Consider the following 144,179-nt stretch of genomic DNA (forward strand, 5'->3'; position numbering starts at 1 on the left):
ATTCACAGAAATGGCTAAACAGCTCTAAGTTATTTATTCATCTTGTAGAACTTGGAGCCTCCAGGAAAGACTGAGAAAAAAACAATTATTGTCTCAAAATTTAAACAATGGTTTGGATGACTTTCCAGAATGTCAAAACATCATATTACTATGTATCCATGTATGAATTGGGCAATGTGTAGAGTTCAAAGATGTCTGTTGGGTTTTTCTGATGGAGGAAATGTGCTTCAACAGCCTCTGGAGCTTGGGTCTTTTTTTTTTTTTTTTTGAAGGATGATTTCTTTACATAATTTTGTTGTTTTCTGTCAAACCTCCACATGAATCAGCCATAGGTATACATATATCCCCTCCCTTTTGAACCTCCCTCCCATCTCCCTCCCCATCCCACCCCTCTAGATTGATACAGAGCCCCTGTTTGAGTTTCCTGAGCCATACAGCAAATTCCCGTTGGCTATCCATTTAAGTCACTTTGCTGCTCTGCACAAATGTGAGGAAAGGGGGCCGATTTCCAACTGCAGACCCAGGTCTTAAGAGACCACACTATAGTAAGTGTTTACTGTATTTAATACTTCCCTAGTATGACAGCTGTCCTCCCCTATGGAAAAAGATTTGGAGTTTGAGTAATTCATCAAATGTATTATAAGGTCCCCAGAAAGGTTTTCCAAATGGAACCAATAACTACTGCTGCTTCCGCTCCACACTGAGAAGATTCAAGAAGACCAGGTCACCTAAAGTTTTGTCTATTCTGCTTGAGTCCTGTTCAAAAAGATTTTCAAAGAAGAGAGATGAATTATATGCATACAAGTAAATGAGCACATGCTGTGAAAACAGTTTGGTGGTTCCTTAAAAGTTTAAACTTAGAATCAATATATGACCCAGCACTTCCACTACTAGATATATAACCACAAGAATTGAAAGCAAATATTCAAATATTTGCAGAAGGAAGTGGCAACCCACTCCAGTATTCTTGCCTAGGAAATACCATGGAGAGAGGGATGTGGCAGACTACAGTCCATGGGGTCACATGAGTCAGATACGGCTTAGTGACTAAACTACCACCACCATTCAGATATTTACATGCAAATGTTCATAGCAGCACTATTCACCATAGCTTGAAAATGGAAACACCCCTAAGATCCATCAATAAATGAATAGATGAGTAAATGTGATCTCTCCATATAATGGAATATTATTCATCCATTTAAAAGAAGTGAAGGGCTAATATATGCTCCAGCATGGATGCACTTTGAAAACATCATGCTGAGTGAAAGAAGCCAGGCACAAAAGATTACATTCTGCATAACTCCATTGCTATGAAATACCCAAAACAGGCAAATCCAGACAGCCAAGAAATAGATTAGTAGTTCCTTAAAGACTAGTGGGAATGGGGAATGACTGGTTAATGGGGATGGGATTTCTTCTGTGGTTGATAGTATTTTGAAACTCGATAGAGGTGATGAATGTATAGCATTGTGAGTATACAGTGCACTTTGAGAGGGTTAATTCGATGAGATATGAATTTCTCCTCAATTAAAATGCACAAATATACACATACAGACCTGTCAACACTGAAGGGTTACAGAGGTCCTAAAACACAGAAGATCAGCACAAGTGCATGGGGCTTCTGTGGGCCCCAAAGGCCTTCTTCAGTTTCAGACACAAAATTGTAAAAAGTATCTCCAAATTCAGCTCCTAGTAACTCTGATTTTTTTTTTTTTTTTTTTGGTAACTCTGATTTTGAATGCTATCTTGGTTGGACCTCTGGGCTTTTTCTTTTGTTTCTCAGAAGCAAAACGTGTTGGATGGCCTATACAACAAGGTTTTTTAAAAAAATTTTTTTAATAATCTCTAGGCAATTTCTTACATATCCTAAGTGAAAGGATTTTTAAAATGGAAAACTAAGGAAAAGTACTTTGTTTTTAGAAGTACTAAAGGTTCTAACAGCTTTATTTAAATCAAATTTAGTTCTCACTGCCTTTGGATTGTTTCTCTCCTCCCAATTTTCATTACAGGAAACTATTTGAGGCCAGCCCTCAAATTGAGTATGTGGCTATGCTTCTTTTGGTTTAGTTAAAAAAAAAGAGTTTAACCTCTTTTTTTTTTTTTCTTCTAACAATTTTTCAGTCCTTACATGGAGGCAAATATGTTCACATCCACTGATATTTCACACTATTTTTCTAATAGAGAGGGGTTTAAATAGCCTAGTGATAGTTCTAGAATTCCCAACAAAATATCAATCACAAACAAATTCACCTGCAAATAAATTTAAATGGACTCAGCCCATCAGGGAGGCTTACATGAATCCATAGCTCCTTGACAGTTTTCTTGGGGCCAAATAATAGAAATTAATCTGCAGTTGGCAAGGACCAAGGAGTGAGCAGCCCCTCAAGGTCACTGTGAAGAACATCACTGGCTTTGAGCTTCAAAGAATTCAAAGGTTTCCTTCCTGACAAGAGTGGAAGGTGGCAAGGTGTCATTCAGGAAGATGATAGGGTTACCAGCCTGAAGGTAAAAAAGTCATTTGAAGCAGAGTGTCTTTTGTGTCTGAGCTAATGTTTGGGGAAGGTCAGGCTGAGGGCTACAGAATGACATGTCAACTTCCGGCCCGAAGGATTTCCTCTCCTGCCCTTTGAAATCCAACAGCTTGTAAACTTGCAGAGGTTGAGTCCCTTTGCTGCAGAGTTTTTCATCGTAGTAGATTTTCCTGTTCTTTCAGACTGATGTGACTGTCACATGGAAGTAAAAACAAGGGCCTTTCATTGTACCCAAACAATCAACAAGACAGCAATTAAGACCTTTCTGTTGACGTAATTTCGGCCTGTGAAATAAAAAAATCTTAGCGGTAAGCTTCAAAAATTACCTTTAGAAATCAAATAATGTAATGTAAGCTGAAGATCAATGTTGTTTTCACTGTGATTTAACATATGAAGAGATTTAGTAGCCTTTGAGAATAATAGCTTAATCATTTATTGTGACATGTACGTAATTTCTAATACTGACACAGAAACATTCAGTATACCGTTCACACTGAAATTTCCATAAAGCCCTGTTCTTCACGGAGCTGGCTGGACTTCCAGAGTGCAACATTGCTCATCATGGGGGGAAACTGCAGAAAAGTGTTTCCATCTAGAAGAACAATCATCCTAAGGACATAGTAGTAAATCTGATGGAAGTCATATTTCTCATCACAATGAAATGGAAAACTTTTTCCAGAACGTTAAGCCTGGGGTCACACCATTATAAACGAAGCAACTGTAACCTGGCCACATTAAAATACGTTATGAAGGCAAACGAGCCTTGCCATTTTCATGTTGCTGCTGCTGCTGCTAAGTCGCTTCAGTCGTGTCCAACTCTGTGCGACCCCATAGACAGCGCCAAATAAAAGTCCATTAGGAGAGATAGTAGGTGTTGCGAGAGGGCATCAGAGGGCAGATGGACTGAAGCCATATCACAGAAAACTATCCAATCTGATCACATGGACCACAGCCTTGACTAACTCAGTGAAACTAAGCCATGCCATGTGGGGCCACCCAAGATGGACGGGTCATGGTGGAGAGGTCTGACAGAATGTGGTCCACTGGAGAAGGGAATGGCAAACCACTTCTGTATTCTTGCCTTGAGAACCCCATGAACACTATGAAAAGGCAAAATGGTAGGATACTGAAAGAGGAACTCCCCAGGTCGGTAGGTGCCCAATATGCTACAGGAGATCAGTGGAGAAATAACTCCAGAAAGGATGAAAGGATGGAGCCAAAGCAAAGACAATATCCAGCTGTGGATGTGACTGGTGGTAGAAGCAAGGTCCAATGCTGTAAAGAGCAATATTGCATAGGAACCTGGAATGTCAGGTCCATGAATCAAGGCAAATTGGAAGTGGTCAAACAGGAGATGGCAAGAGTGAATGTCAACATTCTAGGAATCAGTGACCTAAAATGGACTGTAATGGGTGAATTTAACTCAGATAACCATTATATCTAGTACTGTGGGCAGGAATCCCTTAGAAGAAATGGAGTAGCCATCATGGTCAACAAGAGTCTGAAATGCAGTATTTGGATACAATCTCAAAAATGACAGAATGATCTCTGTTCATTTCCAAGGCAAACCATTCCAATATCATGATGATCCAGCCTATGCCCCAACCAGTAATGCTGAAGAAGCTGAAGCTGAATGGTTCTATGAAGACCTACAAGACCTTTTAGAACTAATACCCAGAAAAGTTGTCCTTTCATTATAGGGGACTGGAATGCAAAAGTAGGAAGTCAAGAAACACCTGGAGTAACAGGCAAATTTGGCCTTGGAATACGGAATGAAGCAGGGCAAAGGCTGACAGAGTTTTGCCAAGAGAACGCACTGGTCATAGCAAACACCCTCCTCCAACAACAACAAGAGAAGACTCTACACATAGACATCATCAGATGGTCAACACCGAAATCAGATTGACTTTATACTTTGCAGCCAAAGATGGAGAAGCTCTATACAGTCAGCAAAAACAAGACTGGGAGCTGACTGTGGCTCAGATCATGAACTCCTTATTGCCAAATTCAGACTTACACTGAATAAAGTAGGGAAAACCACTAGACCATTCAGGTATGACCTAAATCAAATCCCTTATGATTATGCAGTGGAAGTGAGAAATAGATTTAAGGGACTAGATCTGAGACAAAATACCTGATGAACTATGGATGGATGTTTGTGACATTGTACAGGAGACAGGGATCAAGACCATCCCCATGGAAAAGAAATGCAAAAAAGCAAAATGGCTGTCTGGGGAGGTCTTACAAATAGCTGTGAAAAGAAGAGAAGTGAAAAGCAAAGGAGAAAAGGAAAAATATAAGCATCTGAATGCAGAGTTCCAAAGAATAGCAAAGAGAGATAAAAAAGCCTTCCTCACTGATCAATGCAAAGAAATAGAGGAAAACAACAGAATGGGAAAGACTAGAGATCTCTTCAAGAAAATTAGATACACCAAGGGAACATTTCATGCAAAGATGGGCTTGATAAAGGACAGAAATGTGATGAACCTAACAGAAGCAGAAGATATTAAGAAGAGGTGGCAAGAATACACAGAAGAACTATACAAAAAAGATCTTCATGACCAAGATAATCACGATGGTGTGATCACTCACCTAGAGCCAGACATCCTGGAATGTGAAGTCAAGTGGGCCTTAGAAAGCATCACTATGAACAAAGCTAGTGGAGGTGATGGAATTCCAGTAGAGCTGTTTCAAATCCTGAAAGATGATGTTGTGAAAGTGCTGCATTCAATATGCCAGCAAATCTGGAAAACTCAGCAGTGGCCACAGGACTGGAAAAGGTCAGTTTTCATTCCAATCCCAAAGGCAGTGCCAAAGAATGCTCAAACTACCGCACAATTGCACTCATCTCACACGTTAGCAAAGTAATGCTCAAAATTCTCCAAGCCTGGCTTTAGCAATACGTGAACCGTGAACTTCCAGATGTTCAAGCTGGTTTTAGAAAAGGCAGAGGAACCAGAGATCAAATTGTCAATATCTGCTAGATCATCGAAAACCCGAGAGTTCCAGAAAAGCATCTATTTCTGCTTTATTGACTATGTCAAAGTCTTTGACTGTGTGGATCACAATACACTGTGGAAAATTCTTAAAGAGATGGGAATACCAGACCACCTGACCTGCCTTTTGAGAAACCTGTATGCAGGTCAGAAAGCAACAGTTAGAAGTGGACATAGAACAACAGACTGGTTCCAAATAGGAAAAGGAGTACATCAAGGCTGTATATTGTCACCCTACTTTTGTAACTTCTATGCAGAGTACATCATGAGAAACGCTGGACTGGAAGAAGCACAAGCTGGAATCAAGATTGCCGGGAGAAATATCAATCACCTCAGATATGCAGATGACACCACCGTTCTTGCAGAAAGTGAAGAGGAACTAAAATGCCTCTTGATGAAAGTGAAAGATGCTTACTCCTTGTAAGAAAAGTTATGACCAACCTAGATAGCATATTCAAAAGCAGAGATATTTGCCAACTAAGGTCCGTCTGGTCAAGGCTATGGTTTTTCCAGTAGTCATGTATAGATGTGATAGTTGGACTGTGAAGAAAGCTGAGTGCCAAAGAATTGATGCTTTTGAGCTGTGGTGCTGGAGAAGACTCTTGAGAGTCCCTTGGACTGCAAGGAGATCCAACCAGTCCATCCTAAAGGAGACCAGTCTGGGGTGTTCACTGGAAGAACTGATACTGAGGCCAAACTCCTGTACTTTGGCCACCTCATGCTAAGCGTTGACTCATTGGAAAAGACCCTGATGCTGGGAGGGATTGGGGGCAGAAGGAGAAGGGGACGACAGAGGATGAGATGGCTGGATGGCATCACTGACTCGATGCACATGAGTTTGAGTGAACTCTAGGAGTTGGTGATGGACAGGGAGGCCTGGCATCCTGCGATTCATGGGGTCAGAAAGAGTTGGACACGACTGAGTGACTGAACTGAACTGAGGAGAGGCAAAGTATTTGAGTGGCTTAACAGAGGAAACAGTCAAACTCACTTTGCATTTTATACATGTTGTCATGTACTTTATTTCGCATGGTTTCCATGACAGCCCTGTAAGATAAATAGGGTGTATTTTTCTTGTCCCCATTTCACAGATAATGAATCTGGAGCTGTGAGATAAATGGACTCTCTGAAAGCATGCCACACCAAACCCAGCATCCTTCCCACCTTACCACGCAGGTCTAAATTCAAGAGTAGCATTCCTAGAAGGTGCAAAAGAGTGGAGAAAACTGCTACCCAGTATGGATATTTTCAAATCGATGTATTTTCCCAAGAAAGAGGGTGCCTTATTCTTCCCTCCTCCTTTTTCACAATCAGTGTTAACATTTTGCTTTTATAGTTAACCGTGATACCTGGAAATGCTTTGGAAGTATTTGAAAATAATGGCAAGCTTTAGAAATTATCAGTGTGGTTTCTATGAGGACAGTGAGAGTACGAGTGGCTGGGAATCCTCTCAGTTTGCTGTGTTCCTTCATTTCAACCAACAGGGAAAGATGAAGGGACCATCCCAGGGAGTGTGGGGGGTCCCGTGACTGTCTCAGACTCATGGGTACCCAGATGTTCTGGAGAAACTGGGCGGAAACAGTGAAGGGCGTTATAAGTTTCCTATCTGCCATCTCCAAAGTGCAGGTGTGACCACGGCAAATGGCTGAACGAGGAGGCAGGAATAAGCAGAGGCCGGAAACTGAGGGAGTGAGGCCAGTTGGTAGGAGACCTGCCTGTTTTGTCATAGAAGGCACTGAACTGGGAGTGAACACTTTGAGTATAGTTGCAGAGTCACCATGTATTCATTGCCTGCGGACTCTGGGGAGGTCACTCCTTTTCCTGGACATAGTGTCCTGTCTTTAACTCCACAGGGTTGAACAAAACCAGAACTTCCCCAGCTTCAGCCATTTACAAGCTATATATAGCATCACAATCCTTTATTTGATGTATGCCAGGTACACTTATTTATTTAATATTGCTCAATATGTGTCTCAATTCACTTACTATTTTACTTTTAATTTTGAAATTTTATTGAAATTTAGTATATTCTGTATATGTGTGTGTGTGTGTGTGTGTGTGTGTGTCTGCATATGTGTTGGTAGCTCAGTCGTGTCTGACTCTTTATGACCCCATGGACTCTAGTCTGCCAGGCTTCTCTGTTCATGGGATTCTCTAGGCAAGACTATTGGAGTGGGTTTCCAGTTTCTTCTCCAGGGGATCTTCCGACACAGGGATCAAACTTGGGTCTCCCACATTGCCGACAGACTCTTTACCATCTGAGCCACCGGGAAGCCCATAACACACACACACACACACACACACACACACACACAAATCACAATTATATGATAGATGAAATTTTATATACAGAACATACCCATGCCACCAAATGAAGAAGAAGAATATCACCAGTACTCAAAAGTTTCTTTATGCCCTGTGCAATCACTATTCAATAAGGGTTGCTATTATCCTGACTTCTAACTAAATAGGTTGTTTTTGCCTGGTTTGGCTTCCTTGACTCAACATTTTGGTTGTGAGATTTATCTACATTGTCACATTCTTGGTTCATTCTTCTCCTGGATGTATGTTTCATTGTGTGATTATCTCTGATATATTGTGGATGGACATTTGGATAATACCCAATTTGGGACTTTCATGAACAGGGTTGTTAGAACATTCTTCACATGTCTTTTGGTGACTATAAATCCACATTTCTGTGGGATAAATACCTAGGAGTGGAATTATTGAGTGATTAGTAAATGTTTTCCAATGTGATTACCAAATACTTTAATTTTAAAAGATAGTTTTACATCAAGAGGGCAAATGGAGAACCAGTACTACTTATCATAAACAGAAGATAACCATACTTAATAAATAACATAAAAAGATCTAGATAATGTCTGCTGAGAGCTGTGCACTTGAGGCCCCACTAGCTTTGGCAGCTACCATATGCAAATATTAGGGAAGTGTTGAAGAGGCTCTGCTACTAAATACTTTGTTCTTAATTACAGAGAATACGTGCAAATATGATTACTCTCCACTACAAGATTCAGTGGGCTTCTCTGGTGGCTCAGTGGTAAAGAATCCACCTGTCAATGCAGGAAATGTAGTTTCGATCCCTGGGTTGGGAAGATCCCGTGGAGAAGGAAATGGCAACCCACTACAGTATTCTTGTCTGGGAAATCACTGTCCATGGGGTCGCAAAGAGTCAGAGACGACTTAGCAACTAAGCAACAACAAGATTCAGTGCCATTTAATGCTGCTTTCTGGGGCTTCCCTGATAGCTCAGTTGGTAAAGAATCTGCCTGCAGTGCAGGAGAGCCCGATTTGATCTCTGGGTCAGGAAGATCTGCTGGAGAAGGGATAGGCTCCCCACTCTAGTATTCTTGGGCTTCCCTTGTGGCTCAGCTGGTAAAGAATCTGGTTGCAATGTGGGAAACCTGGGTTTGATCCTTGGGTTGGGAAGGTCCCCTTGGGTTGGGAGAAGGGAAAGGCTACCCACTCCAGTATTCTGGCCTGGAGAATTTCATGGACTGTATAGTTCATGGGGTCACAAAGAGTCAGACATGACTGAACGACTTTCACTTTTCACTTTTTCAATGCTGCTTTCTACCTAAAATCATCAAGTATACCACAAGTGGTAAATGAGATATAATTTTAGAGGAAACAAAGAATGATATAATGTGAATATTTTTTCTGATTCTTTTTTAAAAATTAATTAATTTATTTTAATTGGAAGCTAATTATTTTACACTATTGTAGAGGTTTTTGCCATACATTGACATGAATCAGCCATGGGGGTACATGTGTTCCCCATCCTGAACTCCTCTCCCACCTCCCTCACCATCCCATCCCCCAGGGTCATCCCAGTGCACCAGCCCTGAGCACTATGTCTGATTCTAACATTCTTTGACTCCATAGACTAGCAGTTCTCAATCGAGGGTGATTTTTCCTTCCAGTTGGCAATGTCTGGAGACATCCATGTTTGTCGCCACTGACATCTAGTGTGTAGAGGTCACAATTGCTGTTAAACATCTTAGGATGCCCAGGAAATCTTCCCGCTCCCAACCAAAGAATTATCCACCCCCTAATGTCCATAGTGCCAAGTCTGAGAAGACTGCTGTAGACAGCGATGTCACCATTGTTAGGGTTTTTCCATGGGAGCATAGTTGAACTTTGCAGTGATCAAAGGGATTCTGCATGGAAAATCATTAACTAGCAATTTCCCAGAGAGCAAATTAAAAGACAAGCGGTCAGTGTAGGCAGACATCAGATCAAGACCTGCTCCCTGGTCCTTTCACCTACATTTGAAACCCCTATCAGAATGAAGTCATTTTCACAGTAAGAACAGGTTCTACTTACCTTCCTAGGCAACAGGTCCCTCAGAGTCCCTCCAAAAGAAATTAAGCTAATTACAACTCCCTGGAAGTGAAAAAAGCATACTTCTAATCACCTTGTTTCTACTGTTATTGACTTGACTGACATCTGGGGAGAAAGTTGCTTCCAAGATCTTGTACCCTCACTCAAGTGGAGTGGATTTGGAAAAATGCTTTTCTCTGCCTCACTCAGAGGACTAGTGATGTTAAAGGAAATGTACTCAGTGATCTTTACAACATCTCCATGAAGTAGTCTAACAATATACATTTTCTCGATTATGGAACTCCAGGGTTTGATAATGAAGGGGAGACAGTGCCAGAGTTTGAACTCAGATTTTCCTGTGGTTAGCTCCCTAGGTTCAATTACATTTTCTTTCATCATGGATTCAAGGCCCCTTGTCACTTCAGTCCAACAAGGAGGAAAAAAGATGAGATAATGGAGAAGAATAATAAGAAGTTCTTTTTTAAGAAAAAATCAAGAAAAAAGCATTATGTAGTGGAAAGCCAATTAAAGAGAAAGGCTGAAAGTAAAAAATAAATAAGCCTCCTTCAGCACTGCAAAAGTGCAAAGTGCTTTAGAAACAACCAGCTGACCTATCATTTAATGCTATGGACTTTATGTAGATTAAATGAACATGATAATCCTATTTTACCCTATGATTGGTTTGGGAAAGAAAACATTCACTGATATTATCCTGAGTTGCAATTCTTTAAGCATAAAAGGTCCTATTTAAAATTGAACTTTCAGTTTTATAACTTATCCAGAAGTAATCCATCAAATATAGAAAGTGTTGCAAGGAGAAGTATTGTTTGAATTGGGAATTTTCCTCTTGGAATTGGCCAGCAGGCATTTTTTTTGCACACCTACTGAAAGAGTTTTATTATCAATCAATCCATCTTCCTAACACCTTAAAATCATATTTGAGGAATGAGCTTTTGGCTCAAGTCTCAGGATCTGACTTGAAGTCTATAGTGGGAAATCTAGAAAAGCCCAGGTAAAGACAAAGCAGGGTTGAATTTGACATTAGAGAATCGATCATGTGTAAGTATGTTCTCACACTTAATTAGGTTTTCACTTACGTACAATCTCTATCTAAATGCTCTGAGGGCCTAAGGACAGTTTCATAGAACACCATCAATACCTATTTGGATAGTAACAAATCTACACAGAAATGAATGTTTTTTGTCTTTAAATCGTAGAAGGTCACAGAAAATCATAGGTAACACAGGAGGTCACGAAAAGGGTTCATAGGGCTGCATATATATAAACTGCTGCTGCTGCTGAGTCGCCTCAGTTGTGTCTGACTCTGTGCGATGCCATAGACAGCAGCCCACCAGGCTCCGCCGTCCCTGGGATTCTCCAGGCAAGAACACTAGAGTGGGTTGCCATTTCCTTCTCCAATGCATGAAAGTGAAAAGTGAAAGTGAAGTCACTGAGTCGTGTCCAACTCTCAATGACCCCATGGACTGCAGCCTTCCAGGCTCCTCCATCCATGGGATTTTCCAGACAAGAGTACTGGAGTGGGGTGCCATTGGCTTCTCCGATATATAAACTAGTAGCTTAATAATTTTTTTTAATGGAGGTGTTCACAAAGGGTATCACTTTTTCTCTTACCAAGTAGGAACTTTGAAAAAGTATTTAAAATCTACCATCATCACCTTAAAAAAAGAAAAAGACTTTTTAACCCCTAGCACAAGCCACTGGAAATCACTGAGGCAGAGATGATCTGACCCACCAGTTTTCAAACTTTTTGATTTTAAGATTCCTTAAAAAAATTTTAATTAGAGAATAATTACTTTACAGTGTTGTATTGGTTTCTGCCATTCAACAATGTGAATCAGCCATAAGTATATATATAGTCCCTTTCTCTTGAACTTCCCTGCCACTCCCCCATCCCACCTCTCTAGGTTTAAGACTCCTTTTAACTCCTAAACTATTGAGAGCCCTATTAGATTTTATGTGAATTGTATTTATTGCAATTTATGGTATTAGATATTTAAGACTAAAAATGATTTTGAAACTCAAGGTTACATAAGAACACATTCAGGTTGATGACATCATCACATAGCACGGAGGTTCCAGAAAACTGCACTCTTCACTAGTGAAAGTGTGAGAGTGAAAAAATAAAATAATACAATCAGTATTTAGTGTCATCAGGAAGATAGTTTTAACCATGAGGGCTGCTTGAAAGGGCCTTAGGAAACCTCAGATGCTATCAGACCATTCTTTGAGAGTGGCTGACCTAGTCCAATGCTTTCTTGTACTGATGAGGAAACTGAGGTTTAAAAGGACAAGTGATCTTTTCCAAGGTGACAGGTATAAAAAGGTTAAAACACATGTGCACACACATGTATGCACATAAACTTTGAATCCCATGTTGTTAAACTCTGGATCCTGCCCCACTTCTGGAGGAGAACAGAGTAAAAAGTGAAATGGAGAACCTGACCATTAGAAGATTCCATATATTTTTCCTGACCTCACTGTGAAAGAGATTTCTTGATGGTAGATTGTAGTAATAATGACTAAAAGTAGAACGGCAAAACTTTTAGCAATCTAAGGAAGAATCTTTCCATATTAAAGACTGTTCTGCTTAAAGCAGCAGCTTTCTGCTGGAATACCAATTTCCCTAACTTGGACAGAACAAAAGAATAATTTGAAAAGAAAGGTCTTAATCTGTAGTTTGTTGTTTTTTGAGTTTTAGCCAGACCCTGAATGGAAGACCATAGTGCCATTTAAATGACATAAAAGAACCAATTTTCTCAGCAATGCCAATACTAGAGCTTGTGCGTGCTATTTGAATGCATGATGAGGAAAGCATCTCTCAAAGTTAATGTTGTGTGTGAAATTTTATTTTTGTCTTTTCGGTGGAAAATATATGGGTTTAGAATATTATTGCTTGTATTAAGCTACCTTGCTTATGCTGACTAAATAGTAGTAGTTTCAAAGCTGAAGATTCTCTTGAAAATTAACACTTTCAAATCAGTCATACCACAAAATTTCCTTAGCTCATCTTAGCTCTGTCACGGAACATCTCTTTTTGTCAAGGGAGAGGTCATCTGCATTCCTAAACTTTTTAAATAAAATTAATAAAAACTGATAAGATGAGTGAGTGAGTTTGGCAAATGACTAGCTTCTCCCTTCTACACAATGGGAACATGAGTGCTTGTCTCACAAAGCTCCAGTCTAAAGGGTGTAGCCTACTGTGTGTGATCCCCATTATGACCCAGGATGACCTGTGTTCTTGTTAGCTCTGCTATGAGAGACTTTGGTCCAAGTAGCCTGGCATTTCTCTGGACTTAGCAAAATGCTCCTCCACAAAGTGGAGACAGGGGTGTGAATGTCAAACGCTTAGCTCCAGACATAATAATAGCTCAGTAAACATGAGCCATTTTTATTTCAATTATTAATACAATGTTATTTCTAGTAGGGAAGAATTCACTGGGATGGTCTGAAATGTATCTTAGTTCAGTAGTATTTCTGGGTCTGAGATGTCTTCATTCCGATGGAGCCCATTGATTGGGAAAGACTCCATCCTGCTAGATACATTCTCAGGGTATTTCTTTCCATTATCCTAATTAAGGAATGGTTTATGTAACACATATTTGCATGACTGGAAAATAATACTTTAAAGTAATTGTTGTCTTCTGAACTGTGTATCAGCTGAGAACTAAGGTGGTTAGTATAGTATGATACCCACAAACCTACCAGGTGACAACTTTACTCTGCTATCTTTCAATTTACAGGGCAACAGTGAGCTGCTGCTCCCTGGAAAATATCTAGCTAATTATTTTCAAATCTTTCAATATATAATTTTTTAAATATAAATTTATTTTAATTGGAGGCTAATTACAATATTATATTGGTTTTTAATGGGTGGAAATTTAAAAAAATACTTCAGAATAATTCCACTGTTTGGATGTTTCTAGTATTCATCTTCCTGGATAAAAGATCTCCTATTACATGCATATTGGTAGCTTCATGTATATAAGAATGTGTTTGTTATACCCAAATGTGTTTAATATGATTGCTGGGTTGAAAGGAAGATTTCTTATCATATGCTCTTTATTTTCATAATTATTATTTTTATAGATTTTATTAAAATCAGCTGTGGGAAAAGTATTATTATAAAATGTCTGAGATCTAAATTCATGCAGTAAGGGGATTATAGGCCAGAATTTTGACTATCTTAATTCTATTGAACATGCACAGAATTGTAATTTGCAAGTGCACAAATCAAGGAATCAGGAAATGAAGCTTACAAATGCAAACTTATCATGAAATCTTGAATTGGCAGAAGTAATCCTGGGATGTGTATAGGAAAATGTGATGCTTGCATTTCTAAACAGATAAGACTGACATGCAATGAAATGTTTGTAAAGTTCTACTAAAAATTTGGCCCCATCAAGTTACATAAATATTAATTTGGGAAACTAATGAGTGCAGCTGCATTTTGAGTTTGCCAAATCATCATAAAATTATGAAATCATAAAAATAGAAGCAGTGGCTAACTTAAAAAAAAAAGAAGCCCCCTCCCCTTTTCTCTCTGTTGTCATATTTCACCGTTAAATAAACAGCTTCCCCTGAAGCTCACCTACCCTTGGGATTTTTATGTTACAAGAACCTATAAATTCCTTCATTGTTTAAGCTGAGTTAGGTTTTTCTACTACTTGCAACTAAAGCACTTGAACTCACAGAAGGACATGCTTTTTCTTAGTTCCACTTTTCATCCTGTACTGGATACTCTTACCTATGATGCATCAATTCTTCCTTCTTCCTTCCTTAAACAAAAGGAGAAAAAAAAGAGAGAAAGAGGGTTTTGTTCAGGTGTCCATCTCTTCCCCATACGGCCCTGTGCTTCAGGGGAAACTGATTCCATTGCTAGCCCCAGAAGGGCAACTCCCCAGCTGTAACCCTGGCTTTGTATGTTCTATGGGTCAGTTCCTCACACAGTAGCTAAATGAATACCAACAATGTGCAGAGTTCTTTCTTCTTGACCACACCTAAGAGAGAGCAAATATTTCTAATTTTGTGTCCCAAACAAGAGGCCTAAATTCACTGTGACTTAGACACATGCCTACCAAAAAAACCCAGTTACTTTGGCCAGGAGGATGAAAAGTGTTGATTGCCTTAAGCCATGTGGACTCTGAACTGTAGGAGAAGGTTCATCATCAGAATGAAAATCTACGTGCTGTTAGAAAGAGATAAATAGGGAATACATACTAAGTAGGCAGGTTTGCCAGATTTAGCAAATTAAAATGTCAGTTACTCAGCTAAATTTGAATTTTGAATCAGTAACAACTAATTTTTTAGTGTTAAATATATTCTCCAAATTGCATAGGACTTACTTAAACTCCAAAGATTGTTATCTATCTGAAATGTAAAATTCAGATCAAATTTAGTTGGGTGCTTATCTACCACATTTCTAGAGATAAACATTACAATATATACAATGCAATACGGTACAGCTAGCTCTGGGTAAGGAATGTGAAGGGATAGATGCAATTATGACAATAAGTACCAATTGTATGTCAGGTGTTTATTTAAATCAGTGCTAATCTGATTAACATCACTGCACAGTAGATACCATTATCCCTATTTTACAGGTGATAAAAATGTTAGGCTCAGGAAGGTTAATTTAGGGTTGTAGAACTAGGTAAACCACTAATTTGGGGTCAGAAGTCCCTAATCTGGTTGCCTGACCCCAACACTCCCGGGCCTCTCTTCCTTTCTGGAAAAGGTCACTTCCATCTCAACTCAGCCATCTCCAAGCCCCTTTCCTTTGACTCTAAAAGTTTCCTTAATTATGACCCTATTTTAAATATGGCATCATAGCCCAAGAAAAAAAATCTGGACAATGGAGAAAACAATACAATATTCAAAGCCAGATGACTCAACATCCTTGGATACTTGAGCTTTCTTTGAAGACTATTCTTTCCGTAAATCTACACATACTTGCCCAGAAGTTCCCAACTGGGGATAATTCAAAATTCATATACCTGATTCATTATAGGCCTTTTATGTAATTGATTTCAAATGTTCCAGAATGCTGTCTCCTTTGAAAAGCTTACAGCAAAGTTCCTTATCTTCATAAAGATTCACTGAGGCAGGTCTTCACGTCTAACTTCAATGTGTGATGCTTCAGCATGGGGCTCCTGAACCACTCTCAAGTACATATAAAACAGCCACTAACCATCACAGACAGAATCCCCCAAATCAAGTCCCCACTTGGGATTCTCTTCTGTTTATTAAAAATATACAGTTCATTATTCTTTTCCTCTCTGGATCAGATTCCTGAATTCATACCATTAAAAAAAAAAGCCACTATTTTTAAGCATTTTCCAAGTTGGCCCCCCACACACTGAAGTTGCAGTCAGAACTCTGATGACCTGTATGTATGTTCCAAGCACCCATGTCCCAGCTCATTCCCAGTTGGCTTCCATCTCTCTCGCTAGTGATGACAGGCAGGAGGCCACAGTGACTAGAGGTTGTTGGCTGTGATGCTGGAGGGGAGTTATGGTTGAGTGTGTTTTGGTGAGTAACAGGATAACTGTTCTCACACACACACACACACACACAGACAGACACACTTAATGGTGACCTTTTATATTAGATTTTATGTGTATTTGTCACAAGCTCAAGTTAGACCCCCATAGAATTTCAGGACACACACTTACTCTGGCTCGGTGCCCTTGAACAGTAATGATACTTCAGAAATATTAGGTGGCTCATTGTACATATTCAGAGCACATAGATATCTCAGGTTGCTTTCCCTGTACAGTAGAAACCTCTGGGGTCACTTTTCTTGCCCTCAACATTAACGCTTGCAAACAACAAAGTCATGTTGATATTAACCTGATCAAAACAGAAAATTCAGTGTGCTGCAAAAGAATATCACTTAATCTATTCGAAATACATTTCAATCCTGATCTACATGAGCAATCTTAATTTTGGAAACTTTTCCAAATAATTGTCCTGTATTCCATCCCACATTTATGTTGCTGTATTAAAAAGCACATAAGGAAGGTGAAAGGTGACCATCTGGGGAACATATCTATGTTAATACCTCCTCATATTCTGTTATTATGCCTCCTGCTTTTTTCATTACAAATTAACAAATGTTTTGTATAACTGAAAAGAGACTCATTTTTCAGTAGCAGGCTTGCTATGCCGCTCATGACATGGCCTGCTTGCTCTCACTTCCACTAAACCTCTCTACAATGCATCGTCCTAGTATACAGACCTTTCCTAGACTTTTTCTTAAATACTGTCCCTTTCAGCTTTGTCTGACAGCAGTGAGTAACCTATTTCTTGTTATTCTTCCCACATTTTTTCTCCTGGTTCTCATCTCTTTTCTTTGTATTTTTCTTTACCTCATTCAGCAGCTCCGTGTGTTTTCCTTGGAGTACCTACAGCATTACAAGCAATGATCTAGGCTTTGAAGTAGAGATACCAAGGGACAACTTCATGCAAAGATGAGCACAACAAAGGACAGAAATGGTATGGACCTAACAGAAGCAGAAGATATACAAGAGTACACAAAAGAACTGTATAAAAAAGATCTTCATGACCCAGGTAACCACGATGGTGTGATCACTCACCTAGAGCCAGACATCCTGGAATGTGAAGTCAAGTGGGCCTTAGGAAGCATCACTATGAACAAAGCTAATGGAAGTGATGGAATTCCAGTTGAGCTACTTCAAACCTGAAAGATGATGCTGTGAAAGTGCTGCACTCAATTTGCCAGCAAATGTGAAAACTCAACAGTGGCCACAGGATTGGAAAAGGTCAGTTTTCATTCCAATTCCAAAGAAAGGCAATGCAAAAGAATGCTCAAACTACCACACAATTGCATTCATCTCACATGCTAGTAAAGTAATGCTCAAAATTCTCCAAGCCAGGCTTCAGCAACACGTGAACCGTGAACTTCCAGATGTTCAAGCTCGATTTAGAAAAGGCAGAGAAACCAGAAATCAAATTGCCAACATCCCCTGGATCATTGAAAAAGCAAGAGAGTTCCAGAAAAGCATCTACTTTTGCTTTATTGACTATGCCAAAGCCCTTGACTGTGTGGATCACAACAAGCTATGGAAAATTCTTCAAGAGATGGGAAAACCAGACCACCTGACCTGCTTCTTGAGAAATCTGTATGCAGCTCAGGAAGCAACAGTTAGAACTGGACATGGAACAACAGACTGGTTCCAAATAGGAAAAGGAGTACGTCAAGGCTGTATATTGTCACCCTGCTTATTTCATTTATGTGCAGAATACATCATGCGAAATGCCAGGCTGGATGAAGCACAAGCTGGAATCAAGATTGCTGGGAGAAATATCAATAACCTCAGATATGCAGATGACACCACCCTTATGGCAGAAAGTGAAGAACTAAAGAGCCTCTTGATGAAAGTGAAAGAGGACAGTGAAAAAGTTGGCTTAAAGCTCAACATTCAGAAAACGAAGATCATGGCATCTGGTCCCATCACTTCATGGCAAATAGATGGGGAAACAGTGGAAACAGTGACAGACTTTATTTATTTATTTTTTTTGGCTCTAAAATAGCTGCAGGTGGTGACTGCAGCCATGAAATTAAAAGACGCTTGCTCCTCAGAAGAAATGCTATGACCAACCCAGACAGAGTTTTAAAAAGCAGAGACATTACTTTACCAACAAAGGTCTGTCTAGTCAAAGCTTTGGTTTTTCCAGTAGTCACGTATAATGTGAAAATTGGACTATACAGAAAGTTGAATGCCGAAGAATTGATGCTTTTGAACTGCGGTGTTGGAGAAGACTCTTGAGAGTCCCTTGGACTGCAAGGATATCCAGCTAGTCTATCTTAAAAGAAATCAGTCCTGAATATTCATTCATTGGAAGGACTGATGCTGAAGCTGAAACTCCAGTACTTTGGCCACCTGATGCAAGGAACCGACTCATTTGAAAAGACCCTGTTGCTGGGAAAGATTGAAGGCAGGAGGAGAAGGGGATGACAGAGGATGAGATGGTGGGATGGCATCATCGATGCGATGGACATGAGTTTCAGTAAACTCTAGAAGTTGGTGATGGACAGGGAAGCCTGGCGTGCTGCAGTCCATGGGGTCACAAAGAGTAGGACATGACTGAGCAACTGAACTTGGGACTTCAAAAAGACAAAACACCTACTCTCATGGAGGTTTCCTAAGGGGTGGGGTCAGGAGGACAGACACTAAATGAATATATAATGGCAGGTTGTGATGAAGACAAATGAGATGGTAGATTTATATCTACCCGTTATCTCTCTTGACCTTCTGCTTGTCTTTTTCTATTCAGTTCAGTTCAGTCGCTCAGTCGTGTCTGACTCTTTGCAACCCCATGAATCGCAGCACGCCAGGCCTCCCTGTCCATCACCAACTCCCAGAGTTCACTCAGACTCACGTCCATAGAGTCAGTGATGCCATCCACCCATCTCATCCTCTGTCGTCCCCTTCTCCTCCTGTCCCCAATCCCTCCCAGCATCAGACTCTTTTCCAATGAGTCAATGCTTAGCATGAGGTGGCCAAAGTACTGGAGTTTCAGCTTTAGCATCATTCCTTCCAAAGAAATCCCAGGGCTGATCTCCTTCAGAATGGACTGGTTGGATCTCCTTGCAGTCCAGGGGACTCTCAAGAGTCTTCTCCAACACCACAGTTCAAAAGCATCAATTCTTTGGCACTCAGCCTTCTTCACAGTCCAACTCTCACATCCATACATGACCACAGGAAAAACCATAGCCTTGACTAGACAGACCTTAGTTGGCACAGTAATATCTCTGCTTTTGAATATGCTATCTAGATTGGTCATAACCTTTTTCCCAAGGAGTAAGCGCCTTTTAATTTCATGGCTGTGTTCCAAATCTTGAGACATTCATTTGCTCACATGGATCTTCCATATGGCAGATTTCTAACTTTATGTCTATATCGATTCCTATTTCTAATTTAGCACTACTCTCAGGTGACTTCATGCTTCTGGTTGCTTTTTATGAAATAGACCTTAGTATAAAGATTATACAGTGGAAGTGAGAAATAGATTTAAGAGACGAGATCTGATAGAGTGCCTGATGAACTATGGGCGAAGTTCGTGATATTGTACAGGAGACAGGGAGCAAGACCATCCTCAAGAAAAAGAAATGCAAAAAAAGAAAAATGACTGTCTGAAGAGGTTTTACAAATAGCTGTGAAAAGAAGAAAAGTGAAAAGCAAAGGAGAAGAGGAAAGAGATACACGTTTGAATGCAGAGTTCCAAAGAATAGCAAGGAGAAATAAAAAAGCCTTCCTCACTGATCAGTGCAAAGAAATAGAGGAAAACAACAGAATGGGAAAGACTAGAGATCTCTTCAAGAAAATTACAGATACCAAGGGAACATTTCATGCAAAGATGGGCTCGATAAAGCACAGAAATGGGATGGACCTAACAGAAGCAGAAGATATGAAGAAGAGGTGGCAAGAATACACAGAAGAACTATACAAAAAAGATCTTCACAACCCAGAGAATCACAATGGTGTGATCACTCACCTAGAGCCAGACATCCTGGAATGTGAAGTCAAGTGGGCCTTAGAAAGCATCACTATGAACAAAGCTAATGGAGGTGATGGAATTCCGGTTGAGCTATTTCAAATCCTAAATGATGATGCTGTGAAAGTGCTGTACTCAATTTGTCAGCAAATCTGGAAAACTCAGCAGTGGCCACAGGACTGGAAAAGGTCAGTTTTCATTCCAATCCCAAAGAAAGGCAATGTCAAAGAATGTTCCAACTACCACACAATTGCATTCATCTCACATGCTAGTAAAGTAATGCTCAAAATTCTCCAAGCCAGACTTTAGCAACATGTCAGCCATGAAATTCCAGATTTGTTCAAGCTGGTTTTAGAAAAGGCAGAAGAACCTGAGATCAAATTGCCAACATCCGCTGGATCATGGAAAAAGCAAGAGAGTTCCAGAAAAGCATCTATTTCTGCTTTATTGACTATGCCAAAGTCTTTGACTGTGTGGATCACACTACACTGTGGAAAATTCTGAAAGAGATGGGAATACCAGACCACCTGACCTGCCTGAGAAACCTCTATGCAGGTCAGGAAGCAACAGTTAGAAGTGGACGTGGAACAACAGACTGGTTCCAAATAGGAAAAGGAGTATGTCAAAGCTGTAAATTGTCATCCTGCTTATAAAACTTATATTCAGAGTACATCATGAGAAACGCTGGGTTGGAAGAAGCACAAGCTGGAATCAAGATTGCTGGGAGAAATATCAATAACTCAGATATGCAGATGATACCACCCTAATGGCAGAAAGCAAAGAACTAAAGATCCTCTTGATGAAAGTGAAAGTGGAGAGTGTGAAAGTTGGCTTAAAACTCAACACTGAGAAAACTAAGATCATGGCATCTGCTCCCGTCACTTCATGGGAAATAGATGGGGAAACAATGGCTGACTTTATTTTCTTTGGCTCCAAAATCACTGCAGATGGTGATTGCAGCCATGAAATTAAAAGACACTTACTCCTTGGAAGGAAAGTTTTGATCAACCTAGACAGCATATTGAAAAGCAGAGACATTACTTTGCCAACAAAGGTCCATCTGGTCAAGGCTATGGTTTTTCCAGTAGTCATGTATGGATGTGAGAGTTGGACTGTGAAGAAAGCTGAGCACCAAAGAATTGATGTTTTTGAACTGTGGTGTTGGAAAAGACTATTGAGAGTCCTTTGGACTGCAAGGAGATCCAGCCAGTCCATACTGAAGGAGATCAGTCCTGGGTGTTCATTGGAAGGACTGATGTTGAAGCTGAAACTCCAATACTTTGGAGTATTGATTGGCCACCTGATGTGAAGGGCTGACTCATTTGAAAAGACCCTGATGCTGGGAAAGATTGAGGGCAGGAGAAGAAAGGGACAACAGAGGATGAGATGATTGGATGGTATCACCAACTCAATGGACATGAATTTGGGTAAACTCTGGGAGTTGATGATTGACAGGGAGGTCTGGCATGCTGCAGTTTATGGGGTCACAAAGAGTTGGACACGACTGAGTGACTGAACTGAACTGAACCGATAAAGTAGTTTCTCCATAAAAAATTCCAATGGATCCTGAGAACAATATCACAAGCAAGTTACTGTGTCTATACTTTTATGTATGTTTGTGTATTTGGCAATTGGACAGGTCAAATTTCTAGGGTAATTTACTGCATTTTTTAGTTTTATTTAGGTGTTTGCTGCTGTTTGACTCAGTGAAGTCACCAGGTACCATTTCAGCTACCAGCCACATTACTTTAATTCTTCTTCACCATTCAAATAGTCTGAGAGGGAATTCCCCATGGTACTTCTCAATAGATTCATTAATCCTCAACCAGGCCAATTCAAGAAATAAATACCACAGTAGTCCTGAAGCTGTTATAAATTTCAGCTTTCAGGTTATCAGCCTTTTACAGTCAACCTGAATATAAACATTTGGGTACATCCTGCTGCTCACTTTTGCCATATTAAATCATTTCCAGATCTGGAAGGGCTTGACCTCTGGGAACAACTTGGATGAAATGGCCTAAATTGTCATGAGTCAAAGAGAGGCCATTTTGTTTCCATTTAAGGATGGAAACCATAAAGTAATTTATTTCTTTGTTTGCTGGTTATGAGTGCGGAAATTCACACTTCTCTCTGCTTCACCACAGCACTTTCCCATTTACAAGATGGCTTAGAAGGAAAAGCTACCGTGACCTGATTGTGTTTTCATTTGGCCATATGGCTCTAAAGTAGTGTGGAGAAAGAACTCGGCCTGGCCTCTGAATGTAATCCTACAAGTCAAGGCTAGAACATTGAACCAAACAGAGTCCTAAAACGTTTTTCTGCCTGTGTGATAATTTTAAAATATCAGCTGAGAAAAAAAAAAAAAAAGAACAAATGTCAGCTGTGAAATGAATATGCCTCATGGAGGTCAGGGATTTTGCTGTTTGATTCCAATTAGAGGTAATGGGAATCATGAGGATTCTTGCTGTACTTCTCCTGAGTGTAGGTGTTATTTTTGCAATTAAAGCACTATGTATGTCTCTGTAGGGTTTTTATTTAATTGGCAAACATGGTGTGACATATGTCAAATTTGATCAATTCTTAGGCCTTTTCATGAAAAATTGCCTGGAGTTTGCTGAAGTTGAACATCTATATCCCAAGTCTCTCATTCCAAACACCATAGCAAATTGGTTTCCATTGCTTCAGTCATTGGTCCATAGCTTTACAAATAGATTTATGAATGATGCCCATTAAGTAACAGCTTAGGAATCATCAGCAATTTCAGAACCATTTTTACTCTCCTTTTTCTGTTGATGCCAGAAGTTATATACTCACAAGTCTTGTCTGAATGAAAGCTATGAACGTACTTGAACACATCTGGAAGTAGAATTCATTTGAACATTATTTTTACTCGTTATAACATTTCTCCTTGCACATTATCCCTGTTGGGCTTCCTGGTGGCTAAATGGTAAAGATTACACCTGCCAATGCAAGAGATGTGGGTTTGATCCCTGGGTAAGGAAAATCCCCTGGAGAAGGAAATGGCAGCTCACTCTAGTATTCTTGCCTGGAAAATCCCATGGACAGAGGACCCTGGTCAGGCCGCAGAAGGGCTGAACATGACTTAACGACTAAACAACAGCAACAACAGTTTATTCAAGGCGACACTTGACTAAATCCTCGTTACCTTCAGTTCAGTTCAGTTCAGTCGCTCAGTCGTGTCCGACTCTTTGGGACCCCATGAATCGCAGCACGCCAGGCCTTCCTGTCCATCACCAACTCCCGGAGTTCACTCAGACTCGTGTCCATCGAGTCAGTGATGCCATCCAGCCATCTCATCCTCTGTCATTCCCTTCTCCTCCTGCCCCCAATCCCTACTAGCATCAGAGCCTTTTCCAATGAGTCAACTCTTCGCATGAGGTGGCCAGAACGGGGGAAGAAACAGCCAATGGATGTGGTCTTTTATAGAGCATCTTGACTCTAGGGCTTGCGTTTGCAGATGTGTTCAATACAATGGGCCCCATTCTTCCCTGAGGCCACAAGGGGGCACTAATTTAACACGTTCCTGATACCTCACTGAGTAGGGTTCCCTTGCTCAAGACAAGCTACAAAATGAAAACAACAGAAACTCACACCAGCCGTTTTGAAGCTACCACAGTAAGAAATAAGCTTTATGAAGACTTATCACCACTAGACAGAAAGAAGTGCGGAGCCATTTGAAATAATCACTTCAGGGTCAGCCCTTTGGCTCTCGGTATCTCTGTTTCACTGTCTTTGTGCTCAGATGCTCAGCCGAGTCCAACTCTTTGCAACCCCATGGGTATAGCGCACAGACTCCTCTGTCTATGGAATTTTCCAAGCAAGAATACTGGAGTGAGGTTCCATGGGCAGGTGTATTCTTTACCACTAGCACCACCTAAGAAGCTCTGGCTTTTTCCCCCAGTCAAGAGAAAAGAGGCCACTCACTCCCCTTCCTTCCAGGCTAGCTTCTCTCTTCGTCTTCCGGACCCATGTCCTCCCTTCCATCAATTTCTTCAGTCTCCCCTTCCTCTGTGAATCCTTTGCCCCTGTATCTTACATTCTGAAGCCTATCCCCAACTTTAAAACTGCGTCTCTTGAACCTGAAGCCTCATCTAGTAACTACCCTAGTCTTTTCTTATCGTTGTGTGCTAAATCGCTTCAGTCACATCCGACTATTTGTGACCCTATAGACTATAGCCCGGCAAACTCCTCTGTCCAAGAAGTTCTCCAGGCAAGAATACTGGAATGGGTTGCCATGCCCTCCTCCAGGGGATCTTCCTAACCCAGCGATTGAACTTACATCCCTTATGTCTCCTGCATTGGCAAATGGGTTCTTTACCACTAGTGCCACCTGTGAAGGCCAGACCCCTTATGACAGTGGTGTGTTGCTGACCTAGGAAAGAATAAAGTAGTTGCTAAATGGGCAAACTCTTTTGCTCAAACAGGTCTTCCTAAAATCAACAATAACGTTTTTTATCATTGACTGCATTTGCTATCATCTGCTTCTAGAAAGGCTCTTTTCCTTTCCCTCCCATTACTCTACATATTTTTGGTTTTCTTTCTACTTCTCTGAGATCTTTTTTAGTGTTTTACCCTTTTAATCGTTTCCTTTTAGCCATACCAGCTCAAACACCTTGACTTTTTTTTTTTCTGTTTTATTTTACTCAGTTAAAAAAATGTATGTGTAGTAGAATGAACTCTTTTTTGGACAGGTCCATTGGCGTAGACATACAGTTTCAGCATATAGTTTTGTAACAACCAACAATTTCAGATACAGAAATGTTCTATCACTTCCTCAGATTTTCTCACACCGCTCCTTTGTAATTAATCCCTGCTCCCACTCTCATACCCTGGCAGCTACTGATCTATTTTTGGTTCCTCAAATTTTGCCTTTTATAGAATGTCATTAAATAGAAACTTACAGTATGTAGCTTTTGAGTGTCACTTCTTTTACTTATCATACTACCATCACATCATCCCCGTTGCTTTCTCTATGAAAAAATTTTCCTTGTTGAGTAGTATTCCATTGTGTGGTGAATCTCAGTTTATCTATTTTTCAGTTGAAGGGTATTTGGGGTTGTTCCAGTTATTTATTTTTTAATTTTAATTTATTTTTGCTCTTGTATAGTTTCATTTTTACTTTTTCCAATGTATTTTTTATTTCTCTAATTTTATTTTTTCTTTTTCATTTGTCTTTCTAGTTTGTGTGTGTATGTGATTATGAGTAGAGACACTGGAAATGTTCATGTACCAGGTATTTGTGTATACATAAGTTTTCATATCTCTTATGTATGTAGTTGCTGAATCATGTGGCAAGTATGTATGTTCAACATTATAAGAAACTGCTAAACTCTTTCCCAAAATGGCTGCACCACTTTGTGTTCTCACCAGCAAAGCTGGAGAGTTCCAGTTGTTCTCTATGCTCTGTATCACTTGACATTTTCAGTTTTTAATTTTAGACATTCTCATAGGGTTTTAACGATATACCATGGGACTTCCCAGGTGACTCAGTGGTAAAGAATCTGTCTGCCAATGTAGGAGACATAGGAGACACAGGTTCTGTCCCTAGCTCAGGAAGACCCCCTGGAGTAGGAAATGGTAACCCACTCTAGTATTCTTGTCTGGGAAATCTCATGGACAGAGGAGCCTGGTGGGCTGCAGTCCACCAGGGTTGCAAAAAAGTAGGATACAACAGAGCAGGCATGAACCACACCACCATGTTGATTTAAATTAGTATTTCCTTAATGGCTAATGATATTGAACATTTTTTCATGTGGTTATGTGCCAACCTGTTATCTTCTTTTGTGAAATATCAGTTCCAATCTTATGCTCATTTTTTCAAATTAATTTGTTGATTTTCTTATTGTTTAGTTTTGAGAAAGTGAAAGTGAAAGTCGCTCAGTTGTATCTGACTCTTTGGGACCCCGTGGACTGTATAGTCCATGAAATTCTCTAGGCCAGAATACTGAAGTGGGTAACCTTTCCCTTCTCTGGGGGTTCTTCCCAACCCAGCAATCGAACCCAGGCCTCCTGCATTGCAGGCGGATTCTTTACCAACTGAGCTATCAAGGAAGCCCAAGAGTTCTTTATAAATACTTGACAAATTTCTTTGTGAATATGTAATTTGCAAATACTTTCTTCTAGTCTGTGGCTTTTCTTTTTATTCTCTTAAGGGTATTTTTTACAGAAGTTTTGTATTTTGATGAAATCTGCGTTATCTTTTTTTTTCTTTTGTGGATAGTGCTTTTGGTACATATCTAAGAAATCTTTGCCTAACCAAGGCAATAAACATTTCATGTATGTTTTCATCTAGAAGTTTTAGTTTTATTGTTTTGGATTTTATATATTTAAGTCCATAATCCATTCTAAATTAATTTTTGTATATATGCAAGGTATGAGCTAAAGTTCATATTTTTTACACATAGAGATTTAGTTGTCCCAGAAGGATTTGTTGGAAAAAGCTATTTTTCCCCCCACCAAGTTGTATTTGGACTTTGGCAAAAACCACTTGCCTAAGTTGGCAGTTTATATGTATATCTGTTTCTGGGCTGTCTTTCTGTGGCAATGATCTAGGTGTCTATCTTTTTGCTAGGACCACTTCTCATGATTACTTCAGCTTTATAGTAATTCTTGAAATCATGTAGTTCTTTGACTTTCTTTTTATTTTTCAAAACTATTCTGGCTGTTTTGGCTTTCTGTGGGTTTTTGCTTTTCAAAATTTTTTTTTAATTGGGTTTGTCAATATCTACAAAAAACACCTTGTTGGTATGTTGATGGGAATGCATCAAATCTGTAGATCAGGTTGGGGGAAATCAATGTTGTAACAATATTGAGCCTTCTGGTAGATAAATATGGTTTCTCTCTCCATTTATTTTGGTCTTTGGTTTCTTTCATCAGTGTCTTATAGTTGTCAGGACATGGATCCTGTGCATATTTTGTCAGATTATTTTTTCCTAAATATTTGATCTTTCTTGGTGATTTTGTTAATGGTATTGGGTTCATTTTCCTTATGCTTTCACTTTTGTTTTGCTCTAGTTAGTGGCTGGATTATTTTAACAGTCTCTGTCATTGATTTCTCTGTCTCTTGTCACTGTTCTCAACACGTTATTCTCAGCCAGATTTCCTCAACCACAACTTTCCTCCTGTTACTCAGATTAAATGTCTTTGCATTATAGCCCCTGCAGAATAGTATTCAAGACAATTTTTACAAAAAAGTTTCTCCTATTTCATGACAGAAAATTCTCAAAGTCCTGAATTCATCTACTCCTGAACTATCTTTTTTGAGCTCTGGAAGTTAGGATATATTAATAACAGGAAGGGGTAAAGAACAACAGTGGTTTAATAGCTAAATTGGAACAACAAGTACAGAAGCTGAGGGCCTTGAAAAATACCATATGCTTTGCCAAGTAGCTCTGAGGAAAAGTTGAACATTTCCAAATAAAAATAGAAGCTACAGGACATCGAATATTGATTCCATTCTAAGCTATGTGCTAACACTTTACATGCACTCTCATTCATCTTCATGCGAGTCTCTGAGATTATGGTAGGTATAATATTACCCATATTTTACTAATGAGGGAACTAAGACTTTGAAAACTCAAGTAATCAGTTTAAGTTCACTCAACTATTAATTGGCAGAGTTGGAACTTGATTCATGGCCTGACTCTAGAGCCTGTGTTTAAGTCTGTCTTAGAACCATGTGGCACCTACCAGGTGGCAAATGCTCACCAACGATGAGGCAAATGGTCATTGAATCCAGGCATCACAGAGACATGAGACTTCAGCTATTTGGAACATTTCCAGTGCTACTGATTTGTATTTTAAAAATTACTCTTCTTCTTTAATTTTTTTATGGTAACAACTATTTTATTTTTGGCTGTGCTGGGTCTTCGTTGCTACTTGTGGGCATGCTCTAGTTGCGATGAGCAGGGGCTACTCTCTGCTGCAGTGCACCAGTTTCTCACTGTGTGGCTCCTCTTGTCGCAGAGCACAGACTCTAGGCTCATGGGCTTCACTAGTTGCAACAGGTGGGCTCTAAAGTGTGTGGGCTTCAGTCGTCATGGCACACAAGCTCAGTGGTTGTGGTTCGTGGCTCTAGAGCATGGGCTCAGTAGTTGTGGTGTACGGGCTTAGTTGCCCCATGGCACGTGGAACCTTCCTGGAGCAGGAACTGTACCTGTGTCCCCTGCACTGACGGACGGATCCCTATCTACTTTACCACCAGGGAAGTCCCAACCCAATTAATTGTCATCTCTTCCTTCACTGTATTTGAGTTTCGTAAGAGGCAGGAAGGTTATCATAGGTAAAATACACATTAACAATAGCAGTATTTTTTTTTTCCAATTCATGTGATGAATCATAGCATCTGTCTCTGCTAATGGGAATCTCTTCATATTCCATAAGGTTAAGTATTCCTACTACTACTACTACTACTAAGTCGCTTCAGTCGTGTCTGACTCTGTGCAACCCCATAGACAGCAGCCCACCAGGCTCCCCCGTCCCTGGGATCCTCCAGGCAAGAACACTGAAGTGGGTTGCCATTTCCTTCTCCAATGCATGAAAGTGAAAAGTGAAAGTGAAGTCATTCAGTTGTGTCCAACTGTTAGCGACCCCATGGACTGCAGCCTACCAGGCTCCTCCATCCATGGGATTTTCCAGGCAAGAGTAATGATTTTCTGAGAACTGCAGTCATGCAGAGGATTTCAAACACATCATTCACTTTGGGGAGATTGCCCACACATGCATTTATCAATACTAGTGGGAAAGCCACTACAATCAATCCATGGAATTCCATTTCCAGCCCCTGGTCCAGTGAGTGAAATATAGGTGGGGCTTAGAAACTATTGTATCAAGTTGAATTGATATGAATATTGTAGTGACTATTATATTAAGTGTAATTGGTATGAACAGTGACAATGTGCGTGCCACAAATATACATGCAAATCGTGTTAGGTCCTTTTCTGAGCGCACAATGCAATTATAAATTATTCCTCAATTGAACAGGAAGTGTTGGCCACTTAAGGTAAAGACATAAATTTGTCTGCCCAATTAAGAGAAAAACTCAACTAAGAATTCAATAAATGCAGTTGGAATCATATTTGGTGAATACAAATCTTAATAACCATCATCACAGAGAATACTTGAAGTCCAGAAAACTTTATTTTGTCCTGATAGGAAAGCATCAATTCTTTCCCAAGAATGAAAATTCTTTTCTCCATTTATTCACACATCATGGCAAAATAATTAATTTTTTTCTTTGTACTATACCTGACCTCTTATTCAAAATATTTGATCTAACTATTTACCATGTACCAATATAAGAAGAGGAGCTTTATCTGCCCATAAAGTATGAACTATTTTTCTTCCCTTCTTTATTAGTAAAGGATTATTATTCTTTTGGTTGATGCTTTATGTACTCTTGAAAGAAAATATAATAACACATGTAGAAAGTAAGAGCACTGAAAATCAGTTTGTAATGTCCATTTGTCTCTGTTTTAGAGTTCTATTAAGTCTATAAATTGGTTCAGCAAACTGTATCGAGTTCTTCGTATTTGATAGACAATCAGTCTACCTGAGAGGCTGCCTTCTCCATGGGGAGGTTTCGTCTGATCAAATATCGAATGGCTTGTTGATTATTCTGACTTCAAAGGCTACTGGCACTGAGACCTTCAAGGTGGTCTGCAATGCCCTAAGTGTTGAGGCCACCTGTCAGTGTAGCTTCCAAATTAAAGAGAATCAGTTGGAAAATGAAGGGTAAACTTCCTGTCTTTCAGATTAGGCTGATTAACCTTGAGCAGTTTTAGTTCTTCAGTATGAGTTACTTTGGGGAGAATATCACAAGAAAATTCCAGTTCCCTTTATTATTGGGATAGATGCATTTGCTTATCAAAAAATGTAGTTATTTATTTTCAAGGTTGCAGAATTTTAGGAACATTTTTGAGTAAGATTACAATCTTCTGTGTTTATCAGTTTCTGGAAATGTTTTGGAACTATATTTGTACTAATAGAAAGTAACTATGTCCTAGAGATATATTTTGAAAAGAAAAAATTATAGATACTTGTCACCTACAAGTATTTTTTGTTTGTTTGTTTTGCAAAACTCTAATAAGTATTTGTCTAACTTTCTTTTAGACTTTCACTTACTAGATGACAGTGTTTCCCAGATATAAAAAGTAGGTCACTATGGCAGCTGAGAATAGTTTTAAAAAATTGTATAATTGGGCTGACTCATATCATAAAATATAATACTTAAACTGCTAAACTCTGTACTTTAACATTTTTTAAGTTAAAAAATTAATACATTTATTTAATAATGACTTCCCAGGTGGTGCAGTGGTAAAGAATTCTACCTACCAATGCAGGAAACTCAAGAGACACAGGTTCAGTTCCTGAGTCAGGAAAATGCCCTGGAGGATGAAATGGCAATCTACTCCAGTATTCTTGCCTGGAAAAACCCATGGACACAGGAGCCTGGCAGGTATTGTCCACAGGGTCACAAAGAGTCGGGCAAGACTGAGCACATAGTCACATTTAATAATAAAATGATAGAAAATTAACAAACTCATAATGAATTATAATACTTTACATAGTTAGTTTGAGTATTTCATATAAACTGTCATCTAGATGTTTCTCATTATTTTGTCAATTTTTCATGTGAACTTATATGTGGAAATGTCATTTTCTCAAGTTATGTGTGTCTCTAGATTTAAGTCTAAACAAAGCCCACTAAGGTTTGTGCACATTATTTTAAGGCATTTGGAAGAAAAGAAGAAAATAATTCCTATTTATTAAGCTGTCTGAAGCTGTCACATTGTAAGAAGTTAGCTTAAACAGACAAAATATTACAAAGCAACTCTTCACCAACCATGTTTAGATACAGCCTCAGTAGTACAGAATTACTTTTTTAAAGTGTAACTGTGAGCTGAAATTGAATAGAGAGGAAGAGTTTTAAATATCTGATGATGATTGGTAATGATTGATACATTAACGGTAACGTACTTTGCTGTTTCAGTGTTTGCATTTCTCCCTTGCGTTAGTAAACTTCAGAATACATAATTATGAGATGTTACCTGGGTGTCCAAAATGGCATTTAGGAGACCAAAGTGGCATTAGTTGTTGCTTTATGGAGTTATGTTTATCACATAGATTTAAAAAAAACTTTTTATTTCAAAATAATTCTTAGGCTTAGAGAAAAGTGGCAAAAATATTCCAGAGTTTCATATACCCTTCATTCAGCTTTCTGTGTATTTCCCTAGCTTTAACACCTTGCATAACCATGGTACAGCTACCACAGTTTAAAAAAGTAACTTTGGTACAATACTGTTAACTTACAGACTTTATTCAGTTTTCACCAGATTTTCTAATAATGTCCTTAATCCTGTTCCAGGATCCACCCCAGAATCCCACATTGCATTTAGTTAGCACAGCATCTTAGTCTCCTTTTGAGTGTGCTTAGTCGCTCAGTCATGTCTGACTCTTTGCGACCCGGTGGGCTATAGCCCACCAGGCTTCTTTGTCCATGGGAATTCTCCAGGCAAGAATACTGGAGTGGGCTGCCATGCCCCCACATCTCCTGTTACTCCTGGCTAGGGCATCCTGACTAGGGCTGCATCAGCCATGTTGCAATCATGAAGTTACTTTGAGGGTACAGGCACTTTCTAGGGAAGGTCGAGGTAGAAACTCAAGAAGCCAACATTGCAGCCCTGGAATGCTTGTTACGTAAGAGAAAACTGAATATCTGTATTAAATAACCTTTATTCTAGGTCTCTGTTACTTAAAATCACATGTAGTTACCAGCCAGTAGGGGTATTTTTCTATATCTCCACTGAGAAAAAACTAATGGAAGTATCTCACATGCCTGCTTAAAAGCCTTTGGTACATTCTATTAAGCTTAAGGGCTTCCTTGGTGGCTCAGATGGTAAAGAAACTGCCTGCAATGAGGGAGACCTGGATTTGATCAATGGGTTGGGAAGATCCCCTCGAGAAGGGAAAGGCTACCCACTTCAGTATTCTGGCCTGGAGAAGTCCATGAACTGTGTATAGTCCACGGGGTGGCAAAGAGTCGGACACGACTGAGTGACTTTCACTTTCATTAAGCTTAAAGTGAGATACGAGTTCTTTAACATGGCATGACGGGCCCCTGTGAAGTTTCTCCAGGTCATCTTGTATCACTTATTTCTGTCTTTATTCCCTGCCAGGCAGAAGCCTTCCTTGGACATGTCTGGTTTTGTTTCCCCCTTTGCATGTGTTGTTTGGATTACCTAGAAATATCTATCCCCTATTTCTTCTCCCCACCCTCCACTCTCTTTAAATTCCGAATACTAGAACTCTGTCTTCCTTAAATTTCCAGGTTAAATGTCACCTCTCTGACCATTCTGCCTAATTTCAGTCATTCCCTCACACTCCACCATAATTTCCAATTCTTGCCATCTTTTGGTTTTATCACCATACTTATTTCAGTGTATCATAACTGTATTGTTTGAAGATGTTCTTTACCTCTCTTTTGCATTAAATCTGAAGTTCTATGAGGACACAAATGATGTTATATTTGCTCACTAGCTTTATTTTCTGTTTACAAGCGCCTAACAGGAGTGCCTGGTATTGGTTGATTCACAGCCATGGCTGAACATTAGAATCTCCCAGGGAGATTTTAATTACTGATGTCCAGATCCTTTCCTCCTGTGTGCATGTATGCTCAATTGCTCAGTCATGTCCAGCTCTTTGGCACCCCATGGACTGTAGCCCATCAGGCTCCTCTGTCCATGAAATTTTCCAGGTAAGAATACTAGGGTAGGTTGCCCTTTCCTCCTCCAGGGGATCTTTACGAGCCGCAGATCAAACCTGCATCTCCTGCATCTCTGGCATTGGCAGGCGGATTCTTTGCCACTAGCCCCCTGGGAGGCCTCATCCTCCTACAATCAGATTCAATTGGTCGGCACTGGGACCCAGAATCAGTACGCTCTAGAAATTCTCCAGGTGATTCTAATATACAGCGAGGCTCAAGAACCACCACACAAGGCCAATAGTTCTCAACCTTTGAATGTACATTCAAGTCAGTGGGTGAGCTTTTAAAGCAGTACTGGTATATGTACCCCACCACTAAAATTCTGACTTATTTGGTCTGGGTGGGGGCTCTGAGTATAAAAATCTCTCCTAGTGATTCTTCAGGGAGGGAGCTAATTGTATTAACGTTCCATACATATCTATTGCTGAATGAACATGGCTTACTATGCAATTAATTTAAATGTAATCATGTATAACACCTTATATGTGATAGTGCTGTTATATTGATTTCTCTTCCTCTTCAGAGAAAATTTTTAAAATCTCTTTGTCAGCAACTGTCTCTGCTCTAAGTTTTCTTAACACCCTCTCTTCACTTTTTTTCTCCTCTGGCTTGTGTTACTAATTGCTCTTGGTCACCCTGGGACACACTGGGGTTCTCGTTTCCTCATATCAGGACCCTTGTAACTATTGCGTGATTCTCAGTGTTGTATTGGCAGCCATACCAAGTTCACACCTGAAATTAAAAGTCAGTTGTATGTTTTCACTTATATGTAGGATCTAAAAATTAGAGTAAATAAAACCGAAACAGACTCACAGGAAGCAAACTAGTAGCTCTGAGGAGAGAGGTGGGGGGAGGGGCAAGACGGGGGAGGGGATTAAGAGCTACAAACCATTAGGTATAAAATAAATAAGATACAAGGATGTGATGTATAGCACAGGGAATATAGTCAATATCTTATAACAACTTAATATGGAATATAATCTAAAATATCAAATCACTGTATTATACACCTGAAACTAGTATAGTATTGTAAGTTGACCATACTTCAGTTAAAATATTCATAGCAAAAAAAGAAAAATCGTTATTTCCCTACATACAATCCTCACTCCCCAGACCACCCGTCACACAACACCTGGCACAAAGCCTATCATAGAGATGTTTGGCTCATGTTTGTTGAATGAATTTATCAGCTGTATATAAAAAGGGTTTCCATACCCCAAGCTCCAAAAATATGCCTTGTGTTCTCTCACTCTTTTCCTGAGTCCACAGCGTTTTCTTTCAGAAGCCTCTGTTCTTGAGCCACAGAGACCTTGCTTGAGGAGGGGAAGTAAGATCAACTTCCTGGCTGAAGCCACAATGAAAAGGCAGCTCCCAGGTTTCCTTGTGCAAAGGGCCTTAACCCACACACCCACTCCCACCTGATCCAGAATGCTACCTTTTCCTGTTTTCTAACGTTAATATTTATGTTCTTCTGTGTAAATTTTAATGTTTTATTCCAATATGACTTTTATTGTAAGAAATAATTTTTTTAGTGAATTTAAAGGAGCCACACCATCTGACATACCACGGGTCATTCTGAAGATCTCAGAAATAGAAGGCAGACTGCCTCTTGTCACAAAAGACCAACCCCAGGGGAGATAGTACTGTCTACTGGGAGTAACAAAGCCAAGCCCCAGGACCAGAATTCTTTACAAGTTATGAAGTGAATGCAAAGGATTGTTGGTATTGAAATTCACACTTTTACTAAAAAGAAGACTAGAAAGCATCCTGTTTACCCTCGGAACACTTTCCATCCAGCTTGCAAAGCACTGCTGCAGCCAAACCACATAGTCCTGAGACCATCAACTCCAGAAGGTCAAGGACTTTGCCCACTTACAGTTGCACCCCGATACCAAGGACAGTAAGCATGCAACAAATATATGCTAAATGTTGAACTAATGAACTAAAATTTATTTATATGCAATGGAGCAGAAAATAACTGGATTTTCTAAGGAAATGATAATGACAATGTGGGAGCGAGAGCTTACTGTGAGGTGAGGGTTTTGGGAGACAGACAGGAGCAGTAAAAAAGACTCCCCGCTTCTGCGCTTTTATGTGTGTGTCATTGTTCCAAAGACACTGGTCCTGGAGGGGACAAGGACATAATTCATCCGCCCTCACAGGGGACCAGGGGGAAATAGGACCCGAGTCCATTATGAATTGCTTTGTTTGTGAGCTCCTAACCATGTAATTGTTTTAACGACTAGCAGGTGGGTAAGAGATCCAGGTTTTCAGGACCTCAGACTATTGTAAGTGAGGGGATTAGTGAGTGTGAGTGAATCAGGATGGGCTTCAGCTTGAGACCCCCAGAAAGTTTGTTTAGAAACAAAAGAAAAAGATGGCTCAGTGGTAAGTGAAAAGCGTGGGAAAACAACACTGGGTTCTGTTTAAACAAGAATTCCTTCCTGGAAAAGCTTATCTTGCTGTGTTCCAAGTCTAAGCCCGAGCTTAGACGATCACAGGTGCTTCGGGGCTAATCCCTTTTTGCAGTGTTAGTGGAATGCACACCTGAGAAACAGAATTCAGCTGCCCTAACAAGGAGCTGGGGAGGGACCAGCTTTTCTGGTGTCCAGAGCCCCAGACCCTGCTTCTCGGATTCTAACTTCTTTGCCTGGTATGCACATCTCTGTTGCAGTTTCTGTTTCCCTCTAAATCTAGGAGAACCTGAAACTGTGTGCTTGCCCTCCTTCTCTAAGGTGTCTGCAATGAGTGTTCCCAAATAGGGGATTCACCCATTTCAGGGTGAAGGGAGAACCCCCTTTAAAATCTATCACCATGAAGGCTTTCCTTTCCCAAATCTGTCAAGTGAGTGTGAATGCTGCTGAATGAACACATTAAGGCGATACAGTGCTAACAAATGGTGTTCTGTTTCCCATGCTCATAGTCTTGTGATGGAAGGTTCTCTCTTAGATTAGCTTCAAGTTCCCATCTATCCTTCCAGATTGTTTAAAATTTCATACTTTGATAGAACCGTCTAATAAAAATGGACATTGGCTCCCAAGCAACTCCTGTTTCTTGAAAACCTGTAATCTTCCTGGTCTCTCAGTCAGATGGAATCACTATAGTCTTTTCTCCTGAATCATAAACGTTTTTACTTAGGAGCAGAGAAAGCAAATGGTACCCCGGTTGGCACAAGGTATGGAGTACTCTCTCAGAACCTAACAATGAATGAATCAAACACCAGAAGCCTCTTGAAAACTCACGTCATGCCTTCTTAATTCTGCATCTTTTCTTGTTAATAAAGTTCCAAGAGATTCTGAGAGCCATGAGGGAAAGCTTTGAAAAACAAACTAGGCAGCTCCTGGCACTGAGAGGCATCCATCCAGCCTGGCACTTGGCCTCTGTATAGAGAGCATCCTTTGAATCTTGAAACTGTCAAGCAGTGCTCCAAGTGCTTCATATACGTGAACTTGGTAACCCTCACACCACGGCGTGCTGTGCCAGTGGGCAAGTGGAGATGCTGGCTTTACTCAAGTTCCCCCAGCTCAAATAGAAAGAGCTGGTATTTGAACTAAGGCTGCCTGGCTCTAAAGTCCAGGCTATTAACTGCCACACCACCTGCCCTTTCATGATAGAAAATTGAGCAGGTGCTACAGTAGCCTGACTTTGTCCTTTTCAGACTTCCCAAGCCCCAGGCAGCATACCTGGGATAGTACATGGCCCTCCTAGTCCTATAGAAAGCTGCTCAGACCAGATTAACTGAATTCCATGTTTGTCTTTTTATGGTTAGGCAAATAATATGTGTAGAATCTTATGTTCTTCTTTTCCAAAGTCTCCATAAACTAATCACTGTATTGTTGTTGAGTTGCTAAGTAACCCCATGAACTTCAGCATGGCAGGCTTCCCTGTCCTTCACTATCTCCTGGAGTTTGCTCAAACTCATGTCCATTGAGTTGGTGATGCCATCCAACTATCTCATTCTCTGTTGCCCCCTCCTCCTCCTCCCCTCAATCTTTCCCAGCATCAGGGTCTATTCTAGTGAGTCAGCTCTTCTCATCAGGTGACTGAAGTATTGGTGCTTCAGCTTCAGCATCAATTGTTCCAATGACTATTCAGGGTTGATTTCCTTTAGGATTGACTAGTTTGATTTCCTTGCTGTCCAATGGACTATCAAGAGTCATCTCCAGCACCACAGTTCAAAAGCATCAGTTCTTCAGTGCTCAACCTTCTTTATGGTCCAACTCTCACATCCATACATGACTACCGGAAAAACCATAGCTTTGACTATATGGACCTTTGTCAGCAAAGTGATGTCTCTGCTTTTTAATATGCTGTCTGGGTTTGTCATAGCTTTTCTTGCAAGGAGCAAGAGTTTTTTACTTTCTTGGCTGCAGTCACTGTATAATGTTCAACATTCTAAAAATTTCCCCCATATCTTTATTTCCAATTCCCTCTCCCCTCTCCGCCCACCAAATCTGACCTCTTTCCCTGAGTTTGTATGTTTCCTTTGGAAGTATGATTGACCTGCAATATTATGTTAGTTCCTGTTATACAATATAATGACTTTTTCTATGCATTTCAAGGTGATTACCACAGAAATCTAGTTATGAAGTGTCAGCACAAATATATTACTTAGTTATTGACTATATTCCCTACATTGTACATTTCCAACATTTATTTTGCAACTGGTAGTTTGTACCTCTTCATTGCCCTCACCTATTTCTTTTTTCCCCAACCTCACTTCTCTCTGGTAACCATCTGTTTGTTCTCTGTATGTATAATCCTGTTTCTGTTGTTATGTTTGCTCATTTGTTTTGTTTTCTAGATCCCACTTATAAGTCAAATCTTATAGTATTTGTCTTTCTCTATCTGTGTTATTTCAGTTAGCTTAATTTCCTCTAGATCCATCCATGTTATCACAAATGTCAAGATTTCATTATTTTTTATGGCTGAATAATATCCCATTGTATATATGTGTGTGTGTATATATATATATACACCACATCCTCTTTATCCATTCATCTGTGATGGACATGGATGCTTCCATGTGTTGGCTATTGTAAATAATGCTGCAGTGGATATCAGGGTGCATATATCTTTTCTAATTAGTGTTTCTGTTTCTTTGAGTAAATACCCAGGAGTGGAATTGTTGGATCATATGGTAGTTTTAGTTTTAATTTTTTGAGAAATTTGTTCCCATGATACATTTTTGAGCTGCAAAAATCTTGATTGCTATATGGCTGTCTACATGAGTCTTGGCTTTCACTCCACAGGCCATCTTTGGTCAGGCATAACAGTCAGCCTCCAAGTTTCTCTCTGTTTCCCTCCCTGTCCCTATATATATGTGTATATGTGTGTGTGTATATATATATATATGTTGGAGTATATATGGGACCACAGAGGCGCATATCTATAGGAATACAGAAAGCAGTACACTAGGGTTTCGCATGTGTCATCTCGTCCAGTCTTCATGACTGCCCTGTGAAGTAGGCACTCTCTTTACACCCACATCACAGAGGAACTGGGGCCCAGGGGTTGCTAGCTAACTCTGGCTTTGAGACTCCCTCTTCTCTGACTCCAGGACCCTTGGCAGGGTCGTTGGCATTCACAGCAGGGAAAGCAGTGAACTGCCATGATAATATAAGCATGGCAATACTGAATTGAACACTCCAGTCCTTCCTTCCTTTATAAAAACACAGTAGAGTATTTTCTACTCTGGATGTAAAAACACATCCATTGCAGTCAGTCTCTTGAGGGAAACTGACAATTCCAGAGGAATCAAAGGAGTTTTCCTTTTCCTTTCTACTCCTGATTGACTGCTTGTCACCTTTAAAAGGGGAACAACAATATCTGCCTCACTGGCTTATTGTGAAGGTGATTGAATAAAAGACAACTAAGCACCCTCCTGAGTGCGAGTCACCTGGGACACCCTCGATAAATGCGAACCTTCCCTGGTATTATGCAGTGAAGTTCTGCATTGTGATTATCATTAATAAGCTGACAAATTAACTGTTATAACACACAAAAATTCATACTTTTAAAATGTGCAACACTCTGATATGATCATTTTTATTTTATTCATGAAAGAGAAAATGTTATAAAATATTTTCCATGTCTAAGTTCCACTCTAGTTGGGGATCCAACTTTTATCATCACCTACCTTCTTTCTCCATTTGTGTACAGATAGAACCTTCCTTCAATGAATCATGTGAGTTTCAAAAGCCATTTATACCCACCGGTTAAAACATTAAATTTACCAGAGTCCAGTCTGTAATTGTGCTTGATTACTTACTCACAATATTTTTTCCTATCAACAAGAGACAGTGAATTAAGTCTGACATTTTAGAAGAACACAATGGCACCCCACAACCTGACGAAGAGGATGTAAGAGCATCCCTTCCAGTGCCAACCTGTCTGAGGGCCCAAAATAAACAAATGGTGGAGCAGGGAGGACAGGGGAACGGGGACGAATGACGAATTATATGTGAGCCAAAGAGGATAAAACCCAAACTGAAATAGGCCAAACACATAAATTGCTATTAAATCATGGCTTTTATTTTTCCTGCCTTCTCCCTGCTAACGTTTGGTTTCTCAGTAAATGAAAGGAATCATTTGAAGTAAGGGCCTGGAGAAGGCAGGCCTCTGACCTCTAGCTCGACCACAGAGATCAAAGGCAGGCCCCATATGTGTGAGATAGTATCTTTTCCAGGCAAGTGGGCATGATGTTTCGTGATGCATTAGTGTGGAAACAGACAAATAGCCCAGCTAGTGACTGCTGGGAGGGAAATGATTGACGTGGGGACTGAGCACGAGGAATGGCGAAATCAGAAAGCCATCACCTTTCAGATGTCTTTTGGGTTTTCTTTTAGTTCTCACAAATCCTTTAGTGGTTTTGTTGTTATTGTAGTTAATTATGTTACTCGTGACATCAGTCCAAACTACATTTTCATGTTTGCAATGAATAAATTTTCTTTGCAAGCATGTGCCTCATTTATTTTTTTACCCTCCCTCATTTTTAAATGCAATAAAATTTTTTGTTTGGCAAGGCAAGGCTCTTACATATAGTTTGTGTGTGTGTGTATAGGTAAATAATATGACTAAATCTTTACTGGTAATTGTAATGCCTTTAGTAAAATCTCCACATGGAAACGGATTGGACTATTCAACCGCTCCACAGGCTCTTCTCTGTGTGGAAACTGTGCTTCTCTTTTCCTCTATTGTTCTCTCCCATCCATCCCACCCCACTCAGCATCCCCCCACACACAGTCCCCTCCGCAGAAAGAATTAATCTTGGGAACAGTTCTCCCGTTCTTTCTGGGGCCACTGCTGCATTGACAGCAGGATGTTGTTGTCCAGTTCCAGGAAGTCATCACCAGTTTAGAAGCTTTCAAATGTCTTGGGCTTCACACTGTCCTTCATCAGGCTAATCATTAATGTTCCTCAAAAAGAGAGCAAAGCAGAATGGAGGTAAGATGGACTTCAGACCAAGGGGTTGAACTTGACCTTTCCTCATTTTTCTTGAGCACTCCATGGTGATATTTTAGTGGGGAAGTCAAGGGCAACATAGGCTCAGGTCATGGTGCTGCCTTTCCAACCTCCTCTGTTTTCTTTCTCTTTCTACCTTCCTGTCTAGATGTTACTCTCTATCCTCACTTCATCCCTCTCAATTTATTCCTATTCCCAACTTTTTCTTTGCCCCAATATTTAATTGAGTGGTTCCAGCCCAGCATTTTCATGGAAAAAAAACAAACAAACAGAACATAGCCTTCCTTGATTAATAGGCTTGTTTCCTATTCCTGCTTGTGGGTTAATCTTTGCCCCTGTTTTTGCAGCATACATACACACCCCAACATATGCACACGTATTCTAACATACACACACAATATAAATATTAATAGACACATACCAACACACTAACATGCACACTAAAACAGACACTGACACACAGTAACACACATACACTCAAATATGCATGCACTCACACACACTCCAGTATACACACTGGCCCGTGTACTAACACACCAATACACAGTAATATACTAACACTAACACAGCAACACACACACTCATAGCATCTCACACAGGCATATACATCCACAGGCATGAATGCATACATGCAAGAAATAGTTACCTCTGAACCCTGGAATGTATTTCTTCATTATCTAGCTGACATCCTAAGGGGGAGATGCAGATTGCCAGTTTCCAAGATCATCTATTTGTCCACTGATAACTGAGCTGAGAGGAATTCTTGTCACTCTTTCTGTGAATAAAAATTACTATGAAAATCTTGCCAAAGCTGAAAAACTGCCACGAAGGTGAAATCAAAGCTTACATTGCAGCTAAAATGGGAGAATTTAATAATTGGTCTTTCTGCTTTCATGTAAGCCACCAAGAGCAGAAATGTGCCTGTCCTTGAGGGCTTTGAAAAGACAAATTTAAGCATCAAGATATTCATCATGGGCCAAATAGGAGAGAATTTCTGCTAACACAATATTCATAATGTTCAGGCACCACCAGATAATGGACACTCAACACTATAGCTTGATCTAAATAAGTGGATTTATATTAGCCATTTTAAAACTCTTTAGTGTGAACTGGTATGGAGTAAATTAATACAGCTTTAATTACCAGGTTAAAAAAAAAAAAGCCGTCTGGTGCTTTCTCTGCCTCCTTGTATCTGTCTAGACAATTTTAGACTAAAGAAACTCATTTGCTCTTGCAGGTGTTGAATGAAAAGTCACTGGGGATTGGCTGGGGGGTGGGGGAGGGGATAGAAGTCAAAGGACTTATGGCAAAGAGACTTATACCTCCCAGGATCTAAAACTGGGGTGTACTCTGTATTGAAACCCATTTTAGGAATGACTGGGGGTGTGCTGATAGGGGGAAGGAGCTCATGACTAAAGTCAAAGGAAGAATTAATTTTCTTCTAAATTTTTCTCATCACCTCTTTTCTTCAGTAGAGTATAAAATAATCTTATAATAAATATAATTTTATTATTTTAATACAAAAATGCAAATATACTTTCATGTCTAAATCAGTTGAATATAATATTTTTTTAAATTGCTAGCCAAAATTTTATTTCCATAGTATCTTTAGAAGCTATGCTGTGGGCCCTAGGGTGAGATGTTTTATAAAATCACCTTAAAATATGGGCCATTTTTCTACTTGTGAAAGCAAATTCCTACTGACTCCAAGACTGACCTGTACTATGCAAAGCATGATGCCAAAAAATCAGCTGTGTGCCTCCTAGACAATTTTTAATGGCGGCTCTAGACCAGAAATACTCTATTATTAGACCAGTTAATTAAAAAATGTTATTCATCGTAAGAGGTAATTTGAGAAGAAATTTATTATTAGTTAATAAAATATAAAGGATGTTTTACTTGGCAAAATTAGCAAATGAAATGCAAACCCCATTTTAATGACCTTGACAGCTTGTGTCACTGACTTTATGCTGGAATAGCCCCTTCATGGCTCTATTGTATGGGGACAAGCATCTGTCATAGAAACTGTGGTGCTTCATTCATTCATTTGCTTATTTGTCAATGAACAATTAATTCCTGAAGAGCTGGGACAATTAATGTTTACATTTCCAGCACCCAACATAGTGTCAAGAACACAATAGAGACCCAGTGAATGTTCCCTAAGTGCATTTTATTTCATTTTGGAGCAAATGTAGGTGAAATCAGTTGGTTGGATTCCTAGAAATATCTTATTTTTAGCCATTATACACCAATTCTTATAGTTACAAAACTTGAAAAACTTAGAAGGATATGATATATAATGATAGTGTAGTTTGAGATATTGATATAATTTATGTGACTCATCAGTTGCTCCTTGAACTTATAATAGTTCTATGGTACTCTTAATTTGGAATGGTATTCCCCAAGGGGAGCTATGTATAAAGCATGTTCCCAGATGGTACATTAACCTTGATCTATTGAAGTCAGGGGAGGGATCATAGTGTTTATCATATTTACTTTATCTCATTCATTTAACTCTTTATTTTGTGTATTTTGTGATATGCATAATTTAAGTATTTACCTACATAGATTTGTGGTATGCTAATGGAATTATGTCAACAAAAACGTATGGTCACAATGGTTTAGAGAACTGGACTAGGTGACACAATTTTCTGGTATTTCTCATTATGTTTAATATAAATGAACGAATATAAACCTTTATTTAACTTACATTTGTGAGAACCTCTTATATGCTGAACACTGTTCTAATTACTAGGCATAAGCATACAAGGATAGGTGAGACATTTGCTTTTCTCAAAGAGCTTTTTGGTCTAATAGAAGAGATGAGACTTTAAGTTATATAAATAAATGCCATTCCTCCCTCACCTTGGCAAAGATTTGCAGATTCCTTCTTTCTCTTCTTGGTCCACAATAGTGCTTGATATCTCTTGGCGTGACTTAATACTGGGTCAGTTAGGAATACATCTGGCTGCATGTTACAATGTTCAGCTAATAGTAGCTTACATATAGGACTTTGTTATTTGTAAATCTGGATGTAGGTCCTTGCTTGTGTTGATTCAGCTGATCACTGGTATCATTCGGCAAGGAGGTTACAACATCCCTGTTATTTTCATTCTTGTGCTTGTTGCCTCTTGACATAAGATGGCTGCTGTGTCTCCATCTATTACTTTTCTCATTCCAGATAGGAAGAGATAGAAGGACAATGAAAGACTGTGTCTGTTTTTATCTGAAAAGCAAAAGTTTTTATGGACTCTCCCTTAACATACTTTGCCCTGCATCGTTTTGGAGAAAACTGTGTCATAGGTCACCCCTAGTTTTAAGAGAGTCTGCAAAATCAAGCATTTGGCTTTCTAGTTTTTATGATAAATGAGGAAAACAAAGACAAGTGGTTAGGAACAGTGAAGCTGAGAGAGTCAACCTATAGTAGCAGACACTAAAAGTAGGTTACCTAATATTTTAGGTATTGGTGTGAATTCTTTCCTACCAAACCAGAAGCTCCTTGAGATGAAATATGACTTCACTTCTCTTGCAATAAATATTTATTGATTGAATGAATAAATAAGTGAGTTTAATTACATTAGGGCGGGACAAATGTAGGTACTTTCTAGTTTGCTAAATCTAGTTTTCAATACACTGCATAAAAAGAAGGTTAGCAAACCTTATGCACGGAGGAGTTTCCTGTTTTAAATTTCTTGAGTTCCATAAAACTTAACATTTGACTCTACACATGCAATGATAGTTATTTGGTTATTACTCACTTGACACTAAATGAATAAAGTGAATGAGCTGGTCACAGGGCAGTTCCACATTCTATCATGGATCAATGATATCTGAAAACTTCAGGACAAAAACTGAAGCTTTTGTAGCTTCCTCAGTATTCAGATACTTGATCCTCAGTATATTAAATCAACATACACTTAACTTTTGAAAACTTCCTGTTTCATAAACTTAGCACCAATTTCAGTCTGTTTCTGGTTTCATAGCATGAATTTTCCCTCACAGTCTCAATTTCTTGTCTCTGAGGCCAGTTTTTTTTTTTTTTATGCTCATATGAACAAGCAAGTCTGCATTATCACTCATATTCTAGATAAATCTGCTGTGATCATCGCCTTTAATCATAAACCTCTGAAGGTGTTTCACTAACTACGTAAGCAGATTCTGTGGTTAAGCACAGGGAAAATTTACAATGAAGATAAAAGATTTCCACAGAAGAAAGAACACTCTTTCATTCTCTAACCTGCTCTCATTATTCAGTATGAAGGGTAAGGGGACTGGGAAGGTCATGGAGAGACTTTTGTCTTGGACCTCCTCTGGTGTTCCCTGAAATCATTTCATCCCACTGAGAAGATCTGTGTTCTTATAGGCTTTTGAGAGGAACATAGTGCCGGTAACAAGGTTTGAAAACCTCAATTCCAAACAATTATCCTAACTTATAATAGATCCTGCTTGCTGCATTTTATTCATTTTTATTGCTCTGGCTACAGAAGAGTCGGAAAATAGTTCCCTAAAGTCTTAGTGTGAAATGTTTTACATGAAGGGTGCTGCTTCTTTCCTTTTTCTTGAAGCTCAATTATACTAGTTCTTTTTACAATTTTCTTAAGGATTAATTTGCACTCCCTGACTCAGTTTGCAGAGTGACATTTCCCTGAATCTGCTTCAAGTTTTCTATAAAACTTCTATGTGCAGTGGTGTAGCCGGATACGAACATACTACTTTCTCTCTGGTGGGCATTTGACACTATCTTTGTGTATTCCTGCCACATAATTTTGGAATCGCAGTTTGAAATCTTCTCAGAACTCTGACTTGACTCATGTCTAGCAAAGATGTGTCTAGTGTTTATTATTCCCATTATTGCATTGTGTATTTTTTTAATGTTTTTTTAATTTTTAATTTTTATTTTTTATTTATTTTTTATTTTTTTAATTTTAAAATCTTTAATTCTTACATGCGTTCCCAAACAAGTTTAGCTTTAATGTGTTATAACATTTTGTTTTCATTCATTTCATTACACATTTTGTTTTTCATTACCATGCCAATTCAGAAGGTCACTTTACATTTTTATCTCTTTAATGATAATAATACACATAGGGTATCTTCAGATTCAGGATATGTTTAATAGGAAACTTTATAAATATCTTTCTCTTCATTCATCCACATATTCATTTACTTGTTCCTTCAACTCTCTGAGCCAATTATAAACTGGTTAATTAAACTAAGAGCAGACTAATTAAATTAAGAGCAGCCAGTTATATTGGAGAAGGGCATGGCAACCCGCTCCAGTATTCTTGCCTGGAGAATCCCATGGACAGAGGAGCCTGGTGGCCTATAGTCCATGGGGTCGCAAAGAGTCGGACACGACTGAAGCAGCTTAGCATAGCGTAGCCAATTATATGCTGATCACTACACTAGGTGCTAGGAATTAAATGATCTACTCTCATAAAGCTTTCAGACTAGTGAGGGAAGACACAATCATTTATTTCCAAAAGTAAGTCTAATTGTAAATTTGACAAAGAGTGGCAGAACAGGTAGATTTGGCTTCATCTAATTTCGACTCTAGACTTTTAGTTATTGCTGTTTTAATGTTCAGCACTTAAAAATACTTTTGCAGTAGTTTTGCCACACGTTATTTTTTTAACTTAATAAGCATAAGTCATCCATATGATTAAAGTAAATTTTCCTTACTTGATGAATTTTCTCTTCTTGTTCTTGGAAGGTTGTTTGAGCATTTGTCTCTTTTTAAGGTTAGTTTTTAAATTTGTGTATGTGTGCTCAGTCGTGCCCAACTCTTTGAGGCCCCATGAACTGTAGCCCACCAGGCCCCTCTGTCCATGGAATTTGCCAGGCAAGAATACCGAAGTGGGTTGTGATTTCCTACTCCAGGGGATCTTCCCGACCCGGGGATCAAACCTACATCCTCTGCACTGGCAGGCTGATTCTTTACCATCTGGGAAGCCCTAGCTATCCACTAAAATTTCCTGCTTGCCTTCATAGATGGGATTGCTATTATAAAAAGTAGCTGCTAATCAGGGACCACACTTCCCAGCATTCTTTTCATCTAAGTCAGGCTATGTGACGGAGTTCTAGCCAATAGAATATGGGCAAGAGGGATGAGTGCTCCAAACATTTCCATTCTCTCCCTAGGATAGCACCCCCCTAGGGCTGCTTTGGGAGCCAAGTGTTGAAGATAAAGGAACCACAGGACTTGACACCCAAGTCTCTGAATCATCACTTGGGATAGAATCACCTGACCAGGAACATTCATATTAGACAGTGACATGAGAGGAAACAAACTTTCATTTTATTAAAGCCATTGAAATAATAATGGATATCTCTACCACAGTTAGAAATATACAGTCCTGATCATACAACAAAGCCAAAAGAGAATGTCTGGCTCAGGACAAGCCACTCATGTGATGCGTATATGAAATTTATTTTCCAGTTGTGTTGCTCTTAACTTTTCGCTTAGTGGGATAAGTGACTATATATTATACAGTGAATATATATTATATGTGTAAAGAATATGTTATCTATATAGTATGTGCAGTGAATATATATAACAGATGCAGTGAATATATGCACACATACACACAAATGCACACACACTTTGGAAAAAGTCACATGCAAGCAACAAAAGTCTTGTTTCAGAAGGGCACTCTCTCAACAATATCTCACACTGGTAAGAGACAGAAGTTACAAATTTAGTGTAGAGTGTTAGTACAATATTTTCTCTAATTTGAAATAATTCATTGAATTTGAACCAACACAGAACTTGTAAACAAGTATAGATCCTGAGATGACGGTTCATTATCTAGTGTGTTAAGAATGGCTCACAAAATTCTTATGAAGGAAAAATGTAAACCTGTCTCTCTAATTAATATTAGCAATAAAAGCTTTCATTTAAAGCCATTTATCTTAGTTTTTCAAAGCAATAAGTAAAATTGCTTCAAATAGACACTTTTATGAGACAAACTTTATAAATTGCTCTCCCCCCTCATCCTCTATATAAATTCATCTGCTTCACACAATACAAACTGCACACAACATATTTTTAGGGTATATTTCTTCCCAAAGTTAGTAGAATGGATACATCATAACTAGAACAAATATGCTTACACAAGGCCTCTCTTCACCAGCCACTTTGTGTATAGCTGGAAAAGTCATAAACAGTCCTTGGATGCTGCAATGTGGTCTTTCAATCTGCAATCGCTGATGACAATTTTCTGCCGGATTGGGAGCATAATGCCTTAAAGGATATTTCAGAGGCAGCCTTGGACAAACTCCACTGTTGGTGACATCTGCCTTATTACCAATAAAAATGATGTATTGTATAACAGCGAATTACTCAGCAAACAGTTCCCAGAGATCACCTTTGCTACGGAGTGTGAAACAGAAGTACTCCCTTTCCTGAATGTCAGGGGTTGTACAGAGGAGAAATGACCTACCGACAGTTACTCAATGGGGACTGTCCCTCTTCAAGCAGATATATGATGTTTACCTTTACACACTTGGTACCCATAAAAAAAGTAAAACAAAACCATCAGGTCAGTTCTTTCAGAGCTTAGTAGTATACACACACACACACACACACACACACACACACATACACATGTAAAAATATACATGACTGCAGTGAAAATATATATGCAGTGAGTGTATGCTATATATCATATATGAAGTGATTATATATTATACAGAATATATTATATATGTAATGAATATATTATGTATATAGCAGTGAATATATATGACATATGCAGTGAATACATGCACATATACACACAAACACACACATACTTTGGAAAAAGTCACACGTGCAAGCAACAAAAGTCTTGTTTCAGAAGGGCACTCTCTCAGGAAGCATGTCTTGAATAAATATTATCACTGCAAATCAGTTTTAAATACTCTAATGAAGAAAAAATTTGAAGTGAAGTCCCTAAATTACCTGAAATAACTGCTCAAACACTGTCAGAATAAAATACAAGCATCACAAAATAAACTTTAAAAAATTTATAAAAATTTAAAAAAGAATTTTTCTAGTTCTCCTGATTTGACTAGGGTTGGAAATCAGCGATCAATAAATTAATCCTGGGTAAATGTATTTATTGTAGTAAGACCCACATTGAAGAGATTAAGAGTATCCAGTTCAAACACCTGAAATACAAGAGTACCACTAATCTCAGTCACATCACCAAATAATATATGAAAACTGTTTATCAAGGAGCTTGAGTGTCTTCTTTTATTAAACACTGTTATGTTTAGTAACTCTTGTTTCTTGCTCATATACGTAAATAAGAGCACTTTATCATTTGTCCACCTAATGTTTCACACTTAATGAATCTAGAGACTAATGTGTTCTTTCCCAAACCTTGGAATGCACTGTTTTGAGTGTGCCGAAGAAAGTCTTCATGTACCTTAAAAAGACACTGGCCCTTTAACTTTTAACACACTTCCCCAATTAAGCGTTTTAGGCTCTAGACTTTAACAGCTGTCTGCAGCTGTTGAAAAGTGATTTATCATTGTCAGAGTTCGTGACCAAAACATTAAAAGAATTTTTTTATATATATATTTGGCAGGGTAGCTTTCATCTACAGTCATACATCCTCTTTAATGCTTTCTTATTCCTAGTAGCAATAAAAAAATGAAAGAAAAATATTTTAAGAAATAATTTTGAATTTTATTTTCCTCACACAGAACACTCTAATGATTTGTAAAAATCTTTTGTGTAAGAGAATATTGCTCTGAAAAATATTTGTTTGGTTTTATGGAGAAAAGTGTGGAGTTTTGTTTAAAAGCCTTTTGATGAAAATCTGATTTTATTCATGCCTGGGAAATTCTTTTAAATTCTAAAATAGTCAAAGAAATCCAAAACCATTTCCCTGTTTTTGAAATAATAAAAGAAGTTTTTTCATTCTCTCTTTTTTTCCTTTTACTGATGTTTAAAAGACTTCCACATCAAACATTCACTGTTTTCGTAGTGTTATACTTTGCTTTTAAAAGAAGCTTTTTTACCTTAAAAATTGCAAGTGGAAGAAACTTGGAAGCATCGCTGAACCTCTGGTTCATCTTTTGCTGGGCCTCATGTATCCACTCATCTTGGAGAAACTCAATTGAATAAAGGGCCTTTTTCTCCTTTTTCACCTTCTATTTTTCTTTTCTATAACAATTTGCCTAAATGTATTTGGGGTTCGATATGAACTCAGGGTGCTAGACACCTATTTATTTAATGAGAGGTTCTTGAATGCCCACTGGGTTCCATACCTATGGTGGCCCCCAAAGGCCAAAAGGCATCTTAAGACAGGAGTCATACCCCACAGGGCTTCAGTGCACAGGTCTTTTACACTCTAAGCAAACCATTGGAACTGCATTCTTTCTATATTAAATGGCCAATGACCACATTTATCACAAAATAATTTTACTGTTCATTCACTTTTCCAAAGTTCTGTGCAATGATAATTTTCAGTTGTACTCTGGAAGAAATTTTGACGCTGAGTTTGAAAGCTATTCACATCCTTCCTGGAGCCTTTTCATGTGTCTTTCAACAGATGCCCCTAACCTCCCATTCCTGTCGTGGGCTATGGGAAGTAAGATTCAGGGATCTTCAAGTCCTGAAATCAGAGTGGTATAAGAAGGGCAGGCTGGATTTCATCACAATTTTCTAACTCATCACCTGAGTTCTCTGCTGCCACCCCATACCCGCAAAATTGGGAACCTACTGCACAGGCGTACACAGGTTGGAGCTACTGGCAACAAATGAAGTGGAAAAAGAAGTAAAACTCGAATGAAAAGCCTTCATGAAAGTCACCACTGAACCATGGGCAAGGTGGAGACATTGAAGGAAAATGACAGAAAAATATGAGCTAATTCAGTTGAAGATGACAAGCCCTTCTTTAAGTGACTATTATTTTCAGTTCAGCAATGGCTGCTCTGAGAGGTAACAGAGCTATGACAGAAAGCAGCAGTCTTGTGTGTTTAGTTCTGCTCTCAAAGTATTCCTCCGTCTGCTAGCCCCTGAAGAAAAGGCAGTTGGCCTTTGCAATGTTTTGGCCATAGATCTGTCCTCCTAAAGATAATAATTTGCTTGTGCAACTTCCTGTTTTAAACACACTCCCTGGGGAATTAGTGGCCCTGAATTATAGAAAAGACAGAATACCATAAGAATGTTAAAACTGCAGACTCCGGATTAACCATGACCTGGAAGCTCCTTGGGAAACAGAAGGAACACTAAAAGAGGATAAAAGACATGGTAATTTTAACTCATTTTTCTTTTTCTATTTTCCAAGGTATCACAGGCATTGGCTTTATTGTAAAAGGGAAGCAAACAGTCTGGAGGAAAAAAAAAATAGGAGTCAGAATCAGGACTCAAGATTAATAGTGACATCACATTATATCTAGTGACTTTATCAGCCAATATGAAATCACTTAGTCATTTCCTCTTTCTCATAAAAAGATGGGGACACTTTGGAAACCCTTTTCTTTGTTTATTGCCATTGTCTTAAATACCGATGGCGAGATATGAATCGATGTGAGATTCAGTGGGATAGGCTGGGAAGAAAAGAAACCTTATCATAAATTTGCCTGGTGAGGTCTCATTATTTTAAAAGTTTAGGAAGGCTTCCCATTTAAAGACTCATTGTAGTAGAAAGCTTTACAATATCAGCAGGAGCACTTGGACAAATTGTGTCTAAGAGGAAAGGCATTGGTGGAGCAGGCTTTAAAAAGGTAAAAAAGAAAGAAAATTTTTTTAAGCCACTATAAAAAAGACCACAGGAAATGTAGTAAATTTCATCTGTAACTTTCTCTAAGGACCAGCTAAAATGTATCAAACAAACTATTCCCCCTCCTTTTTTTTTTTTTTTAAGGAAAGGGTTAGAACATGAATATCTTCAAAAAGATAACTTCTTAAGAAAAAGCATCTAAAAATGTAATGTCTATAGGCTTCTTAAATCATAAGTAAATTGCTAAGAAGTACCAATATGAACTTGGGTTTACATTAAGTCCAATTGTTGAATATCATCTTGGAGGAAGAAAGTATTTGTAGTTCAGTTCCTAAGTCAGAGGTTTTTTTCATACATTTATTTTTCTATAGGCTTACTTCCTTTAACCAACTCTATAAAGCCAAAATTACCTATGTAATTGAAGGAAAATATGTGAGGAAAAAGAAGCTCTGAAATTTGTGGGTAGAAAGATATTATTTTAAAGAAGGTGACTAAAAGCCATAGGAAGATAATAAGCATCTGTAGAGTAATTTAGTCCCATAAACCAAAAATCTAAAATCCTTTAATTACATCCCAAAAGTTTGCCTTTGATCAGAGAGACTTTTATAAATATATGTGTGTGTATTGGGTACATTGTAAAGCACTCTATAAATATGAAGTATTGCTGCTATTATGGATCCTTTGAGGGAACAGCATCACCTAAGTAAGAGAATTGAAACTCCAATCAGAATCTAGCCATGAAAACCTAGATAGAGAGTGGTAAGTGGTGAATGAAGAAAGGGATGAAATGCTGGAGCTAAGACAGACAGGTGGTGCTAGTGGCAAAGAAGCTGCCTGCCCGTGCAGGAGACGTAAGAGACGAGAGTTGGATCCCTGGGTCGGGAAGATCCTCTGGAGGAGGGGTGGCAACCCACTCCAGTATTCTTGCCTGGAGAATCCCCAGGGACAGAGGGACCTGGTGGGCTGCAGCCCATGGGGTTGCAAAGAGTCAGACATAAATGAAGCAAGTTAGCACATAAGGTTAACAGAGGAAAAGAAACTGACAGTAAAAGGGAAGCTGTGAAGTCTTGATAGTTAGAAAGCTCAAGAAAGGTTTCCAGTTAATGATACTGCTACAACTACTGCTAATAATGGTGATGTTGTTCCAGCTGATAAAGACAAAGTGCATGTAGCATAAGTTTTCCAGGGTTCATGGGAAATGATCTGTTCAACAAAACATGGAAAACTCTGACTCAAGGCTACCCACCAGGCCAGGGATAAGAGAGAAATGACTTTCATCTTGTACCCCAACTCTAACTGATTGATTTGATTCCTCAAAGCATTAGTTTAAGAAAGATTCTGAGGATGCATCTTAGCTCATCAGGAGAAAGAGCCAAGATCAATTGATGATACCTGCCTTGGGCAAAGAAAGAAGAAGTGGCATGGGAGTTCAGACTTGAATAAGAGGAATAGAGTAAGGGTGAGCTGAGAGTAGGACTGGACCCCACCAAATGGTGAGTGGCCTGTTTGCTGTTTTATTCTCCAGAATATAGGAGGGAAATACGAAGAATCACTGGAGCTGTGCAGGGTGGTAAAGAACCTGCATTTCTAGCTAGAATCATAAAATCATAAAAAAGTTGACCTGATTGCTGATGGTGTCAGGGTCAGAGATTCAATATATTACTCATAGTGATAGGATCACCCATTAACAGAGAGTTTTCCCTAGACAAGGAGGGGGTCTGTGGTGGGTGGCCTCCATCTGCCATTGTAAGTGTGCCGTTCCACCCTTCCCCACTCTGCTGACCTGCCGACATCACCCTGGGAGCCTGACCTTTGTACTTCCTCAGTGGGTTCTCTGCCTTGTGGCTTCCACTTGGCTTCAAGTCCAGTTCATCCAGCAGGAGGTGATGAGAGGAGGCTAGGAGGTCAAAGCAGAGAAGGAGACAGATGTCACTTCCCTCTCTGTTAGGCCACAGGTTGGCAGGGACTGAATTTCTGTGCTACAGTCCACATCTCCTGTCTGAGCGTTTTCATCTACAGCTTTAGCTGCAGTTCTCTCTGGATTCCAGTAAACTTTGCCCACTCTGCTGCCTTCAGCCTAGAGGTAGTAGGGGCTCCTGCTATTGCTGACTACCAGGTGCTTGCAGTGCCTGTTAGCCTCCCACATTTTGTAAATATTCCCTTTATTAAACCCTCTTTGTTGGAATGTAACAACTTTTCCTTCCTCTTCTGAGACTGATATAGGAGCCCAAAGATATAGGATATAGGAGCCCAGGATTGCTCTATTGCCTAGGACTATAGCAGCATCATAGTAGCTATTGGGCATTTAGGGAGCTTTCAGGCTTCCCTCCTGAATTTCCCTAAGACGCTCCCCCTCTATGATACTGACAACTGACGCTATCTCAGCTAAGAATGAAGAATTCTACAAGTGAAAGTTCAGTATCCTCTTCCTTTCTACAAGGGCTTCCCTCATAGCTCAGTTAGTAAGGAATCTGCCTGCAATGCAGGAGACCCTAGTTCGATTCCTGGGTCAGGAAGATCCACTGGAGAAGGAATAGGCTACCTACTCCAGTAGTCTTGGGGCTTCCCTGTGGCTCAGCTGGTAAAGAATCCACCTGCAATATGGGAGACCTGGGTTTGATCCCTGGGTTGGGAAGATCCCCTGGAGAAGGGAAAAGCTACCCACTCTAGTATTCCTGGCCTGGAGAATTCCATGGATACAGTCCATGGGGTTGCAAAGAGTAGGACATGACTGAGCGACTTTCACTTTCACTTTCCTTTCAACAAAGTGACACTCTACCTTCCTTGCCCTCAAATGTGTGAGCACATGTACGTGTGAGCACATGTACATGTGTGCATTCACACACACACCAGGTCATCCTATGTAAAAATCTGAATCAGCAACAACTCTCCAGTTTAGCAGTGTCTGCCCACAAACAATATTATCTGCCTTTCCTGCCAGTGCTCTTGGGCCAGTGAAATCAAAAGGAAATTAGATTTAGGGGTTAATTAAATTTGATTTGGGGGGCAAGAATAATTACACATGATTCTATGTACTTCTATCAATATGGGCGTTATTTTCTTGCCCATAAAACTTGCTTCCTGTTTTATTATGTTGCAGCCTTTGGTGATTATTGTTAAGGTCCATTAACTATCATTTTGAAAAGTGATGATGCTCTATCATTCCATCTTCATTTATGTGGTTGAAAAATTACTATAAAAATGCAAATTCCTCCTCATAAACCCTTTGGTTACCCCAAGGTACAATTTAAACAGAAAAGGCAGATTAAATGCTCGTTTTCCCCCTTTATCAATTAATAGAAGAATGAGTTCATTCCCTGGCATCCTCTAATGCCAATGACATTCTCGCCACCTGCCCACATATCATTGTGAACTCATGGATTTAAACATAGTCCATATCTTTCAATCCAATGAAGTTGTTATCACTAATGGTCAAATTATCTCTTGTCTCTTCAATCAATGAGAATTGCTTCTGAATCCTTTGAGTACCACCCCAATAATCACTGTTACTTCCTTTCTTTCTCATACAAAAAGACCTTTCAGGCTGATATTACACAACTCCTATTCCAGATATTTTCTCTGTACATTTCTCTGAGCCAGATACCTTTTTGTGGAAGATATATCTAGAGATTACAAACTGGGCATTCTTATTCTTTATCAGAAGTATTTTGAAATTTTATTGCTACTTTTTGCTGAACATTTACAACATAAATTTTGGTCAAGAAAAGATGCTAAAATTAAAAAGGGCATTTAAATGTAGTCTAACTATATATCAAGACTCCAGGGATTAGATCTGATAGACAGAGTGCCTGAAGAACTGTGGACGGAGGTTCATGACATCGTACAGGAAGCAGTAATCAAGACTATCCCCAAGAAAAAGAAATACAAAAAGGCAAAATGGTTGTCTGAGGAAGCCTTACAAATAGCTGAGAAATAAAGGGACACTAAAGACAAAGGAGAAAAGGAAAGATATACCCATTTGAATGCAGAGTTCCAAAGAACAAAGGATAAAGTGGAAGAAAGCCTTCCTTAGTGATCAGTGCAAAGAAATCGAGGAAAACAGTAGAATCGGAAAGACTCAAGATCTCTTCAAGAAAATTAAAGATACCAAGAGAACATTTCATGCAACAATGGACACAATAAAGGACAGAAATGCTATGCACCTAGCAGAAACAGAAGATATTAAGAAGAGATGGCAAGAATACACAAAGGAAATATGGTTTTTCCAGTGGTTATGTATGGATGGAGAGTTGGACTATAAAGAAAGCTGACTGCCAAAGAATTGATGCTTTGAACTGTGGTGTTGGGGAAGACTCTTGAGAGTCCCTTGGACTGCAAGGCTATCCAACCAGTCCATTCTAAAGGAGATCAGTCCTGGGTGTTCATTGGAAGGACTGATGTTGAAGCTGAAACTCCAATACTTTGGCCACCTGATTTGAAGAGCTGACTTATTTGAAAAGACCCTGATGCTGGGAAAGATTGAGGGCAGAAACAGAAGGGGACAACAGAGGATGAGATGGTTGGATGGCATCACCAACTCAATGGACATGGATTTGGGTAGACTAAGGGAGTTGGTTATGGACAGGGAGGCCTGGTGTGCTGTGGTTCATGGGGTCGCAAAGAGTCAGACACGACTGAGCGACTGAACTGAACTATACAAAAAAGATCTTCATGACCCAGATAACCACGATGGTGTGATCACTCACCTAGAGCCAGACATCCTGGAATGTGAAGTTAAGTGGGCCTTAGGAAGTATCACTACGAACAAAGCTAGTGGAGGTGATGGAATTCCAGTTGAGCTATTTCAAATCCTACAAGATGATGCTGTAAAAGTACTGCACTCAATATGCCAGCAAATTTGGAAAATGCAGCAGTGGCCACAGGACTGGGAAAGGTCAGTTTTCATTCCAATCCCAAAGAAAGGCAATGCCAAAGAATGTTCAAACTATCGCACAATTGCACTCATCTCACGCTAGCAAAGTAATGTTCAACATTCTCCAAGCCAGGCTTCAACAGTATGTGAACCGTGAATTTCCAGATGTTTAAGCTGGTTTTAGAAAAGGCAGAGGAACCAGAGATCAAATTGCCAACATCCACTGAATCATCAAAAAAGCAAGAGTATACCAGAAAACTTCTACCTTATTGACTATACCAAATCCTTTGACTGTGTTGATCACAACAAACTGAAAAATTCTTCAAGAGTTGGAAATACCAGACCACCTGACCTGCCTCCTGAGAAATCTGTATGCATGTCAGGAAGCAACAGTTAGAACTGGACATGGAACAACAGACTGGTTCCAAATTGGGAAAGGAGTATGTCAAGGCTGTATATTGTCACCCTGCTTATTTAACTTATATGCAGAGTACATCATGCGAAATATGAGCTGGAAGAAGCACATGCTGGAAACAGGATTGCTGGGAGAAATATCAATAACCTCAGAAATGCAGATGACACCACCCTAATGACAGAAAGTGAAGAACTAAAGAGCCTCTTGATGAAAGTGAAAGAGGAGAATGAAAAAGTTGGCTTAAAGCTCAACATTCAGAAAACTAAGATCATAGCATCTGGTCCCATCACTTCATGGCAAATAGATGGGGAAACAATGGAGACAGTGGCAGACTTTATTTTTTTTTGGCTCCAAAATCACTGCAGATGGTGATTGCAGCCATGAAATTAAAAGACGCTTGCTCCTTGGAAGAAAAGCTATGACCAATCTAGACAGCCTATTAAAAAGCAGAAACATTACTTTGCCAACAAAGGTCTGTCTAGTCAAAGCTATGGTTTTCCCAATAGTCTTATGTGGATGTGAGAGTTGGACTGTAAAGAAAGCTGAGCGCTGAAGAATTGATGCTTTTGAACTGTGGTGTTGGAGAAGACTTGAGAGTCCCTTGGACTGCAAGGAGATCCAACCAGTCCATCCTAAAGGAAATCAGTCCTGAATATTCATTGGAAGGACTGGTTCTGAAGCTGAAGCTCCAATACTTTGGCCACCTTATGCAAAGCACTAACTCATTTGAAAAGACCCTGATGCTGGGAAAGATTGAAGGCAGGAGGAGAAGGGGAGATCAGAGGATAAGATGGTTGGATGGCATCACCAACTGTACGGACTTGAGTTTGAGTAAGCTCCAGGAGTTGGTGATGGACAGGGAAGCCTGGCATGCTGCAGTCCATGGGGTTGCAAAGAGTCGGACACAACTGAGCAACTGAACTGAACTGAACTATATATCAGTTCATGAGGCAATACTGGCCTGTTAGTATGTTTTATTTCCCACACAGTCTTATAATTGCTAAACACAGATAAAGAATAGTGTGGAAGTAAGAACCCCTTTCTCATCCCTAAACATATGAAGACTTTAGCCCAGTGCCTAGTGCATAATAAGTGCTAGATAAGGGCTATTGATTTTATTGTTATTAGTTGGATTCATAATCCCTTTTTCCTAACCAAAAAGTGGATAAAATGAAATAAAGTAGAGGGGGAAATGTTTTTCCTGAAGGCCAAGTAAGGGCTCATTTGTAGCCTCCATTCTATTTCCTTCTGAGGTGTTCTTTGTATCACAGAAGAGATCTGTTAATTACATCTCCCAGAAGCAACTCCCCCCAAGACTTTTGTTGGGTAAGAAAGCAGATACAGATGTAACACTCATGAGGTTAAATAAAATTCCTATATCCCTGTGTTTGAACTGGAATATAACCAAGGATTACACACATATATGCATACACACTCCCCAGTGTGTCCACAGAAGAAACTCGTGAACAGTGAGTAACAAAGGAGCAATGAACATCCCTGTTGCACAAAATTGTGACCTCCAGGTATCATTTCCTGCTGGAAAGAACTAATGCTCCTTAGAGAGATAGTCAATTACAGGTCTAGAGCAAGAAATGAACAAGGTGAGGCTACCACATCTTGTCATAACTACAAAGCAGGGAGGTGATCTAGTGTTTTGTCCAAGGAGCCAACTTGAAAAGTCTCCCCTGGCCAAGGATTAGACAACTGAGCATCAGTAAAAATAATAAGAGTCCATTCATAGTGATACTGAACACAAACAAAAGCCCATTGATTGACTTTTTAAAAAATAATTTATTTCCTTCTGGCTTGCTGGGTCTTTGGTGCTATGCTGGCTTTCTCTAGTTGCCATGAGCCAGGGAACTGTCTAGTGGCGGTGTGCTGGCTTCTCATTGCGGTGGCTTCTCTTGTTACAGAACACAGACTCTACAGCTCCAGCTCAGGAATTATGCACATGGGCTTAGTTGCTCTGCAGCATGTGGGATCTTCCCCGACCAGGGATTGAACCCTTGTCCCTGCATTGTAAGATGGATTCTGGGCCATGGGAAAGTCCCATTGATTGACTTATAAAGAAAACTAGGAAATAAAGAATAAATGCCCAGTAACTCAAGGACTTGTTCTTTTTTCCCCCACTTTCTGAACCAGTTGACTTTTCTGCAACATTGCCTCACTATTGGAGCTCTTTCTGAACTTTTGTTTTAGAACCCAGAGTTCTACCTGCCAGGTCTCATTATATATGAAACCATTACTCTCCTTACTAATTAAAATGTGTAATGAGGACTTCATCTTTTATGATACTGAATTTATAGGGAGTTACTAGAGAGAGGGTTTCCAGAATACAGACAATATACAGACAAATATTAATTGAAGACCCATTAGTGATAAGATACCTACCTTGTTCCTAAAGATATAGCAAACATCAAGCCAAGTCCCTGCCATCAAAAAGCTTATATTTTGAGAGAACAAAGTTTTATATAAAAGAACAAGGAAGAGGGTAGAAGTGAAATGGTTGAAGGGAATGAATAGGTCAACTGGCAAGTGACTCTGAGTAACAAGTGTACAATAAAGAGACTGTAGAACATAAAATAGAAGCAAGAGAGAATTGTGAGTGTATTTTCCCAAAGCTAGTACTTTCTCCTTGTTAAAGAAAACCTTCAATGAGGTATTAACATTATGCATTTTAAATGTTTTGTCTTCCCTTCTTTCACTGAACAACATCTGAGTTTTTTGTCTTATCACCCTCCTGCTTAAGCAAACATGAAGGTGAAAGTTCTGGTACAATAGGAAGCGGCATCGTGCAACACATGACTTTAATGTAATGACTCTTTTCCTCTGAGAACTGGTTTTGAAACTCACCCAAACTTACTCAGAGGAAACTCATTTTGACTGTAATGGCTACATGTGTAATAAGATTAGGTTGACAGAATCCTGCTCTTTTTTTTTTTTTTCTTCCAGGCTAAAATATATCAGATTTAAAAGCTCTTTTCAATCTGAGAGTAAAGGAGGAATAGTAAATGGCAAGCCAGTGGTGGTTTACAAGTGTACAAAGCTAGCAGTTTTACTTTCTCTACACAAAGACTGTTTTTATTAGCAACGGGATGCTCTTGCTTGAGAGTATCAATTCTAGTGTCTAAATCTCCAGGTAGAGGCATTTCCTCGCCCAGGAGTCTAATAAGCATGCCAGAAAACCGCATGGAGCAGAATGCTATATGCCTCCTGCTAACCTGGGACCATCATCTTGTTAATTTCCTGGTGCTCATGTGTATTTTGTTAACTCATCAATTTCGTGGTTTCTGTGTATTTTATGCTTTACCATATATGTCAGGATAATAGTATATGGGTGGCATTTCTAGGCAGGAGGGGAAAGACTTGTTACAAACAGGTCTCTGAGTTTCAAAAAATAGCCCCTGAAAGAATTCTTCTTAAATAAGCAAACTCTGGAGTACTCTGTCATTCTAGGCTGAAATATGAACGTTTCTCCTTTCTTAAAGTCCTGCATGGTCCTGTTGAATGTGTGTTACACACACACACACATACACACACTCTAATTATTTGAACACATGCGTCTCTGAAGTCTGGAACATTCATTCTGACCATAATCATATACTGCCTTGTTTTGTTACTTAATGGGTCCATGTCTGTAAATTCTATTGTCCCAGAATAAAGCTCTTAAATCACAGAGGACTGGGATTAGGTCTTAGCTTTTTTATAAAAAATTTATTGAAACATAATTGATTTGCACTGTTGTTTGTTTCAGGTGTACAGCAAAGTGATTCAGATATATATATATATATATTCTTGTATAGATTCTCTTAATTATAGGTTATTATATGATATTCAGTATAGTTCCCTATGCTATACAGTAGGTCCTTGTTGGTTATCTATTTTATATAAACTATGTTACCCAAAACTCCTAATTTATCCCTCCTCAGCTTTCCAATTTGGAAACCATGTGTGTTTTCTATGTCTATGAGTCTATTTATGTTTTATAAAGAAGTTCATTTGTATCATTTTTGAAGATTCCACGTATTAGCAAAATCAGATATTTGTCTTTCTTGGTCTGATTTATTTCACTTAGTATGATAATTTCTAGATCTATCCATGTGGTTGCATATGGAATAATTTCACTCTCTATTATGGCTGAGTAGTATTCCACTGTATATACATACAACATCTTCATCCATTCATCTGTTGGTGGACACAGGTTGTTTCCATGTTCTGGCTGTCGTAACAGTGCTGCGGTGAACATTGGGGGTGCCTTTATCTTTTCATATTATAGTTTTGTCCAGATATATACCCAGGAGTGAGATTGTTGGATCATATGTTGAGTCTGCTTTTAGTTTTTTAAGGAGATTCTATGTTGTTGTCCATGGTGGCTGCACCAGTTTCCTTCCCCACTAATAGTGTAAAATGTGTGTGTGTGCTCAGTCATATCCGACTCTTTGTGATCCCATGGACTATAGCCTGCCAAGGCTTTTTTGTCCATGGAATTTTCCAGGCAAGAGTACTAGAGTGGGTTGCCATTTCCTACTCCAAGTAGTGTATAAGGATTCCTTTTCTCCACACCCTCACCAGCATTTATTATTTATAAACTTTCTGATAATGGACATTCTGGCTGGTGTGAGGTGGTAACTCATTGTGGTTTTTGTTTACATTTCTCTAATAATTAGGTCTTACTATTTTTTTAATTACTGTCCTCTCTCTCTGCTTCTACTAATGCCCAGTGCATTCCTCTGAACACAATTATTGCTAAGGAAATACAATAATTATCTGTAGCAGCATCATTATTAGGAATAATGTCAATAATTGTCCATTATTGTGCTGAACTGGGTAGCTTGCATTCATATTCTCCTTATATGCTTACACCCTTTGCATATATTTTAGCCACATATTAAATTTATAATTAAATACTTCAAATATTCAAAAATAATGAAAGTCTATGTACCCACCATCATCAATGTAATAGAAATCTCTATTATGGGCATTTTCATAGATATTGATACTGAGGTTCAGAAAAAGGAAAGTTGCCAAGATCTGATAGTGAATAAGGAGCCACTTCTAGTTGAAGTGTGGGACTCCAAAATAAAATGCAGACTCTTTAGAAAGGACCAGATTTAGCTGCATAGATAACAGAGATATGGTTCTTGAAAGGGTTAAAGCAATTTCCAGAATTATCTAATATATGATCAGAAAGTCACTTATCAGTTTTGAAAATATGGTCAATAGTTAGAAGAATTATTCCACAATCATCCCAGTGTGCTTCATTGATCACCCACTTTTTCCTCTTCCTTCTTATCTCGCGGTTTGGTGATTTTTTACAACGTATTTCTCTTATTTCCCATGAAACATTTATGAGATCCTGCTACGTTAAAATGTTGTCCTAACTCCAGAAGGCAAATGTAGAACTGTTACAAGTAAATGTTAGTTTCATTTTACCAATGCTTCATATACATAAATGTCAGAAGAATTGGAGTTCTTGTTTGGAAAAATGCTGGACTTTGGGGGGAAATTATCTTAAGAATTGCAATATCTCCAGGTTATAAAATGCAATTGGAAAATACTATGAAAAGGATCTATCTAGTGAAAGTTTTCATAGCCTTACTACTGACTGTGACTGAAAACACCACATAATCACTAAATGAAAATTATTTCAATATTTTTAGGCTTAACTGGAAAACGTAGTACAAAGAAAAAAACCCACAATAGTTCAAAAACTTAGGACTGCACAAGAATTTTGGATAATCATAAGGGAAGTATGTCCTGTTGGAGAAAATACTTTCATGATGACTCTTAAACCTGTATCTCTGTTACAAACTTAAAAGACCATAATACCAATTGCTATTACTATAAATGTGTCTTCCTAAATGTCTTACCGATATTTTAACTGAGTGGAAATTAGTTCCAGAAGCAAAAACCTGTCAGTCCTTCTGTCACAATGACTTATTTTCTTAATAGACTCGCTGCATTTATCATACTCTGGTAACTGATTCTTCACACATTCATTCATTAATCTCATATCTGTTAAACACACACTATGTGTCCTGCGTTGTACTACAACCTAAGTGGAATACACAAAAGAATTAGCTTTAGTCCACAAATTGAGGGGCTTACCATGGAAGATAAGATATGTACCTAAAAGCTTTAATATAATAGATAAAGAGTTAAGTACTACTAGTGAGGTAAAGATAAAGTTTTACAGAAGATCCAAGGAAAGAGAGAATTTTTTTTCACAGAAGAAACAAGGCTTTTCAGAAAAGGACTTTTAACCTGACTTCGAAATATTGAGAGTGGTTGCCTTTGCGTATCTAGAGGGGCATTGCTACCACCTTGGCAACCACCACCACCCAGGAAGAGGCACTTTTAGGGTAGGAGCCTTTAAAAAAAATGGTAATAAACACTAACTCTTCAAAAATATTAAGGCAAATAGAAAAGGATGTGGTTAGCTAGAAATATAACAGAGGAAGACGACATAATGCTTTGGAAAATTGTGGCTGTTACAATGAGGGAAGTAGTTAGGGAATATTGATTAAGCATTAAAGATATTTTGGGAATATTGAGTCACACCTGAAGCTAATATGATACTGTAAGTCAACTACATTTCAATAACGAAAGATATCTCAGTTATTTAAATAGTGTGGATGATGGTACCATCCATAGACATATAAAATAATGAAGAAAATCCAGATCTGGAAGAAAATATTGAAATAAGAATTATTCCAACAATGAATTTCAATGCTTGGCACAATTCATGTGCCCCTCCTCCCAAAAAAATCTGTTTTCCTTTCTTCCTAGCAACAGAGTTTAGCAGAGGACAGGGACATTCAGCGAAAGACTCAGCCTTCTCTCCACATTCGGTGTGGTGACAGGACTAAGTCAGGGAAATGACATGTGAGCTGGAGCAATATTCACTGCTCTCTGGCTTGGCCTTCAAACACTGGGTATGCCCTCTCCCCTTTTCTTTGTCTCTTTTTCATATGCTGACAGGAAAGTTATCCAGCTGTGGATTCATAGTTGAGACTGGATGAAATTCCTGAATCAAAGAAAGAGAGGACGGAAGGAAGGAAGGGAAGAAGGAAGGAAAGGAAGGAAATGGCCCCAGAGGCAGATATGGAGGAGCCAAGACAGATCCTTACAGACTCCCCTCAGGGAGAGAATATCAGGCGGGAGAAGAAACAGGAGTCCTGGGCAGAGAAGTAAGAGAAGCAGGAGAGAGGAGTGAGAGTCATAGAAGCCAAGTGAGTGAGTTTTGAAGTGAAATGTTTCAAGAAACTGGGAGAATTGGATCAGTGCTATGAGTAGGCGCTAGGCAATGTGGTGGACAATCATCTTTCCAGAAGTTTGGCCATGACCTGAAGGAGGAACAATGAAAGCACGGAGAGTTGGAGGGAATGGCGGGATCAAGAGAAAGCTGGGTTTGGATAGGAAAACAATAGCATGTTGGCAGGTCGAATGGAAGGGACTTTCGAAGAGGGGATATATTAGCAAATGTGAGTGGGGATGGGGTGGGGGCCAGTTAATTGATTCAGCAGTGTTTCAGGATGGGAACGGGGATTAGGAAGAAAGATTAGGATGCAATAGGAGGAAAGAGATGAAGTGGGGGAGAAGTTGGATGAAGATGCAGGGAAATTTTGAGCACAGGAAAGCCAGGAAGTAAGGAGGGAAGCTGAGGGAGTTTGGTCTCTAACATTCCTCTTTTTTATCCACCCACAAGAACAAGGCTCACTACAGTATTCCCTACAGTGCTCTATAATGCTTTTGGCAAACTGACATGAAGCTTATGTCTACAGCACAAAGCAGCTTGATTTCTGTGTCAAGACAGAAGAAAAATAATGCTGATTTGTGTGTACTGCTACCCCATCCAAATTTAAAAAAAAATTTGTTTTTCAAATCTGTTTCTTTTTCTCCAACATTAGGATAAAATGTTTACTTTTGTATTTTTCCCTTGACTGTGTAATCTTAGCACTGAATAGTAATCAGAGATCTTGTCATTTTAGCTTCAGTTTCTTTTGATAACTTTTGTACGTGTTGTTTAATTGATGATCCACAATTGTTTTTCTTTAATTTAACAAGTTATTAGACATTTATCTCCATCATCATCACCACCACCACCATCATCATCTCCAGACAAGCCCTATCTTTCTTAGAAGCCAGTTTTAGAGCATTAGTCACACCCAGAGAAAGTCATGCAACTGTTTCCTAGCTGAGAACACTTAAAGGACTGTTGAGAGGTGCTAAAGTAGAAACTGAAGGAGAAAATGTACTTTCTTGCATGGTGTTTTTAAACCTTTGAACATCATGTAACTTAGCCATGATATTTATACATTACAAAGCCTGATAGAGATATCATCATTTGATTGTTAACAGCTTTACGATGAATGAATTGAACATAAAAGATTACTTTCCAGGTATTCAGTGTTTAAAAGTGCAGAGTGTTATCTTATGTATGTATGTGTTAGCCATTCAGTTGTGTTTGGCTCTTTGTGACCCCATGGACGGTAACCCGCTAGACTACTCTGTGCATGGAATTCTCCCAGAAAGAATCCGGGAGTGGGTTGCCATTTCCTTCTTCAGGGAGAGCCTTATCTTATAGGGCCCCTTAAATGTTTCTAATATCAAATGTACATAAACTTACTGACAGACCAGTGGTTTTTGAAAGTCTAAGTTTTCTATAGCAGCATAGCTTGATTGGAACATGTATAATGATAAAGTAGAAATAGATGTATTTTTTTTTATGGAGCAGGATTTGAAGTTAGAATACTTAGAGTTCATATTGTGTGACTTTCTGTCAGGTTATTTAGTTTCTCTGTGTTTTACTTTCCTCGTGTGTCCAAAGGGATGTTGAGTCACGACCTTGAGAGCTTCCTTGGTAAAATCTGAAACTAGTCCCCAAACAGAGTGTAGGCAGAGACCCAGGAAAGAGGTCAGACCATTCCAGATTGGTAGGTGGCAGGTTTAATAAGCAAGGGATCTTAAGAGGCTGGTCTTGAGCGGCCACAATATGAGTACCTATACCTGTTTACCAAATCTTAAAAGTTTATATGGAGGTCTTAACAGGGTTCAGTCATGTATTCAAACCAGATGGTCTCAACAACACTGTCCTCTCTAAAAGCTGTGTCCTTGGAATGGCTCCCACTGTGGAAACAGCAGGTAGAGCATGCATTCCAAGGATAGGAGAGGTGTGAGGAGCCTCTGATTGCCTGGGACTAGTTCCAGGGTCAACCAGTGGTCACATCCTCTTGATGACCTCCTCCAACAAAGAGATTTATCTGTGATGAAATAAGCTATAGCTTATTTTAAAGTATTTTCTGGAAGTTATAAAATTTCCATGTAGTCATCTGTTCATTCATTCATTCAACAAGTGTTTCTGAGGAAGTACTGAGGACCAGAGGGCTTCCCAGGTGTGTGGTTCAGTCGCTCAGTCACGTCCTTCTCTCTGCGACCCCAAGGACTGCAACATGCCAGGATTCCCTGTCTTTCACCATCTCCCGGAGTTTGCTCAAATCATTCCCAGGTGTCTCAGTGGTAAACAATCTGCCTGCCAACGCAGCAGAAGCAGGAGACAAGAGTTCTATCCCTGGGTCTGGAGGATCCCCTGGAGGAAGAAATGGCAACTTAGTCCAGTAATCTTGCCTGGAAAATCCCATGGACAGAGGAGCCTAGCAGGCTACAGTACATGGGGTCACAAAAGAGTCAGACACGACTGAATGACTGAGCACACACACTCCAAGGACCAAATCTGAGACTCAGATTCCAGACAACAGGCACATTGATAGGAACAAGTCATGCAGGGTCTTTTTTAGCATGTTAAAAATAAGGGTCTTACCCAGAAGACAGGAAGGAGCAAATGATGAGATTTCCCTTTGAGGCAAACTGTCCTGGCATTGAGAGAACTGATCTAGTGGTGTGAGTGACTGAGACCAGGGCACAGACTTCTGTGTACCATATTCAGTTATTATAGCATCTTATCATTATAGAAAATTGGGGAAATATATTTTTAAGAACTGCTAGTATATTGTTATATTTTCTTAGGACAGTCATGTGCCTTGGCTTTTCAGGATAGACCTGATTCAGATATCTGGTCATATTATTTCCCAAAGTACTCTTGTCCTTGTCAGACTTGTCCCACTATATGAATGAACTTCAAATTTCCAAGGATAAGGTGAGACTGTGTGGTCATTTTTTTCAGATAAACAAAAATTACTTTTATTTGCTTTGCATTTCCATACACTTTGTCTAATAACCATACTGCATCTAAAAACCATCATTTTGTTTCTAAATTTTTGTTTTATATTGGTGTATAGTATGGAATGAGGTTTGTGACATTGTACTGGAGACAGGGATCAAGACCATCCCCATGGAAAAGAAATGCAAAAAAGCAAAATGGCTGTCTGGGGAGGCCTTACAAATAGCTGTGAAAAGAAGAGAAGCAAAAAAACACGGAGAAAAGGAAAGATATAAGCATCTGAATGCAGAGTTCCAAAGAATAGCAAGAAGAGATAAGAAAGCCTTCTTCAGCGATCAATGCAAAGAAATAGAGGAAAACAACAGAATGGGAAAGACGAGAGATCTCTTCAAGAAAATTAGAGTTACCAAGGGAACATTTCATGCAAAGATGGGCTCGATAAAGGACAGAAATGGTAAGGACCTAACAGAAGCAGAGGATATTAAGAAGAGGTGGCAAAAATACACAGAAGAACTGTACAAAAAAGATCTTCACGACCCAGATAATCACGATGGTGTGATCACTCATCTAGAGCCAGATATCCTGGAACGTGAAGTCAAGTGGGCCTTAGAAAGCATCACTATGAACAAAGCTAGTGGAGGTGATGGAATTCCAGTTGAGCTATTTCAAATCCTGAAAAATGATGCTGTGAAAGTGCTGCACTCAATATGCCAGCAAACTTGGAAAACTCAGCAGTGGCCACAGGACTGGAAAAGGTCCGTTTTCATTCCATTCCCAAAGAAAGGCAATGCCAAAGAATGCTCAAACTACCACACAGTTGCACTCATCTCACATGCTAGTAAAGTAATGCTCAAAATTCTCCAAGCCAGGCTTCAGCAATACATGAATCGTGAACTTCCAGATGTTCAAGCTGGTTTTAGAAAAGGCAGAGGAACCAGAGATCAAATTGCCAACATCCGCTTGATCATCAAAAAAGCAAGAGAGTTCCAGAAAAACATCTATTTCTGCTTTATTGACTATGTCAAAGCCTTTGACTGTGTGGATCACAATAAACTGTGGACAATTCTGAAAGAGATGGGAATACCAGACACCTGACCTGCCTCTTGAGAAATCTGTATGCAGGCCAGGAAGCAACAGTTAGAACTGGACATGGAACAACAGACTGGTTCCAAATAGGAAAAGGAGTACGTCAGGGTGTATATTGTCACCCCGCTTATTTAACTTATATGCAGAGTACATCATGAGAAACGCTGGACTGGAAGAAACACAAGCTGGCATCAAGATTGACAGGAGAAATATCAATAACCTCAGATATGCAGATGACAACACCCTTATGGCAGAAAGTGAAGAGGAACTCAAAAGCCTCTTGATGAAAGTGAAAGAGGAGAGTGAAAAAGTTGGCTTAAAGCTCAACATTCAGAAAACGGAGATCATGGCATCCGGTCCCATCACTTCGTGGGAAATAGGTGGGGAAACAGTGGAAACAGTGTCAGACTTTATTTTGGGGGGCTCCAAAATCACTGCAGATGGTGATTGCAGCCATGAAATAAAAAAACGCTTACTCCTTGGAAGAAAAGTTATGACCAACCTAGACAGCATATTCAAAAACAGAGACATTACTTTGCCAACTAAGGTCCGTCTAGTCAAGGCTATGGTTTTCCCAGTAATCATGTATGGATGTGAGAGTTGGACTGTGAAGAAGGCTGAACGCCAAAGAATTGATTCTTTTGAAGTGTGGTGTTGGAGAAGACTCTTGAGAGTCCCTTGGACTGCAAGGAGATCCAACCAGTCCATTCTGAAGGAGATCAGCCCTGGAATTTCTTTGGAAGGAATGATGCTAAAGCTGAAACTCCAGTACTTTGGCCACCTCATGGGAAGAGTTGACTCATTGGAAAAGACTTTGATGCTGGGAGGGATTGGAGGCAGGAGGAGAAGGGGATGACCGATGATGAGATGGCTGGATGGTATCACGGACTCCATAGACGTGAGTCTGAGTGAACTCCGGAAGTTGGTGATGGACAGGGAGGCCTGGCTTACTGTGATTCATGGGGTCACAAAGAGTCATACACGACTGAGCGAATGAACTGAACTGAACTGAACTGATAGTAAATTTACAATATTGTGTTTCAGGTGCACAGCAAAGTGATTTAATTATACATATTCTTTTTTATGCATATTATATTATTACATTGAATATTATTATATTATAGTTATGCATATTCTTTTTCAGATTATTTTCCCATTTATGTTATTATAGAGTATTGAGTAGAGTTTCTTGTTCTATATAGTAGGTCTCTGTTGATTATCTATTTTATATATAATAGTGTATATAAATTAGTCCCAACCACTTAATTTATCCCTTCCCAACTTCTGCTTTGGTAAATATGTTTGTTTTCCAAGACTGTGAGTCTGTTTCTGTTCTGTAAAAGCGTTTATTTTTATCATTTTTTAGATTCCACATGCAAGTGATATCATATGATATTTGTGAGTTTTACTTCATTTAGTATGATAGTCTAGGTCCAGAGATTGTGTTATCTTTAAGTTGCTTGAAGGCAGAGTCTGTATTATTCCAGAAAAAAAGGGCACAAATAATGAGTATGATTGCAATAATTATGAGAAACAACACAGTCAACCAGCTGTTTGAGGACAAAGATAAAAAAGAAGTGCTGGTAAGGTCCCATTAAGGAGGAATTTGTAGCCAGAATTCCAGTGGTTTTAAGCCATAGGATTGAAAAACATTGTTTGACACAATCAGGGGTGAGTTGAAAGTAATGGCATCAACAGTAATAATATAAATGACTTGCTTTTCTCTATAAATTAAAGCAGATTCAATTGAGTGGATGTGCAGTTAGTCTGCACATGATGTGGGCACTCAACAGGTTGTTGCCATACAGGGAACTCATTCATCAGGTGTGCTGGCAAAAAAGATGGAGAACCATTGCTGAGATGACAGGGCCAAGAAGGATTTTTAAAAGGAGAGAGACATGGTGATACTTGCATTTTAGAATGGTCACTCTAGGTACTGCAGGAGGTGAGACCTATTAGGAGACTGGAATAATCAGATAAGAGATGAGAAGTGATAAAGATCTGAACTAGGGCTGTGGTAGCTAAGATAGAAAGAAGACAGATAAGAAAATACCAGGTGTTTCCCATTTCCCCTGCAATTCACATCCATTCAGAACGTGCAAACATGACACTGTTTAGAATAAAGTCTTTGCAGATGGAATAAAGTTAAGATGAGGCCACACTGGATTGGCTTGGCGCTAGTGCAACATGAATTGTGTCCTCTCAAGAAGAAGGAAATTTAAACACAGAGACAGAGAGACAAAGACATGTGACCCTGCAGGCAGAGACTGGAGCAATGTGGGGGCAAGCCAAGCAATGCCAAGGATTGCCAGCACCCCAGAGAAGCTGCGAAGAAGTCAGAGAGAAGCAAGGACGACTATTCCTCAAGACTTTAGAGAGAGCATGGCCCTACTAACACCTTGATTTTGAACTTCTGGTCTCCAGAATCGTGAGAGAATAATTTTCTGTTGTTTTAAGCCATAAAGTTTATCATAATTTGTTGCAACAGCCCTAGGAAACTAGTACAGGAGGTAAAATATCTGACTTAATCTTTGGATATGAATGGAGAGGCAAAAGTTTGGTCATTGGTGAGTGGATGGATGGTGGTAGATCCGCTAAGCGAGAACACAGCACAGGTTATCGGTAAACCACAGCTCTCAGTTACAGTCGACTAGCTCCCCCGCCTGCCTCCATACTGTTGTTAATGAAGTTTTATTGGAACACAGCTATGCCCATTTATTACATGTCATCTGTAACTGTTTTCCTGCTACAGTGGCAGAGTTGAGTAGTTGTCGCAGAGACTTCATGGCTCACAAAGTCTGAAATATTTAGTATCTGGGCCTTTGCAGAAAAAATTGCCTACCCTTAGCATGCAGAAAGAAGAGAAGGTTTAGGCCTCTGTTGAATTCAAGGCTCTACAGGACAACTGAGTGAATTATATTATGGTGTCAACTGAAAATAAAGTCACAGAAGTAATCTAGAAAGTCCTACATTGATTTGACCTATCAGTGGGAAAAAACTATAAAATCAGAACTGTGATAGTGATACTATCACAGCTCCAAAAATGATATTTACTTCATTTAAGATAAAGAAGGAGGGAATAAACCATGATACACCTCCTCCAAAAGCAAACTAAGCATTTTAGGTCATTCTGGTACTATTTAATTTCTACCACATTTTTCTTCCATAAAAGGCAACCATTGTAGAGCCTCATCATTGCCTGCAGGAAAAAGGCATTCCATGATGTTAGATTGCAGTCTAAGGAGTGTTTTCTAAACAGTGAAGTGGTCATTCACTTTTAAGTCTGAAAACACATCGAGACTTCTTAGCCCTCATACTCTAGCATGTAACAGCCCTTCTGAGCCTTTCCTACTAAATGTCCCCAAGAGCAGAAAGAGCATCATAAAGATCCAAAGTTGAAGGCCTTTAAAGAAGGGATGCACAGCAAGGTCAGAATTACTTTGAACTCCCATGTTTCATCTTTAAAATGCATTTAAATCTGGGGTTATATTCTGTAATAACTTTGTTTTACTATAAAACAGTATTTTTTTTTGAAAGCTGATGTCCAGAGTAGAGTCCACATATAAAACTTAGGACTCCAGGACATTTTAACATTACCAAGTAATCTTGAGAGAGCCCTAGTACAAGTGCGTTAGAGATATGTTTTGCTACACAACGCTAGAAAAATGTGTATTACTTATTATTCAAGGAAAAGAGCAGACATACCTAAATACAAGCTGTCAAATACAAGTTGACAAAACAATTTTTGTCAGAATCAGGAAGACGTACAGTTGCTTCCAAGGCCTTGTCTTAAAATTCATAGTTGTCTGGACTATGCCCACCTCTCCTGCATTTCTGGCAAAAGATTTCTCACTGAAAAACCACCCGCAAATCTAAAGAATGATAACAAGTTCATATGTGCTCCATCTGCCACTGACTATCCAAATCATAATGTGCCTCTATCATTGGACATTTTAATCATACAGTAAATTCTGATTCATCTCTAATGGCAAACCAAATAACCCAAATTATTCAAGATTTTGAGATTCTGCATCTTGTATTTTCTATGGAGAGTTACTTAGTAAAGAAACTGCCAGAAAAATTAAAGCTATCCCCAAATGATACGCATGAGTTACTTTGGTCATAAAACATTCCGTTTGTGGGTAAACGGCATTGACTGAAGGTGACCATTGCATTATCTTGGTATCTGGAATATCTTAGCTTAAAAGCAAAGATTGGAAAGCATCATGCCTTTGTCAAAGACATATATTTTTCCATGAGAATGGATCAAGAAATCCTGGCCAAGACTCCATAGGAATTTTGCAGAATGAATTTGTGATCTGATAAATCAGTTAAGGTGGTTCACAGTGCTTTTCCTTTCATCCCAGATTTAAAATACTAAAATGAAATCAAGGCCAGTTATTTACAACCTACAGATTTTTAGGTACCATTATTTCTAACAACCATCAACTGAATTTTAGGAATTCATGGGTAGAACTTTGTCCAGGTTGTCACCATCATCCCTTATCTTTCTGAAGCAAATAATTATCCAGATGACAGTGTTATTGACTTGAGGATATCAGGATGGCAATTGTTAGAAGCGATTGATACTACAATTCTTTCCACTTAAGTGAAAAAAAATTTTTTTTGTTTTCCTGAGATACACATCAGTAGGTACCTTGGCTAACTCAATCTAGATGTATGGCTGCATGAGTGTTTAAGATGAGAACATATTTTAGAGGTTGCTTTCTTCACAAATTTTGCCTGTTTCTATTACAAACAAGAAGTTTTGCTAAGGACTGTTAGGTTAGAACAAGGGTTGCTGCTACTACAATTGAAATCAAAATTTTTGCTGTAATTTTCCCATAGGCAAATAAGATTTTCTAGACAAAGTAACTTAAGAAAGAAGTGAGGTTCACTCTAAGTAAGGGAAAGATAAAATAACGTAATTCTCATGCCAACAAGAGACTGTGGAAAATGAAAAGAACTCACGAGAGACAGCAATCTGATCTTAGCATTCTAGATCCAGGAAAATGAAGGTTCTAGGACTCTAAGCTGCTGGGAAACTTCAGAGCAGCAGAGCAGCCCCTGTGCATGCTGCATAAGCGTTTGTTGAGTGAATAAATGACTTAAATGAAGAGACTATTCTGTCTATGAACTATACAAGAATATGTCCTCAGTCACTTCAGTCATGACCAACTCTGCAAAACCGTGGACTATAGCCTTCCAGATTTCTCTGTCTGTGGGATTTCCTAGGCAAGAAAACTAGAGTGGGTTGCCATGTCCTTCTCCAGGGTATCTTCCCAACCCAGAAATCAGACCTGCATCTCCTGCGGTTTCTGCATTGGCAGGCAAATTCTTTATGCTGAGCCACCGGGGAAGCCTGGTACAGAAGAATATGACTGTGGTTTTAATGTTCATGGTGATGTAGATTAGAGGATATGATTCAGAGGTTCCTAGATGGAAGCTGTTATCCCTCTTACTTGTGTGAGAAATAGGCAAAAAAGTACCCACTCTGGGTAAGGAGCAGTCTTGTTTAATCTCTAGAAATAAGATTTTACAGAGGGATAAATTGAGACCCACAAAAGTTCATTCATCCACCAGTTAGTTACTGAATGCTTATTATGTGATCTCAGCAAAAGCTCTGCCCTCACAGAGCTTACAGTTTAACTGGTGGAAACTGTTAGTAATATATATATATTTACACACACACACATATATATTTAAGTAATGTATTTGGTAGTGATACATGGTCTGAAGAATGAACAGAATAAGGGAGTAGAGAGTTGAGGAAAGAGGAACAGTGATCAAGGAAAGCTTTGACATGTTAATATTTGAGCAGGCCCCAGGAAGAAGGTAATCATCTTCTCCAAAGCAGTGACGAGGTGCTGACCTAGGGTATTTGTGTATTTGTTCAGTTTGTTTGATTTTTCCATTTGCTCAATTCCAAAGTTGTAAACCTTGGGGTTATTTGCTGGTAGTTGAACTTCTACCATAAAGTTGGGCCATAGAGTTGGACCATAAAGAAAGCTGAGCACCGAAGAATTGATGCTTTTGAGCTGTGGTGTTGGAGAAGACTCTTAAGAGCCCTTTGGACTGCAAGGAGATCAAACCAGTCAATCCTAAAGAAAATCAGTCCTAAATATTCATTGGAAGGACTGGCGCTGAAGGTGAAGCTCCAATACTATGGCCACCTGATGCCAAGAACTGACTCATTGGAAAAGACCCTGATGCTGGGAAAGATTGAAGGCAGAATGAGAAGGGGACGACAGAGGATGAGATGGTTGGATGGCATTGTCGATTCAATGGACATGAATTTGAGCAAGCTCCAGGAGTTGGTGATGGACAGGGAAGCCTGTTGTGCTGCAGTCCATGGGGCTGCAAAGAGTCAGGCATGACTGAGCGACTAAACTGAACTGAACTGAACTTCTGTTTCCTGAACATCCTTGACTGTCTTGCAATAGTCTTTTTGGGCCCTTGAGATCTGATCATCTCCAAAGGGGCCAGTTCCCAGCCTTCCTGAGTCCCAGGAATGAGTCCATTTCCAGAGCACACATAAGCATTTAGGCACCATTTGGGCACCATTATATTGCTCTATGATTTCAGGCTGACGTGTGGAATTCAGCATCAATCTGATATATATCATTCTCCTTCAGAGTTCCTATTACAGTGCAACACAGATCATTAGAATAGGAGTGATGGCCTTTTGACACAGTCAATTTTTATTTAAATGGGATGAAATGAGACTTAGTCCAGCTCTTCCTTTAAAAGTTGGTACAACAATCTACTGAAGCTTTTAGATGAATTGGAATCATTTTTTCCTCCAATAACAAGCAGGAGAAACACTCATCCATTAATATAATGAAAATTGAATCTTCTGTCTCATTTTAGAGAGAGCCATTGTTGTCCATGATCAACTAGTAAATGGATGTTTTGATCAATAATTTTTAAGGACAGATAATTATTACACTTCAATCAAACTCATCATTTTTGACATTCAGTTACAAAATATAAAAAGTTTCACTTAACCTATTAAGGTATTAGTTATCTGAGGATGGATCCAGGGGTCAATTTCTTCTAGTTGGATACATCAGAATGAAGCCTTTGAAAAATAAAGTGTGCACTAAGTGTCTCATTTCAGAATCAGAAATTTAGGCTAAAAATCTCTGAGTAAGGTTATTTCCTTCAGGATTTAAACTACAGAAACCTGGGGCTTCAGTGAGTTACTAACAAGCATGTTAGTACTTTGGATGAATCCAAAGCTTCTATTTATATCACTCCTGACAGGCAGCAGTTACAAGATAAAAGGATTAAACTTCATAAATTTGTATATAAACTGGTCTGGAATGGATCTCAGAAATTACAGATTTAAAATTTCAGATTTTGTGGTAATAATTTTGGTAATTTTTCCCAGGAAATTATGTATTTAGTTAATACCCAAGTTACGGGTTGCTTGTGTTTGAAAATTATATGTGCAAGTTGATACAAAGTCAGAATGCATTTCCAAAAACAATGGTGCTATAATAGTGTTAAAAAATGGAAATGAGCTTATTTAAAATTTATTAAATCTATATGAAAATTAGTTTAGTTTGTTCAAGCCATATGGAGACAAATCATTTTAATTCACAATATGAGTTTCTAAAATATGTTACTTCAGGTATTGTATCAAATGATAAGCTATTAAAAAGCTGCCAGAAAGCTACTAAAAATTATTGCAGATTGTGACTACAGCCTTGAAATTAAAAGATGCTTGCTCCTTGGAAGAAAAGCTTTGACAAACCTAGACAATGTATTAAAAAAGCAGAGACATCACTTGGTCGACAAAAGTCACAGCTATAGTTTTTCCTGTAGTTATGTTCAGATGTGAGAGTTGGACCATAAAGAAGGCTGGGCACCAAAGAATTGATGCTTTCGAACTGTGATGCTGGAGAAGACTCTTGAGAGTCCCTTGGGCAGCAAGGAGATCAAACCAGTCAATCCAAAAGAAAATCAACCTTGAATATTCATTGGAAGGACTGATGCTAAAGCTGAAGCTCCAATACTTTGACCAGCTGATGCTAAGAGCCTACTCATTGGAAAATACCCTGGTGCTGGGAAAGATTGAGGGCAAAAGAGAAGTGGGTGACTGTGAATGTGATGGATGAATGGCATCATTGAATCAATAGACATGAGTTTGAACAAACTCCAGGAGACAGTGAAGGACAGGGAAGCCTGATGTGTTGCAGTTCATGGGATCACACAGAGTCAGACATGATTTAGCAACTGAACAACAACAAAAGCTTAAAAGGTTTGAGGTTAAATTGCCAAATGAATCCGAGCTGCTAGTTACCAGCAACATGAATTTGGGCAAGTACTTGATTGCCAGAGTTTATACAACTATATGAAAAGGGCAATAATAAGAATAGGTTTTTAAGAATATAAGAGTAGGTTTTTAAATAGAGATTTTAAGTTTCAAATGGCACAGCACAGTGCCTAGTATTAATGTATGTAAACAGTCCATAAATTATAAAAATTGGTCAAAGAGTTAAGATTTCATCATAAACTAAAGCATTTCAGGACTTCCCTGCTGGTCCAGTGGCCAAGACTCCATGCGTCCAGTGCAGGGAACCCAGGCTTGATCCCTGGTCAGGGAACTAGATCCCACATGCGAAAACCAAGAGTTTGCATGCCACAACTACTATCCCATGTAAGGCAACTAAGACCTGCTGCAGTCAAATTAAATAAATAAATAAAAATAAATATTAAAAATAAAGCATTTCATCTTCCTGCTATTGTGATACTGTCATGAGAAACTGCATCAGGAGTGGTCTGTTAATCTCTTTGGTGGGCTTGTGGTAGGGCCTCATCATCAGTTTGGTTTGGGCAGAGCAATTCCTTGTAAGAAGGCAGCATGTGACTAAGAGGGTCTGGGAACATGGCTCCCCATCCCCTTTCCTCCTGAGGGCATCAGGAAAACCAGGAGGAAATGTTGGTGGGACATGGGGTGTGGCTGGAAGGACTTCCAGCCCCTTCAAATCACACAGGATTGATCAAAAGGCCACAGGTCCATGGGCTTTCTCTAAAAGTCTCTTTGGGGATGAACTTCCTTGTATTTGTCCCCAGTTTGGCTGGCATTCACCTCTTGTTCAACTCATGGGCCTCTTGGTGGTTTCTAGTTCCTGTAGATGAGTACTCTGTCCCCACCTGCCTCAGGCCAGGCTCTGCATCTGCTGTCATATCACCACCACCCTTTGGCTTTATTCAGCCAAGCTGCAGATCCAGGGCAGAGGGAGTGGACAGAGCACTGGGTGAGGGGCAGGTGCATAGTGGAGACTGGGGGGTTCATGCCGGTGCTCATCTCCCATCCAGAACCTGGGCTACCCCGCCCATTTCATTCATAGGCACCTTCTTAGTCCTTTGAAGAATATATTTCCTCCTTCTTTCTCAACTGCCTGTCCTCTGATCCTGCCTCCCTCAGTAATCATGATGATAGCACCTGAGAAGGGGGAAGACACAATGGCTTGAGGAGTCCATTTCACCTTCATACTTCTGTGTGGGATCTGCTCCTGTACTCAGCTTGGCCTGAGTGAACCTTTCAGAAGTCAATGCAAGAGAGACTAGACAAATGATAAAACAAACAGATTATATTACATATTACCTATAAAATATGGGGGCTTCCCAGGTGTTTCAGTGGTAAAGAATCCGCCTTCCAATGCAGGAGACACAGGTTTGATCCCTGGCTTGGGAAGATCCCCTGGAGGAGGAAATGGTAACCCACTCCAGGATTCTTGCCTGGAAAATGCTATGGACAGAGGAGCCTGGTCGGCTATAGTCCATGGGGTCACAAAGAGTCAGACACAACTGAGCAACTGAGCGCACATGAAATAAATAAAATGTATATGTTGCTATTCAGTTGCTAAGTCATGTCTGACTCTTTGCAACCCCAGGGACTGCAGCACACCAGGCTTCTCTGTCCTTCATTATCTGCCAGAGTTTGCTTTAAGTCATGTGCATTGAGTCAGTGATGCCATCCAACCACCTCATTCACTGTCACCCCCTTCTCCTGCCCTCAAGCTTTCCCAGCATCAGGATCTTTTCCAGTGAGTCAGCTCTTCACATCAAGTGGCTAAATTTTTGGAGCTTCAGCTTCAGCAACATAAACAGTATATGTAATAGTATATAAATGATACATACCAGTAAAAATAAAAATATGTATACTATATAGAGAAGTGTTCTTTTTAAGCTCATTATATTTTTCTAGAGGAAAACAGAAGGCCCATTAAGCTGAGTATATGTTGCTTTACCTCCAAAAAGCAACACAAATCTTCAGTAAAAGGTATTATCTTTGTCACCCATGTTTGGAGAAAGAAAACTCTGTTTGGAAACAAGCACAGCATCAGATGTCTATTGATATTTGTGGCGTGTGAGGCTAAGGGTAGTGTTTGTTCTTATTCACCCCATGAGTTGTAAGGATAGGAAACAGTCTAGTGAGTATGAAATGAGAAGAATCACCTGGTTGAATCAGCCTTCTGTCTTTGTGATAATAAAGCAGAGTTCTTCCGGCTCTGTCTTAATACAGAATTGGAGCAAGGGACTGTAGCAAGGGACAGGGATGGGAAGGTGGTTAGGAAGGGGCAGCCAGTTGCTTTTTTAAAAAAAAAATAGTTATTTATTTTTGGTTGCTCTGGGTCTTTGTTGTTGTGGGTGGCCTTTCTCTAATTGTGGTGAGCAGTGGCTGCTCTTTGTTGCGATGCACAGACTTCTCATTGCGGTGGCTTCTCCTCGTTGCAGAGCCCAGGCTCTAGGCGCAGAGCCTTCAGTAGTGCCGCAGGAGCGCTCAGTAGTTTCGGTGTGCAGGATCCAGGGCACGTGGGCTTCAGTTGTTGCGGCGCATGGGCTCAGTAGTTGTGGGGAACAGGCTTTATTTGCCTGAGGCATGTGGAATCTTCCAGGACCCGGAATCGAATTCGTGTCCCCTGCATTGGCAGGTGGATTCCTATCCACTGTACCACCAGGGAAGTCCTGGCCAGTTGCTTCCTGCTGCTCATCTTTACCAAGTGGCTATACACCCAGTCTGTGTTTTAAAGATCTGATTTTCCTTATTTATAGACCAGATCATCTACAGTGTCTGGATGTCTGGAAGGAAGACATCACCAATAGCCAGGTTTTGCTGGGTGGGACAAAAATCTCTATATGGAGATATATTTTAATTCCTAAATTTAATTCAGGACTTCAGCCCTCACTACCCCGAATATCTCCACCCCTGCTTTCCTGTGACCAGTGTCTGTGCCCTCACAGACCCCTTTGGAAACCTGCTGCTAAATTAATCCCTGGGTGGCACCCAAGAGCCAGAAAAAAAAAAAGATGGATCGAATTGCAGACACTCTCTAATACACATATTTTAACAATTTCCTCCGTCCTCAGCAAAATTATGCTAATATTTTAGTTGAGTTTCCTCAAGTCTGGAACTCAAATTAAGTCTGTCTGTTTCATTTTTATGATAGTACTTGAAATCACTTGCAGACAAGGGGTTGTTGGGCCATGAGATTTATAGTGGTGATGCCACAGAGGTCAAACACATCCTGAGGAAGAGGAAAGCAATCTGTAGAACCAGTGTTTTCACTGCAATAAAGTTTATAGCGGCATTAAGGGAATAGTTACAAATCAGTCGGATGGTGTTGATTTCATTGAGAATAAGTATATTTACACTTGTAAGCTTTCTCTCAATAATATTCTGAATGTTTCACACAATGGGGTTAGTGAAGGTTGGGTCTTGGCATATTTCACAAGTGACAAAATTTGTTTTTCTTTTTTCCACCCATCTTTCTCCTTATTACTTTCACAAAATGGGTTTATAATGGCTCTGGAGGGGCTGAGTAAACGTTCAGCAATTTTCTGAGATTTCCAGCAAAGTCAAAGATGCTGCAAAAGCTTTGAAAGCAAAATGATTACTTGTGTGTATGTGTGTGATAAAAGATGAGATCAATCCAGAGAAACAAAATGTCCCTAATACTAAAAAGTGCTTCTTTTTAGGTAATTAATAATTAGTTCTTACTGCAGCTAATTTTGTATCATTAGAGTTTCTCATTGGACGTTCAAGTCCAATTTAAAGGGCAAAACACAACTACCCCAACCTACATGAGACCTACAAAAATTATTTTTATGATCAGCACAATCATTAAAAAGCTTCCTTCTGCTACCCTATGTTACGGCACCCAGTTTCCTTCATAGAGCCAAGCACTATTACTTTTTGTAGTAAATTGTAAAATAATTATGTGATTACGCTATTGTTTGTATTAATTGGGCTATCATTACATGATTATCTTACCTGTTCCTTAGTTCCTTACTTGTTGTCTATCTTGTTTGTTAGATTGTAAGTCTCACAAGGCCAAGAACCTTGTCTTATTCCAAATCAGAGTCCCAAGGCTTATGATTGTATTGGGCACTTAGCCAATGGCACCCCACTCTAGTACTCTTGCCTGGAAAATCCCATGGGCAGAGGAGCCTGGTAGGCTGCAGTCCATGGGGTCGTGAAGAGTTGGACACGACTGAGCAACTTCACTTTCACTTTTCACTTTGATGCATTGGAGAAGGAAATGGCAACCCACTCCACTGTTCTTGCCTAGAGAATCCCAGGGACGGGAGAGCCTGGTAGGCTGCCGTCTATGGGGTCGCACAGAGTCAGACACGACTGAAGTGACTTAGTAGTAGTAGTAGTAGTAGCCCTCAAAAATATTTATTGAATTAATAAATGAATACTGCTATATTCTCAGGATTCTTCCAGATAGTGAAAGCGCTTCTCACCACCAAACCAACTCTGCACAACAGAAATATTTTCTAACTCTGTTTGTATTATAGAACCTTCTTTTTCTATTGTGTTTTTATCCCCTAAGAGCTAATGTGTCTCTAACAGACATGGGGGAGAAGGAAGAGATGGATCTTATTATCCATGTTTTATAAATGAGAAAACTGGGGCTTCAGCCCAGAAGTCTAGTAAGTATAATTTGTTGACAAGAAATCATAAACCACTCCCTGAAGCAGTTCTCTCTGAACCAGAGCGGAGTTGCCTGTCTGCAAACTACAAAAATCTGTGGGGCTCTTGTGGGTACATTTTATTTTCCCATGATTACCTCATAAATACATTTGTGTTTAAGTATCTTTCAGTCTCGATTGTAATAGAATTTAGCTCAACCATTTTAAGGTCATATAAAGTTTGGCCACTTGAAAAACAAGTAGACCAAAGAATAATACATTAAATGGTGAATTTGATATGTCTATTAAGTTAGACTGACCATGTGCATATCTGTATTCCTTCTTAAAAACAAGTTTTCCTTTCTTTAATTATAAAATGAAAATATGCCACTGTATTGAAATATAGAAAAGCACAGAAGAAAGTTAAAATTACTTCAGTTTTGTCAGAAATTGAATTATATCACTTTTTATTCTAGAAACAAAATGTTTTAGAGAAGTTCCATGATGTGAAACAAGTCTAAACCTGTGACCTGAGAGTCAAGTTCACCTCAAACTCACGCTAGTGCCAAACAAAATGATGAAAAGATCAAACAAATGAAAATCTGGTAGGAGTGGCTGACCCCTAATGTTTGCAAATATTCGTGTGTATGCATACGAGTGTGTGAGTGCATATTGTTTATGCAGGGTGTGTACAGATGGGAAGCTTTTTGCTTCCTTTAAGAAAAAGGAAATAGCCATTTAGATTTTTTTTTTTTTTACTGTATCTGATACTCGAAAATGATTTCAACAGCCACTTCCTGAAAGATGATGCTGTAAAAGTGCTGCACTCAATATGCCAGCAAATTTGGAAAACTCAGCAGTGGCCACAGGACTGGAAAAGGTCAGTTTTCATTCCAATTTCAAAGAAAGGAAATGTAAAAGAATGCTCAAACTACCGCACAATCGCACTCGTCTCACATGCTATTAAAGTAATGCTCAAAATTCTCCAAGCCAGGCTTCAGCAACACGTGAACCATGAACTTCCTGATGTTCAAGCTGGTTTTAGAAAAGGCAGAGGAACCAGAGATCAAATTGCCAACATCCGCTTGATCATCAAAAAAGCAAGAGAGTTCCAGAAAAAACTTCTAATTCTGCTTTATTGACTATGCCAAAGCCTTTGACTGTGTAGATCACAATAAACTGTGGAAAATTCTGAGAGAGATGGGAATACCAGACCACTTGACCTGTGTCTTGAGAAATCTGTATGCAGGTCAGGAAGCAACAGTTAGAACTGGACATGGAACACAGACTGGTTCCAGATAGGAAAAGGAGTATGTCAGGGCTGTATATGGTCACCCTGCTTATTTAACTTCTATGCAGAGTACATCATGAGAAACGCTGGACTGGAAGAAACACAAGCTGGCATCAAGATTGACGGGAGAAATATCAATAACCTCAGATATGCAGATGACACCACTCTTATGGCAGAAAGTGAAGAGGAACTCAAAAGCCTCTTGATGAAAGTGAAAGAGGAGAGTGAAAAAGTTGGCTTAAAGCTCAACATTCAGAAAATGAAGATCATGGCATCTGGTCCCATCACTTCATGGGAAGTAGATGGGGAAACAGTGGAAACTGTCAGACTTGATTTTGGGGGGCTACAAAATCACTGCAGATGGTGACTGCAGCCATGAAATTAAAAGACGCTTACTCCTTGGAAGAAAAGTTATGACCAACCTAGATAGTATATTCAAAAGCAGAGACATTACTTTGCCGACTAAGGTCCGTCTAGTCAAGGCTATGGTTTTTCCTGTGGTCATGTATGGATTTGAGAGTTGGACTATGAAGAAGGCTGAGCACCAAAGAATTGATGCTTTTGAAGTATGGTGTTGGAGAAGACTCTTGAGAGTCCCTTGGACTGCAAGGAGATCCAACCAGTCCATTCTGAAGGAGATCAGCCCTGGGATTTCTTTGGAAGGAATGATGCTAAAGCTGAAGCTCCAGTACTTTGGACACCTCATGTGAAGAGTTGACTCATTGGAAAAGACTCTGATGCTGGGAGGGATTGGGGGCAGGAGGAAAAGGGGACAACAGAGGATGAGATGGCTGGATGGCATCACTGACTCGATGGACGTGAATCTGAGTGAACTCCGGGAGTTGGTGATGGACAGGGAGGCCTGGCGTGCTGCGATTTATGGGGTCGCAAAGAGTCAGACACGACTGAGCGACTGAATTGAACTGAACTGTTGTGTGTCTTTGGCTAAATTACCTCACTTTCTGGATCTCGGGTTCTGCACCTAAAAAATAGAAGTATGGGAAAGGGGAGTGTTGGCTGACCTGCTTTTAGAATCACCTGAGGGTACTTGAATGATGAACAGTATTGAAATAATACTGAATGAAAGAAAAATACTTAATTTCCCAGAATGGAAGCCCCCTGAGAGCTGGCTTGTGTGTGTATTCACAGTGCTGCTACTGCTCTTTAGTTGCTAAGTCTAGTTTGACAATATTTTGCAGCCCTATGGACTGTCCATGGATTTCCCAGGCAACAACACTGGAGTGGGTTGCCATTTCCCTCTCCAGGGGATCTTCCCGACCCACGGATCAAACCCAAGTCTCCTGCTTGGCAGGTGGATTCTTTACCACTGAGCCACCTGGGAAGACCATCCATACTGCACAAAACAGGAAAAACCAGTCCCACTAGCTATGAAAATCTGGTCTCAAAGCAGGTATCACTCTGAAATCTAAACTGTAGACTCTTGTCAGTGAGACTATTGGGCTTTGTTGCTCTGATGTGAACAGAAAATGATGACTGATGAAGAGGCAGGTAGGGAAGTTTGTGAGAACCCTTTATTCTATGTGCTATTTCAACAAGCATTGGCCAATCTTGGTGTTGTTTGGTGTAAAGAGCATCACCTATAAAGCACCAAGGACATGAAGAGGAATAAAATGTATCTTACATCTTGTGGGGGAGATGGATAATGATCACAGCTAAGTTTATTCCAGTGTAGTACACCCTCCCCTCCCGGGTATAAATAATGTAAAGGGAAACACAGGAAAAAGGAATGGTTCTGCAGGACTTTTGGAGATCAGATGAGGAGGGAGGCCAACAAAAGCTTGTCCACAATTGTCCTTGAGCCCGTGTTTAAGAATGGGTGGTCCAGTGGCTAATATTCTGTACTCCCGTTGCAGGGGGGCTGGCTTCGATCCCTGGTCAGGAAACTAGATCCCACATGCTGCAACCAAGAGTTCACATGCCAAAAATGAAGACCTGGAGCAGCAAAATAAATAAATAAATATGAGAAAGAAAAGATGAGTGTGCAGGCCTCAATCAAATGGATAAGCGGAAGAGCACATTTCAGGCAGAGGAAACAACAGGAACCAAAACTCCGAGGCAGGATATTGTGCTGCTCTCTGAGAAAAGTCCAAGTTGTTAGGATTGCTAAGGTGCAGCAGGTTGCACACTGCCAGTCAACGGATGGGAAATGGTTCACCAACATGGTGGCAGAATGAATAAAAATTACTCTGCCTAAGGTCAGAAAGAAATCAGGAGGTTGCAGAATTAGAATAGCTGTCTCTTTGCCTTTTCTTAAAGAAAAGCAGATGATCTGGCCACCCTGGACCCTCCTTAGAGGCAACAGTAGATGGAGCCAGCCAGCCGGTCCCTGCCCCACCTTGGACACATGGACCTTCTCCAGTTCTCCCCAGCCACCTCTCAGGCATCACGTATGTGTTCATTTCCCTGGACTGCTTCATCCAGGCGTGTTAACCTAATGAGCCTGCTGGCAGGTGAATCTGTTACCTGGGGTGAAGGGTAAGGGTGAGGCAGATGGGGTGAGGAATTACTTTGGAAGATTAGTTAAGAGTCAGATTTGAACTTCGTTCAGTGGTTAGTGTAACCTCATTAAAACTATCCAAATGTGAGAATTACATGAACAAAATTACTTCCTGACAACTTAAGCGCCACCTTTCTACAAACTGATCAATAGACTGTTTCTCTACCTCTTCAAGGCTAAGCAAATACTTGCTCAACATACACTATGTGTGAACAATAGACTGGAGAATGCATATGGGTGTGGGTTGTGTCTTGGCTCCCCACTCCAGTGTTCTTAGGCTTCCACTGTGGCTCAGCTGGTAAAGAATCCGCTGGTAATGCGGGAGACCTGGGTTTGATCCCTGGGTTGGCAAGATCCCCTGGAGAAGCGAAAGGCTACCCACTTCAGTATTCTGGCCTGGAGAATTCCATGGACAGTTCCATGTGTAGTTCATGAGGTCACAAAGAATCAGACACAACTGAGCTACTTTCACTTTAGATATTTTCAGGAATAACAGGAAGGAAGAATACTACACATGAGAAAAAGACCTACTGTAATTTCTCGAAATAATCTAGTTCTTGTTATAATTTCAGTATTCCCCAAAAATATCTTTGAGGAACAAAATTTTAATGTTTTCAAAGACAATGTAAAAATGTAGAAATACAGACTAAAATAATTTAAAATTTAACAGTATGCCCCAGATAATATTTCAAGCTACAAATAACACAATAATTTACTTTGTGCTCAGAGCATTAGCATTATTTTCTCAGTTTACTGGATACTCTCGGCCTAATCTGACCTCAAACTGATATCAGTTACAATGCTGATATGTAGAGGAAAAATAAGGATAAATCCAAAAGAGGGGAAAAATGCAAAGTTTAGGAAAACAGGAATAAAGAGGCCAACATTCACTGTTGGTGTGCTATTTGAATATAACTTGTGAGTTCTAGCTCTGCTCTGGGAAATTCACTTGAACTTGCCTTCCTCATCTTCAAAATGAGGATATGTTCTTAAAAATACAGCCTCAAAATCTGTACCTCAAGCTGCAGTTTTTATTCTGAACCCTCAGGACTGTTGAGTGAAAGAACTCATTGATACATGTATTTCAAGCAAAGGAAAAATAAGATTTACTTTTTTATTAGGGCTAAGCAGACACTGAGGTAAGTGACTAGCTTTTTCTGAGAAACTTGTGCAACCAGGGGCGGAGCAGGGGAGCAAAAATTGAAATGAAACTTGGGAAAACAGGAAAACAAAGCAAGTGAGTTCTCAAGGTCATGCAATTGAAATTAATTAAAGTTTCTCCATCTTCTCAGCAAACACACAGTACCCCAAGAAGGTGTAACTACCAGGTACCCTCCATGGGCAGTTTGAAAATAGAAGGCATTTAGCAGGTATGGAACCTTTATTACCATACTCTGTAAACTACACACTCTGGAAAATAATCCTATTAGAATTAGGAAACGGCCAGACATCCCAATCAGAAGTCCTAAAAGGCAAATACTTGAGTTTTATAAATAAGTGGACATGAATAATGCCAAATAACTTTTGGATAAGTATCTACTGCCTTTTATACGTTGACTTCTAGAAAAAAGTGTAAGAAACAGAGCTTTAGTTTTGTCCAAGAATGAAATACAGTGTGTTGAAAATTGCTTCAGCCAATTTCAGGAACTCCCATAAATTTTTCCATTGTGTCTCTCTTATTGGATTGTCAACGGTAATAACACTTCATATTCAAGATATATTCTCCCCTTGTAGAATTTATCAATTTAGTAGTTTCCCTCTCCCAATTACAGATGAAGTGTGAATGAAAAATGGAAGGCAGTTTTCAGAAAAAAATCAATAAGGATGACATCTTCATTATTTTAGTAATGCTGCTTTATGAATATTAATGTGATTGTAAATCTATCCAAAAAAAGTCATGAAGAAACAGCAGCTTGTAATTTTGTGGGAAATATTTTCTTAGAGCATAAGAGAATGGAAAGCATTTTATCAATAAAGTTCAAACCCTTTAATATAAATTATGACTACTTATTTTTCAGATAAAGGTTTTATTTTAGGCTTGTGTTTCTGAAAATATAGTTATTATACAATTATATATTATATACAACTATTATAATACATATTTATATTTTAAGTACTGTTGTGTATATTATATAAGTATTATGCGCTAAGTTGCTTCAACCAGTAATCATATCTGACTCTTTGCTACCCCATGGACTGTAGCCCACGAGGCTCCTCTGTCCACGGGACTCTCCAGGCAAGAATGCTGGAGTGGGTTGCTATGCCCTCCTTCAGGGAATCTTCCCAACCCAGGGACTGAACCCGGGTCTCTTACATCTCCTGTGTTGGCAAGCAGATTCTTTACCACTAGTGCCACCTGGGAAGCCCTGTAAGTATTATAATGCATACATACAAGTTATAAGTTCCCAAAGACTATGTCCATTTGTCCACTATTACATCTTTCATGTACTTTATTCTAACATATAGTTTTGAATAAAAATCAACTAAAAATAATGGCTGTATTGGTTTTAATGACTTTTATAGTACAGTCTGTTCAGTTCAGTTCAGTCACTCAGTCGTGTCCGACTCTTTGCGACCCCATGAATCGCAGCATGCCAGGCCTCCCTGTCCATCACCAACTCCCAGAGTTCACTCAGACTCACATCCATCGAGTCAATGATGCCATCCAGCCATCTCATCCTCTGTCGTCCCCTTCTCCTCCTGCCCCCAATCCCTCCCAGCATCAGAGTCTTTTCCAATGACTCAACTCTTCCCATGAGGTGGCCAAAGTACTGGAGTTTCAGCTTTAGCATCATTCCTTCCAAAGAAATCCCAGAGCTGATCTTCGAAATGGACTGGTTGGATCTCCTTGCAGTCCAAGGGACTCTCAAGAGTCTTCTCCAACACCATAGTTCGAAAGCATCAATTCTTCGGCGCTCAGCCTTCTTCACAGTCCAACTCTCACATCCATACATGACCACAGGAAAAACCATAGCCTTGACTAGATGGACCTTAGTTGGCAAAGTAATGTCTCTGCTTTTGAATATACTATCTAGGTTGGTCATAACTTTTCTTCCAAGGAGTAAGCGTCTTTTAATTTCATGGCTGCAGTCACCATCTGCAGTGATTTTGTAGCCCCCCAAAATCAAGTCTGACACTGTTTCCACTGTTTCCCCATCTATTTGCCATGAAGTGATGGGACTGGATGCCATGATCTTCGTTTTCTGAATGTTGAGCTTTAAGCCAACTTTTTCGCTCTCCTGTGCTTTCATATTTTGTTCTGTGTTTAGAGTACTATAATCACAATAGAATTTTTTTCCTTATTCCCCACTCATTTGTCACTGCTAACTTGTCTTGGCTTCCTCCCAGTTCCAATCAGTGTTACATTCCAGCGATTTAACATATGAAATGCAAAGCTTAGATTATCAGAATTCACAAATTCTAAATTTGTAACTTATGTAAATTGTGAAAATGAAAGTGTTAGTCGCTCAGTCGTGTCTGACTCTGCGACTCCACAGACTATAGCCCACCAGGCTCCTCCGTCCATGGGATTTTCCAGGCAAGAGTACTGAAGTGGGTTGCTATTTTCTTCTCCAGGAGATCTTCCTGACTCAGGGATTGAACCCAGGTCTCCTGCATTACAGGCAGACTCTTTGCATTCTGAGCCACTAGAAAGGCTGATCTATGTATATTAGAGAGAAGGAATGAATTTTCTAGATTTCTGCATGAATCTCATGAGCTATTTTATTACCTAGTCTTTAGCTGGTTGTTCCGCAAAACTCTCAAACTTCTCCGAAGCTCAGAACCATCATGAAGGCACTCCCAATTTCTTGTATTTTTGGACTTTCTGTATAATATTTTTACTAAGACTGTTAATTCTTTCACTTTGATTTGCCCTTTATCCTCCATTTTTGCTGCTGTTACCCTGGTCCCCCGTCACCTCATCAACAGATATCTCTTGTCCAATACTTCTGGAGCAATCTGATAGAATGTTCTGTTGACCACACTTACATTGTCTTTCTGGCTTGAACTGCATTCTTGCTGCCACCTCTCATATCAGTCCATTGCAGCCCATTGTTCATACCACAGATTTTTATTTTCCCAAAACCTTGTTCAGATTCCACTTCCTTCCGGAGCCATCCCCAAATGCCAAATCACCTTTTTATTTATTTATTCAGTACATTTTTTGAAAAATTCATTCGTTTGCTTTTGGCCATGCTGGGTCTTCATTGCTGCGCGGGTTTTCGCTCGTTGCGGAGAGCAGCGGCTACTCTCTAGTTGCGGTGCACAGGCTTCCCGTTGCGGTGGCTCCTCTTGCTGTGGAGTATGGACCCTAGGGCATGCAGCCTTCAGCAGCTGCAGCACATAGGCTCGGTAATTGCAGCTCCCAGGCTCTAGAGTACAGGCTCAGAAGTTGTGGTGCACAAGCTTAGTTGCTCTGCGGTATGTGAGGTCATCCTGGGCCAGGAATCAAACTGGTCTCCTGCATTGGCAGGCAAATTCTTCACCACTGAGCCAGCAGGGAAGCCCTATTCAGGACATTTTTAATGGAATGTCAACTATGTTAATACCACTGTCTCAGCAGATATTTCCATAAATGAATGCAACATAATGTCATTTGTTTGCTCTTCATTTTTTATTAATTTATACCTTCCTCTTACTCCAAGAAGAATTCCAGACAGCTTATGTAGATATGAGAGAAAAACAAAATAAAAACAAGTATTTAAGGAAAATGGAATTTATCCAGAAAATGTATCCTCCCTCTTCACATTTGATAGAGTGCAGATTTGATAGGAAGCCAAGAAAAAAGACACATCTATTTACAAGATTCAGAAGATGTGTAAGATTAAACTGGGACAATAATCAAAATGCATTTCTCAGTAGAAGAATAGAGGTAAACTATTTTCCTCTTGAGATCAGAAAAAAATTTCTTCTGTAGGTCCTTATCAAGAAAACACATACACTAAAATAAACAGTGCCCTCAATAACACCTTTGCAGCTCGTTTCATAGGGTTCTTTTCAGGAATGTACCTCACTATTTGAAAATTATTTAACACCAAGCAGAGACTCAAAACAGCACTTCTAAGAGCACAGTTAACCACACAAATTTTCAAAACATGTGCACAGCATAACACTGATAATAATAGTGATGGCAATTATAGCTGTTTGGCTTATATTATACATCATGTACAGTGTGCATCACTTTACATATATTGTCTGTTTAACCCTTACAATGACTCCACTGAGGCAGACATAATTCCATTGCACAAGTGAAAGAGTGCTTAAGGAGCTCAGCTATGAATACTCGGTAAGTACTGTTCAAAGATAAAACACTGCCATCCCATTAGAACCGCCTTATGGCTCATCAGTCAGCCCTCTCTACCTTAAGGTTGTTTTTTTTTTTTTAATTTTTATTTTTACTTTATTTTGCTTTACAATACTGTATTGGTTTTGCCATATCATTGTGCCTGTTTAAGTAAAAACAAATGAAATCTTACAGAATGCATTATTTGGTGTCTGGTGTCTTTCACTAAGTACTGTTTGTGGAATTCATTCATGTTGTATATAGTTGTAATATGTTCATTTTCATGCCGTGTAATTTTCCATTATATGAATATACCACATTTATTTGACCATTATACTGTCTTAGCTGTTTTTGTCCTTTCCAGTTTCCAACTACTGTGCATATCTTGCTATCAATGTTCTTATACCAAATTCTTAGTTCACACGTGCCCACATTGTTATGGTTTAGACATCAGTTCAGAGTAGAAGGTCTTTCGTGCTGATGGATGACGCTGCACAGTCTCCCTGTGTGGCTGCCCTCTCTTCCTTTCTGCTGGTGCTTGCATGTTTCTTCTACATCAGCTCAATTCAATCCAAGCCATTTTCTAATGAAAAGATCATAACTGAAGTTCCACCAAAGCTTTCCACTTTTTCGTAAAATTGTAGCAAGTCACGAGTAAATTATCTTTGAAAAAAAAGGGACATTTTGTTCTATTTTAATTATAGGATGTGGTGAATGAGCTACCGCATGCCAATTGCTGTAGACAGGAAGCCCTCTCAAAAGCTCCTTGACACCCCCTATCAGACCAAAGCACTAAGATTTCTTTGAACTTGAATTTTAAGTGCCTTGAAACACTGTAATCTTAATTAGCTATGACACATAAATTACTTCATTTTACACCCACAACCATTAGCATTCAGAATTCCAAGTCAGAGTTTCTGAGTTCTCAGATTAATGTGTGTGCCAGAGCTGTTATTGCCCCGGGAAGGAAATGTCTTCCACTCTCAGTGAAAAGGTATAGAATGGAAAGTGATGTTTTGCACTTGGCAGATTTCATGGAATTTATCAAGAAAATTGCTTAACTATTAGGTAATGCTATCCCCCCCAGCATTTTAAAGAATGATTATTCAATTTCAACAAAGATATATTAAGTTTCTCAGTCAAGGTCCATGTAGCTCATCTGGGAAGTTTGCAAGTTTTCCAAGAGAATATTTTAATTCTGTGTTTTTATTTATTTAGATGATTATCTTCAAAAAATTAGCTGAACTGTCTTTGTCTCACCTAGTCTTTGCATCTCAGCTTCAGTGCTTGTGTTTGTTCAATAGTATTGGCTACCATTGTATTCATTCTGAACTTCAGGCTAAGAAGAAAAGAGGAGAACTTTGCATGTCAATGTGGTGTTTAGACATGTAGTTTTAAAATAATTCAAATATATTTTAAATAACGGAAGAATTCAAGAATCACATAGCACATGTTAATTAGGGTAGGCCAAACTCAAAAGCTCAAAAGAATTTGTGCTAGTATCGTACCATTTTCAACAAAACAATGTTAAATTAATAGTATTAATTTGAATTTTAGGGGTTTCATCTTATAAATATATTCTTATTTTTAGATATGTAATATTTATAGAAATACAGAATTTAGATTATTTTCATACACATTTGAAATGTATTAAAATCATATAATAAAAACTTGGGATCTGTTAGAATTGTTTTCCTTTAAAATGGACCTTTAGGGTTTTTTTAAGTGAAAATATGGTTCTAAGAGATCAGTAATGAGAATAGCTAATATTTGTTGAGATCTCTACTTGCATTGTTTTTTAATCCTTTGAGTACCCTATTACATAATGGAGTACTGTTAGGTATGATAGATTGATGGTACCGGTGGTCGTTTAGTCACCATCATGTCTGACTCTTGTGACCCCGTGGAATGTAGCCCACCAGCCTCCTCTGTCCATGGGATCTCCCAAGCAAGAATACTGGAGTGGGTTACCATTTCCTTCTCCAGGGGATCTTCCCAACCCAGGGATCGAACCTGGGTCTCCCACATTGAGGACATATTCTTTACCATCCGAGCCACCAGGGAGGCCCTGAGACTACTACCAAGCTATAGAAATCAAAACTGTATGGTGCTAGCACAAAAACAGACACATAAATCAATGGAATAGGACAGAGAACCCAGAAATAATCCTACATATTTATGGCAATTAATCTATGACAAAAGGGGCAAGAATATACAATGGAGAAAGGACAGTCTTTTCAAAAGGTGGTGCTGGGAAAACTGGACAGTAACATGCAAAAGAATGAAATTAGAACATTCTTTAACATCATATATAAAAATAAACCCAAAATGAATTAAAGACCCAAATGTTTGACCAGATACTATAAATTCCTTGAGGAAAACATAGGCAGAACACTCTTTGACATGAATCAGAGCAGTAATTTTTTTGAATCCATCTCCTAAAGTAACGGAAATAACAGCAAAAATAAATAAGTGGGACCTAATTAAACTTAAAAGCTTTTGCATAGCAAAGGAAACCATAAGCAAAATGAAAGACAACCTACTTAATAGGAGAAAATATTTGTGAGTGATATGATCAATAAGGGATTAATATCCAGCATCTATGAACAGCTCATATAACTCAGCATGAAAAAAACAAAAACCCCGACTAAAAAATGGGCAGAACCACTGAATAAACATTTTTTTCAAAGAGGAAATGCAGATGGCCCACAGGCACATGAAAAGATGCTCAGCACCACTAATCATCAGAGCAATGCAAATCAAAACCACAATAAGAGATCACCTTACGCCTGTCAGAATGGCTATTAACACAAAGAACACAAATAACAAATGATGCAAGGATGTGGAGAAAAGGGAACCCTCACACAGTATTGGTGAGAATGTAAACTGGAGCAGCCTTTTTGGAAAACAGTATGGAGGTTTCTCAATAAACTAAAAATAAAACTACCCTATTAATTGCATTTTTTAATGTAAAAATCTTAAGAGATTTGTGGTTATATTTTCATTATAAATGACATTTCTACATAAGAGCTTTAAACAGACTTTCAATATCAACAACCCTGTATTAACTGATGTTTTGTATATCTGGTATACAGTATTTAACACAGTATTTAGAAGCTAGTAAGTTATAGTAGATTTCTTCCATTTCCTAGATATCATATGTATATTAAATTGACTTATCTTAAACTCAACTCAACTGTGCTTATAACAGCGCAGGAGACAGATGGAATGTTTATTGCTCATTAATAGTTTTATTTTGTGGATAGAAACAAATATCTATATAATTAGCCACCCCTAAAATTAAGAAACCATGAAAAGAAAAAGATTGTGTAATATGCATTAACTCATCCTTGGCACACAAATAGTTACCAACTGTACTCAAAAAAAATTATTTCCTCAATTTTTCCCTGTATACTAAATATAATGAGGTAGTATAGTGTATATGATTTTTTTTGGTGATAAATATAAAGAACATCTATGCTGTGTATAATTTTTGCTTGAAACTAAAACATAGACTTTAAAGTTATTATTGAAATAGCCAGAAGATTAAAAATATTATCCACTTTGGATCTACTTAAGCTTGTCATATTTAGTATACACAGCAGATCAGAACAGCTTAGAAATGTAAACTCTTCTGTACTCAATTTTTCTCATCCAAACAGCTACTTTGGATGAGGTCTGTACTTTGCAATTTCTATTTAAGAGACACCCACACTTAGCAGACATTATGAGTATCTTGTATCCTTCAAAAGAGAATAAAACACAGTCAACAGACATTTTAAATAAATACTGGTCTGTCCGTTGATCCTCATAACAGCATGAAGGATATTTATTATAAACTAGGGATCTTTCACATCTATATTGTTTAAATGTTTTTGATATTACTTTTTTTAACAGCAAAGTAACATCGAAACATATGCCTTACATCTGTAAGAGCATTATTTTTTGGATGTAAAACTGCTTTGTTCATTTAGAATTCTTTCACAAGCAGGAGGTCAAGAAAAATAGTCTGATAAGATTAATGAAGCTGATATTAAACTATGCATGAAAATCAGAATTATAAACATGCTGTGCTTAACAGACGATCTTCACTGATAAAGATTTCACCAAACACTGTAACCTCTTTCTTTTCCTAACCCCGACCACTAAATATGCCCAGAATGGTGATTGCTTAACTATTAAAAAGCAGTTTTGCTGAAATCAGACCTGAGAACATGCTATTGGCTCATGTCTATCTTGTACAGGTTGAAATATTTGTCTGTAGATCTATCTTTAGCCTCATGATTCTACCTACTCTTGTTACACAGACACTTCCTCTATCCTTAGTATGTTCATATTTTTCCTTGACAACTCATTCTGGAGTGAAAAATACCCCTCTTGTTGAAGGATGACTATCTGAGAAATGATCCAGTTATTTGCTAAAGATCTTTTTAGTGCCTGTCACATATCAACACCATGCAAAGCATCAGGGAATCAAAATGTAAACAAGACAACTCTTGCTTTTCAGGAATTCCAGTGGAACAAAGGAATTAACCAACCTCTGTGTTAGCACAGGAACAGAAATGGGACAAAGTCAAGGCAGTGGGTGGGGGTGGGAGGCGTGGGGATGAGGAAAGAGTTTTGCTTGTGGGGAGGTTTTCTTAAGTTAAGAAATATGAGAGCTCTGGTTTGAATAAGAGTTGAGCTTTCAGTCAAGAACAGGGAGGATGAGGGGCTTCCAGAAAGTGGGCACTGTAGGTGGAAAGGCACAGAGGCATAAAGTAGCTTGTGATATGCAGAGTATTGTTAGTGGACTGGTATGGCCGGAATACAGGGTGCGAGGGAGTGAATGGTGCAAGTTAGGCAGCAGAGGTAGACATGTAGATACATAGATACATAAAGAGATATGCTGTATTCCAGCGATTCTAAGATGCATGTGCTGTCACATTTTAATATCCCTGAGATCAGGATGTATCTCTCACATGATGTCTTGCAGTCACTGTGATTTGGGATGTTGTTGTTATTGCTGGTATAGAAGCTCAATCATGGTTGTTCCCGGTTTCATTTGAGCTAATATGCAACATGTTGGGTTAATGTCATTCAAATTTCCTATAATTCCGTTTTGAAGCAAAAAGGATTATTATTTATGCAAAAAGGCACATAAACAGAGTAGCTTACATTTGATATTAGAGAAGCAAGTAAATCTGAAAAGATTCAGTAAGTATAAATGAAGACTGCTGGGTGATAAAAAGCCTAATGCCACAATTTATTTTTTTTAATGCCACAATTTAATTGGCATATTTTTCTTTCAAAATAGTACATAAATTATGAATGTATCTTCTGATCAACAGTATGTTATGTTGGATGATGTATTAATTATTAATAATTGAGTGTAGAAATACTCTGTGCTTATTATTGTTATAATCAATTTTATTTTTTTGTGAATAAACTCCCATAATGTATAAAAGAATAGTTTGCTCCTATCTCTCCAAAGAATGACAGTTAGGTGTTGTGTTGTTAATTCTGGGACTCTGCCCTATGCAAAGTTATTATTAAACTTGGCATTCGAATGAGGTGGGCAGTCCTGAGCACACACAGAAACACACACAGAAACATATACACACACACACCAGTTCTTGACTTCATGACTTCAGGGCAAATGGAACCCCTGGACTCTGCAGAAACAAGGCAGATGGAAAGGTATAGGGTCTTACTTCCAGGTCATCTGCAGCTTTGCAAACAGGTGAGACTTCCTACAGGAGCGGATGTGCAAATCTACGTGGAGGCTGGGTCCAAGTTCCAAGACCTCATCCAGTGCCCTGGAGGCCAAGCTTGATATGGAATCAGAGGAGTACCGGTCCTTGAATGGACCACATAGACCTAGACAAGGAGTGTCTTCAGCATGAATAGGAGGCCTGATGTCCAGAGGCTCCTCTTCTATGCAGCTTCAACTGTTTAAGTCTTAGAATCTTATGACAGGTCAAAGGGGGAGGCATGAACTATGAAGTGTGGAAGATTACAAACACCACTGGATTTTTCAACAATCTTGGGGGCTGAAATTTGTGTGAGTGGATTATAAAAATAAATATGGCACCTCATTTGAGCATCAAGCATAACTGTATTCCTGTAACAACAGGCCAAAGAATTCTGAAAGCAGAGGGAAAGATTCATTGGGATTAAATTAGAAGAGTGGGTTAATTATATCTTTAATATCTTCAATGTTGTCTGGCAGCAATCAAGACAAAGAAAGTGGGGAAGATAGAGTTGGAGGTTCATCATTCAAGTAGGAGGTATATGTTGCAAACAGATGTGGGAAAGTTAAGCATCTGGAATAGAGCTGTGTAAGGAGGAATGTTTTAAGTTTGGAAATCTTCAAAGAATTCCAGAATCACCATTCAGTGGCAACTGATTACTCTGATGATACGTAAATCTATACTTCTTGCAAGTTATTACTTTGTCTAATGAAGCTGGATATTAGTTATCAGCTGAAACACATTGCTTGTCCCATCCTGTGACAAAATCAGGAATTCCACTTAATGTGGAGGGTGTACGGTCAAGAAATAAGCTTTTAACCAACCCTAGTCATCAGGTAAGATGAACATTAAGAAAAAGCAACTGCCGTTTCTTTCTGGCCCGTTGAGCCAGAAGGGTGCAGCCACATATCATATAGTTGGATGTTAGAAACAATCACATCTTTTTGCAAAATTTATACTCTTGATTTTGTAGCCCTGTGTCCTGGCTTTTGTTTTCTTCTACAGGGCTTAGATTGTCTTAACCCTTTGGCTCCAGGTAAGTGGTAAGGATTATAGCCAAAGTATAATCTCCCTAATCTTAGGTTCAACCTTGTTGAAACACAATCCCTGTTCTAACCACATGCCTGGTAACTGGCTAAGCCATCCCAACACATGTAACACCCCTGCCCCTTTCCGCTTCATGTTGGGAGGAGAGGAGATAGACTCTGAATCAGCTGCATGTTCATCAAAGAGGAGTTTGGCAGGCAAAACCAGGCTTCTAAGGGAAGGCCTGCTGATTTTAGATGGGCAAGGGTCAGTAGTTTTCACACATATTATGTAGATTTTCCCCCAAGAATTAGACAGAATCCCAAAAAAACTGATGAGGGGGAGTTCATTTTAGAACTCCAGAGAATTAGTCAGCATTAGGAGAATAAATTCATGAAGGGGATGAATTCACAGAAGGGGACTGGAAACAGGAAGATGGAGAGGGCTCTTGTCCTAGGGAGAAGTTAGGAAACTCAGCCAGGGGCTAGACCAGGCATCAAGGAAGAATGTCCAGGATAGCAGATCAGGGAAAAGGACTAATCACTGAACCTTAAATATAAAACCAAAACACAACATTCCACCAGTAAAAGGCTGAAGAAGAAGTGAAGTGAAGTGAAGTTGCTCAGTCGTGCCCGACTCTTTGCAACCCCGTAGACTGTAGCCTACCAGGCTCCTCCCTCCATGGGATTCTCCAGGGAAGAGTACTGGAGTGGGTTGCCATTTCCTTCTCCAGGGGATCTTCCCGACCCAGGGATCGAACCCGGGGCCTCTGCATTCCAGGCAGACGCTTTAATCTCTGAGCCACCAGGGAAGCCCCAGTAAAAGGTTAAGGTTATACTAATCATCAAGGGTGACGTGACCTTGAACACTAGAGCTAGAACCACTGAATTATCTTCTATGTCATCATCACTGTCATCATAGATAACATTTATTAAACTTTACCTTGTGCTAGGGCTTCCCTGTGTGGTTCAGTGGGTAAAGAATCTGCCTGCAATGCAGGAGACCCTAGTTTGATTCCTGGGTTGGGAAGATCCCCTGGAGAAGGGATAGGCTACCCACTCCAGTATTCATGGGCTTCCCTGGTGGCTCAGATGGTAAAGAATCTGCCTGCAATGCTGGAGACCTGAGTTCAATATCTGGGTTGGGAAGATCCCCTGGAGGAGGGCATGGCAACCCACTCCAGTGTTCTGGCCTGGAGAATCCCCATGGACAGAGGAGCCTGGCAGGCTACAGTCCATGGGGTTGCAAAGAGTCAGACATGACTGAGCAACCTAAGCACACAGGCACACACAGAGACATCATGCCAAGTGTTACATACATGCTATTTCATTTAAACTCTGAGGGAAATACTGTTAGCACGCTGACTTTATAGCTGAGAAAATCGAGGCACAGAGAAGGTAAAGCACTTCCAAATGGAGTGACAGAAGAGCCTACGAAAAAGTGAACGTGGACCCATTTCTCACACTGTATACTAGGAGAAATTCCAAACACTGCAGATACTTAAATATCAAAATTAAACTATAAAACTATTAGAAGAGAAACAAGGTGAATTCATTTATATTCAATACCTTGCAGTGCTTCAAAATCCAGAAATAATAAAGGTAAATATAGATAAATTTAATTACATCAAAATAAAGCTTCTTGGCTAGCAAAACAGGTAGTAAACAAAGTGAAAGGGCAGAGTCAAACTGGGAAAATATAACCCAGAACAGGAGATATCCTAGTTTATAAAGAGCTTTCAAAAAGGGAGAAAAGGGAGATGGAAAACATTATAGAAAAATAGGTTGGAAATGCAAACATAAAACACACAGAAAATGATACTCAAGTTGTTTCTTAGCTATATGATATTAGACACTAATACTCACAAGAAGCGAAATGGAAATTAAAAGTATACCGAGACTGGCAAAAATCCAAAAGTTTAGTGATATATTCAAATGCAAGAGCATGCATACCTTTGTGGTGTGAATGCAAATGACATAACCATTTGAAAAGAAACTTATAGTCCAGAAAAGCACATATTTACTTTACCTCTTTGATTCAGCAAACTCACTTTTAGTAATCTATCCCATGGGCCCAGTGGAAGAATACAAAAAAGAAATGCACAGGGCCATTTACAGTAGGGTATTTGTTACAGCGCAAACTAGAAACAAAACCAACTAAACATGAATGGGGAGGCTGGTAAGATACATCAAGGTGTATGCTCACAATAAAATGCTATGCAGCTGTAGCAAGTGAGGAAGTGGGAGACAGATCTGAACCCAATTATGGACTGGATGTATGTCACATGCAAAGAGTAAGAGAAAATGTGTGTGTATGCACCTACTCATCTATAAAGTGGGCGACTGTGCAGGCCAAATAATCATCACCCCAATTATGTCAAGGTCCTCATCCCCAGAAGTTCAAATCTGTTACCTTGCATGGGAAAAAGGATGTTTCAGATGTGATTAAATTAAGGATCTTCAGATGGCAAATTGTCTTGGATTATTCAGGTAGGCCTGGTGTAATCCAAGGATCAAGATGAAGGCAGAGGAGGGGAGTCAGAAGGAGATGGGACTACCAGAGGATGCTGAGAGAGATGCAAGATGAATGACTTTGAAGATGAGGAAGGAGACCCCTGGGTAAGGAACGTGGATGGCCTCTAACAGTCATCCTTTCTTCAAAGAGCAAGGAGATAGATTTTCCCACAGAACCTTAAGAAAGGCACACAGCTCTGCAGGCAAATTGATTTTTTCCCAGTGAAAGCTGTCAGTCTTCTAACCTACGTAACTATAGAAACCAGATTTGTGTTGTTTTAAGCCACTAAGTTTGTGGTAATTTGTTATGGCAGCAATAGAAAACTAATACAGGAAAGAAAACATAAAATGAAAAGAGTGGTTGCGTATAGGGGGAGGGAGGAAATAGGGTGGGCCTGTCTGGGATAGAAACTAGACTTATTTTATAGGTTTGACTTGGACCATGTAAATATTTTAATCCTAAAAATTTTAGTAAAAAAAAAAAAGTCCATAAAATAAAAATAAAGTGGTATAAAGTCATTGGTAGCACACCACATTGGCTTTAAAAAATAGTTATTTGGTTACAATCTTTTAATATGATATATCTTAGAAGAAAAACTTTTGAAACTGCAAGAAAAAAATCTTATACTGTTTTCATTAATCATATGGTTGGTAGTAAAATTTAGTTATTATTTTGAAATTATTGTGGGTATATTATGGGAGAAAGCAAATGAGATGTACTTGATATTCTAATTCTATAATTCTGTGTCATCAGAACTCAGATTCTGGGCATGGAGTAAAGGAGATTCAGACTTAAAATCAGAAAGATTAAATAAAAATCTTGCCAGTCCTGAATTTGGATTGGAAGTATCATCTAAACTTGTGATGAATTTTGTTTAAAACAGAAATTTTCCTAGCATTGTTTGCTAAAAAGACCTTGAAATAGTGACCAACCCAGTAGCAATGAACACTCTTAGTTCGCCGATTATAACCTCCAAATACAGTTTCTCATTAACAGGAACATTCAATGGAAATTTCAGTGATTTTCAGATTTTGGAAAGAAATGTATATGAATCTGGACCAATTATTATACTACATTGCAATGAAACTATAAAAGAAGACTAAAGTCATGTCAAAGAACGCAGGAATCAACTCAAAAAGTTACCTACCAGTCAAAAATGGGTTAGGATAAATAAGGATAATAATTGCAATCAGATGAAGCATTTCAAGTACATTGAGATATATGAATTCTTAAACTATTGTTGAACTGTGCTCAAGTATCACCTCTTTATTTCAAACACTGGCCTTTCAAATTCTGGCCTTTCCTGTGCAAACTATATTTATTATTGAAAGTCGCTCAGTCGTGTCCGACTCTGCGATTCCATGGACTATACAGTCCATGAAATTCTCCAGGACAGAATACTGAAATGGGTAGCTGTTCCCTTCTCCAGGGGATCTTCCCAACCCAGGAATCGAACCCATGTCTCCCTCATTGCAGGTGGATTCTTTACCAGCTGAGGCACAAGGGAAGCCTAGGAATATTGGAGTGAGTAACCTATTCCTTCTCCAGCGGATCTTCTGGATCCAGGAAACAAACCAGGGTCTCCTGCATTGCAGGCGGATTCTTTGCCAACTGAGCTATCAGTAAGCCCCTGATACAGTTTTATATGCAAACTACATGCATATGCATATGCAAACCATACCTTGGGATAACCTAATAGTGGATGAGAGAAGGTTTCTCTTTACAGAGACATTCTAGTTAATAAATGAAGGAGGAATGACAGATTTCAAGTATCATCATTTTGCAACTCCTAATGCATTAGTGGGCTTCCCTGGTGGCTCAGTGGTAAAGAACACGCCTGCCAATGCAGGAGACGTGGGTTCGATACCTGTGGGAAGATACCCTGGAGAAGGAAACAGCAACCAACTCCAGTATTCTTGTCTGGGAAATCCCATGGGCAGAGGAGCTTGGCTGGCTACAGTTCACGGGGTCACAGAAGAGTCTCACACAACTTGGCAACTAAACAGCACAACAATGCAATGAATTGGTGGATCTAAACACACAAAAGAGAGAAGCAGAAATTGTGTGTCTGTTGATGGAAGAATATAACACCACTTATGAAGTACTCTTGCCAGAAAAATAAAACAACACACATAAAGAACTTTAAACTGAACAAGCCTCTGGATCCAAAGACCAATTTATAGGAAATTGGATAAATGAACCTGTTAAATGATAGCACAGTTCTGTACTAATCAAAATTTAGGTTATAGAAAACTACAGGACACATAAGCCAGTTTCTTCAATAGGTAAATTTAAGGGAAGAAACGTGTTGGAGAAAAAAGATAAATTACCAGCGATCTTAGACATTTTGACAAATTGCAATGTATGGATCTTATTTGGATCTTCGTTTAAACAATGTTTTTAAACAATTATGAGGCAACTAGAAATATGAGCATTTACTGGATATGATCATATTAAAGAATTTTAAATTTTGTTAGGAAGACATTACAGTTAGTTTTTTTTGAAGAGATCTTATCTCTTAGAGATGAATATACTGAAATACTTACTGATGAACTCATACTGTGTTTTGGATTTGCTTCCAAATAATACCAGGAGAAGAAAGGATGGGGGTAGAAAAGAAACAAGATTTGGCCATGAACTGGTAATTACTGAAGTACAGTTATGAGTACACAAATATTTCAGAGTCTGTTCTGTTACTTAGTACATATTTAAAATGTTTTCTATTATCAGAATGCTTTCTTTTTAAAAGAAATATATGTACATATATGTGTATGTATATTACAACTTGCACAAGTTTCATAGCTGGTAAGGAATGAAATTGAAATTCAATTCAATTCTTGATCTGATGCTGAATTCCCTACTGTTTTCATTAAGTACACTGTACTAATATTTCCTCAATGTCTGTTAATTCATTTGACCTCACCATCTCACCCACTACAGATTCCAAAAGGAAAAGAACACCTTTGCTGATGTAGTCAGTGTTGAACTGTGGAAGAACCAGGGTTGGCTTTGTGGTTCTGCCTCTGGCCACCCACAACTGCTGAAAATCAGGTGATGTCTCCATAGAGAAAATACATTCTAACCCCCATGGATCCCAGTAGTTGATCTACCATGGCCCAGATCTTCTAGTAACAGTAGCTAGACAAGTGTGAGAATAAAGACATAACAAAGTAATGTCTGCAGCTGGTTGTTGTGGTCAGTCGAGTGCTCTTTGTCATCGATGGAATTTCCGAGGCAAGAATACTGGAGTGAGTTGCCATTTCCTATTCCAGGGGATCTTCCCAACACAGGGATCAAACCTGCATCTCTGGCATCTCCTTGGCAGGGAGATTCTTTACCACCGTGCCACCTGGAAAGTCTATCATCTGCAGCTGGTATCAGGGCTCAAAGCTCCACTGATCTAATTCCACTATTTCAGAAGTCAGCATTGGAGAGGGAAACTGGGGAAGATTTAGAGTCCACAGTGATAAACAAAAACAGTAGGTTTTTGAATCAGAGATGTGTTCAAAGAAGGCAAGAGTATAAATAAGGGAGCTGGAGACAGGGAACCATCAGAGTGAAGTAGGAAGAGATGGATGAGCCTGATCCACAGGTGGGAGTTATTTACCCTGATTCCCTCTGTCCACTTGTTAGGGGTAGTTGAGTCAAGCACAAAGGCCTGTAGACAGAGGACAATAACATCAACACATTCTGATTGAAACAGTTGCAAAGGGGCTAGACTTGGTTCAGAGACTTCTTGAAGTCCTGGCTCATTAGTGAAAGTATAGAGGTTACTAACTATTAATTATAAACCTAGAATTGTGAACAAGTAAAATAAAATCTGCCTGCAATGTGGGAGGAGAAGGAAATGGCAACCCACTCCAGTATTCTTGCCTGGAGAATCCTGTGGACAGAGGAGCCTGGTGGGCTGCTGTCAATAGGGTCACAGAGAGTCTGTCACGACTGAAGTGACTTAGCATGCATGCATGCATTGGAGAAGGAAATGGCAACTCACTCCAGTATTCTTGCCTGGAGAATCCCAGGGACAGAGGAGCCTGATGGGCTGCTGTCTAAGGGGTCACACAGAGTCGGACACGGCTGAAGCAACCTGCGGCGGCGGCAATGCGGGAGATCAGGTTTGATCCCTGGGTAGGGAAGATCCCCTGGAGAAGGAAATGGCAACCCTCTTTAGTATTCTTGCCTATAGAATTCCATGGATAGAGGAGCCTGACAGGTTACAATCCATGGGGTCACAAAGACACAACTGAGTGACTAACACTTTCACTTTCAAAATGAGCCGAATTGTGGAGGAACCAGGGTTGGCCAATAGGCCAGATCAATAGGGGGAAAATATCTAAGGACTCAGCCTGTGCTTATGTAAGAGCAAAAATATTTGAATCAAAAGTTTGAGAATTAGCAGCCACTGATTCAGATGCTGGCTCTCATGACATAGTTTGGCATGGTATAGAACAAACACCCGGGTAATTGAAATTTTGATTTCCCTCCCCCTTGTACAGCAAAGAGATCAAACCAGCCAATCCTAAAGGAAATCAACCTTGAATATTCATTGGAAGGACTAATGCTGAAGCGGAAGCTGCAATGCTTTGGCCACCTGATACAAAGAGCAGACTTATTGGAAAAGACCCTGATGCTGGAAAAGATTGAAAGCAGGAGGAGAAACGGCAGACAGAGGATGAGATGGTTGGATGGCATCATCAACTCAATGGACATGGGTCTGAGCAAATTCCAGGAGATGGTCAAGGACAAGGAAGCCTGGCGTGCTGTAGTCTATGGGATCACGAAGAGTCAGACATAACTGAGCGACCGAACAACAACTATAACCTGGTTGTTTTGGTCTTTTGGAAGATAAAATCTCACTAAATCATGTAGTCAAGAATTGGAAGGAAAAGTGACATGACAATGAATCAGAAAGCAGACCAGATTGCCTACAGTAAGAGAAAGAGGTCCTTGCTAGGAGTGTGGTTTATGGACCAGCATGAGCATCACCTGGGAAAGTGTTGTCTAAGCAGCCTCTCAGACCTATCACCAGTCCTACTAAATTAGAATTCATTCTAACTGCTTCTCCCTCAGGTGATTCATGTGAAATTAATGTGCAAAAGCTCCTCTAGAGCATTTGGCATTATTACTACTACCATCAGAGCTAACATTTATTTAGCATTTGGCTTCCCTGGTGGCTCAAATGATAAAGAATCTGTCTGCAATGTAGCAGACCTGGGTTTGATCCCTCAGTTAGGAAGATCCCCTGGAGAAGGAAATGGCAACCCACTCCAGTATTCTTGCTTGGAGAATTCCGTGGATGGGCTACAGTCCAAGGGCTTGCAAAGAGTAGGACATGACTGAGCGATAAACACACACATCCAGCATTTACCATATGCTAACAGTTTCTTCACATGAGTTATTTCAATAGGACTATGTGAAGAAATTGCTATCATTATTCCCATTTTAGAGATGAGATAACTGACATCCAAAACATTTTTAAACTGGAAAAGGTACATGGCTTGTAACTGGTGGATCTGGGATTCAAGCTCAGGTTCTCAGAACCCAAAAGTATGAACCGTAATTACAATTTTGTTATCCTCAGACATGAGTATAAGGTCATACTCATGAGTAGAAACCCCACTGATGCCATTATGTTTGATTATAAAGAATGAATATATTCCAGAGACAAATGAAAGAAAGAAGGCAGGAGAAAGATTAATCATCACCACTAAAGAATTTTCAAAGTAAGACCAGATTTAAAAAAACAGTGAAGTCGAGCAGGAAAGGCAGATCACCATAAAGACTTTTAGATGTCTTTCTTTATTGATTATTCCAACATTAAAAGAGTCCTGTTCCACAGAAATATTTATCAGAGAGAAAAACAAAATTACCATTTTAGGTTTCATCTGTTTTTGACAAATACTTAACTGCCTTTAGCCTGGCAAAGATTTTCCCTGTTGTCCCAAATGAAAACGGACTAAATTTGACATGAGTTTAGAATTAATCCCTACTGTAGTTAGGATTTGCTACAAAGCAGCTGTTTCTTATTCTCATTTCTTGTGGATCATGTGCTGATTATGACAGACTTATTAGATGTCTTCAGGAGGCTATCTGTGAAGCTGTTTCTGGCTGTTTGTGAGTAGTTCCTGAGTTTTATCACAAAATTTCTGCCTGATTCTCTTGATCTAGGGGTGGTTTATATTAGGTAACCAAGAGATAATAATCAGAAAGAAATGGCATGTCTCAAAATCTGAAACAGGGCTATTTTAATCAGTACATTTTAATTCAAATTACTTTTAGCTTATTTTTCAAAGGGAGATCCCAGATTTCTGGCGTTCATAATTCTTTCCCTTTAAAATAGGACTTTGAAGTGTGGGCAAAACACAGACGATTGCTGCATCTGCATGATACAATCATAGGTTTTTAAAAGAGAATATTCAAGTCAAAATGACTTCCTGCCACTGTCCAAGGCAACTCAAAGTATCCCAAATAGCGCTGTCCTCCATCACAAGCTCATCTGCAGGGAGGTGCTTTTAAAGGTTTCTTCTGTTTCCCAAACTTTTATCTCGTTTTTTTCTACTCCCTACCACTAACTTTTTCACTTTAAATCCTTTCTTATTTTTTTCCTCTATGAAGGACTTAATTTAGACTGTCCCTACTTAACTCACTAAGATGGTAAAAAATGCCTGCAGTGCAGGAGACTCGGGTTCAATCCCTGGGTCAGGATGATCCCCTGGAGTGGGGAATGGCAACCGACTCCATCATTCTTGCCTGGAGAATCCCATAGACAGAGGAGCCTGATGGACTATAGTCCATGGGGTCGCAAAGAGTTGGGCACAACTGAGCGACTGACACCTTAGCACAGACACGCCACTTAACTCAGAGAGGCCCCCACATATTACTGGCACTTATTCTCCATTGTTTCTTCCATTGCATCTTGATAGCATTTCACTTTTTGTTGTTGTTCAGTCCATAAGTCATGTCTGACTCTTTGCGACCCCATGAGCTACAGCATGCCAGATTTCCCTGTCCTTCACTATCTCCCTGAGCTTGCTCAAACTCATGTCCATTGAGTCAGTGATGCCATCCAGCCATCCCATCCTCTGACACCCCCTCCCCTCTTGCCCTCAATCTTTCCCAACATCAGGGTCTTTTTCAATCAATTTGCTCTTTGCATCAGGTGGCCATGCATTTCCTTACAAGAGGTGAAAAAACATGTTTGGTTAGTGGAGGCCACTATAGCATTTCAGTAGCTTCACTCCAGTTGAGCTGACCACAACCCAATTGGCCTGGCTGAGACCTTGTCCCCAACTCAGTACATGTGCTCATAATTCTCTCCTTTTTCTGGTAGGGTAGTTCCAGCAGAGGTCACCTAGTCCAATGCGGAGTAGGAATTATTTGCTCCAAAGTCTACCCTACAGGCCTGAATATTCCCATAATCGATAGGGACTATGAAGCTAGAACAGACCTGGGAACCGCGTTGGTTACAAGTATGTGGTAGATCTCTCTTACTTGTTTATGTGCAATTACATTTTTAAAATTTTAATGAGGTATAGTTTATAGACCTCAGATTTTAAGTTTACACTATGAAAACACCCCTAACAAGTTTGAAATACTTTCTTGACAAAAATACCAACTTCACCTTTAGTATCAAGGATTGTCCAAAATGGTACCACAAATCTGTTAATATTCAACATATTTAGTAACCTGCTGCATAAAATTGTGTATCAGTTCAGTTCAGTCGCTAAGTCATGTCTGACTCTTTGCGAACCCTGTAATTGCAGCATGCCAGGCCTCCCTGTCCATCACCAACTCCTGGAGTTCACTCAAACTCACGTCCATCAAGTCAGTGATGCCATCCAGCCGTCTCATCCTCTGTCGTCCCCTTCTCCTCCTGCCCAAAATCCCTCCCAGCATCAGAGTCTTTTCCAATAAGTCAACTCTTCGCATGAGGTGGCCAGAGTACACAGTTTCAGCTTTAGCATCATTCCTTCCAAAGAAATCCCAGGGCTATCTCCTTTAGAATGGACTGTTTGGATCTCCTTGCAGTCCAAGGGACCCTCAAGAGTCTTCTCCAACACCACAGTTCAAAAGCATCAATTCTTCAGTGCTCAGCTTTCTTCACAGTCCAACTCTCACATCCACACATGACCACAGGAAAAACCATAGCCTTGACTAGGCGGACCTTAGTCGGCAAAGTAGTGTCTCTGCTTTTCAATATGCTATCTAGGTTGGTCATAACTTTTCTTCCAAGAAGTAGCGTCATTTAATTTCATGGCTGCAATCACCATCTGCAGTGATTCTGGAGCCCCCAAAAATCAAGTCTGACACTGTTTCCACTGTTTCCCCATCTATTTCCCATGAAGTGATGGGACCAGATGCCATGATCTTCGTTTTCTGAATGTTGAGCTTTAAGCCAACTTTTTCACTCTCCTCTTTCACTTTCATCAAGAGGCTCTTTAGTTCCTCTTCACTCTCTGCCATAAGGGTGGTATCATCTGCATATCTGAGGTTATTGATATTTCTCCTGGCAATCTTGATTCCAGCTTGTGCTCCTTCCAGCCCAGCATTTCTCATGATGTACTCTGCATAGAAGTTAAAGAAGCAGGGTGACAATATACAGCCTTGACATACTCCTTTTCCTATTTGGAACCAGTCTGCTGTTCCATGTCCAGTTCTAACTGTTGCTTCCTGACCTGCATACAGATTTCTCAAGACGCAGGTCAGGTGGTCTGGTATTCCCATCTCTTTCAGAATTATCCACAGTTTATTGTGATCCGCACAGTCAAAGGCTTTGGCATAGTCAATAAAGCAGAAATAGATGTTTTTCTGGAACTCTTTTGCTTTTTCCATGATCCAGCGGATGTTGGCAATTTGATCTCTGGTTCCTCTGCCTTTTCTAAAACCAGCTTGAACGTCTGGAAGTTCACGGTTCACATATTGCTGAAGCCAGGCTTGGAGAATTTTGAGCATTACTTTACTAGTGTGTGAGATGAGTACAATTGCGTGTTAGTGTGAGCATTCTTTGGCATTGCCTTTCTTTGGGATTGGAATGAAAACTGACCTTTTTCCAGTCCTGTGGCCACTGCTGAGTTTTCCAAATTTGCTGGCATATTGAGTGCAGCACTTTCACAGCATCATCTTTCAGGATTTGAAATAGCTCAACTGGAATTCCATCACCTCCACTAGCTTTGTTCATAGTGATGCTTTCTAAGGCCCACTTGACTTCACATTCCAAGAAATCTGGCTCTAGGTGAGTGATCACACCATCGTGATTATCTGGGTCATGAAGAAAAGTTTTTAAAATACTTAATTGCTTCATATGCAATATAACTTCTAACATTTCTGCTCTGTAGTAGAGATTTATTTGTAAGGGATGATGAGAGGCAAAAGATGTTAGAAACACAAAAAATGTTTTATGAATGAATTAATCTTTTAACTTTTAATGGCAACTATGTGTGTTTAAAAAAATCTGCACATTATAGAATGCACAGGTCTTATGTTTTTATTTTGATCAATTGTGATCAGTTATATACCCTTGTAACCATCATATAAATCCAAATATAGAACATTTCAATCATATAAGATCCCCCTTTGCCACTTTCTAGTCAATATCCCCAGCCCACAGACAACTATTATTCCCATTTTTATATAGAGCATACAGAAGGTACTCATCTGGGTTTCTTTTGTTCAGTGTAATGCTTTTGAGATTCATCCATGCTTGTGCGTATTGGTAGTTTGTTCTTCTTCACTGTGGATTCCACTATGTCGATTCCATTGTGTGGATATACCATAATTTGTATATCAACTCAGTGGAAACAGTGTTAGATTTTTTTTTTTTTTTTTTGGACTCCAAGATCACTGCAGATGGTGATTACAGCCATGAAATTAAAAGGCATTTACTCCTTGGAAGGAAAGTTGTGACCAACAAAGACAGCATATTCAAAAGCAAAGACATTACTTTGCCAACAAAGGTTCATCTAGTCAAGGCTATGGTTTTTCCAGTAGTCATGTATGGATGTGAGAGTTGGACTGTGAAGAAAAGTGAGTGCCGAAGAATTGATGCTTTTGAACTGTGGCATTGGAGAAGACTCTTGAGGGTCCCTTGGACTACAAGGAGATCCAACCAGTCCATCCTAAAGGAGATCAGTCCTGGGTGTTCTTTGGAAGGAATGACGCTAAAGCTGAAACACCAGTACTTTGGCCACCTCATGCGAAGAGTTGACTTATTGGAAAAGACTCTGATGCTGGGAGGGATTGGGGGCAGGAGGAGAAGGGGACAACTGAGGATGAGATGGCTGGATGGCATCACCGACTTGATGGACGTGAGTATGAGTGAACTCCAGGAGTTGGTGATAGACAGGGAGGCCTGGCGTGCTGCAATTCGTGGGGTCACAAAGAGTCGGACATGACTGAGTGACTGAAGTGAACTGATTGACAGATACATGGGTTGCTTCCAATTTTTCACTATTATAAATTAAATTATAGACATCATGGGTAAGGCCTTTTGTGGACATCTGTTTTCATTGCTCTTGGGCCTATGAGTGGAATTGTTGAGTCACACAGTTATATGATTATTAGAAACTGTCAAACTGTTTTCCAAAGTGGTTATATCATTTTTTTTAACTTCCACTAGAGAAGGCAATGGCAACCCCCTCCAGTACTCTTGCCTGGAAAATCCCATGGATGGAGGAGTCTGGTAGGCTGCAGTCCATGGGGTCGCTAAGAGTTGGATACGACTGAGCGTCTTCAATTTCACTTTTCACTTTCCTGCACTGGAGAAGGAAATGGCAACCCACTCCAGTGTTCTTGCCTGGAGAATCCCAGGGAGGGGGAGTCTCATGGGCTGCAGTCTACGGGGTCACATAGAGTCAGACACAACTGAAGCGACTTAGCAGCAGCAGCAGCAGCAAGGTTTGAGAGTTCTGATTGTTCCTTTTTCTTGTCAATACTTGGTACTGTCAGTGTTTTAAAATCTCACCTGTTCTAGTGGGTGGGTAATATTCTCTCATATGGTTTTAATTTGAATTCCCCTCATAAATAATGATTTTGTGTGCTTATTAGCATTCGTAGTCTTATTTGGTAAAGTGTCTTTTAGATCATTATTTTAAATTCAAGTTTCCTATCTCACATTCATAAAACTGATAGATATGCATTTCCTCTCAGAAATGCACTGAGAGATCCTCTGCTTGAACTCCTTGAAGCTACTTCTTGCTTTTTTAGTGGAATTGGAATTGACATATTATATTAGTTTTATATGTACCATATAGTGATTCAATATTTTTATACATTACAAAATGATCACCACAATATCTAGCTGCCATCTTTTAACATATAAAAATATTACAACATTATTGACTATATTCCTTATGCGATACATTCCACCCCTGTGGTTTATTTACTTTGTAGCTGGAAGTTTGTACCTCCTAATCCCCTTCACCTATTTCACCCCTATCCCCACTCCTCTCCTCTCTGGCAACCACCAGTTTGTTCTCTGTGTCTATGAGTTGGTTTCTCTTTTGTTTTGTTTCTTAGATTCCCCAAATGAGTAAAATCATACAGTGTTTGTCTTTTTCTGTCTGACTTTTTTCACTTTGCGTAATACCTTCTATGTCCATTCATGTTGTCACAAATGGAAAGATTTCATTCTTTTTCATGGCTGGTAATATTCCATTTATCTTGTATATTAAATATGAGATATATAATGTCATATATAATAACATATATCATATATATCATATATCTCATATTTTTATCGTTATATATATATATATCACTTCTCCTTTTTAATGGGAGAAACTTTGAATGTACTTTTCCCCACTCTCACTCAGATCCCAGTACTTTTCTACCCCTAGGCTTCCTCCTCTTTGACCCCAGATGTCATAAAACTGGCAGAGCCATTTGCTCAGGGCTCCTTCAAGAGTGAGCTGATGCCCACATCAGTATGGATCCAGCTGACCCTCAATTAGTATGCCCTTCCATGGGCAAGAGGGAGTTGGTGCTTTCTCTGGTTTTAGCCTCTTGCTTAGACCATCACAGGAAGTAGTGGAAGGCTTTACTTTTTCATTTTTGGCTTGTAACTTTAATTGGCTACTCTGACACCTGACAGCTTCCCTCACTCACTCCAGCTCAATTGTGTTTTCAACAGAATGGCTTTCCAGAATTGTTTCCCATGGAGGGAAAGGGGGTCAGGATGTACCCTCACATCAGTTGGTTATTGGCGATGGGCCACCCTCTGGGAAGGCAGGTCCCTATGGTGGCGGGGGGCAGAGGGGGCTGGGGAGGGGGGCAATGCCCAGTGAAGGGCAAAGCTGTGAGGCATCAGCAGCCCATCAGCAGCTTGTGATGGTTTTTTGGCCCCAAGGAAGAACCTTTTTGGAACACCATCGTCTCAGCTGGGCTTTCCCAGGCGGTACAGAAGTAAAGAATCTGCCTGCCAGTGCAGGAGACAACAAGAGGTGTGGGTTGATCCCTGGGTCGGGAAGATCTCCTGGAGGAGGAAATGGCAACCCACTCCAGTATTCTTGCCTGAAAAATTCCACAGGCAGAGGAGCCCAGTCGGCTACAGTCCACGGTGGGTGGGGGGGTCCACAAGGAATCCAACACAACTAAATACAACACACACACATGGCATCAACTATAGTCACCTCTTGTACTGCCTAGATCTACTTTCCTCTTATAATAAGTTTATTATACCTGGGAACAGGGTTTCTAAAACTCTGATTGGGCCTATTTCCTGGGAAACTTGGGATTAAGAGGATGAACTGTAGACCCCTCAGCCATTCTAATTAAAGCTGTCACTGAAACTCATCCTTCCTCCCCTTACCACCACCTCTGGAGTCCTCTCCGCCTTGGCAAGCACCTCTACCAGACTAAGCAGTTAGCTGGGGAGTGGTAATCCAGACTTTGATCTTTGAGAGGTCTGAGCCCCTGGTTCCCAAATGCCTAACAGGCTGTGATGACTGTACTCATCCATTTAACATTAAAACTAGGCCCAGGAGTGCCAAGAGATATACTTGGTATTCTGCTGAATACCAGACATCTTCTCTGTTCCCCGTGTCTGAAGGCAATTCTCAGCGAGGGGCACATCTGTGAGCTTTCAGCTTTCAACTCTCAAGAGTTAGGAGATGCATTAACTGGCCCTGAGGCAAGGATCTAATACCACAGTATCTACTGGAAAAAGAAGTCAGAATTTCCAGGACTTTTCATGAATTCCAAAAATCTTAAGTTACTTCCTGTTTTCATAACACTTTGTAGATGTTTAAAAGGTATAATGAGAAATATTTCCACTTCTGACCAAGATGGAGAGACAAGAACCAGAATTACCCTCCTGCCTAAAACAACCAACGCACAAATCTGACAACATATATAAAACAATTGTTTTCAAGACCCTGGACTCTAGGAAACAAATGATCTGCAGAGGGCCCTCCTCAAATATGGATCAGCACATTTGTGTGAAGAAGGAAACTGGGGCTATGGAAAGAACCACCAGGACAGATTGGCAGCAACAGCATTCACAGAAGGTTAGGATAGTGCTGCCAACAGTCAGACTGGAAAACCTCATAACACATGGGCCATAAAGCGCTCAGAAGGGTTTCCCTCAATAGTGGGGAATATTCATTGGAAGAACCGATGCTGAAGCTGAGGCTCCAATACTTTGGCCCTCTAATGGGAAGAACTGACTCACTGGAAAAGACCCTGATGCTGGGAAAGATTGAAGGCAGGAGGAGAATGGGGAGACAGAGGATGAGATGGTTGGATGGCATCACCAACTCAATGCACATGAGTTTGAGCAAACTCCAGGAGATGGTGAAGGACAGGGAAGCCTGGCATGCTGCAGTCCATGGGGTCACAAAGAGTTGGAAACAACCTTAGCAACTAGACAACAACAATAGTGGGGAAAAATCAGCTATAGAACAAACGTTCTTCTAGTCCTGACTAATGAATCTTAAATGCAAAAACTGAAAGGATCACACTGTTTCTAAATAATTTAATTGTATCTCTGAACAAACCCAAGGATGTTTACAGGCAGACAAAATACCCAGCACTCAACAAGGTAGGACTCACAATGTATGTTATATAATCAAAAATTAGCAGGCATGCAAACTGCTAGGCAGGAAAATAAGACCCATAATGGGAGAAATCAATCACTCTAAACCAAACCAGAATAAACATACATGTTAGAACTAGTCAACAAGGACATTAAGAGTGTTATAATTAACTATTCAATATATTAAAAATTAAATAAGGACATGGGAGATACTTATAAAGACCCAAATCTAACTTCTAGAGCTGAAAAGAATAATGTGTGAGATGAGCAATGCATTGATTAGGGTTAAGGAATGATTATACACTGCAGTAGAAAAGGTTAGTGAACTTGAAGACACCACAGTTGAAACTGTCCAAAATGAAAGACAGTGAGAAGAATTTCTAACATGAAAGGAGCATCTGTGAGGTGTGGAACAACTTCAGACAGCCATGTAATCGGATTGGGGGTCCTCACTTGTGAAAGGAAGACAACAGAAGCAAGACTGAGTGGTTAGAGATCTAATGGTGATGCAGAGCTGAGAAAAACTTGGCCAACATGGCAGGAAGCACAGGGTTGAATGTGCCCATCAGAATGTTCTGAGTGGGGACTTCCCTGGTGGTCAGTGGTTAATACTTCACCATCCAGTGAAGGGGGTTTGGGTTCAATTCCTTACTGGGAAGCTAAGATCCCACATGCCTCATGGCCAAAATGCCAAAATGTAAAACAGAAGCAATATTGCAACAAATCCAGTAAAGACTTTAAAAAGGAAAAAAAAAAAAAAAAAAGAATGTTCTGAGTGATCTTTATAACCTCACATTGCTCACTCACTAGATCCACCCACCTCCCCCATACCCCGGAAGTATATGATCCTGGGTAAGGGTTCTCTCTGCAGGAGAGAGAGTCCTCCGTCAGATCTGGAGCTGGAGGCCTTCAGCTGCTGTTGATCAACAAGACATTCCTTCAAGAGGAATCTTGAAGCAAACCTCCAGATCAACCACAAACAGCATGAGCTTCAGAGTTAGACGACTCACGTTCAAGACCTGATTCTGCCATTTCGGGTAAGGTCTTAACTTCTCTGTTCTTTGTTTCTCCAAGTGTATGAAGGAGTTGGTAACAAGTGTTCCTGCTTCGTGGGGTTATGTGAAGATTAAGCAGAACCCAACTGGGAAAGTGTTAAGGATTCTATAAATATTTGCTATGATTTTTCTCATTGCCTCATTTAATATTCCCACTGTCCCTACAAAGTAGGTATTCTTATCTTCATTCTGCAAATCAGAAAACAGATCCTTTATTTTTTAATTTGGTCACATCCCTCGGCTTGCAAGATGTTAGTTTCCTGACCAGGGATTGAACCCATGCCCTGGGCAGTGAAAGTGTGGAGTCCTAACCACTGGGCTGCCAGGGAATTAATTAAAAGGTCAAGTAACTTCCCTAAGGTCACCCAGACAGGACTAAGTAGGATCAGAATCCTAACCTGGGTCTCTTTGAGCCCCAAAGTTACCTGTATGCTTACCTTTTTTATGGTTGTCATTGTTATTTGTTTGTTGCCCCTGAATTATTTATGCAGACTGTATTTTGAGCTTTTCTTATGGTTAAGACTCAGCATAACCTACAGCATGGAATAGGCACTCAATAAATATTTGGTGACTTCTTTTACATATAGAGGGCTTCCCTGATGGCTCAGATGGTAAAGAATCTGCCTGCAATGAGGGAAACCTGGGTTCAATCCCTGGATTGGAAAGATCCCCTGGAGAAGGGAATGGCTACCCACTTCAGTATTCTTGCCTGAAGAATTCCATGGACAGAGGAGCCTGGTGGGCAACAGTCCATGGGGCTGCAAAGGGTGACTTTCACTTCACTTTACTTATAGAGACTACTGAATTGTTCTACTCTTGATATGACTTTTTCTTTTTTTTAATTGCTCAGGGGCTGTCCATTCTACACTGATATCATAACCCAGACAAACAATACTGTTCTGTAAAGTTAAATAAGGTGCAAACATTTCTGGAACTTTGTTCTCTGCCTCCCTGATGAACTTCAAGCACACAATATAACTAAGCTGATCTGCGTTTTTGCCACAACTATGTGTTTCCTTTTTTGTCTTTATTCAACGTGTTATTAGAATAAAACTATTTTTTATATATATACCTTGTATATATAAAATATACACATATATATAATCTGTTTATTTGTAATAACTAAGATGAATAAGAGATTGAAGGAGTTCATCAATTAGGTACTAATTTTCATCTAACCACCCCCCAAAATATCATGGCTAAAAAATAGGTGAAAACACTGGGTGTGCTAAGAACAAACTGATCTTATAAACAGTGCAGGAAATATAAAATAGTTTAGCAGGATTGTAGCACAGTGTGAAGGTAAGTATTTGAATAAGCTAAAATACTAGCACAACTTTGGTAAAAAGCAAAATTTGGTCTATGTCACTCATTAACAATAAATTCATCAGGGGTTAATGGGAGTCTCATGTGAATAGTCCAGACAAGGATTTTCTCCCCTGGCTAGTTTACTGATCTATCTGAACAGTTTGGTAGCAATCAAATTTCCTGGGAAAACAAAATCCCAAAAAATGATCTGGCTGAGTGAAATATCGTAGCAAACATTTGTGATTTTTGCTTATGTCTTATGATAATAGCACCATGATTTTCTCCTTAAAGATACCCATACCCTATTCTTAGTTTATGTAGGAGTAGAACTGATCCACGGGTGAGCATGTGACTTAAGTTTCAAATAAAAATTGTGAACCAGTTGGAAGCAGCTGGACTCAATAACAGGGCTTTTGAGGGGAGGGACTGTTAAAAACACAGAATCTCTCTTTCTCATGGGGTTAATGAGCAGATAAACTATAACATAGCTATTGCTGGCAGTCATCATGCCATCATAAAGCAGCTGACTTCCAAGGTAAATGGGGCAACATGGGAGGGAGCACGGACCAAAAGGGAGAGAGAAAGGAAGGCAGGGAGGAAAGAAGGGAGGGAGGCAGACTCGATAACACTGTGTAGCCCTTGGATTCAGGTGTACTTCAAGTTCACCCTGGTATTTTTCAATTACATGAACCAATGTATTTTCCTTTTAGCTTAAGTCAGACTGAGTTGGATTCTCCTCCACATATAATTGAAAGAGTCCTAATATAATAGCTACTACCTTATATAAGCATCAGATTGCATTATGTTCTTAAATCATAGATAATAGCAAGTATATTTTCCAAGTACTTATTTTCCACACACCCCAAAAGGCCAGTTAAAAAGTGATATATTCCATGGGTCTACCAGGGTGACTTATATTTCAATGTCATTAATAATTGAGTGTTTGGGAGTTACAGTACAATGTACGCTCTCTTGTTTGTTTTTGTGTTTGGTTTTTGTTGCTATAATTAAGTTATTCTCAGCTCAGCTTGATGAACTTTCTAGGATAATACTTAAATAAATATGACAAAATAATAGTGAATTTAAAAATTTAAAACATTAGGAAATCACACAGAGAAAGGTGATAGCTGTATAGGAAATGAAATATAGAATTCTGGTACTGTCATTAAAAGATACCATTTAAACGTATGCTTTCTAGTAACCAAGGCCAGAAGAAGATTAAAGGGATTTCATAATCTCTATCGTCTGTTAAAAGGAAGCTTGTCAGTTACTCAGAAGAGACAAAAAGTTCTTAACAAAAATTTTCGTTATGTTTTCTCAGAAAACCTCGAATCATGTTTTTAAAAAAACCAAACTTGTTTTGGGATCTAGACTTTTGTTAGAAAAGTCTCATTTTGTTTGCTTTGTTTCTATTTTGTTTTTCCCATTCATTACTCGATTTGGTAGTGACTCTAACAAAATGCCGTGATAACGTTTTCATGGCTTGCCTAATGATTAGAGAAGAAGAGATAGAAACCAGCTGGTTTCACCTTCCGCCAGGCTAAGACTGAAGCGATGTATCTTATCAGACAATTGAAACCACTTGCTCCAGCTCTGACCTGGTGCTCCAAAGGTCAAGGAGGTAATGTGCAAATTCGGGATGCTTCTGAAAGTCTTTTAAAAGACTTCTGGGTGGTAAAGCCTTGGCTGAAATGACTTCTTCATGTTCTCTGGAAACTCAAAGCCAGTATTTTTGCACAGAGTCTGAGCAGAAGTGGTTGGATTTGACCTTGTTACTTCAAAGCATCCAATGCACTCTTAAAGATAAAGGAAAACATCGCTGCCTCAAAACAAATGGACTGCTGGCTCCAAGCAATCATTTGAAGGTACTTAAACAGTCAAAAGCCATTAATATTATCACAAAGTTGTACTTTTCTTCTTGGGAATCCTACAACTACAATTCATTTTCCTTAACTGGCATCTATGTTTGGCTCTATTTCCCTTTTTTTCTTCAGTCACAAGTCTCCCGTCTTTAAATTAAGTGCTTCATCAAGCAGTTTATGAGACAGTTCATTCCATTCTCATGCATGCTTCCAGCAATCTGTAGCCTCTTTTCAAAAATCCAGAAATAGCAAAATGAAAACCCTGTATCAGTAAGTAGTGTTTAGTAAGAGTTTATTGTGCATAGAACAGTTCTCCAATTGGGAGCTTTCGAATTTAAAACCAATATGAAGCTCAGGGGTATGACATCACAGAGTGGCATATAAAGTGAAAATGAGAAAGCTGTTTAATCTTTATAATGATTGGTTATTAGAATGGGGTTTCTCAGAAAGCAGAGGATTGATTAAAAGGATTATCTCCTACCAGTGTTAGAAAGACAACAAATTTCTTTAATGATTATCAGAGACATTAAGTTTTGCTTATGTTCATGAAATAACCTAAGTTTTGCTTATGTTCATCTTGGACTGCAAGGAGATCCAACCAGACCATTCTGAAGGAGATCAGCCCTGGGATTTATTTGGAAGGAATGATGCTAAAGCTGAAACTCCTGTACTTTGGCCACCTCATGCAAAGAGTTGACTCATTGGAAAAGACTCTGATGCTGGGAGGGATTGGGGGCAGGAGGAGAAGGGGACGACAGAGGATGAGATGGCTGGATGGCATCACTGACTCGATGGACTTGAGTGTGAGTGAACTCCGGGAGTTGGTGATGGACAGGGAGGCCTGGCGTGCTGCAATTCATGGGGTCTCAAAGAGTCGGACACAACTGAGCAACTGAACTGAACTAAACTGAACCTAGATGTAGCTTTGTTTACGTGGCTTAAATAGTTTTTGCCTGCACAAAGGATTTGCAAGTCTGGTCTCCATTTTGTATTTAGGTTTAATATTTGTGAGATCCCAACTTAATCAGTTTTCCCCTCAGTTTTTTAAGGGTTTGCTTACTTAATGCGTCATTGATATTTATATATATTTATACATATATAATTGATATATACATATACATTTATATCTTGAGGCCTGAATCATTTAGTCTATTTATTAATCATTTTATCAGAAAAGTCTCCTGAGATTAAGCATCTTAATCTCAGCGAAGTCCATGAGGCAATGATGCAGGAAGCAAAGACAAAATAAATTATCTACAATTATATTTTCTTAAATCTAACTTTTTCCTTAGAAATACCAGTGTTTTCGGTTGTGTGTAATATTCTCCTCTCAGTTCAGTTCAGTTGCTCAGTCGTGTCCAACTCTTTGCAACCCCATAGACTGCAGTATGCCAGGCTTCCCTGTCCATCACCAACTCCCAGAGCTTACTCAAACTCATGTCCATCAAGTTGGTGATGCCATCCAACCATCTCATCCTCTGTCATCCCCTTCTCCTCCTGCCTTCAATCTTTCCCAGCATCAGGGTCTTTTCAAATGAGTCAGTTCTTCACCAAAGAACGAAGGTGGCCAAAGTATTGGGGTTTCAGCTTCAGCATCAGTCCTTCCAATGAATATTCAGGACTGATTTCCTTTAGGATGGACTGGCTAGATCTCCTTGTAGTCCAAGGGACTCTCAAAAGTCTTCTCCAACAGCACAGTTGAAAAGCATCAATTCTTTGGTGCTCAGCTTTCTTTATAGTCCAACTCTCACATCCATACATACATTCTCTCTACAGCACCCTTTTCATCTTAGCAGTAGGTTTCATACTATGGTAATTATATCTCAATGCAAGCATTATTTCCAAAACCACACAATTTCAGTCATAGAGTTGGTTGGTGGCTCAGATCCACCATAAGAAGCTCTTTATCAGTGATTTCTGTTTCACGATTGTCAATGATTTCTAGAAATGAAAATGAGAAAATGTGGGAGAAGAACAAGGTAACTTCTACAAGTGATAGAAACAGTTGTATGAGAAATGTGAATACCAGAAATTCCCTCTATCTTTTGACATTTGGATATACATTTGCTTATGAAAAGTTTGCCAATTTATATTGGTGAATGCTTATCTCAAATTTTGATATTTAATGTTGATCATTTCCTTGTGTCTGTAAAGATGATGACAATTGCAAGATGTGTATTATATAGTAGTATTCTGATAGCATACTTTATGTTGAAGACCATAGATTTCTAATAGCTATTAATATAATAGTCATGGTGTCCAGAATAGAACAACTAAGCACCAAGTCATGTCAGAATATTTATAAATGAGTTTAGGAGCCACAGTCTGGGTTTGGAAGGGAGGACTAAAAATATAGTACTGCAAAAGGAAGAAACTCACAAATATTTACAGGGATATGCACTAATATCACAGGGCTTTTAAGTTTGTTATTTGACTTCCTGACACCTGAGTAACTGTGAGAGAAAGATTGTTCCCATTCAAGGAAGCACACTTTACTTGGTCACTTTTTTTTTTTTAATTTTTTTATTTTTTAAATTTTAAAATCTTTAATTCTTACATGCGTTCCCAAACATGAACCCCCCTCCCACCTCCCTCCCCATAACATCTCTCTGGGTCATCCCCATGCACCAACCCCAAGCATGCTGTATCCTGCGTCAGACATAGACTGGCGATTCAATTCTTACATGATAGTATACATGTTAGAATGCCATTCTCCCAAATCATCCCACCCTCTCCCTCTCCCTCTGAGTCCAAAAGTCCGTTATACACATCTGTGTCTTTTTTCCTGTCTTGCATACAGGGTCGTCATTGCCATCTTCCTAAATTCCATATATATGTGTTAGTATACTGTATTGGTGTTTTTCTTTCTGGCTTACTTCACTCTGTATAATCGGCTCCAGTTTCATCCATCTCATCAGAACTGATTCAAATGAATTCTTTTTCATGGCTGAGTAATACTCCATTGTGTATATGTACCACTGCTTTCTTATCCATTCATCTGCTGATGGACATCTAGGTTGTTTCCATGTCCTGGCTATTATAAACAGCGCTGCGATGAACATTGGGGTACATGTGTCTCTTTCCATTCTGGTTTCCTTGGTGTGTATGCCCAGCAGTGGGATTGCTGGGTCATAAGGTAGTTCTATTTGCAATTTTTTAAGGAATCTCCACACTGTTCTCCAGAGTGGCTGTACTAGTTTGCATTCCCACCAGCAGTGTAGGAGTGTTCCCTTTTCTCCACACCCTCTCCAGCATTTATTGCTTGCAGATTTTTGGATCGCAGCCATTCTGACTGGTGTGAAGTGGTACCTCATTGTGGTTTTGATTTGCATTTCTCTAATAATGAGTGATGTTGAGCATCTTTTCATGTGTTTGTTAGCCATCCGTATGTCTTCTTTGGAGAAATGTCTATTTAGTTCTTTGGCCCATTTTTTGATTGGGTCGATTTATTTTTCTGGAATTGAGCTGCATAAGTTGCTTGTATATTTTTGAGATTAGTTGTTTGTCAGTTGCTTCATTTGCTATTATTTTCTCCCATTCAGAAGGCTGTCTTTTCACCTTGCTTATAGTTTCCTTTGTTGTGCAGAAGCTTTTAATTTTAATTAGATCCCATTTGTTCATTTTTGCTTTTATTTCCAGAATTCTGGGAGGTGGATCATAGAGGATCTTGCTGTGATTTATGTCTGAGAGTGTTTTGCCTATGTTCTCCTCTAGGAGTTTTATAGTTTCTGGTCTTACATTTAGATCTTTAATCCATTTTGAGTTTATTTTTGTGTGTGGTGTTAGAAAGTGATCTAGTTTCATTCTTTTACAAGTGGTTGACCAGTTTTCCCAGCACCACTTGTTAAAGAGATTGTCTTTACTCCATTGTATATTCTTGCCTCCTTTGTCAAAGATAAGGTGTCCCTATGTGTGTGGATTTATCTCTGGGCTTTCTATTTTGTTCCATTGATCTATATGTCTATCTTTGTGCCAGTACCATACTGTCTTGATGACTGTGGCTTTGTAGTAGAGCCTGAAGTCAGGCCAGTTGATTCCTCCAGTTCCATTCTTCTTTCTCAAGATTGCTTTGGCTATTTGAGGTTTTTTGTATTTCCATACAAATCTTGAAATTGTTTGTTCTAGTTCTGTGAAAAATGTGGCTGGTAGCTTGATAGGGATTGCATTGAATTTGTAAATTGCTTTGGGTAATATACTCATTTTCACTATATTGATTCTTCCGATCCATGAACATGGTATATTTCTCCATCTATTAGTGTCCTCTTTGATTTCTTTCATCAGTGTTTTATAGTTTTCTATATATAGGTCTTTAGTTGCTTTAGGTAGATATATTCCTAAGTATTTTATTCTTTTCTTTGCAATGGTGAATGGAATTGTTTCCTTAATTTTTTTTTCTACTTTCTCGTTATTCGTGTATAGGAATGCAGGGGATTTCTGTGTGTTGATTTTATATCCAGCAACTTTACTATATTCATTGATTAGCTCTAATAATTTTCTGGTGGAGTCTTAAGGGTTTTCCATGTAGAGGATCATGTCATCTGCAAACAGTGAGAGTTTTACTTCTTCTTTTCCAATTTGGATTCCTTTTATTTCTTTTTCTGCTCTGATTGCTGTGGCCAAAACTTCCAGAACTATGTTGAATAGTAGCGGTGAAAGTGGACACCCTTGTCTTGTTTCTGACTTTAGGGGAAATGCTTTCAATTTTTCACCATTGAGGATAATGTTTGCTGTGGGTTTGTCATATATAGCTTTTATTATGTTGAGGTATGTTCCTTCTATTCCTGCTTTCTGGAGAGTTTTTATCATAAATGGATGTTGAATTTTGTCAAAGGCCTTCTCTGCATCTATTGAGATAATCATATGGTTTTTATTTTTCAATTTGTTAATGTGGTGAATTACATTGATTGATTTGCGGATATTGAAGCATCCTTGCATCCCTGGGATAAAGCCCACTTGGTCATGGTGTATGATCTTTTTAATGTGTTGTTGGATTCTGATTGCTAGAATTTTGTTGAGGATTTTTGCATCTATGTTCATCAGTGATATTGGCCTGTAGTTTTCTTTTTTTGTGCCATCTTTGTCAGGTTTTGGTATTAGGGTGATGGTGGCCTCGTAGAATGAGTTTGGAAGTTTACCTTCCTCTGCAATTTTCTGGAAGAGTTTGAGTAAGATAGGTGTTAGCTCTTCTCGAAATTTTTGGTAAAATTCAGCTGTGAAGCCGTCTGGACCTGGGCTTTTGTTTGCTGGAAGATTTCAGATTACAGTTTCAATTTCCATGCATGTGATGGGTCTGTTGAGATTTTCTATTTCTTCCTGGTTCAGTTTTGGAAAATTGTACTTTTCTAAGAATTTGTCCATTTCTTCCACGTTGTCCATTTTATTGGCATACAACTGCTGATAACTCTTATGATCCTTTGTATTTCTGTGTTGTCTGTTGTGATCTCTCCATTTTCATTTCTAATTTTATTGATTTGATTTTTCTCCCTTTGCTTCTTGATGAGTCTGGCTAATGGTTTGTCAATTTTATTTATCCTTTCAAAGAACCAGCTTTTGGCTTTGTTGATTTTTGCTATGGTCTCTTTTGTTTCTTTTGCATTTATTTCTGCCCTAATTTTTAAGATTTCTTTCCTTCTACTAACTCTGGGGTTCTCCAATTCTTCCTTTTCTAGTTGCTTTAGTTGTAGAGTTAGGTTATTTATTTGACTTTTTTCTTGTTTCTTGAGGTATGCCTGTATTGCTATGAACTTTCCTCTTAGCACTGCTTTTATAGTGTCCCATAGGTTTTGGGTTGTTGTGTTTTCATTTTCATTAGTTTCTATGCATATTTTGATTTCTTTTTTGATTTCTTCTGTGATTTGTTGGTTATTCAGAAGTGTGTTGTTCAACCTCCATATGTTGGAATTTTTAATAGTTTTTCTCCTGTAATTGAGATCTAATCTTAATGCATTATGGTCAGAAAAGATGCTTGGAATGATTTCAATTTTTTTGAATTTATCAAGGTTAGATTTATGGCCCAGGATGTGATCTATCCTGGAGAAGTTTCCATGAGCACTTGAAAAAAAGGTGAAATTCATTGTTTTGGGATGAAATGTCCTATAGATATCAATTAGGTCTAACTGATCTAATGGTATCATTTAAAGTTTGCGTTTCTTTGTTAATTTTCTGTTTAGTTGATCTGTCCATAGGTGTGAGTGGGGTATTAAAGTCTCCCACTATTATTGTGTTATTGTTGATTTCCCCTTTCATACTTGTTAGCATTTGTCTTACATATTGCGGTGCTCCTATATTGGGTGCATATATATTTATAATTGTTATATCTTCTTCTTGGATTGTTCCTTTGATCATTATGTAGTGGCCTTCTTTGTCTCTTTTCACAGCCTTTGTTTTAAAGTCTATTTTATCGGATATGAGTATTGCCACTCCTGCTTTCTTTTGGTCTCTATTTGCATGGTATATCTTTTTCCAGCCCTTCACTTTCAGTCTGTATGTGTCCCTTGTTTTGAGGTGGGTCTCTTGTAAGCAGCATATAGAGGGGTCTTGTTTTTGTATCCATTCGGCCAGTCATTGTCTTTTGGTTGGGGCGTTCAACCCATTTACGTTTAAGGTGATTATTGATAAGTATGATCCCGTTACCATTTACTTTATTGTTTTGGGTTTGGGTTTATACACCCTTTTCGTGTTTCCTGTCTAGAGAATATCCTTTAGAATTTGTTGGAGAGCTGGTTTGGTGGTGCTGAATTCTCTCAGCTTTTGCTTGTCTGTAAAGCTTTTGATTTCTCCTTCGTATTTGAATGAGATCCTTGCTGGGTACAGTAATCTGGGCTGTAGGTTATTGTCTTTCATCACTTTAAGTATGTCTTGCCATTCCCTCCTGGCCTGAAGAGTTTCTATTGAAAGATCAGCTGTTATCCTTATGGGAATCCCCTTGTGTGTTATTTGTTGTTTTTCCCTTGCTGCTTTTAATATTTGTTCTTTGTGTTTGATCTTTGTTAATTTGATTAATATGTGTCTTGGGGTGTTTCGCCTTGGGTTTATCCTATTTTGAACTCTCTGTGTTTCTTGGACTTGGGTGATTATTTCCTTCCCCATTTTAGGGACGTTTTCAACTATTATCTCCTCAAGGATTTTCTCATGATCTTTCTTTCTGTCTTCTTCTTCTGGGACTCCTATAATTCGAATGTTGGAGCATTTCATATTGTCCTGGAGGTCTCTGAGATTGTCCTCGTTTCTTTTAATTCGTTTTTCTTGTTTCCTCTCTGATTCATTTATTTCTACCATTCTATCTTCTATTTCACTAATCCTATCTTCTGCCTCCGTTATTCTACTATTTGTTGCCTCCAGAGTGTTTCTGATCTCATTTATTGCGTTATTCATTATATTTTGACTCTTTTTTATTTCTTCTAGGTCCTTGTTAAACCTTTCTTGCATCTTCTCAATCCTTGTCTCTAGGCTATTTATCTGTTTCCATTTTGATTTCAAGATTTTGGATCATTTTCACTATCAATATTCGGAATTCCTTCTCCGGTAGATACCCTACTTCTTCCTCTTTGATTTGGTTTGGTGGGCAACTCTCCTGTTCCTTTACCTGCTGAGTATTCCTCTGTCTCTTCATCTTGGATATATCGCTGCGTTTGGGGGTGGCCTTTTTATATTCTGGTAATTTGTGGAGTTCTCTTTATTATGGAGCTTCCTCACTTTGGGTGGGGTTCTATCAGTGACTTGTCACGGTTTCCTGGTTAGGGAGGCTTGTGTTGGAGTTTTGGTGGGTGGAGCTGGGTTTCTTCTCTCTGGAGTGCAGTGGAGTGACCCGTAATGGGTTATGAGACATCAAAGGTTTGGGGATAATTTTGAGCTGCCTGTATATTGAAGCTCAGGGGAGTGTTCCTGTGTTGCTGGAGAATTTGCGTGGTATGTCTTGTTTTGGAACTTGTTGGCCCTTGGGTGGAGCTTGGTTTCAGTGTAGGTATGAAGGCATTTGATGAGCTCCTATTGTTTAATGTTCCCTGAATTCAAGAGTTCTCTAATGTTTTCAGGCTTTGGATTTAAGCCTCCTGCTTCTGGTTTTCAGTTTTGTTTTTACAGTAGACTCTAGACTTCTCCATCTATACAGCACCGAATGATAAAACATCTAGGTTAAAGATGAAAAGTTTCTCCACATTGAGGGACACTCAGAGAGGTTCACTGAGTTACAAGGAGAAGAGAAGATGGAGGGGGTAGTTAGAGGTAACTGGAATGAGATGCGGTGAGATCAAAAGAGGAGAGAGCAATCTAGCCAGTAGTCACTTCCTTATGTTCGCTCTATAGTCTGGACCGCTCAGAGGTATTTACGGAGTTATACGGGGAAGAGGAGAGGGAGGAAGTAGACAGAGGTGACCAGGAGGATAAGAGAGAGGAATGAGTAGGAGAGAGACAAATCCTGCCAGTAACCAGTTCCTTAGGTGTTCTCCACCGTCTGGAACACACAGAGATTCACAGAATTGGATAGAGAAGAGATGGGGGAGAAAAGAGACAGAGGCCACCTGGTGGAGAAAAAGGAGAGTCCAGAGGAGGAGAGAGTGGTCAAGCCAGTAATCTCGCTCTCAGGTAAACTTGGGTAGTGAAGTTTGGGTTTTTAAATGTACAAAATTGACAACAAAAACCTAAGAGCAAAGATTAAAAATCTAGAGTAGAGGTTGGATTTTCAAAGATACAATATTAAAGAAAAGCAGAAGGAAAAAGGAAGAAAGAAACAAAAAGAATTATTAAAAAAAAAAAACCCCAACAACCATCCAAAGACTATATATGGTGTTTGCCTTAAAAAAAAAAAAGTCTTTTTTTTTTAAATAGTAATAATAGGTTATAGAAATAAAAATTAGAGGAGAAATAGAAGACTTAACAATTTAAAAAAGTTAGAAAAAAAAGAAAAAAGAAAAAAAACAAAGAACAAAAAAGCAAAAAAAAAAAAAAAGGAATGATTTTAAAAATAGTAAAAATATATCTAGCCCTTCTCTGGTGTTATGGGCCGTGTGGGATCACTTCCAAGGTGGTTCCCTCTGTTTAACTTCTTCTGTTTGCTGGTTTTTTAGGCTCACTAGTTCAGTCGCGCTGTGGGGAGGGGGGATGCTGCAAACAAATAGCACTGTCGTGTGCACACAGTGTCTCAGCCCCGCTTGACCTGTCCTTTCTCGCGGCGCACAAACTGCTCCGGCTCTACGATGCTCAGCTGGGAACCATCTGGGGCCGGCCCTAGGCTGCGTGCACTTCCCCGGTCCAAGCCGCTCAGGTTCGGCGCTCAGGCAGCCCTCAGAGGCACAAATTCGGCTGTGACTGCGCTTTGTGCCCTTTCCAGGTCCGAGTAGCTCAGGAGTTTGGAGAGCGCGATCGCCACGGCTTGTCACCTTTTCTGCCACTGCTGCTCAGCTTTCTGGGTGGACCGCTGGCGCCCCCCGTGAGGCAGATTGTGACTGTCCAGCACCCCCAGAAGTCTTAGCAAAGAAGCCTGCTTGCAGTTAGGTAAGTAAAGTCTCTCCGGGTCTGCAATTGCCCCTTTCCAGTCCTTACGGCTCTGGCTGCCTGTCCCCGGCGGGGGATGGTCTGCAGCCGGCTTTTTCCATTCCGTCCTTTGTTCTGTGCTCGGTCCTGGCGGTGTCTTATGTTCGAGCTTTTCGCGTGGTAGCTATCCCACAGTCTGGTTTGCTAGCCCAAGTTAGATCGTTCTGGTTGCGCGTGGGGCGTTCCTGCCCGATTCTTACAAAGCTCTGCAGCCCGCGCCTCCCTCATGTCCCTGCCCTGCCCCCACTTCCCAGTGGCGGATGCAGGCGTCTGTGCTGCTTTTCCGCTGGGGGAGTTACTGTTGGGCTTGTAATCTGTTCGTTTTAATTATTTATCTATTTTTCCTTCCTGTTATGTTGCCCTCTGTGTTTCCAAGGCTCGCCACAGACTCGGCAGGGAGAGTGTTTCCTGGTGTTTGGAAACCTCTCTTCTTCAAATTCCCTTCCCGGGACGGGCTTCCCTTCCCGGGACGGAGCTCCCTCCCCACCTCCTTTGTCTCCTTTCTCGTCTTTTATATTTTTTCCTACCTGTTTTTGAAGACAATGGTCTGCTTTTCTGGTTGCCTGATGTCCTCTGCCAGCCTACAGAAGTTGTTTTGTGGAGTTTGCTCGGCGTTGAAATGTTCTTTTGAGGAATTTGTGAGGGAGAAAGTGGTCTTCCCGTCCTATTCCTCCGCCATCTTTCCCTCCCCCCCTACTTGGTCACTTTTTTAAATCCGCGCCACAACTTGACTGCATGATAGGATTTAAGTTATCATACATCATGTGTTAACATTTCTAAATAGGACAAGTCTTTATTCAATAAGGAACAAGACTTCATATATCAGTGATTCTCCAGTTGTAATCAACAGGCATATGCCGAGAGTCCTTCTCCACCAACCAACAAAGTCCAAGCCCTTTCTCCATGTGTGCCAGGTGAAAAACTCATACTTGCCCAGAATGTTGTTTTTAACCTATGCTTAAGGACTACACACTGAGTCACTAAGGATGCCTAAACTTTGATAGCCGTGAACTAAAATTAGCATCTACTTCCCTTGAGTGGCCACACAAACTAGACAGCATTGCAAAGCTACTGTGCATGTGTGCCTTCACAGACCATTGGGTTTAGCAGGCATTCCAGGAAGAATGTTTTGCTATCATTGTGTAATTAGTACTCTTTGGACTTGATCCCATTTTTCCATTGTTTCTTTGCATGCTTTTTACTAGGATAGGACTTTTAGCTTGGCTTCATCATTATCAACTCCATTTATTTATTTATTGAACTACTCATGTATACAGCAAAGTGATTCAGTTACATATGTGTGTGTGTCTATATATATATGTATATATATATGTTCTTTTCCAGATTCTTTTCCATTATAGGTTATTACAAGATATTGACTATAGCTCCCTGTGTGTAAATCCTTGTTTATCTATTTTATACATTATATTATGTTATTATGTACCAAAGGGGAAATGTGGGGAAGGGATTAATTAGGAATATGAGACTAACAGATACACAATATTATCAGTTCCATTTATTGAATAATTATATTATCAGTATAAAATACAGACTTTGATAAATTGGCAGTGTGTGAAATCTAGTTCCAATTCAAGAAAGGAGTATGTCAAGGCTATATATTGTCACCCTGCTTATTTAACTTATATGCAGCGTACATCATGAGAAATGCTGGACTGGATAAAGACAAGCTGGAATCAAGATTGCCAGGAGAAATATCAACAACCTCAGATATGCAGATGATACCACCCTTATGGCAGAAGTTGAAGAAGAACTAAAGCCTCTTGATAAAGCAAAAGAGGAGCGTGAAAAAGCTGGCGTAAAATTCAACATTCAGAAAACTAAGATCATGGCATCTGGCCCCATCACTTCATGGCAAATAGATGGGGAAACAATGGAAACAATGACTTTATTTTGGGGGGCTCCAAAATCACTGCATATGGTGACTTCAGCCATGAAATTAAAAGACACTTGCTCCTTGGAAGAAAAGTTATGACCAACCTAGACAGCATATTAAAAGCAGAGACATTGCTTTGCCAACAAAGGTCCACCTAGTCAAAGCTTTGGTTTTTCCAGTATCAGAGATATCATGTGTGGATATGAGAGTTGGACTATAAAGAAAGCTGAGCACCGAAGAATTGATGCTTTTCAACTGTGGTGTTGGAGAAGACTCTTGAGAGTCCCTTGGACTGCAAGGAGATCCAACCAGTCCATCCTAAAGGAAATCAGTCCTGAATATTCATTGGAAGGACTGATGCTGAAGCTGAAACTCCAATACTTTGGCCACCTGATGTGAAGAACTGACTCATTTGAAAAGACCCTGATGCTGGGAAAGATTGAAGGCAGGAGGGGAAGGGGATGACAGAGGATGAGATGGTTGGATGGCATCACCATCTAGATGGATATGAGTTTGAGTAAGCTCTGGGAGTTGGTGATGGACAGGGAAGCCTGGCGTACTACAATCTTTGGGGTCGCAAAGAGTTGATCATGACTGAGCAACTGAACTGAACCGAAAACTAGATGTTTTGGGTATGAGGATGATATCAGAGATCAGGATAATAGAAGAGATGAAGAGTTCACGTCAGACAGGGAGAAAGACAAATGAGTCCAGAAGCACCATGGCTAAAGGTGCTGCCCTCAGCTTTGTAAAATGCCCCTTTTAAACAGAGAAGACAGGCTTCCCAGGTGGTGCTAGTGGTAAAGAACCCAGGAAGATGCCCTGGAGAAGGAAATGGCAACCCACTCCAGAATTCTTGCCTGGAGAATCCCATGGACAGAGGAGCCTGGTGGGCTGCAGTCCATAGGGCTGAAAGGAGTAGGACATGACTGAAGCGACTTAGCATGCATGTGTTGAATTCTTAAGGCTTTCATCTGTGTCTGATATATATCTCTTTTGCCATGCTATGTTGCAATTAGTAGGAAGTCAGGAAATATGTTTACTAATTGAATCAATAACATTTGCTATCCTCCTTTCTGCTTTATTGACTATGCCAAAGCCTTTGACTGTGTGGATCACAATATACTGTGGACAATTCTGAAAGAGATGGGAATACCAGACCACCTGACCTGCCTCTTGAGAAACCTATATACAGGTCAGGAAGCAACAGTTAGAACTAGACATGGAACAACAGACTGGTTCCAAATAGGAAAAGGACTACATCAAGGCTGTATATTGTCACCCTGTTTATTTAACTCCTATGCAGAGTACATCATGAGAAATGCGGGGCTAGAAGAAGCACAAGCTGGAACCAAGATTGCTGGGAGAAATATCAATAACTTCAGATATACAGATGATACCCTTATGGCAGAAAGTGAAGAGGAACTCAAAAGCCTGTTGATGAAAGTGAAAGAGGAGAGTGAAAAAGTTGGCATAAAGCTCAACATTCAGAAAATGAAAATCATGGCATCTGGTCCCATCACTTCATGGGAAATAGATGGGGAAACAGTGGAAACAGTGTCAGACTTTATTTTGGGGGGATCCAAAATCACTGCAGATGGTGATTGCAGCCATGAAATTAAAAGACACTTACTCCTTGGAAGGAAAGTTATGACCAACCTAGATAGCATATTGAAAAGCAGAGACACTACTTTGCCAACAAAGGTCCGTCTAGTCAAGGCTATGGTTTTTCCAGTAGTCATGTATGGATGTCAAAGTTGGACTGTGAAGAAAGCTGAACCCTGAAGAAATGATGCTTTTGAAGTGTGGTGTTGGAGAAGACTCTTGAGAGTCCCCTGGACTGCAGGGAGATCCAACTAATCCATCCTAAAGATCAGTCCTGGGTGTTCATTGGAAGGACTGATGCTGAAGCTGAAACTCCAATACTTTGGCCACCTCATGCGAAGAGTTGACTCATTGGAAAAGGCCCTGATGCTGGGAGAGATTAGGGGCAGGAGGAGAAGGGGACGACAGAGGATGAGATGGCTGGATGGCATCACCGACTCGATAGACATGAGTCTGAGTGAACTCCTGGAGATGGTGATGGACAGGGAGGCCTGGCATGCTGCGATTCATGGGGTCGCAAAGAGTCGAAGACGACTGAGCAACTGAACTTAACTGAACTTTGTAGGAATACTAAATTGAAGGAGTATCTAAGATTTTCTATTCTGAATATTACAAATCACATCTAGTCCAGAAATCTTAGAGATTCACATTGCATGGCATGCGTTGGTTTGATTTTCTTTGCCAGTCTCTTTATGACCACTCTTTTTTTTTTCACCAGTCTCTTTATATAGATGCAGCTGTTTTTTTCTCATCATTTATCTGTCCTTCAAAGTCATTCATAGGGAGACCTGAGTCTATCATCCAGTGTCTGCCAGCTCTGCTCAGAGCAGAGTGAAAGCTGCCTTCTGTCATCTCCCTCGTGGTTTCCTCTCTAGAGTATATCAGCCCATTTTGTACCAACACATATTCTTAATGAAAATAATTTTTTTGAAATGTCATAAACCCATTTACAATTGGGAAAGTATCAAAGTTGGGTAAGTACCAAAGTTGGGAAACTTTAGATACAAGCCAAGTAAGATAAGAATTCCTCTCTGGTAATTAGTAAATTGGTTGTTTAATTTTTTGATGATTTAATGCACATTTAACTTCAGTATCTATTTCTGTTTATAAACATCCCCACAGGATGTAACATTCGTTACACCTCTATAATAGAGTCTTTGCATCTCTATGTGACCCCTATTTCCTGGTCCTTCCTTCCTAAAAGGTGGGATTCCACTTTGGTGCTTAATCCTCTCATAAGCATTGGTATTTCTCAGACCCACCCATCCCAGGTGGCCCGTGAGGCTAAGGGTTGTTGCATCTGATGTGATGCATGACCCAGGTGTGGACAATGAGATGAAAAGAAAGTTGGCTTAGCGGTAGTTTCTAGAGAAAATTTCTACACTAGTAAAGAAGGCCCTGAGCAGGAGTATTTCCTCTTATTTCTCAGAATGTTGTTTTTGGACTCTGATCCCTTGGATTTGAAATCACAATGGGCTCCCTCTCAGCCTGAGGAGAACAGAGCTTTGAGAGAAAAGGATGGGTCCTCAGGACTAAGGCCCTGAATTGATTGACCCCCAAGAGTCCCCTATTCAGGACTTCTTTATGAGACGTGAGATAAAAAATTTCCTTGTGTTGAACTTCAAGCATTTTAGAGTTGGAATTTCTGAAACCTGCAGCCCAAAGCATCCTTATTGCTGCTAAGTCACTTCAGTCATGTCCGACTCTGTGTGACCCCATAGAAGGCAGCCCACCAGGCTCCCCCATCCCTGGGATTCTCCAGGCAAGAACACTGGAGTGGGTTGCCATTTCCTTCTCCAATGCATGAAAGTGAAAAGTGAAAGGGAAGTCGCTCAGCCGTATCTGACTCTTAGCGACCCCATGGACTCCAGCCTACCAGGCTCCTTCGTTCATAGGATTTTCCAGGCAAGAGTACTGGAGTGGGGTGCCATTGCCTTCTCTGAAAGCATCCTGATTGGGCTTCTGAATTTAAGTACAACCTCCAGTCTCTGCCTCTGGTTTATTTGTTTGTTTCCTAAGCCTGGATGTTAGATTCATACTTAGTCTTATTCTTCTTTCCTCTTGATTTTTGGCATCCTTATTATAAACATCCTTTCTCCCTTCCGCATGCATTTATTGAGCAGATACTAGATGGTTCAATCCCTGAGTCAGGAAGATCCCCTGGAAGAGGAAGTGGCAACCTACTGCAGTATTCTTGCTTGGAAAATCCCACCGACAGAGGAGTCTGGTGGGTTACTATCCATAGAGTCGCAAAGAGACAGCCCAACTGAAGCAGCAGCACTTACTAGATGCAAAGCCTGTTCTAGGCAATGTGGACCCCCAAGTTACTGTCATAGTCACTCTCTGGGGGGCTGACCACCATGGTGGACAATGGCTCCCTTGTGCCTCGATGCATTTTGCAGTTTCACACTCTCATCTCTCACTCTTATTTCCAGGATTGAAAAATGCAATTACCACTTCATTCAAGTCCACTTTGCTGCTCCATTCTGGTACTGATTCTTTCTGGTACCGATTCTTCCCTCCACCTATTCTTGGGCCCATTTGTTTTTTTCTCTTTCCTCCCTTGTGTTTATCCTCTTGGGTCTTCCTCCTCTGAGCATGATGGAAGAAGATATTTAATCATCCCCTCAGGCCACTGTGCTTTTGGGAGAAAAACACTGGCTATCAGAAGCTACAAATGATACCAGATATACAGAGCCTTTTAAGATACCAGCAGCAAATCTGGGCATAGTGCTGCCACAGAGGCAGGAAAATGTTGTGAGATAAACACAAATGCTAGATGCTGATTGTTCAGATGGAAACTGTAGCCCTAGCCTTTAGTAGCTGTATGATTTTGACTTAACCTTTTTGGGCCTCAATTCCTGTAAAATGGAGATGATGATGATCAGTGCTCCTCCCAGGGTTGTGATGAAGGTCAGTGTTTTAACACAAGTGTCTAGATCCATTCCTAATGCCTATACTGTGGTATTATCACTGAGCCTGCTCCCCTCACCCATGCTGTGAGGCCCTTTATAGCCCAAGAATGCGGAGCCCCTGGGGAGGTACTTGCAGTAAAAGCAGAGAGAGACAGGCCAGCAGCTTCTGGGTGGTGCCTCTGTACATGACTTTGCCCAGAGCTAACCAGTCTTCCAACAGAGGGCAAGGCCTTGTTCAAGACCACCCGGCTTTTCCAGCCTCCTGCCTGGTGACCTCCAACCTAGCAGACTCCTGCGATGAGCTATTCTGTTCCAAACCACAATTTCAATGCAAGTACCACCCCTCTTAAGATTTGATAACAAAACTGTGTGTCAGTCACAGCAGACACATCTCTGGTAGATGCTTCACGTAAACCACAATTCACTCCTTGGCTTTTAAGCCATCTGATTAAGTCCAACGTGCTCATCCTTACAACTTCTCCATAACAAAACTGAATTCAATTAACTAAAGGCCTGTCTCTTCCAGTTTGCTGCTCAACAGCACTCCCCTCCATGCAACATGGATAGTTACATGTTAAAGGTAAAATTTACACTGCGTCTCAACATAACCCTTCCTTTCTTCCTTCTTTCCTCCTTCCGTCATTCTTTCCGTCCTTTTTCCCCAAGTAATTCCAAAATGGATGTAAATTCAGCCTTCCTTGGTAACACCATGTTAGGAAGGAGGTAGGGGAGAGGGCATCATAATATGTTGCTACTAAAAGATGAACCAGTGTAATATCTACAAAGGGCAGCAGCACATCTTCTTTGACCTAGTGCTTTGACTTTCTGGAATTTATCCTACAGATAAGCTCTCAGGATCTAAACCCAAGAAGTACAAAGTTATGTGTTGCAGTATTGTTTGTAACAGCCAAAGATCAGAAATAATTTCAGTGTTCATCAATACTTGACTTCAATCCATATGAAATCTCCAGTCCAAAAAAAGAATGAGGAGGCCTTTCGTGTGTTGATATGAATCATTTCCCAAGACATATACACATTTACACACACACTCATATATGTGTGCTTAGTCACTCAGTCATGTCCAAACTCTTTGTGACACCATGGACTGTAGCCCACCTGGCTCCTCTGTCCATGGCATTCTCAGGCAAGAATACTGGAGTGGGTTGCCATGCCCTTCTCCAGGCAGTCTTCCCAACCCAGGGATTGAAGCCAGGTCCCCTGCATTGCTGTGGATGCTTTCCTGTCTGAGCTACCAGGGAAGCTCACACTTATATATGCTACTCCCTAAAATATCATTGGAAGAGGAGAATTACATTGTTTGGAGACTTGGTAAAAGGCTTTTCATTATTCAAATTAGGCTTGGCTACATTTAAGAGAAAAAGAAAAATAGCAAAGTCTTAAGCAAGAAAGAGAAATGTATTTCTCATGTAAAAGAAGTCCAGAGGTGGGCACTCCAGCACTGAAGCTACAGTCCCATAAAGTTAGAACCAGCCAGACTCCTTCAGGCTTCCCACTCCCCCTTCTCAGGTTGTGACTTGTGTCCTCAGAGCACCACCATCAGACCCCTTTCCAGGAAGCAGGATGGAAGAGGAGAAGAGAAGTCCCCTGCTTTCCAGGAGGCCTCCCAGAATTCCTTCCCAGCACTCCCACCACAGGTCATTGATTAGACTTTAGGGATGTGGCAACACCTCTTTTCAAAGGACTTCCGGGAAATGCAGGTTAGGGCTGAAGTAAAGAAGAAAGCAAGACTGTACATTGGGAGGCTGCAATAGATCCTTTAAGGCTTCCCAGGTGGCTCAGTGGTAACGAATCCACCTGCCAATGCAGGAGACATGAGTTTGATCCCTGGCTTAGGAAGATCCCCTGGAGAAGTAAATGGCAACACACTCCTGAATTCTTGTCTGGGAAATCCCATGGACAGAGGAGCCTGGTGGGCTACAGTTCATAGGGTCACAAAGAGTAGGTCACAACTTAGTGACTAAAAAGCAACAATAGGTCCTTTTGTCCTTTTGAATCACAGAATATATTACCTATTTGAAAACTAAGAAATCACATTTAGAATATGAAAGTTAAAAAGCCTAAATATTAGAAACCCAACTTTGGATTAGATGGTAAAGAATCTGCCTGCAATGCAGGAGAACTGGGTTCAATCCCTGGGTTGGGAAGATCCCTTGGAGAAGAGAATGGCTACCCACTCCAGTATTCTTGCCTAGAGAATTCCATGGACAGAGGAACCTGGCTGGCTACAGTCCATGTGGTCGCAAAGAGTCAGACACGACTGAGGGACTAACATGTTACATATCTTCCCTGGTGGCTCAGACAGTAAAGAATCTGCCTGCAATGCAGGAGACCTGGGTTTGATCCCTGGGTTGGAAAGATCCCCTGGAGAAGAAAATGGCTACCCACTCCAGTATTCTTGCCTGGAGAATGCCATGGACAGAGGAGCCTTGTGGGCTATGTGGGGAGGCAGAGTCAGACACAACTAAGAAACTAACACTTTCACTTTCTAAAAAGATACATACAAATCAGACCAGCCTTCTCTGGGGGCTAATCTCTGATACCACACTTTAGCTGATCCCTTCCTCAGATCCTGGCCAGATGGACCCAGGGCTCCTCCAGTCTCTTAATCCCTCTTAAAGCCAGCGCCCCCTGGTGGCCACCTCCGTGACCCAGGATTCGGGAAGTACCACCAGATGCTTGCAAGTTTTCCATGAAGTGATATCTTCACACCATCTCCCAAAGGTCATTTGCAGAATTGAGTTTCAATCCACCAAACAAATTCAGAATTATTGCTCTTAGAGTATTACCTATAAATAATGTTTTAATATTATTGATGAAAGAAATGTCTTGCCATATACCTTCTTCATTACCTGGCTTAAAGCAGCTACATGTATTCATATAAGAGGAAAACAAGAGTTTTAATTTCAAGTTCTGTTTAACGTGCTTGGGTGAGGAGTACATAAGAGAAAATATAGTTAGTCTGACCTTGGCATCCCAAATCCTAGAGAAAAATAATTTGTATTGTTTTAGCAGGTATTTATTAATATGTGCAATGTGCATTCGATGTAGGTTCATTTAACCTCATTTATTGTAATATTTATTAAACAGACTTGTTTAGTACTTTATAAATAATTTCATAAATGAAAGCAAACTCTTTTGCCGTCGGAGTTGCAGCCATTAAAACTGAGTGAATTTATTTTTAAAAGTTTCTAGTCAGCACATTTTTCTTTATCTACTGACAACAGCAATCATAAACACTAAAAACTGCTCTCTCCAACAATGATAATGATGATCATGGGACTATTTGCTTCTTGAAATGGAATCGCCAGCCCACAGAAATTTAGGCTGGTATTCACTGTCCAGATCTCTTAACTCTTCACAAGGCAAAGCTCTTTAGTAGAGTGTGTACTTCATACTGTGACCGGCCACATCCTGCTAGCAATCTAGGAACATTTCCTTGAGTCTTTAGACTTAGATATGAGTTCTGTGGGCAGGAGCCCCCTCCCCCCCAAAAAAATTCTCCTCAGTTTTCCACATAAGATGAGATTTTCACTGCATTCCCCAGGAAAGGGCAATATTGGAGTGAAACTTGACTGTGAGATCCTTGTCAATCTAAGTGGGCTATTGTGCCTCAAAAACAGAAAGCAGATCCCCATCCCTGCCCTCACGCTTTTGCACACCTTGGCCAGGACCCCTCTCTTCCATGCACTTTGGAGCTGCCCATTCAGGCTGCAGGCCAGGGCCTGGGAGGCAGGTGCCCAAGGACAAATGACAGGGCTGCTTCTAGGACCCAGCTTATCAGCAGAAGCGCCACTAGCTGGCTGAGAGAGATGGAGGCCTGGCTCCCTCTTTCTACAGTAGATCCTTTCCACATACTTGTAAATGAACCTTACCCTTTGAGGCTAATATCTACTGGGAAAAGTCCATAGGAAACCCCCAAACCTGTGCCCTGCCCTTGGAGTTTTCCCTATTTGGGGGACTGACAACACCATTTTGAAACCTGGGGAGTCATCTTTGCCTCTTCTTTAGCCTTGCTCCCGCTACTGTTCAATCCATCAGCAAGTCCTTTCTGCTCAGCATTCAAAATGTATCTTAAACACACCCACTTTCCTCCTCTTCCTGGCTCCAGCATCCCTCCCAGAGAACCACAATGGCTGCCTCACTAGTCCTTCTACTTCAACTTCCCTTCCAAGCCTGTCTCCATTCAGAAATCTTGCAACATGGAGATCAGATCATATTCTTCCCTTGCATCCAAGGCTCCAATTGCTTCTAACTACATGGAGAATAACACCCAAGCCCCTTTCCATGTCCTGCAAGTTTGGTGTGCTTCAGCTCTAGTCCCTGGTCACTTTTCTAACCTCACCTCATCAGGCTCTCCCTCTTGATAAGAAAGCTCTGGGACCTCCTTTCCATTCCCACCATGTGAACTTCTGGGTCCTGCCCAAGCACTCAGTGCCTGAGATGTTCTTCCCTCCCCTCTCCACAGGCCTGGAGGCTTCTCACCCTCACCTTAGATGCCTTGACGCAAATGTCCTAATGACATCTCTGGCTTAAGGAAGAAGGCTTACAGGGAAGCATTCTTGGGCCAACTTGTCCTTACTCCCTTCATTTTATGTGATCAATAAACCTTGCTTTTTTTCTTCCTGGTGCTATTAACAATGTGTTATTATTACTATTATCATAATCATCTTATTGTCTGACTCCAAAGCAAAATAGTGTCCTTTTGTTCACTGTATCCCTGAAACCTACCGTTTTTCCTGGCATATAGTAGCAACCTGATAAATATTTGCTATTTGAATAACTGAATAAAAGAGTAAGGCTGCTATTGATCTATCCAAAATTTTAATTTTGTTAAAGTATAGTTGATTTACAATGTGTGTGTTTCTGCTGTGCAGCAAAGTGATTCAGTTACATATGTATATATTCTTATTCTTTTCTATTATGACATCGTAGAATATTGAATATAATACCCTGTGCTATACAGTAGGACCTTGTTGTTTATCCATCCTATTTACACTAGTTGGTATCTGCTGATTCCAACTCCCAGTTCTTCCCTCCCATACCACCTCCCCCTCGGTAACCACAAGTCTGTTCTCTGTGTCTTGAGCTTGTTTCTGTTGCATGCATATGTTCACGTGTCTCATATTTTAGATATGTTATACCACATATGTGACATCATATGGTATTTGTCACTCCCTTTCTGACTTTCTTTGCTTAGCAGGATAATCTCTAGATCCATCTGTGTTGCTGCATTATTTCATTCCTTTTTATGGCTAAGCAATATTCCATTGTATATAAGCACCACATTTTCTTTATCCATTAGCCAATGGACATTTAGGTTGTTTCCATTATCTTGGGTGTTGCAAATAATACTGTTATGAATATAGGATGCATGCTGCTACTGCTGCTGCTAAGTCGCTTCAGTCATGTCTGACTCTGCGCGACCCCATAGATGGCAGCCCACCAGGCGCCTCTGTTCCTGGGATTCTCCAGGCAAGAATGCTGGAGTGGGTTGCCATCTTCTCCAATAGGATGCATGTGTCTTTAAGAATTAGTTTTGTTTGGGTTATGCCCAGAAATGGGATTCCTGGGTCATATGGTAGTTCTATTTTTAGTTTTTTGAGGAACTTCCATACTGTTTTCCATAGTGGCTGCACAAATTTGTGTTCCCTCCAAAAGTGTAGGAAGGTTCCCTTTCCTGCACACCCTCTCTAGCATTTATTCTTTGTAGACTTTTCAATAATGGCCATTCTGATCAGTATAAGGTGTTACTCATTGTAGTTTTGATTTGCATTTTTCTAATAGTGTTGAGCATTTTCTCATGCGGCTATTGGCCATCTGTTTGTCATTGTTGGTGAAATGTCTATTTAGATCTTCTAAGCATGGCAAAGCATTTTGAGGCACTTGATTTAATATGATCCTCGTGGAAAAGTTTTGTTTACCACTAAGGCATTTAACAAAACAGCAGGGAGGACCCAAGGGAAGCAGCGGTAAAGGTAGAATATATGAGAGTTACTGATGATATCACCACCTCATGGATCAACGTTTGAAAAATAAGCGGATCACACATCTCTTGCAGTCACTTTCGTAGTCACAGTAGGATTCATCTCATTACCAAACATGGTGTCAGGGTGCTCCTGCCTGTGGCTTTGAATTTGTTCACTTGACCTGGAATGCTCTTCTCCCAGTTACCTGGCAGTTCTTCACTTCCCTCAGATAATGGTCATGTGTTGTTTTTCAAGAAGATCACTTCTCTGACCATCCCATTGAAATTACAATCCCTCAACACCTACACAAAAACACACATGCTCCCTCCCACCCTTCTATACCCTATTTTTTTCATGACACTGTAACAGTCTGATATGATATATGTGTATATGTCTGTATTTATTCATTCATTCATTCTCCACCACATTTCAGGAATTTCGTTTGTCTTATTCACTATGGTGTCCCAGCCCCACAAAATGATCCCTTGCACCCTGTTGGTATTCAGCAAATACAGATAGTGGTATATTGCAGGTATATTGAAAATTTGTTCATTTTCCCAGTCTTCAGTTCCATCCATGTTTACCTAATGTGTGATGTATCAAAGAGCTATGTGCCATCAAACCAGTTAAAAATGGACTGTCTTCACAGACTTCTGTATAAGGCTGCTCAGGCTGTGCACTGCTCAACTCCAGTGGTTCACATTCACAGAGGCTCACCCCCTGGATCTGGATGGTCTCACATCCTGCACAGTCACACAGAGCCCCCAGGAGGAGTGAATTCATGTCCCTGCAAAGGGGAGGAAAGAGAGAAATAGAAAAGGGGGAAAGAGAAAAATGTAAAATGGTGAAAGGAATAGAAGTGGGAAAGAAGAGGAGAGCAGGAAAGTAGTAAGTAGAAAGAGGAGGGGGGAAAGCTAGAGAAAAAGGAAGAAAAAGAAAGGGAGAGCTGGAAAGGCCAATGGAGGAACACCATCCTGGCCCATACCTTAGTCCTCTCTAGTGATCCAAGCCACTCACCCAGGACCCTCCTACCACTCTTCAATAATTCAAGTTTCATACATGAAATAATATATGTATATAATAATTAGTGTATATGTATATATGTGTACTTTGTACATGTATAAAAGTCACTAAACATCAGCTCCATTGATATCTATTATATTCACATATACCTAAATTGTCCACTTTAATTTTTAAAAGAACGCTTCCCTCCTGCAGTTGAATTTCAGTTCATTTACAGAAGGCCAACTCTTTGATGTTTAAGGACTGCCAAGCCTGTAGCTGTATGAACAATACATTGAGACAGATTCAGAGAGTAGTAAGGGGACCAGCTAAGAGATTGTCAGTGTAACAAAGGTGGGAGTCTGGCAGTAATGGAAGCTTTTGCAGCAGTAATGGCTATGGCAATGGGTGTGAAATATAAAACTGAGAGACTTGCATGAAGAAATAGCAAGACTTTGTAATGAATAAATGCAGCGAGAGAAGGACTAAAATAGGGTCCGAAGTTTAAGGACTCAATGCTGGCTCAATGTGATAAAACTGATATTTAAATAGGAGATTCTGTATGGAAGCCATTGGGTAGAAGATGGAAAATTCATTTTTAAATATGTTTAGAGGAAATTAATCCTTTGGAATTTAAAGCCAGTCCTATTGAATGGAAAGATTTGTTAAGAAAACAACATACTGTAAGGTATCTGCATAATAAATTTCATTTTTATCCCTAATTATGTAAGGACAACTCAATTATGCAAGAAAAAAACTTTGATTTAGACTGTATCCATTTTCAATTCCTCTTTGCTAATGAGGTTATACAGAAAAAATAGCAAAAATACAAAAATTTGAACATAATTAGAAAAGGAAATTTTTAAACTAAACTTCACCAGTTTCCAGAGATGTTTAAAGAAGGAAAAGAATGAGGTTGCACATATTTTCTTTGGCTCATAGCCCAAAAAATTGTACTTCAAGCTTCATAAGAAATCAAAGCAGGGAAAATCTGGCAAAAGCAAAAATAAGACAGGGATTGGAAAATTTTCAGTAGATATAGCTTGGATAGATATTAAAAAATTAAGGAAAAGAGCATTTTGTAAGAACTATGCTAGGAGTGGAAATTTTAAGCCTCATTCATAAGAAGAAGGTAAAGAAATATAAGAATTTGACTGATACGGAAATAGAAAAGAATATGCCTTTTTCACTTTCTGTTGATAAATCTTAAATCATCATCTTGACTAACACATAACCATGTGATATCAGACAATAAGAATATAAACCTCAAAGGCCCTTGTGAGAATTTAGTGAGATAACCCTCTGAAGGGCTTGGAATAGTATCTGCCATTGAATAAGCTCTTCCATAAGCCACTGCTATTGCAACTCTCTGCTGATTCTACAATGAGACCATCTTTGTTATAAGGCTAGATACTGACTTTCCCTTGATTTTTCCCATTGTTCATTTAGGTCCTGAGCAAATACCTTTCTAGTTTTACAGCAGAGGGCAGGATAAATGTCTGGCTTCCAGACCAGTGCTTACTGGCTCTTGGGCATTTACCAAGAATAGTCATGTTTTTCTGGGTGTGATCATTGGCTCCCCTGCTCCTAGCTTCTAAAGCACTGAACCAAATGCTTAAAATATTTCCATCCATAGCATGTACATGTGCATTACCATGGCTCTCTGCCTGCCTTTTCCTTCTCTACTGTACTGGAGGGACTATACCTCTTGAGAGCCAAGTGACCCCCTCAGTCTCCCTTTCTCCCACCTTACCCACCCATACCCTTAATTTTTTTCCTTACATTTTTTGGGAGTTTCAGTTTTCCAATGAATTTAGAAATGCTTGGGATTAAGTTGGCCAAGGATAACAATAGTAAGAAGCAATGATACTGAGTACTTGCCATGTTCTTTTTATTTTATATACTCCCTGAAAATCTCATTAATTATCAGACTGACCCTATAAGGTAGATTCTCTTATCGTCCTTGATTTATAGATGAGGAAACAGGCGCAGAAAGTCAAGCTTTTGGGGGCAGTTGGTGAGCAGTGGAGCCAGTACGTAGACCTGGAAAGTGTGGTTCTAAACGTCACCATCTTAACTGTATACTAGCCTACCTACCTACAGGGCCGTGCAACAGTGACAGCCCTGGGCTCCAGGCTGTAGACTCTGTACAAAATCAGGAGGCAAGTGCCCCACCCTTATTCTTTCAAGAGAAGCAAAGCACAGGCAGGCCACTTTGATTACTCTTCTTAGTGGAAACCTCTCTGTCTTATTTTCTGAGGAAATTCCTTGTAGGCCTCCTCCACACTTTTTTCTGGATTGGGTCCTTGGACTTTCTCTTGAAAACTGGAGCAGGGGCCCCTTCTTTGGTTCTTAGTAGCCTCCATTTTCCACATAGCTTCTTCTGCTACACAGTGTCCTCTCAAACACAAGTTAGGCTCCCAATTCTGACATCAAAGGAGTACCCGGTGATAAAGACATAGCATAGAGACCCTCAGCATGGCTTCCAAGGCTAGAATGGGGGCTGCCATGTAGAGTTGTGTAGGTTGGTACTGATGACCCAGGGGGCACCATATGCACTGTTGACATTGTAGATACACATATTTATTACAGCAAAGTTTTTGTCAGATGGCAGCAAACTCTCTTATTTTACCACAATGTGTACTATCCAAATTTTCTGACGGATGAAGGTATTACCTTGAGGAAAGAATGCACCTTCCTCATTTTTTAAAGAGGGCATTATGGGGGCTACTGATGGCCCTAACTGATGTCAGCAGTATTCAGGCTGTCTCTGAGCTCCCCAAAACACCCACAGCCCTGACCCACTTCCACCTACCCTATTTAGACTAAACACACTAATTGTGTAGCTTCAAACTAACCTAGTCCTCAAAGAGAAGATATTATCTTCCAAGAAACTCTACTTCAACCTGGTCCTGAAATACAACTATCCCTTTGGTGAAAATTTGGCTAGTTCTTCCCAGGAAGAAAGGGGTTGGAGTAACTGGTAAAAGAAACATATACTTTCATTTTTTATTTTTCTTAAGTTAGCATAGAACAAGAAAAAATAAAAGGACCCAGTCAACCCTTTATCCCCTAAGGAATCCTTTTATTAGGTTAATATTTGCAATTCCCCTTCTCTCTGGTCTTTAAAATAGGATGAGTCCAAAGAAATTTCTCATTGATTGGCTGAAGGGTGAACTGGATGAGGATGCAAATGAGGTAGATCTCTCAGCATTAATGAGCTTGCAAATACTTAGGAAAGGAAAATATATGAGAGGGACAATGGGGAATGGGTACAGGGGACAGGTTAGAGAGAGATTTCTGATGATGTAATGAGGACAGAAATTGGGGAAAGGGTGGAAAATATGTCTTTACTAAATATTGTTATTTAAAAACACTTGTTTCTAGAAACTCTGCTAGCTGACAGCAAAGAAAAGCTGTAGTTAGATAAGTATAGAAATCTTATACCATGGATTCCTCTGTTTCCTCTTATCGCAATAAAGTTGTACAGGTATGCTAGAGAAAACTCTGTAATGCTTATTACCATCCTGCAGAGTTCCACGGGATACTGATTCGGGGAATGTAATGGATACTGAATACAAATTAAAAGTGACTCCACCAGGGACTGCTACCTGACACCATCTAAAATTGAAAGACAATTTTTTTAAATGTAGGGGGTAATAGATTTTTTCAAAACATGGGGGCCAAAAATTGTTGACTCAAAGTTGTCACAGTAAATCAAATAAAAATTACCTTCAGAAATTTCAAAACATATTATGTTGGAGACTAG

Source organism: Capra hircus, chromosome 14, assembly GCF_001704415.2.
Source record: "Capra hircus breed San Clemente chromosome 14, ASM170441v1, whole genome shotgun sequence".
Taxonomy (NCBI): domain Eukaryota; kingdom Metazoa; phylum Chordata; class Mammalia; order Artiodactyla; family Bovidae; genus Capra; species Capra hircus.